Genomic DNA, 143,268 nt, shown 5'->3' with positions numbered 1-143,268 from the left:
CCAAAGATGACATGAACTTGAGTAAAAAAGGAAGGCAGCTGATAGCAGAGTGAATGTAAGGAAATAGAGCGAATCGCCAAGTAAACAAGGAGAAAAAGGTAAATTGTATTCAACATTCACTTTATATAATGCCACACTATGCCAAAAAGGTTTTGAAGAGAAAACCGGACTCACTGGATTAAGGCCAAGCAATTTCTGATTTGCAAGAGCCACGACCTGCAGAGGGGATTTCAGTAAATAATATTTCCAAAACATAGATTTCATAAATAAGATGCCAATAAGACTAACAGCCGAGGCATAAATTCTCACCGAAAAGGCCTCATTTATTTCATAGTAATCAATTTGAGAAGCCTCCAAACCAGCATTTGAAATGGCTTTTGGAATTGCAAGGGCAGGAGCCGTTGTAAATAATTCAGGTGCCTGCACAGCCAATTCCATTTCAGTACCAAGTTTCTATGGGATTTGAGCACAAAAAAATATGTGTACACACGAACAATCAGAAAAGAAAACCCTTCTCCACCTAAAACAATTAGGTGATTATGGCATTTTTCCTGGAGTAAAAAATGTTCTCTATTCTACAATCTTCTTCAAAATACCTGAGCTGCATCAGCATATCCTGTTATCTTTGCTATTACTTGCAGTCCAAGTTGAATTGCCTTCTCTCCACTTACTAACACCAATGCAGCAGCACCATCACTGAACATAAATTTCAGAAAAAACAAGTCAAAGTTCAGAAGGTGAAACACCAAAATTCTCAAGATTATTTCAATTCACACCAATGTTTACCAGATTACTTCCACAAACAAAAGATTGGAGCACAAATAATTATACATAACAGGGAACACATAACAATCTCAGAACAGCAAAAAGAGAAATGAACCTTCATTACTTCATACAGTTAAAAGATTGGGAATACCCTCCAATTTGAAATAATATCATGATGCAATTTAGGGGAAAAGCCCAAGTACAATAACGAAGACATTGTTTCTTAAAGGGTGTATCATTTTAAGGCCCATTCTTCTATTACAAAAATTACTTTAATGACTTTTCAACTTTCCAAACAAATGGCAGTTTCCACAGTTAAGGTCCTACAAAAAATGCAGTCTCAAAGACAAAGAATCTAAATTGCCTGGATATAGGAAGAACAACAGCTACCTTGGATACAGGATTTACACTAAAAACTGAATTGTGTACCATATGCATCGATGCACAGGTTTCCAGTATCATATCAAGGAAGGTCACCATCCAGCAAAAAGGAAGAAAGGGGGAATAACATGAGAAATAAAAAAACCAAATACATAGCTGATAGATGTAATAGGCCTGACCTTATGCTAGATGCATTTCCAGCTGTAACAGAACCTCCATCCTCCTTGAAACTTGGTCGAAGCTTCCTCAGTTTAACAGGATCAAACTGATAAGGCACAAAAGCCACAAATCAATCATTGCATTTATGTTCTGGAAAGCAGTTAACATGCAAAAGAAAGAGTATATATTATTAATGGAACAACTGAGGAAGATGTGTATTCTTTGGCAATCGGTTTGTTTCAAATGAATTTTATGCATCCATAATGGCTCTTGTAGATTATTCATAAAAAAGACTACTGTAGATGATTCAGTGCCTTATTTTATTGGAAATAATGGAGCACGCATGATAAAGCATAAAGAGAGCAGAAAAAGCAGCAAATTGCCTAGACATAAATAAAATGATATTAAAAACTAGACAAGTATCAGAAAATAATCAATAGTGCAAGAAAAAATAATAATGCACTCAAAAGAGAGTAAATCAGTTCAGTTCATAGGTCACAGAGGAAGAAACTTAATGCATTTATCTCCCTTTGATTTTTCTTCTCAATATTTATATTAAAATTTCCATTGGGACAGAAAGTCAAATATGCAAGAAAAATATCCCTTTCTGCAGCAAGAAGTTTGTTATATCGGGCTATCTACATAATATAGAACATCTTCAACACAATCATAAAACTGAACTATAAATGCATGCCCTATAAGCAGCAAGTTGATGTAATTTAAATACAACTGATTAAATAATCAGGTCATTTTACCTTTCCTAAACCTTCATCCTTATCAACAACAGTGGATGGTTTTCCTCTACCCCCAGAAACTTCAACCTGCATGATAAGGGAGAGAAAAATGCAGTAAATCTTGAAACTCCCCTATATCCCATACAATTTCTCCTGTTTAGCCATTAGCATACATATATGAGACTAACCGGAACTATTTCCCAGGCAAATGCTCCACTATTTTGAGCAGCAATACCACGCTCAAAACTCTGAATAGCATAAGTATCCTGCAGGAACCTCATAAACATTCTAAGTCAAAATGCTTCAGGTAAAACCATCAATAGAATTTGCATTGTATTGATTTATATAGGGGTGATTTAAAATGACAATGTGGTACAATCAAAGAATTTAATGGAAAAAGTACTGATGTGAAAAATCTCAAGGGAAATTATGTAATATGTAATTCATATTACATAAAACTGAGGAAGAGGGTTAACTTGTATGTAATAAATATACAAGCTCTCTTAAATGCAATAGGATTTGATCCGATGTGAAACATCTCGAGGGAAATTTAAATAAAATTTGAGAGTAAATAAATACCTGCTGTTCTCTTGTTATTGCATGTTGATCTGCACATAGTTCAGCACAAACTCCCATTCCAAAATTATTATAAACATCCCATAAACCATCTTTAAGCATGCCATCAACAATAGTATCATGACCTAGCCGTGATCCTTTCCTGCTCATATGCACAGATTAGAATGGTCTACAAATAACATTGCTATTCTAAAAATGCACAATAAGTACAAATAGAAAGAAATTTTCTGTTGATAAAATTTTTCAACTCCAGGCTGTCTAGCAGTCTTGTATCACTGGATTGACTCAATATGTATTAGCAGGGAAATTGCAAAAAGCCCATGGGACTGGGATTCTTGAAACATCTTTTCAGGATTTAATCCAGTTAAGGAAACTGCCTTAAGGAGGAAAATTAACCAAATAAGTATACTAGTCTTGTTAACTGGTGACTAAGATGGGTTTCTAGGTGGCAAGGCATTTTCTGGAGGGCATCTTTATATGACCTTTTTTGCATGCATGTTCAGAATTTCTTAGGCGAGGGAAACAGCAAGCTATGCCCCTTTTCATATGTTGTATACCATGTTGTATTTTGTTTATATGATATGTGTGTCTGTGTTGTTTATTATTTATTTTCTTGGGTTCTTGCTGCAACACCTCCTTGCTTGAATTTAATGCGTTCTTGCTTTGCTTATTTGTATGATTTCAATGCGCTGTAACATCCATTTGCCTGGATTTACTATAATTATTTAACAGTCAAAAATTTATTAAATAGAGTAGAAAAATGTGTACAAGAACAGTGTCAAGCATCCCAAATTCACTTGTCTCCTAGTCACCCAACTTTCTTTTATGTTAACCCCTTTATAGCCATAGTATCAGCCAAACTGTTGGTTGATCTATGTGTCCAGCTAATTATGAATCTATATGTCACTTATCATCCCCTTTGTCTCCCTCATACTGTAATGCCATGAACCAGTCCTTCCTTTTTCAGCCAACCCACCAGTACTTTGGAGTCCTCTTCCACTATTAATCGTGTGTTGTTAAGAGATGTTGCTAGCCTCGGCCCTGCTAAAGTCTGTAAATCCCCCTCCCCCCCATACCCAAATATCCGGGTATTCAGACTTATCATATTCACATGTGGAGGCTTCCATTATGAGATGAGTAGAGACCTTGCTGATCAATATTTTGCCATCCAATTAGAAACTTTCATAATGATGGTCCTCTATAGAAATGCCTTCCATGGAACTTTCCTTTGGTATATTTTCAATACAAAGTAACAAGAAACTGAAAACATGGAACATGCCAACACGGATCAGACCTAATAAATTTTATAAGTCTTGTTTGTCAAAAAACCAGAACCTAGATGGCACCTAAGAACCTGTCTATAAGGACTTAGTATATGTTTGGCATCGATGCTGCAGTTGCAGCACCGTTTTCTCAGAAAACGGTGCCTTTATTTTTGTTTGGAATCGTTGCTTCCAGGTAGGACGTTTCCTGGAGCAACAACTTTTTCTGTTTGGTACCATTGCTCCAGGAAACATTTTCAGCACTGGTACCCATTATCCAATGCCACATCACTGCCCTGTTGGCAGCAACGAGCTGCAGCTCCAGGAAATGCCAAATTTGGCGTTGCTCCAAGCCATGGCTTCCTGATTTCCGAGGCATGGCTTGGAGCACTGTTTTCTATAGAAAAACAGTTCCAAACAAATGCCTGTTTCCTGGAGCACCGTTTTTTTCCGATGTGGCACTGATGTGGCGCCGTTGCTCCAGGAAACGGCAGCCTTCCTCAACTTTGTTACCCGAAGATTGGCAAGGTTTGCATTATACTTGGAATCCAAACTTTGTCTCTGTCTGCTTCTATCCATTCCTCTCTAAAGGCTTACTGGTAGAAATCAAAAAGTTCTCTCTTCCTTCCTAAAAGAAACCTCAGCTTCAATTAAAAGAAAGCAAAAACACAAAACTCAAAGGAGAACAAATCAATGTTGAACCAAGAAAAGACACTACCTTGCTTCTGCAATATATTTAGGTGCATTAGACATGCTTTCCATGCCACCAGCCACAACAACATCGTTGATACCTAATTGGATACTTTGTGCTGCAAGAATTGTAGCTATGATGTCCAAAAAAGAAAAAAATTAGTTTTCACTTCTATATCAGAATCTCAATGAGAAGATACCATTTACCAGAGAAAGTCCCCTCACCCTTCATCCCAGATGCACAGACTTTGTTAATAGTTGTGCACACCACTGAATTAGGTATTCCTGCCCCTAACGCAGCCTGTCTAGCAGGAGCCTGTCCCAGATTTGCACTTAGAACATTTCCGAAGAAAACCTCCTGTACGAGGGCTGGGTCAACATTTGCTCTTTTAAGAGCACCTATATGTTGACAAAAAAGAAACTTTCAGACAACCTTCTGGATACTGCCTAAATTTAAGATTTAATAAACAGAGACAAATAAGGAAGGCTTTCATCTTACACTCAATTGCTATAGATCCAAGCTTGGTAGCTGATAATGAAGAAAGGGAACCAAGGAAACCACCCATTGGTGTACGTGCAACACCAATAACACAAACATCTATCCCAAAGTAAATAAAAAGAAAGGAACATAAATAATAAGCACATCAATAATCTATTTTGTAAATAGCAAGTAATCTACTAAATTAACCGATGGAAGTTTTGATCTATAGCCACCTGATTTTTTTTATATATTTCTAAAGAGATCAAAGCAAATTACAAAAAGAAGAAAACAAAGAAAAACAAAACCTCGAGGCTTTATTGAGTCTGGAGCCGCTGCAGCTGCTGGAGCCATTGGAAGATCAGTAGGGAGATCTGCAGAATATTGGTCCAACCGAAACATTAGAATTGAGGGAAAATATGAAAAAGAAAAAGAAAAAGAAAAAGAGCACTTTGACTTATAAAACATTCTGCCAAGCTTCACACGTGACCGGTCAAACAGCGCTAACAATTAGGTCATGCACATTAGCAGTTCATTGAAAAAGCATGAAAAACCTTACAAATCAATTTATATCAAGGAGAGAGAGAAAGATCATTTTTAAACATTTATCTTGCAATCATTTGCAAGATAAAAGGATGGATAAAGAGCATCAAGTGGCAACTTTCCAAGAAGGTTAAATTTTTATTCTTTTCTTCTCAAAATTAGGAAGGGAATCCCAGGAGAACTAAAAGAAAAAGAAAGTGATTTTTACCCAAATGAAATTTATGGTTCTCGATTGAAAAAAAAAATGGCAATTAGTTCTTTATAAAGTTAAAGGGATGGAATAAAATAAAAAGAACAAACAACCTAGGCCAAATCCGCAATTTCAGAAATAAATATATATGTTCAAGAAAATAACTACAGAATCAGCATATCAAAACATTACTTTTTTCTCATTGACGAACAAATAACGATGACAAAAATTAGCAAGTTAACAAAAGACGAGTTCGAAACAGAGAAGTGGAAAATAAAACAAATCAGGTCGAAAAAGTAAAGAGAAATGCACGAAATCACCCCCCACATGAACGGTGTTAACCTAGAGACTAAAATCAAATCTTCGAAACACGATTATTGCAAACTTAAAACATATAAAATATTAAAGAACCAAACGCAAAGGTTTAAGCAGAGAACTACAGAAGATCAATAATTTGTTTATCTAAGAAAAGCTAATGTATCGAAACTCGAAAGAGAATTACAGAAAAGCAAGCATATAACAAAATTTGTAATATAAATAACAAAAATGAACCACGAACCAGAGATCAAAGTGAACGATTGTTAAGGATTTTCACGAATAGAGCAGAGATGGCTTCACCTCGGCAATCTCACGCTCTTGATTGCTCACTACTCGGGAGAGAGACAGAGAGAGAGATATCTGGCCTGCTCAGCAGCTAAAAAACACTCGAACTTTTTATAAGAGTATATTCAAGAGAGATTGGTGAGCAGCCAACTAAGAATTTCATAGTTCATAGTTCATACTTGATAAAAAGAGTTATTTACAAGGAAGTCCCTCGGGCTCGTTTTTTGGACCGATTTATTCGAATTTCTTATTAAATGATTGAATTCACATCTCCTCCCCACTAGGGGCCGCCCCACAACGTCCCACATTAACCGCTGACCTGAAAATTGAAACCGTAAATTTTGATCAAACAGCTGCGCAAGGTAATGAGGCCAATGTTTCACGGTGTGTAGAGCTTTTTTACTTGGAATAAGGGATCCCGACGCAACCCACAGAGGCAAAGTGCTGGAATCAAGAGGGATCTGTCGCAAGTACGCATCTGTAATTTACCCTGATCATCAAATCAAATGGTTACCAGTCAATCATAATCATCAACTGTATCTGAAGATTCTCTGTACAAATTGGGTGAGGACTCGTACTCCCGTTCAAATTGAATCTGGATCTGTTCCCAATACGAGGTGGGATGTGACCGTGAGGACGGGATAAAACTGCGTCGGGATCGAGTTAACATTGTTACTCCATACAGCATAATGCCATAAGCCTTACATGCACATCATGCATCGAAAACATTTCCCATACTTACTTTTATCGGGTAGAAGATATTTTTAATACTAGACCAGATCTGCTCCTCACATAGGGCGTCTCGCACTGACCTCACGCACATTCTATTATGCATTGGGAACATTTCCCGTATTTATAAGTTGTTATTCGCAGGAGATGTTTTCAATGCACGGTGGATTTGCCTATGAGGCGTCCATGTGTGAAGAGCAGATCCCGTTCTTTTCAATATATAGTTAGGATGTGTTGTGGAGTGCCAATGTAAATAATGTGAATTTTTCAAGCTCTCAATCATGAATTTAGAATCTTTTACGTTATTTATTGTTAACTTGTTATTACTTGTAAGTGTAAGGTAGAATTGTTCATGGGCCGGTAGCCCGATGGTCCGGCCCGGCCGCACCCCAGTCGGGCTTGGTCATGTAATTAGGCCCACGGGCTTGACCTCGGCCCTAACATAGTAAACCCGACTGTGTTTCGGGCCGGGCTCGGGATTTGTCAAAAAAGCCTGGCCCGGCCCGACTCAGTATTATATATTTTGTAAAATATATAAATAATATAATATTTATTAAAATATATATTTTTTTTATTCTTCTCTCTCTCTCTCTCTCTATTCAGCAGCTAACAGTATGGGCTAAATTTCGGGCTCGGGCCCAGGCCCGGGCTTCGGGCTTTTTCTGCAGGCTAGGCTCGGGCCCAAGTTGTAGGCCCGATGGTCAGGCCGGGCTCAGGCTCGAGCCTTAGAAAATTCTGTTAATACAGAGTGAAAGCTCGGCCCAGCCCATGAACAGGTTTAGTGTAAGGTAATGGAATTTAGGGGAGAACATGATGATGTCTTATCTTTATCAAAAGGGAAAATTCCTTATTAGTATCCTGTATTTTGGACCTAGTGCCACTTTGGTCCCTAAACTTTAAAATGCGACAATTTAGTACCCGAACTTTCAAAACGTTTCAATTTAATACCTATTGTTAACTAGCTATTAAGTGGCATTTGAAAATACACAAATGCCCTTCAAGTGTCATCTAATTTTCTTTATCAACCATCCAAACATTGACAAAAAATTAATAATCCCAAATCCCTTCTTCTTCTATTCAAGAAAGTTGGTGTCACGTCTTAATAGGCATTCTGGACCCAACTTTCTTAAATAAAAGAGGCAAGGATTTAAGACTATTAATTTTTTGTCAATGTTTAGATGGTTGATAATGAAAATTAGATGACACTTAAAGGGCATTTGTGTCTTTTTCAAAGGCATTTAACGGTTGGTTAACAATAGGTACTGGATTGACATGCTTTGAAAGTTTGGGTAATGAATTGTCACATTTTAAAGTTCAGGAACCAAAGTGGCACTAGGCCCAAAATGGAAAATAGTGATGGTATTTTTCAAAAAAAAAAGAAAAGAAAAACAATGATGGTAAGACTTGACTCGTATTTTCTTATACGATGACTACATTGCATCAAAATGAGTGTGTGTGTGTGTGTGCGCGTTAATATATATTTTATCAATAAATAATGTATAATTATGTTTTAGATATATTAGATGTATTGTTTATATTTAATTTATGTTTTTATTTTAGTTTTTATTTTTTTATTTATAAAAATATTAAAAATTGCAATTTGAGAAAAAAAGGGATTTTTTTTCGCAAAAATAGCGGGGACACATAGATCTATTAAAGTTACCCAAAATAAAAAAAAAAATCACCCCAATCGGACATCGAAGTGCAAAGTTATAGTCCGAATGTTTACATGCATTGAGTGTGCAACCCGCGACCTAATGACTGGGTCAAACGTGGTTCTTGACCAAATCAATGGTTTTTTACCACCTAACAGTTTTTGATTGAACCGAACCTGAAATCTTGGCCGGGTCAACAACGGGTTAAAAACACTAGATTATTCTCATGTATTTTGGGACAATGCTAATTACCCCTTTGAATTTTCATTTGTGATAAAAAGACCTGCTGGATTTTCATATTCTATTAAGACCCTCTCCATCATTATTATGGCAGTTAATTTTGTAAAAGATTTTTATGGTTCTTTAAACTCTTTAAATCCTTAAACTATAACTTTTATATAAATTTCTTGATTTTTTTTGTTATTTTGAGAGGCCTTTTTTGAGAGGGGGGGGGGGGGGCGGTACTTATAATCTTTCCAAACTAAGCCTGAAATAGAATATAGTAATATGCAATTCATCATTCTTTTCGTAAATTCAGATTTTCTCTTCAATGCACCTTACACCTACGGGTGTAAAGAGTTGAGCCTACTCGCGAGTTGTTTGAGTTCGACTCGCTAAATACTTGAACTTGGCTCATAGTAGTAATCAAGCTCGACTTGAGTTGAGTTCGGATCAAATGGCTTGTGAGCCTAATCAAGCTCATAATAAAATAAATTTTAATATATTTATAATATAAATAAACATTAAGTTTTTATATTAACTTATTTATAATATAAATAAACATTGAGTCAAGTCGATCGAACTGAGCTCGATTTGCTAGTAAGTATCAATTCGAGTTGAGTTCGAGCCAAAATATGAAACTCGATCGAGCTCAAGTCGAGTTTCAAGCTTTATTTTTTGAGTCGAGCTTAAGCTTGAATAGCTTGATACTTGGTTCGACTCGACTCAACTCGGTTACACCCCTACTCACACCAACCTTACAACAAGTTGCAACTGTGCATTGAGAATATCCCATGAATAACAACATACAACTATGAGAAATATTCCTTATTTTATCCCCCTTTTTTCATGCACATGTCTTTTTTGATAGCTGCATTATGACTAGGATACATATAATTGGGACATTCCACTCTCAAGTATTAATAACTCGATCCCGAGTCCAAATCATGTGTCAACAAAATACATTCCAACACCCTACTAATATCATCTGACACCATACATCTCAAGCATGGCAGTTCGGCTTCGATTAGTGTAATGTCCACTCAAAAGCATTGTAGTGGGAATATCTCCATACTTATGTGCTTTATTTTATGGGGAGATATTCCCAATGCAAGGTAGCAAGAGACTATTCGAACGATGTGAGCAAGGGCTTGCACTGATTGAAGTCTGTCTCCATGCATGGCGAGTCTCACTTTTATGGTGAGCTCTAGTTTCATAGTGAGATGTGTGGTGTTAAATCAAATTGGTAGGGGTCCCAACTCCAATACCTCACTATATCACTCATACAAAATAAGAAAAAGGGAAAACTCCCAATTAGTACATGTACTCTGGGCATAGTGCCACTTTAGTCCCCAAACTTTATAACGCAATAAATCAATACCTAAACCTTCACAAACGTGCCAATTTAATACCTATCATTAGCCATCCATTAAGTGACATTTGAAAAAATACAAATGCCTTTAGAGTATTATCTAATTTTCTTTATCAACCATCTAAACATTGACAAAAAATGAACAATCCCAAATCTTGGCCTCTTCTATTTAAAAAAGCTAGGATAACCAGAATGTCCACTAAGGCATGACCAATAGAAGAGAAAAGATTTAATATATTCATTATTTATCAACGTTGGATGGTTCATAAAGGAAATTAGATGATATTAAAACTTAAAAGAACATTTGTATCTTTTCAAATGCCAATACTTAACGGTCGGTTAACTTAAGATACTGAAATTTTAAAGTTTAGGGAACTAAAGTGGCACATGTACTACTAACTCACATGGCCAGCATTTTTTGGGTCAGAGTTATGACAACTGGAACGACTCCGGAAATATTTGTAAGTGATTCGCTTACGTGTCAAACAGCACATCCACGTATACAAATCGAGAATAAATCAGCTGCGCCACTTGGCGTAGTCTTAAGCAAAAACTACGAAATCACGGCATTCGATTTCATCGTAACGTCACTTCATCCAATTCAAAGTGAGTCGCAACAATAAATCGACGGTCGTGAGTCACACGTTTAATCCAAGGCTACGTCAATGGGCGTAGCAGATATTTCCCGATCCACATCGATCATGGATGACGCAACCATCACGAGGGGGAGTCGGGAATCAGGATATTTTGGTTTGGGTCCACGTGCCGCAAATTTCCCAGTTTTTGCTCGTTAGACTGGCGTCCTTGTCGTTATCTCCCTACCGACGAAACGCAACTGAACGCAAGGGACCGTATTGGACGGACCAACAAAGATTTATTGGACTTTGATCAATTTGTAATAAATTTATATTAGATTGGGTTGGATTAAGCCAATATTTAGTTCACATGTGTCAATGGACCAAATTTGAGTTAAAATCAATCTAAATCAAAATAAATTTGAACAGATTAAGCGGTCCAGATATTAAATTGAACCATTTAAAATTAATCCAAAACATTCATTAGATTAGAGATTAGACCTGATCCATTCATAATGGACTCAGATTAGACTAAATCAGATTGGACCAAATCCAGTCCAATTGACACCCCGACTGGACGGGATTATTTAACATGTCGTTCTGTTCGTTCTATCGGCATATATTATCCTTAAACGTTGATGGTGGTTGTTAATTGATGAAGCAATATTGCAAATTGCATTGCTTACATGAATCTGTAGAGGGCTGAAATACATACATATAACTCGTTTCAGAGTTAATTTGGGAGTTTCTCTTTGTAGAACCCTCCTCACATTCACCTCACAGTATATTGGAAAAACTTTCTGTAATAAGGGTCTGTTTTGATTCACTGGAATAGGAGTTTGGAATCAAAATCAAAATGGATTATTCTAATATTAACTGTTTGGTTGGTTGGAATCCAAATTTCATTCCCATTTCGGTGAACTGACATTTCTCTCTTTTCTTCCCTTAGGCTGTATTTGGTTGCATTACAATTTTATTTGCATTAATATAATTGTATAGGAGTGTAGATGAAAATAATACAAATTTTGGTTTAATTTTGTTTTGAGTTTTACTTTTTTTTTTTCTCTACTTCAAGTCTTATTTGCCATTATTTATACCATAATAAAAAGAAAATAAAATAAAATTTAAAACAAAAATAAATTAGAATTTGCACTCAAATCATTTGCACTACCATTGTGTTGCATCAGTACAAAATCCCATTCTAAATGATTGCAATTCCTATTTCAATTCTTGTTTAAATCAAATAAACTATATGAATAGAGTATTTATAAGGCATTTTGATTGGGATTCCAATTCTGACTGTAAACCGTATATTTTAATTTGTGAGAGAAGTTCCGCTGCAAGTTGTTTGAGGTGGATGTTAGTAGCATTATCTAAGGAAAAATGTGGATTTGATGACAAGGGTGTCCACAAGAGAAGATGCAGATGTTAATCAACTTGATTAATGGATTAATCAAGGGGACTCAAGCAGAAAACTTGATTTAAACCCATACAAGTTGATACCAAATCCAACCATTCAATTAGAAAAAAATAAATAACAGCCACAGGATCATCCGCAGAGAAGAAAAAGAAAAAGTAATAAATTAATACTTCCCTACCTACATAAACAAATAAAGAATGACCACCACGCCACCGAGGGCAGTCATGAAATAAGAAGTAAAAGACAGTCTAGCTGTGGCATTTGGTGTAGGAGGTCCCAACTCGAAAGAACCCGAACCCGACCCGTTAATCCCAACACCTCCACCGCCTGCTCTTGGGGGAGGTGCGGATTCTGGAGGCTCCATCCCATCATTCTGCACCATGACCCGGATGACCAGTCTCTGGCCAGATCTGCAATGCCCGGGCACCCCACTGACGAAGTAGAAGAAGCCGTAGCGATCCAAACGGTACACAGTGTTCCCATCGTCAAATTTGGAGATCGGCTTTGACGAATTGCAGTCTCTGTAGTCAATGTCGTTCACCACAAGGACCGAATCGTTTTGGTACTTGAAATCTGCGCCAAGAAGATAGAAGAAGAAGAAGAAGAAGAAGAAAGGAGAAGATCAAGCACATTGCATTTAATTAATTAAAAGGGGAGATAATGGTGGGAGAGGAATCTCCAACGACGAACTTACAGACGGAATCTCCAACATGGAACCGGTTTCTCGCTGCCCACTCGTCGTAGGACTCGGTCTCGTTTCCCGTGGGCTTAACCCAGCCTCTCTCACCACCAACTTGAAACTGATAAGCAGACACTGAAACCACAGCCAAGAAGACAAATGAAGTAAGACAGGAGAAGATCATTAGGTTGCAGACTTTATTTGCTTCTGGTAAAAGAGAAAGAGGAATCATTGCTACAGCTTGTGGGTAGAGAATAGAGACTTAGAAATATTTTGCATTGCTAACTGATAAGAAGAAGAAGAAGAGGGGTCCTGGGGTGGGAGATAAGGGAATGACAGTTAATGTTAGTTACTTTTTCAGTTTTTCCTGGACGTGGAAAACAGGGATGAGGGATAGTGGCTAGTGGGAGTGCGTGCAGTTAAGCCTTAATTTGAATCCACGTCTTTTGGTTAAGTTTCCAGTTGGCACTTTAGTGATCGTGATTGTTGTGGGCACGTCGCATTTGGGCAAAAAAAAAAGTCTCATTTCTCAACTAATCTTGGATACAAATAGAGTTATAGATAATATGTGTAGTTATATGTAGGGGTGAGCATTAGTCGGTTCAAATTGAAAAATCGGGTGACATTGGCAATTTTCTGTGTATTCCCGTTTTTGGAAGTTTCTTGTGGAGTTTTGACTTTGTTGGAGGTCGGTCTTTTTTTATTGGCGTTTTCATCTTCTTGCGCCGTTTGAAGAACGCTTACAAGAATTTCTCCTGATGTTCAGGATTTGTTACAATCTGTATTGGGTTTATCTTTTCTTTTGGATTGTATTTGAGTTTCCAAGCATTCTTAATGAAATTAGCCATGGCCTTCAAAAAAAAAAAAAAGAAAGAAAAATCGAACTGAAAATTCTGGTTTCAATTTTTTCGGTTCAATTATTCTGGTTTTTGATTAATTTGATTCGATTTTTTCAGTTTTTAAATATTTCAGTTTTGATTTTGGTTTTTAGAATTAGAAATTCGGTTAATTGAATTAACTGAACTTTACTACATAGCATGTATATATAATATATTATATTTAATATATAATATAATAAAATTTGATTTCATAATATATATATATATATTATATGTTGTGATATATATAATATATAATATAGTATATAGTATATATATTTTTGAAATTTGGTTTTAACCAAAATAACCAAAAACCAAATCGAAAATTTCGACTTCGATTATTTCAGTTTTCCTCTAATTCGGTTTTTAAAATTTTGATTTATTCGATTCGGGTTTTAACCGAATAAACCGAATGCTCACCCCTAGTTATATGATTTGAACTAGCTCGAAGGTTTAGATATTGTAGCATTTTGGATGACAAAAGCCACAAGCCCATCTAAATGACTTTGAATTGCCATGATTTATTCACTTGTATGGGCTTTACTCTTTACCACCACTTTAAAAGAGGTTATATTTTTAAAATTGAAGCCCCAAGTTGTTATATATGTCATATAATGACTAATTATAGATGTTAAGTACTATTGTAATTATATATTTTTAATTTATAAAAAAATATCATATTACAATTACTTTTTATAATCACAATACTATCGTATTATTATTATTATTATTATTATTATTATTATTATTATTGATGAAGGGTAATTTGGCATGACCTAGTAAGTAAAGGTCACATGGACGCGATCTGCTAACAGGATGACAACTCGACAAGGGGAGTCTAGTAAGCAATTTTGGGAGCTCGGGTGTTCGGGCACCTCGACATAAAACCACCTTGGCAAGAGAGTCACCTTGATGCCTAAGCCAGTTTGAGGCCTAGGAACCGAAGTGACACGTAATCAACTCTAGAAGCTACTCAGCTGACTCCGAATCTCCAAGGATCACGCTTTGTAATGGCGGGCCTTATCCTCTCCCCTCTCGGATCGGGCGGTAACGATAGATTTCACTGACTGGTACGTTACTCCCCGCCTAAAGTGGAAACGGATCTCATCTACTTAGGCCGAAGATCCCAGAAACGTTTCGTGAGACCCATGGCAGCTTAACTATATAAGGGCATTAACTCCTCCAAGGCCCAGGTACGCGCGATTATTTATATACAAGCTTTCTAGCAGTCAAGCTTTTAGCTCACAACCACAGCAAAGAGACTAACTTAAGCATCGGAGCGACCTCAGCGGGTCATCCACCCCGGTCTCTCTGATCTCTGTTTTATAGTTTGATCCAGCTCGCCATGCAAACAATGTCCAGGCATCCTTCCAGCTAGAAGCTTTCAAATCACACATCATCAATTGGCGCCGTCTGTGGGAAACGATCGAAAGGTCATCCCAATTCCAGTATCAATCTCCATGGCATCCCCAAGCTATACCGAAAAGAGCAGCATGAACGTCATTGGAGGGCAAGAGTAGCAAATGGTCACTCCCCAGGGTCCCTTGGTGACCATTGGCCAGTTCACCATCCCCCTGACTGTCTTCGGGGCTCCGTCACTATCTGTGTCGCACACTACCCCACAGGTGAGTGTCCCGCTCCCCCAAGTGAACACCATGTTCTCAGAGCCTTTTGCGATTCTCCCTGGGGTTGGGCACTCCCAGTTCAACGTCCTCGTTCAGAGCGTTTGGACGATGCAGATACAAATGCAACAGATTCACCAGTTCCAGTAGTTTTAGCAATATTACTTCTATTAGAGGTACCAGCAGTAGTTCCCACCGCTGTAGCCGAACCAGCCAATAAATCAACGTCAAGGACAGATTCAAAACTAGGACCAGCATCGGGCTCATCAAGGTATCTACCAGTCTCCTCCCCATAGTGAAAGAACTTCACAGGTGTTGGTCCCTCCCTTGGAATGAACCCCGCCATGGGGTAGAGTAGATGATTGGCATACTCCCCCAGTCTCCTAAAGAGAGAACTCGAAGGATAGTCCCGAACCTAGCCAGCCCGAGAGGCGTAGTTAGCAGCTTCCACATCAAGATAACATAGATCATCAACTCGAGGCCCGAGGTGCGGGCTCAAGAGGAGACTCCTCGATATCCCACGACAACTAGCGCCAGACATGCGGCTTAGAAGCAACAAGAAGAACCCCTGATCCACCTCTCCTCATCATTTGGAGCAAGATCGAGATACCCGACAACACTGAGGTTGGCAATAAAAACGCTGCACCACCAAAGAAGCAACAGTGGCGACGTCGCAAGACTCGCCGTTCCTCAACAAGGAACAACCCACCAGCGAAGCCCATCCATCTCGTAGATCAAAGTCGAGAAAGAGAGGAGGTAAGCTCAATGGCCACGAGAACAACGCCTGCTCTGTTGAGTCGGCCATCCCCTGTCACCCGAGCTCTTGGCGGCCCCAATGTCGAAAGATTTCAAGGTACCACCACTAGACAAGTATGATGGGTCTTTTGACCCCAATGATCATGTAGACGCGTTCCAGTCCCAGATGCATCTTGCCGGGGTTGACAAACCTTGCATGTGTGTGGCTTTCTCCACCACATTTAGAGGAGTAGTTTGGACCTGGTATAGAAACCTCGCACTGGGTTCCATCAGAAGTTGGGTGCAATTCGCAAACATGTTTACGACCCACTTCATTACCAGTAAGAAGTGCCCGAAGTCGCAGAAGAGCCTTCTGAACAGGGTGCAAAGGGAAGGAGAATCAATTTGAAGCTACATCAAGCGCTTCAACAAGACATGCCTGCAGATACCAAACCTTGATCCAGCAGTACGCCTCACCGCAGCACGTAAAGGAATTACTCATAAGGAGTTCAAGTGGCACATCGTGGCAAACAAGCCGAAGAACATCACCAAGTTCCTCAAGCTGGCTGATCAGTTCATCAGTACAGAAGGGGAAATAAACTAGAAGACCGACAACCAGCAAGGCGAAAAAAGAAAGAGAGAAGAAGGGACAAGCAACAATAAGCAGAAAAGGAAAAAGAGCAAGCCCCCAAGGCAAAGAAGCAAGTCACTGAGCTCAAGGAGTAAGTCCCCCTCACGAAGTTACAGGTCGGGTCGGCGTTCCAAGACCCCGCCAATGGAGATAACCAACTATACTCCCTTTAACGCAAAGCGAGGAGAGGTCTTGATGGCCATTAAAGACTCTCCTCCATCGTTAGATGGCCACCTAGGCTACGGGGAGACCCAATGACTAGGAATTCGAATGTTCATTGTCACTTTCATCGGGACCATGGTCAAAGCATGAAGAACTATAAAAACCTCCGCGACAAGATTGAGGAACTCATCCACCGCGGGTATTTGAAGAACTACATTTTGTGCAAGGAGAAAGGACAGGGGGACTGATAGGGAGATGGGAAGAAGGACGCCCCAAAAACCAATAGGCAGAACAAACAACCACCTCGCCCGCTACTAGAAGAAGGACCGATCTGTGGGGTGATTAATATGATCACCGGGGGATCCATTGTAGCAGGGTGGACAGCAGCAGCGGGTAAGACTTCAGTCCGAGAACTGGAGCACGAGACAAAGAACCCACCAAAGCGACTTCGGATTGAAGAACCCATTTATTTTACCGAGAACGATGCTTGTGGGTTTCAATATCCTCATGACGATGCCCTTGTCGTAAAATTGATCATCAACGACTTCGAAGTGAAGCGGATCTTGGTGGAATCAGGCAGTCCGGTCGATATATCCTCTTCAAAGGAACCTTTGACAAGTTACAACTGTAGTAGAGCGATCTGAAACAGGTGGATACTCCACTAGTAGGGTTCAGTGGAGAGGAAGTTAGGCCTATAGGTCGGGTCATAGTACCAGTGGAGGCAGGCACGTGGCCGAACATTGTACGGTTTGAGCATACTTCTTGGTGGTTGCGACTCCGTCCCCTTACAATGCAATTATAGGTCGGCCCATCACACATGCTTTACGCGCGATAGTATCGACTTCTTATCTCGTAATGAAGTTTTCGACTGATTACGGAGTAGGGGTCATAGGAGGCAATCAGCTCAAATCCCATAAGTGCTACGTGGTTGCCCTCAAGGGAAAGGCAAAACTAGCGGAAGACGTTGAACTGGAGCAACCAGCAAACTACATCGAGGAGCGAGCTGCCCCGATGGAAGAGACAATCCACATACCAGTTTTTGAGACCGATCTGACCAAGACTCTCCAGATCGGTGCACTGGTAAGCTAACCACTCGGAACTCAGCTAGTAAGTTTCTTACTCAATAATTTAAATGTTTTCACCTGGACCGTGGCAGAAATGCCCGAAATCGACCCTAGTGTGATAACTTATAAACTTAATGTGGACCTTTAGTCAGGCTAGTTAGACAAAGAAAACGCAACCTCGCCCTGGAGCGGTGGAGGGTAATCGATGAAGAGGTTGGGAAGCTCCTCGCCACAGACTTCGTCAGGGAGGTCCATTAACTGAGCTGGGTCGCCAACCCTATGCTTGTGAAGAAAGCCAATGGCAAGTGGCGCATGTGCATTGACTACATCAACCTGAATAGAGCCTACCCAAAGGATTGCTTTCCCCTGACCAGAATTGACTACCTGGTAGACGTGACCTCAGGGTATGAGTTGCTGAGTTTCATGGACGCTTACTTTGGCTACAACCAAATTAGGATGGACACAGTCGACCAAGATAAAACTTTTTTTGTAACCAAACTCGGGTTGTACTGTTATAAAGTTATGCCCTTTGGTTTGAAAAACGCTGGAGCAACTTTCCAGCGACTTGTAAATCAAATTTTTAAACCTTTGATTGGCAATAAAGTGGAATGCTATGTTGATGACATGGTCATGAAGACCCAATTTTCTACATCTTTAATTGATGATTTAGATGTTGCTTTTCAGATTTTAAGGAAATACAATATGAAGTTAAACCCAAACAAGTGTGTCTTCGGGGTCATGTCGGGCAAGTTCCTCGGTTACATAGTGAACCGACGTGGCATCGAAGCTAACCTGGATAAAATCAAGGCTATCTTAGAAATGCGACCACCCCAGAAAATCAAGGAGGTACAACGATTAACTGGCCGGGTAGCTGCTCTAAACCGATTTATGTCTAAATCGACAAGTCGGTGCCTGCACTTTTTTGAGGCAATTAAAAAGAATGAAACTTTCGAATGGACTGAGGAGTGTCAGCTCGTGTTTGATGAGCTAAAGAGGTACCTAAGTACCACCCCGGTTTTAACTCGACCTGAGGAAGGAGATGAGTTAAAGCTATACCTCCCCGCGAGTGATGAGGTGTTTAGCTCGGTACTGATTAGAGAAGTAGACCGGGTCCAACGACCACTCTACTATGTAATTAAAGTATCGCAAGACGCAGAAACCAGATATCCCAACATCGAGAAGTTAGCGTCAAGGTTCAAAGTATCGAAAACGTAAGGTGTATCTGAAAGATAATTTTAAGAGATGTATCGGGATACACTTTGGATACGTATGGATACAAACGAAAAATCAAGATACTTATAAATATGCTAAAAAGCTTAAATAAATCCTAAAAAATATATTAATAACGATAGTTACAAGTTTTAGATGATTGTAAATAAGTTATTTAGAAGTAAAAAACTGTAATTTAATGGTCTATATAAAATTCGAGATATCGAGACACACTTAGTAACTATTGACAAATGATGGAATAACTAAAACGTGAAAAAACAAAAAAAAAACTAAAATGTATATTGATATACATTAGTTTTAAAATAATCAATATAATTTATCTTAACATTTATTAATACATAAATTTTAATAATTAATTCTAACATTTATTGATAAGCATACACTAAGATAAAAGAGAAAAATTACTTAAAAATAAAAATGCATAAACAAATAACAAGAAAATGGGCATGGCTTAGTGGTGAACCTCTAGTTCTTAAAGCCCACTGTTTAGGGTTCAAATCTTTCTATTGCTAATTTGTATTATACTAACAAAACTAATTTAATGAGAAAGAGGGTTATTAGTTAATGAAATTAATGAGAAGAGAATTCCAATTAGGCGTTAAAATTGAAATTCAAATTTAAAATTATGCATTAATTATAGGAGTAATTAACTAATTAAGGAGAGAGAAATTCATTTAAATATAGGAGTAAATATATAATTAATGAGAGGTAATTCGGCCTTAAATATAATTTAATGAAATTAATGAGAGAGAAGGGGACTTGTATGCTTTCCGTGCATCCGATTTGTACCAGAACGATACGGTCCAATAGGTTGTGAAATTTTGAACCTTGGCTGGCATACACGCTAGTAATAGCAACTCGGAAATTGCATCCATACTTCCAAGCCCATACCATCGTCGTCCTTACCGATAGACCTCTGAGGCACATCCTACTTAAGCTCGAGGTATCGGGGAGATTGACGAAGTGGTCCATCGAGCTTAGCGAGCATCCAGTTTGAGCCATGGCCAGCAATCAAAGCCAAAGTCTTGGCAAACTTTGTAGCAGAATGCACGTTCAGCACAGCAACCCTAGAACAAACTGAACCTGCTAACACGTTGGAAGCATCAACCACACGACACCGGTCCCAGTTAGAGCAGTACCAACCTGGGACGAGGAGCCCTGGATCCTCCACGTAGACGGCTCATCCAACCAGCGAGGAAGCGGTGCTGGAATGATACTGTACGGCCCGAGCGAGGTGAAGCTGGAGTATGCTCTTCGGTTCGGATTCGAGGCGTCGAAAAATGAGGCGGAGTATGAAGCACTAATTGCTGGGCTAAACTTAGCAAAGGAAATGGGTACAAAACATCTCATCATGTGCATCAACTCACAGCTAGCAGTTAACCAAGTCAATGGAAACTACGAAACACACAACTCAACTATGGCGGCCTACTTAGTCAAAGTTAGGGAAATTCTACCAAGTTTTAGCTTTTATTTCATCAGGCAGATTCTAAGGTCCGAGAACGCTGAGGCCGACGCCTTGTCACGACTAGCAAGTACCAGCGACAACACCATGCGAACTGTGTACATAGAAGACCTGCCTCGGCCCAGCATTCTCGGGTGGGCAGAAGAGGTCGCTTCCATGTTGCAAGCGGAACTGAGTTGGATTGACCCGCTCGTTAATTAGCTGGTCCATGGGACCCTACCGGAAGAATGCAATGTATCTTAGAGGGTAGAGCGTCAATCAACCTGGTATGTCCTCATAGACGAACGACTGTACAGTAGATCCTTCACGTTCCCCTACCTACGTTGCTTGCAACCCTCAAAAGTTGAGTTCGTACTTTGCGATACCCATGAAGGATTATGCGGAGGAAACTTAGGGGGCAAAGCCCTCACCCAAAAAGCATTAAGGCAAGGCTACTATTAGCCCACTATGAAGGCAGACGCACTCGAGCTCATTAAGAAATGCGATAGATGTCAGAGGCATGCCAACATCCTCCATCAACCTATTGCCAATTTGAAGTATCTCACTAGTTCGTGGCCCTTCGCATAGTGGGAAATCGACATCCTCGGTCCATTTCCGTCGGCAACCGAGCAAAGAAAGTTCTTGGTCGTGGTAGTGGACTAGTTTACAAAGTGGGTGGAAGTCGAACCGTTGGTAAGCACTACAGCCCGAAAATGTGCAAAATTTCTTCTGAAAAAGAATCGTGTGCCGTTTGGGACTACCCAAAGTCTTGATTTCGGATAACGGGAAGCAATTCGAGGACATCAAATTTCAGAACTAGTGCATCAAGATGGGGATTCAACAAAATTTCACTTCAGTAGCGCATCCACAAGGAAATGGACAGGCCAAAGTGACAAACAGGGCTATCCTCCGCAGACTGAAAGCTCGCCTCGCGCGAGCTAAAGGGTTATGGGTGGACGAGCTACCCAGTGTCCTTTGGGCCTATCGGACTACCATGAAGACCGCGACCAGTGGGACACCCTTCAACCTCACATACGAGACGGAACCCATGATCCCAACAGAAATTGATGTACCGACATTGCGGCTCGAAGCTTACAACGAAGAGGCAAACGACGATGAGCTTAGAACTAACTTGGACCTCGTTGAGGAGGTACGCGATCTGGCCTTCATTCAAACTATGGCTTACCTGCAGCGAGTAGGTCGGTATTATAACGCCCAGGTCAGGAAGCAACTATTCTGAGTCGGCAACCTAGTCCTCCGTAAGGTAATGGTACCTGAGCCCGGCGTGGGTAAGCTTGGTCCAAATTGGAAAGGTCCTTACCGAGTGAGATGGGTGTTCGGATAAGGAACCTATGAGCTCGAGACCATGGAAGGGAAATAGGTACCTCAAGCTTGGAACGTTGACAACCTAAGGAGATACTATCTGTAAACCTCAACGCAAACAGAAACGACTAAGTCCATAGGATCAACGAGCTGATCCTAAAGACGACGAACTGGAGAGAGGACATTAAGTCACTCCCAGAAGCCTAAGGGCTATGGTGTCGAGCTGACAAGAGATCTTAGCATGATATAAGATCCAGTCGCCTCTCCAGCATGGGAAAAGAAGTCCTAGTTGCCTCTTCAACATAGGCAGTCTAAGACCCAGTCACCTCTTCGGCACAAGATCATTAAAACCCAATCTCTTTGGCATGGGCAAGGCAAAGTAGCCCAGGCATAGATAGGTTGGGCATGTACCCTAAAGTGTCTGTTCACCCCAACGTACAATGACGATTAAATTATTCCTATTTGGTTTAGCTCACCAGCTTGGGAGTAATCTACACTTAGAAAAAATTTGCTCCTATTTTGGTTTAGCTTGCCAACTCGGGAGTAATCTATACTTAGACAATTTTTTTGCACACAAGGAGTTTTACAAAATACTTGTATTCCATTGATAAAGCACTTCAGATACATAGAAAAAAAAACAACAACAAAAAGATTACAACTATTTAGCTGAGGTCGGAGGCTCGGGACGTCGAGTATTTACAAAGGGGGTCCAAGAAAAGAGGCATCAGTCAGTTCGGGGCTCTGAATCCCCAACAGAGGCATCAACGGGAAGATCTGTCTCCATGTGGTCCTCGGCGGCATCAGCTCCCTCTCCCTCTCCCGCTGTCTCATCGCCGAGAAGGTCATCATCGCTCTCCTCCTCGGAGTCTGGGTCCTTAGTGGCTTCGATGACCATCTCCTTGGTGATATTGGAAGTTGTGATGGCACTGAGGTCGAGGTGGGGAAATTCACGCCGGGTCAACCATCTACTGAGCTTAAACCCCTTGCGGTAGCCCGCTGTCCCGGCCTCAACCAGCTTCTCGCGATATTCTGCCGAAGACTTGTACTCCTTGACGGTCTTGACCTTGGCATCCTCCATCGCTTGAAGTAGAATTTCAGTCTGCTCCTTCACTAGCGCCTCGAGGTTCTCATTCTCTCTCTTCAGAGTCGCCTTGCGCTCCTCTAACTCCTTCTTCTCCACCATCAGTAGAGTCAACAACTCCTTCTTGGCTCGCACATCGTTCTTCAGCTAGTTGATCTCGTTGCGAGATAAGTTGAGCTCAAAGTGGGCACTTCGGGAGGACTCCTCGGCCTCGAGAGCTCGTTTCAAGTTCATCTTAGACTGGTAGGCCAGGGCATGGATCGAAGAGTTTACCTGCCAAAAGAAAAAACCAAGTATAAGTATGAAGAAAATCTAAGTATAAAGTAGCCTGAAGGTTAAGTACGTACAACCATGCAATGAGTTGCCACTCTAGCCACGAGTTGAGCGACCAGAAAGTCAGCCCAACGAGCAACCTCTTTAGTAAAGACCGCGTCTTTGCTCTTGAGGAAACCAAACTTCGGAGTCAAAATGCTCCGAGCAGAGGTGTCACTACTCGACGGAGTGGTCGCCGGCACGCACTGGGGCTCTGAAGATGTGGTCTCCTCGGGCATGCGGGGTGGGGTAGCTTTGCCTTGGTCCTTCTCAACCAAGTCGATCACCGGCGGCTACTTGGCGACTGGTGGGTGCTCGGGGATGGTGGCACTGATGTCAATGGTGGTGGTCTTGGTGTGAAGGCGAGCCTTCTTGGAGGCCCTCTTCTTCTTCTTCCCCTTCTACATGCTCCCAAAGAGCTCATCGACGGGGATGTCAGCCATGGTAACTGCAAAAGATGACGAACAGAGTTAGATGCAACACCAAAGTAAAACAAAACAAAGAAAACAAGTACAACAGTTGGCAACCTACCAAGAGGACTCAAAACAGCTTGTACGAGCTTTTCCTCGGTCACGAAGTTTTCGAACTTCAATCCGAGCTTCGCCCAAGATCGGACCTCCTCCCGTGTCTTTGGGTCCAATTTGACACCGGGGTCCTAGATGGCAGCCCTCTAGTGAGTCGGGAATGACCATCCCTCGGTGTTATGAACTATGAAATAACATCTCTTCCAGGCTGGGACTTTGTTTGGGAGCTCGTGCAATAACTTGTACCTGAGGCGAGGAGACATGTAATAGCTTCGCTTGTGCCCGGGTAGAACACAGGCTGAGTTTTTCTTGATGGAAAGGATCAAAGAAAAAGTGTCGAGATCTAGAGGTCGGTTATAATTATGGAAAAGGGAGATGGTACCAATGATGTTGCCCCATGGAGTTCGAATGTAGCTCTGGTCTATGGCGAAATCAAAAAATTTTAACAAGCTTGACTATAAAGGGGTGGAGTGGAAGACACAACCCGACTACGAACTGCTCCTCGAAGACCAAGATCTCATCGTGACCGTGATCCCAAGGAAAGTTGCCTAAGGGAATACTGTACACTAAGTTATTGGGGAGCCTGTAACGAGCTACTAAGGATAAGAGCTTGTCCGCCGTCATTGTAGATGGACCGAAGTTGTCCGGCAAGCGACCTCAATGCGAGGTGGAGGCCAACTTGACAGAGGCCTCGTGCTCTGGCCAAGGTGAGTCCGCCTCGGACGGGCTGGAATCCACATCTTGTGCTGAAGTGCCTACCTCGGCGCGGCGGGGCTCCGCAATCTGTGCCGAGGTGCCCACCTCAGCCCCAGCGGACTCACCGCTCCCATCTAAAAGACTATCTAAGCTAAGACTAGACATGCTAAAGGAAAGGAAAATGGAATAAAAAATAAAGGAATATGAACTCACCGAAGAAGATCGAAGAAAGCAAGACGACCACAGGGGAATAGCTGACACCGAGCTGGGAGACTTGAACGCGACCTCAAGGACTTTAAACTCACGATTTGTGGCGAAGAAAATGGGCCCTTCGGCCCCTATTTATAGCCATTATATCCAGGGATCAACGGCCGAGATCTGTACGATCCAACGACTCCTAGGAAAACCAGCTGCACGCTACCCGAGGTTGAAATCAATTGAGCACACATTTTGACGTCTGTGGAGTTTATAATCGACTTGATGTCCACACGTACCTGAGATGCGACCTGGGTCACTTCTTGGTCGAGCTGAGAGGTCGAACAGGTCCAACCAAAGGTTTGCCCTCCGTACCACCTAAACATTGTGCCAAATCCACTTGGGCTCGTGATGAACTCCCCGCGTCGGGTCAGGTCCCCTGGCATGAGGAGTGGGGGCAATTAATGAAGGGTAATTTGGCGCGACCTAGTAAGTAAAGGTCACGTGGACGCGATTTGCCAGCAAGATGACAACTTGGCAAGGGGAGCCTAGTCAATAGTTTTGGGAGCTCGGGTGTTCGGACACCTCGGCATAAACTCACCTCGACAAGAGAGTCACCTCGATGCCTAAGCCAGTTCGAGGCCCAGGAACCGAAATGACACGTAATTCTAGAAGCTACTGACTGGTACATTACTCCCCGCCTAAAGCGGAAACAGATCTCATCTACTCAGGCTGAAGATCACAGAACCGTTTCGTGAGACCCACGGCAACTCAACTATATAAGGGCATCAACTCCTCCAAGGCCCAGGTATGTGCGATTATTTACTTACAAGCTCTCTAGCATTCAAGCTTTTATCTCCCAACCACAGCAAAGATACTAACTTAAGCATCGGAGAAACCTCACCGAGTTATCCACCCCGGTCTCTCTGATCTCTGTTTTATAGTTTGATCTAACTCGCCACACGAATAGTGTCCAGGCATCCTTCCAGCTAGGAGCTTTCAGATCATGCATCATCATCAATTATTATTATTATTATTATTATTATTATTATTATTATTATTATTATTATTATTATTATTATTATTAGGGGTTTTCTAGGAATTACAACCTACTTATCCCTTATTATTATTGTTGTTGTTATTATGATGATCATTATCATGTGCAATGCAAGTACACAATTACTAGTGTTTATAAAATTTTCAATGTTACTAGTTCATTATCACGTAAGTTTCGTGAATATTTTATTATAAATGTATCACATTGTGTATTTGTGAATACTTATCATAATCATAATTTTAAATTCTCCTAGTCTTCTACAATTTCTCCAAAATATCCAAACCAGTGATACCTAAATACCTATAACAATTTTCTTTTGCTAATAGAGATTTTTATATAGTAGAAAGTATCAATTTAGGGAGTTCAAATCAGCCCCCCACAATGTCCCATAGAACATCTTTGCCTTGTATTGGGAACATTTCCCAATAATGACATCATCATTTTTTATATTATCATTAGGAGATGTTACCAATACACGACAGGGATGTGATATGGGACGTTGTGGGGGGCTGATTTGATCTCCAACTTTGGAGGTGTTTGGTGTAGTGGTGTTGTATTGCCGTTGCACTTTGGGTTGATCGTTATAAATTTGTAAGAGTGAGATTTTTTATATTCGATATCTGAGTTAACCGATATAAATTGCTAATTGAGTTAACCAATATTTTATATCTAGTAGAAAGTATTCAACCTGAACCTTACGCCCAAAAATCCAACCCAAACTGAATCAAGGTTGACAATGAAATTCAACCCTATCAGGTTTGGTTTACCACTTAACCCGACCCAATGACACTCATTATTAGTAAAGAATTTGGATTAGCTGAACTCAATAGCTGTATAACAGGCTGTAGAACTAATAATATCCCTCCACACCGGTGAAAAATTACATATAACCCATACTCAAAAGTTGAATGATTGTGGAGCCATGTATTTTATGAGTGGTGTAGAGTATTAGGGTATTATTATCGATTCCACAACATGTTGAGCAGTTATTTCGTTGGGATAATTTTAGCTTATATGAATCATATTTAGTGACAAAACAAATTTAGATGGGCTTATCATTAGAGTTCAAATCAGCCCCCCACAAGATAATTTCTCACATCTCACAACACATTTCTGCCATGTATTGGGAATATCTCCTGATTATAATTCAGAAATGATGAGGTATCATTGGGAGACGTTTCTAATACACGACAGGGATGTGTTGTGGGACGTTGTGGGAAACTATCTTGTGGGGTCTGATTTCAACTCTTATCATTATCGTTGTGTATTACACTGTAATCTTCAAAACAAAGGCCCAAATGTTACCCAAAAAAGAAACGGAGAAGTATAGATAGGCTCAATGCAGATTTCTGATTTCCATGCAAAGCTATAAACATCCAAAATGTCCAAAACCCACACTCTATGCACCCATACGGCCATACCCACCGTGAATTGGCATCAATTCCGAGCTGGCACCTACAAAAAAATCGACGGTTAATTGAACCGACCGGTATATATATTTTTATGTATATTTTATATATACTTTTAATATATGTCACATATTTTCTATGTATTATATATAAATATATATTCATTATATATATAAATATATACTTATATTATATTTATAATGATCTATTTATAAATATATTATATATCATTTATTATTTATTATATAATATTATACATATATTTGTATAATATATATTATAAATATAAAAAACCAAAAAAGTGAAGAACCGAACTGGTTAAAAACCAAAATCGATGGGCCGGTTAATCGATAGTACCAGTTCGGTTTAAATTTGGAGAATTAGAAAAATCGGTACCACCGATTCAGTTTACAAAAAATTGCCATTGTTCGATTAACCGAACTGTAGACACCGCTAACCCTAAATGTACTTTTAAACCTGGGCTGAACTATCATTCACCCAAAAAGAAAAGCAAAGCCAAATTGATAACTTTTCTGCGGTTCTCTAACTTCTTCCTCCTAAGAATTGAACAAAGAAGACACTTTTCACTTTATAACTTGTCACGTCAAAATGGTGTTTCCTTCAGTCCATCCTTCGTTCCTTTACACGGAAGTCCAATCCTCCTCGTTTACGATTCCCAACAGTCCTACAACACGATTTTATTTCCCCACCAGTAGAAGAAACATATTCAAATCCAATTGATATACCTGCGGTTCCAAACATTTCTCCGGTTTGCCACTCTAGATTCAGTGCGTTTGGACTCGAAGGGATTTTCTCTTCGAGCCCATGAAAGTTTTGACACGTCATTCAGTTCTCTACTAACCATTACTTATAACCGGCTGAAATTTTATGAGTGACAAAAATAATTTTAAATAAAAATTGATAACTTTTTAAAACGAATACGATAGAAAGTTCCAAAGCCTTCACATTATCAGACACTAACCTTTTTCACCCAACCGCACCATTAACAGCAACAAGCCTTCATCAGCAGTGTTCAACCTACAACAGAACGACGACGAGCAACACAGCGATTGTGGATTTTACGGTAGCAGCAACGGTGTTAGCGAAAAGTTTCAAACATCAAGAATATTCAGAGGAAAGCTATATCTATGTCTAGGTTTTTTCATCTTTCGATGATAAAATTATTTTCTTATTTTCTTTTTAATTCCAACAAATAGTAATGTTGTATGAATGTTTGGAAATTCTTTTCCTCTATATCTATTGAGTATTTCTTTTTGTTTTTTTTTGTGCTATTTTACATTGTTGTTTGAATTAACCTGTATTCGTTGTACAAAAAACTCCAACCATTAATGGGAAGATAGAGTCTTCTTGCGGTTGTGACTTTCGACCTACAAGACAAACCCAAGACACGAGGCTGCCTTCTTCTTCTTCCATGCAAATGTTCTTCTTTATACGGACAAAAAAATCTAAACCCTCACGTTCTCTTCTCTGTTCTTAGACTTAGACCTTGCTCCCTCAATCAATAACAATAGTAGTTTACCCCTATTTTGGCAAGCGAAATGGAAAAATGAAATAAAGAGATCTAAAAAACAGATAATATCTTCTTGCCATGCGGATTGGTTGGGGGCAACGAGGTAAATTCACTTTCTAGGTTTCGAAAATAGGCCGAAGATTTTGGGGCCTCGGAAGAGGTGAGCCGAAGCCGAGGATCAAAGGTCGAGGCGAGGTATTCCTACCGAGGACCGTAGAAGTCGAGGACTATAGGCTATTCCTTCGGTGACGAGGTTCCTGGAGACCGGGGGTACTATAAAACAGGGAATGTCAGAGGCCTCGGGCAGAGACCCGAGGCAGAGGCTCCAACGCTCAAGTTAATACAAGGTGTAAAGTAGGAGAGGGTGCAGACGAGGTCTTGGTGACAGTCCTCGGATGCACCAAATCTCCCAAAGTAAATGCTAAGGGAGCAAGGTAGGTGCGGGGAGTAAATGAGTGAGTTGTGTTAGAATTCCCTGTTTCGGATCCCCTTTAAGGGGGAGTTACCTCTTATTTATACTTGAGCGTGCTGGAGGGTAGGTAAAGATGAACGCCCCGAATGAGAGCCATACGAGGTCAAGCGGCAGAACCTGGTGGGTACGTCTGACCATCATGCGGTTGGCTCCGTACGAAGGCAGTAGGGCTCCCCCTACTGTGGCTAATGCTGTTAAACGTCAGTGGATTGGGCCTCCCAGTCCACAATGGGCTGGGCCAAGCTAACCCACATCATTTGCCCCCCACTCCCAAGGTCGGGGCGAGGCCTTGTTTTCGGCTGGCAACGAGGGTAGCAATCGAGGTAAGGCATCGGCTTCGGTCGTTGGGAGTAGTGGTTATTATGTCTTCGGATTCATCAATTGATGGGTGTCCTGCAGAGGCATCGTTTTCCCTGTATGCATCATTTCTCTTCGGTTTGGAAGCGCGTGTGGTGTAGATACCTCGGTTTGGTGGAGGTGTCCCGTAACATGCACGGGTAGGTCACGTTAAGGGGCTACCGTGTGGGGGACGGTTATTCTAGTAGTCGTGCATTTTCCGAGTTGAGCGGTCCGCCCAGTGGTTTGCGATGGGTGGGCCCTGCGATTCGCTCAGCAGGCTGCCATGGGCGATCTTCGTGGTCCACCCGGCGTTGTTTCGCCTTCCGAGGGCATGCGCTAGAAGGTGCGGTAGAACTGGTTCGCAGAAATGGAGGGCTCTCGTATCCGTTGGATTCGTGTCGATCTGAATCGTTGCTTGGGTGTCGTTTCATCTTCCGAGGTCGAGCATCAGGTGGCGCATTGCAGTTGGACGGTGGGAGCGGATATGTCTCGGTCGTTGTATTTGGAGAGATCCAAGCTGTCCATTTTCCTTTAAATTGGGGCTCTGGCGATGACTTTCTCCTTCATTTGAACTTATATGCCCTTTCTCTTGAGTGAACGCAACTCCCCAGCTCTCAATCCTCTAGGACTTTCCCATTTTTTCCTTTCTTCAGGACATTTCATCTTCTCTTAGGTAATCAACTATGTCGTTTTCAGATTCTGACCTTGAATGCCATGAATTCCCAAACATATCAGGAGGGAGCTCTCCTACAACCCCCTCCCCCCTGTCTTCCTTAGGTTCCTTAGCCATAGTGCCCCTTCGACGGGAGGCGGTCATCCTAAGGGAAAGGTTAACCTCGGGGAGTGCCGAGGGCAGCCACTGGGGGAATAACTCTCCCCATGAAAGCGCCACGTTGGCGTCGCCGAGGGAGCCCAAAGGATCTCCTCTCTCCGAGGAGGATGTTCTGGAAGTCATCGTCGGACCAGTGGGAGGGAGTGTTGCCCGAAGGGTGGCTGACACTGGTGTCCCGCGTTCGGAGTTTGACAACTTCTTGGATGTGGGCCAAGTCAAATCCCTAGCGAGGAGGTTCCACATACCCTAGTCTTATGACTTGAGGGTCCTCGATGGGGGCGATCGGCCGTGTACTCTCGAGGAGGGGGAAATCTGTGTCTACCAACATTTTTTCGAGTCTGGCCTAAGGTTTCCCCTCCTTTGATCTTCGAGCTATTGGAGTGGTACAACATCACTATTAGCCAGCTCGTATCCAACGCCCTTAGGACCATCGTTGCCATGATAGTGTGGGCTGGGCTCAGGGGCGTGGAGTTGACGTTGAGGCTATTCCATGCCATGTTCGCGCCGAGGAAGCAAGCTTCCGAGGCCAACATGTACTACTTCCACCTAAGGAGAGGGAAGCCTCTACATAACCCCTCGTCCGTCCACGGGTGGAAGGACAAGCTTTTCTACATCTCCTACCTCGAAGGCTGGCGGTTCAAGTTTGATTGGGGGGAGGCCTGCATCATCATCGAGAGGTGTCCCCCTCCGCTCCGAGACGAAGAGGCTGCAGTTGTAGCTCACCTACTTGTGATGGGGACATTCCAAGCGAAGTCGTTGGTGGAGGAGGAGGTCCCCCTAGTCTTCATTGGGATTAGCCTAGCCCCCCTCGGTAGGAGAGGTTCTACGGTTACTTAGTATGTCTTCCACATTTTTCCCTTTAACGTACTAACTATTTTTCTTTACTGATTTGCAGAAGTGCCAATGGATGCCAAGAAACATTTGTTGGAGAAGGCCCGGGTGAAGCAATTCAGGAAGAAATCCGAAGGGCAAACACCGAAGAGGCCTGACGATGAGGTTGTCCCCTGCCTCAGCGAAGGGGGGAAATCCGCAAGTCCACGCCAAGGGGAAGCAGCAGATGGTGGCACCCCAGGAAGTCACTGGTGGGGTGAAGAGGCCCTTGGAGGGGGCCAAAAATCTGACGGAGGCACCGAAGAGGCCTGTAGATGGGCCCGAGGCAGGTAAGAAGAGGCCCGTAGTAGACACGCCGAGGGAGGAGCCACCGCGGAAGGTGGCCAATACTGACAGGCAGACCGAGGAAGTGGTGCGGAGGTCCACACCCGGGGAGCGCCCATCCTGGCCTTCATCAACCCCTCCATCAGTACAGGGGCTCCTTGAGAGAGCCGAGGGGGCCAGGAAGATCTTCCGCCCACAATGGCAGCTACGAGAGGGGGACTCCATTCAAGACGAGGGGGTCAGCCAAGAGCTGTTGAGCAGGGCCATCCTGCCGAAGGCTGGCAGTTCAGGTTTGTTTTTCTTCTTTTACTTTTTGTGAGTGTACATACGCTTGGTCTATAAGGCCTTAATAAACTTTTTGTAAAGGCGATACAAAACAAGAACTAAGTAATGAATGAAGCCATTTTCTGTATCCATTGTGCTTTGTGCATGTTGTCTCTTCCCCCTTCTTTCTTTTCTTATCTCTCTTTTTTTTGAGAGGTCCTTGCCCCTCCGAACAATCAAGACCACAGTAAACGAGGCACACACAATTCATCCATAGTATTCATTTATTTGCACGCTTGCCTCAAGTAATTGGGGTGTTGGGAGCCGAGGCGAGGCCACACATTCGAAGTGGGGCTCACCCGCCTCCTAAATCCCTTAAGTGTCAACTTAGGCAAGGCCAAAGGGACCTGGCACCATGGCCGAGGTCAAGGGCCGAGGTACTTGGGGAGACGAAGAGCCAAGGTGGAGCAGCACCATTGGGTTGCAGTTTTCCTGACTCGTTCTCACCAAGTGTTTTCTTGAGGGAGGCCGAGGTGTCCCATCGGCGAAGCCGAGGGCTCGATCTTTCTATTTACGTTGTGCTAAGTGTAGGTAGCCGAGGGGGTCACCATGCTCCGAGGTGACGAGGCGTAAAAGGCCTTTCGCCTTGGCATGTATGCCTTTGGTGAGGTTCTAGTCCCAGAGTATAGTTTTCCACAATGGCCTGTGCCAACGGCTCGTCCCTCGGAGGAGGGTTTCTCGTGTTGGCAGGTCCCGAGGCTGCGAGTCTTTTTGGACTTAGGACACATTCGTTCAATCATCCAAGGTGAAGAGGAACTTTGCTTCATTCATTCATTGCTTTATCAAAAAATTATATTCATCTGTAGTACATCCGGAGGTTCTCTGAGTTCTACGTCTGAGGGAGGGGTCTTCCATCTAAATTTTCCAGCTGAAATGTGTCGGGGACGAGCGCTTGCTTAATCCGATAGGGGCCTTCCCAGTTGGAACCTGGCTTTCCCACTCTAGGTTCAGGGACCATGACCTTCCTGAGGACAAGGTCTCCCTCTATGTAGTACCTTTCTTTCACCCTGGAGTTATAGTAGCGGGCCACTCGTTGTTGATAGGAAACCACCCTAATATGTGCTTGTTCTCAGGCTTCTTCCAGTAGATCTAAGTTCGTCCTAAGTGCCTCATCATTCTCGGCCTCATTATACCCTTCGATCTGAAGCGTTGGTTGGCCGATCTCTATTGGAATCACTACTTCCGTGGTTGTCTCGTGGCTGTCCGAGGTGTGGTTTGATATGCCTAGAGGACGCTGTGTAGTTCGTCGGCCCATAGGCATTCAGCTCTATCCAACCTAGTCTTTAGTCCACCCAGGATGGTTCTGTTCGTAACCTCGGCTAGGCCGTTCGTTTGGGGGTAGCCCACCGAGGTGTACTGTTGTTTGATGCCGAGAGAGGTGCACCATTCTTGGAATTTAGCATCGTCGAACTATTTTTCGTTGTCCGTGACAAGCATGTGGGGGAGGCCGAAGTGCCAAATAATGTTCTTCCAAAAGAAATTCCGAATTGCCTGTGTTGTGATAGTGGCTAGGGGTTCAGCCTCCACCCACTTGGTGAAGTAATCCACAGCAATGACGAGGTACTTCCTGCCCCCCATTGCCTGAAGGAAGGGGCCGAGGAGATCCATCCCCCACTTGGTGAAGGTCTAGGAGTTGTTGAGTGCCGAGAGGGTGGTGGTTGGTTGATGGCAGAGGTTGGCATGTCTCTGGCACTGGTCGCACTTCCGCACCAGCTCAGCCACGTCCTTGTGAAGGGTCGACCAAAAATACCCTTGCCTTAATGTTTTCTAGGATAGGGTTCGGCCACCAAGGTGGTTGCCACAGATGCCTTCATGAATTTCCCAGAGCACGTACTCGCCCTCCTCCTGGTGAAGGCATCGGAGGTAAGGCAAGGTGAAGGACCTCTTGTACAATTTATCCTTCAGCAAGGTGTAGTGTGCTGCTTGACGTCGGAGTTTCCTGGCTTCGTTCCTATCGTCGGGTAGTCTCCCTGTTAGTAGAAAGTCGATGATGGGGTCCATCCAAGATGGTTCAACCTTTATGGGGAGGATTTGGACGTCCCCTATGGAGGGCCAAGGTAACCTTTCCACGCGCACAATACGGCTGAGGGCCACGTCATAGGTGCTTGCCAATTTGGAGAGGGCGTCAACTCGGGTGTTCTCAGCTCGCGGGACTTGCTGTAGGGAGAAATGTCGAAAATGGCGGGCTAACTCTTGAACCTTGACGAGGTACTTAGCCATGCTCTATTCTCTGGCCTCGTACTCACTGTTGACTTGATTCACCACCATCTATGAGTCGCTGAGGACTTCGATGTGCTTAGAGCTGAGATCTCTGTTGAGCTGTAACCCTGCCAAGAGGGCTTCGTTGTTGGATGCAGGGAACTCGAATCTCAATGCATATTCTATGACGACACCATCGGATGTGAGGAGAATGAGGCCCATTCCACTCCCTTTGGCATTGAACGAACCATCAACACCACCCAGGGGGGCCTCCTCGACCGGGCGTGCCTCTTCTGATTCGCCTTCGTGAGGTTGGCCGAGGGGCCTGCTGAAGGTGCATTTTGCTACGAAGTCAGCTAAGGCTTACGCTTTGATTGCGGGCCTCGGTTGGTACTGGATGTTAAACTCTGACAGTTCGATCACCCACTTAACCAGGTGTCCCGAAGTCTCTAGCTTGGCGAAGACGGCCTTAAGAGGCTGATTCGTTGGGACCACAATTGTATGGGCTTAGAAATATGACCTGAGCTTTCTGGCCGAGGTGGTGAGGGTGTAGGTTAGCTTTTCCACTTCGGGGTACCTGGTTTTGGCATCGCAGAGGACCTTGCTGACATAGTATACAGGTCTCTTGACTCTGCCATCTTTCACCAGGACCGAGCTGACGGCCTCGTCTCTAACTAACAAGTACAAATATAGAGTTTCCCTTGATGCTGGTTGAGCAAGGAGCGGGGGTGAGGTGAGGTATAGCTTGAACTCGTCGAAGGTACGCTGGCACTCCTCCGTCCACTAAAAATTTTTCAGCTTCTTGATGGTGCGGAAGAAGGTAAGGCAGCGGTCTGCCAACTTCGACATGAAATGGTTGAGGGCAGCTATCCTACTGGTGAGTCTCTGGGTCTCCTTTACTGACCAAGGGGATGCCATATCTAGTATGGCCTGTACCTTGTCCGGGTTGGCTTCAATGCCTCTTTGAGTGATGACGAAGCCTAAGAATTTTCTCGAGGTAACTCTGAAGGCACACTTGCTCAGGTTGTGCTTCATGTTGAACTTGCGCAGAGTATTAAAGGTCTTGGCCAAGTCTGAGGTGTGTGCTTCGGCTTTCAGGCTCTTCACCACCATGTCATCCACGTAGGCTTCGACGTTCCTCCCCATCTGATTTTTGAAAACCTTGTTGACAAGGTGTTGGTAGGTGGCCTCTACATTCTTAAGGTTGAACAACATTACCTTGTAACAGTACGTGTCATGCTCAATGATGAACGAGGTCTTCTCCTCATCGTCGAAGTTCATCTGGATATGGTTGTATTCAGAGAAGGCGTCCATGAAGTTGAGTAGTTCATACCCTGCAGTAGCATTGACGATGTGGTCTATCCTTGACAAAGGAAAACTGTCCTTCGAGAAGACTCAATTAAAGTCTATGAAATCAATACAGATCTACCATTTCCCATTAGCTTTCCTTATCAAAACCACGTTAGACAACCAATTAGGGTAATGTACCTCACGGATGAAGTCGACATCAAATAGCTTATCAACTTCCTCTCCTATGGCCTTCCATCATTCTGGTGCAAAGTTCCTCTTCTTTTGTCGGATTGGCATAGAGCTCGAGTCCATGCTCAGCCTGTGAGTAATGAATGAGGGGTCAATTCCGGAAATGTCAGCGGCGGACCAAGCAAAGACGTCGACGTTAGTTCTGAGGAAACTTACTAGTTCAGATAGGCATTCAGGAGGAAGGTTGGACCCGATGCGGACTATCTTCTCTGGGGCTGCCTCATCCAGGAGAACCGAGATGAGGTCCTCAGCTTGCTAGCTCCTCCCGGAGGTCGAGGCCTTTCAGTACAAGGCCTCCTTATTCTTTCCTTTTAGCGCCACCACGTAGCATTGGCGAGCGATCTGTTGGTTCTCACGAACAACTCCGACGCTGTGCTCGATGGGAAACTTGAGGGCCAGGTGATAGAAGGATATGGCTGCCCCTAGTGCATGAAGGGTTGGCCTCCTCATTATTGCGTTGTAGGGAGAAGCAACCTTCACCACCAAGAACCCATGCATCCAGGTCACCTGGTGTGGTATTGTCCCTACCGTGATGGGTAGGGCAATTTTTCCTTCCGGCCTGACGATACTGTCGGAGAAGCCGACGAGGGGAACATTGATAGGCTAGAGCCGCTATGGCGCGAGCTTCATTCTCTCATAAGTGTTGTAAAAAAGGATATCGGCTGACGATCCACTATCCACCAAGATCTTCTTCACCATAAAATTGGAGATGATGGCTGCGACCACGAGGGCATCGTCATGGGGGACTATGACCCACCCCCTCTAAGTCTTCTTTGGTGAAGACGAGAGCATGTGGACAGCTTGGCCTCTACGGAGCATTCGGGTACTTCTGCTTCTTCAAGGGCAGGCTCCTGGATGTTAAGCTGCCTGGCGTACGCTTTTCGAGCCGAGGCTGAGGCTCCACCTGAGGCCATGCCCTTGGCAATGACGTCGATGACGCCTGCCACTTGCTAATGTTGTTGCTGCTACTGCTGGGAGGATGAGGCGTTGGCCTCTCCTCTAACGAACTGCTTGAGGTGCTCGCGGTGGATAAAGGACTTTATCTCGTTCTTTAGATCATAGCAATCCTCGGTGTCATGCCCGATGCCGCGATGATACTTGCAGTACTTCGTATGGTTCTCCCTCTTGGGGTTCTGCTTCAACTTCGTTGGCCACTTCACAAACTTCTCCTCCTCAATCTGCATCAGTATCTGAGTGCAGGTGGAGTTGAGTGGCGTGTAGTCCTTGTAAGCCAAGGCTGGGGCCGATGGCTTCTTGTTGTCTTTGCCGCCATGGTTACCTGGGTGGTGCTGGTCCCCCCCTTTCCTCTTCTTCTCTAGGGGCCCGTTATGACGCTCGACTGTCCTTTCTTGGTTGTCCTCGGCCGAAGCCTCTTTGGCCGCAATGTATTTTTGGGCTTTCTTGAAGAATTCAAGCTTAGTCTTCAGCAGGGTCTTGGCGATTGAGCACTTGAGGGCCGAGCTGAGGTGGAGTCTGTTAATGGCAGTGTGCATGGAGACCATAGGGTCAAGGTCTCGAACTTCGAGCTCTTCCTTCTTAAAGCGGTCAATATAGGACCGTAGGCTTTCACCCGACTCCTACTTGAGTGACATCATAGAGACTACGCTTTTCTGGCATCATCAACTGTTGATGAAGCAAGCAAGGAACAAAGTTGTAAATTGCTCCCACGAACTAATTGATCGAGGAGGGAGGCTGAAGAACAAGCGGCAAGCGGCCCCCTTGAAGGTGGCCTGGAAGGTTTGGCATGTCAAGGTGTCGAAGTACCCGTAGAGTATCATGAGTTCCCTGAAACCCCCCAGGTGGTCATCGGGGTCGATTCTCCCATCATACGTTTCTAGTGTGGGAGCCTTGAAGTGTAGAGGAAGAGGCTCCAAAATGATTTCCGGGGTGAATGCGGTTTGCAGAGTTGTTGTGGTTGGTTGAGGCGTCGGCTCGACTCTCCTTAACCTGGCGGAGCTCGTCCTTGACAGCCCCAATCTCGGCTCGCAACTCGGTAAACCCTGGGTCAGCATGGGCATGGGTACCGCTTCTGTCCTCGCGGACTCGGTGGGTGTCAACTCGGACTCTCGAATACTTTGAGACAGGGTCGCGTGGTCCTTTGCGGGAGCGACGATCATTCAAAACGTCCCAGAGATCCGAGGCGGGAGGGGGAGTGGCGTGGCGTCGGCTCTCACCTCGGGAGCAAACTCCAGGGCGGCCGAGATGCCTGTCATCGTCCCGGGGGACCTCCCTCTGGCAACGGTGGTGTTGCTCTAAAGGTTGATGACTATCTTCGGATTGAGCAGGCACGCTTTCTCTTCGGCTAGGAGGACAGATGGTCCTTTGTGGTGAATCTGGAGGACGGTTGTTGCCCGATTCTGATGGCTCGGCCAGTGAGTTACCATGGCCGAGGGTTGGTGGCTTGACATGCTCGTGTCGGCCCTGATCCTCTGACACCCCAGCGGGGTAGTCACCTCGAGAGGGACCTCCTACTCGGGGGCAAACTTCTTCCATACGTTGAGATAGGCGGTCCAAACGATCGAGGACAGCCTGAAACTGTTCATAAGTGACCAGGTTCTGATTGTTCTTGGTTCTCACCATGGCTTTCAAGCTTAAGAGGGCTTGGATTTAGAGTTTTTTTTTATCCTAAAGTGGGGGTCATCTTAGCAACGTTTCCCACAAATGGCACCAATTGTTGCCGCACAGATTGGTTGGGGGCAACGAGATAAATTCACTCTCTAGGTTCTGAAAGTAGGCCGAAGACTTCGAGGCCTCGGAAGAGGTGAGTCGAAGCTGAGGACCATAGGCTGAGGTGAGATATTCCTTCCGAGGATCGTAGAAGCCGAGGCTGTAGGTTGTTCCTTCGGTGACGAGGTTCTTGGAGACTGGGGGTACTGCAAAACAGGGAATGTCAGAGGCCTCAGGTGGAGACCCAAGGCAGAGGTTCCGACGCTCAGGTTAGTACAAGGTGTAAAGTAGGAGAGGGTGAAGACGAGGTCTTGGTGACAATCCTCGAATGCACTGGATCTCCCAGAGTAAATGCTAAGGGAGCAAGGTAGGTGCGGGGAGTAAATGAGTGAGTTGTGTTAGAATTCCTTGTTCCGGATCTCCTTTAAGGGGGAGTTACCTCTTATTTATACTTGAGTGTGTTGGAGGTAGGTGAAGATTAACCGGATGAGAGTTGTACGAGGTCAGGCGGCAGCCCCTGGTGGGTACGTCTGACCGTCATGTGGTTGGCTCCGTACGAAGGCAGTAGGGCTCCCCCCTGTTGTGGTTGATGCTGTCAGACGTTAGTGGGTTGGGCCTCCTAGCCCACGATGGGCTGGGCCAGGCTAACCCACATCAGATCTCAATATCAAAAGAACCGTTCAGGGGTGCTCTGTTCTATTATTATTTCATTTTCGTCATCGATTTTGCTAACTTGAATCACCGACAATGATGGGATTAAATCAAGGGAAATGATAAGTGATAACTAGATTTTAGCGTTCACAGGAGGTGCCTTGGCCTTAGGCTTCTTCAGTCCAAACAATTCTACCAAGCGGTATCTCGGTATATGGTACAATAACATTTTCATGCCAGTTCTATAAGTACTCGGCTCAGGAGCAGATCCTGAGTGAAGTTAAGCGGCTGATGCATCAATACCCAAATGAGGAACTGAGCATAAACATGACCGACCACAGTCTGCGTAGCGCGCTAGCGATGCTAATTGCTTATGACATAGCAGAGACGGGCATGAACATGATGGAGGACGGCCAAACGGTTTTAGTGATGGTTTTCTTGTTCTCAGGACTGATAGTCGGGATTGTGAACTTTAAGGGGCGGGTGGAGAGGTTGGGGGTGAATGTTCATGACACGGTGCAAAAGGTTTCAGGTATACTGTTCAACGAGCACGTGCCAGAATTAATTCACCGGTTAGCCAGAATTGATTCACCGGTTGGCGCAATGGTTGTCATGATATTACTCGCATAAAGAAGTAGAACTCATACCGGACCACGAGCACTCTTTCTTCCTCAATTTTTTATTTAAAAATATTTTATTAGTCATAACGCTTCAGCCGGTTGCAGGTAATTGCCAGTTGAGCACCGATCGACATGTCAAAATTTTAGTGTGCTCGAAGAGAAAATCCAGTCCAAATGCATTGGATCCGGTTTGCACCCGAATTTTAGTATAACGGTTTGACAGCTCGTTGGTCGTGCCACGTGTCTCTTGCATCGTTAACATGACACAGTTTACAGGTAGGATCACGAATTCACGATTCGGGGCGATGCGAGTTGCGACGGAAAGATAACAACAATGGACCAAAAAGCAAAAGGTCACGCACTATCGTCAAGGCGAGAAATTTCCCCCCGTAATTCCGAATCCTCTGTTCAAAAATCAAAGCCCCGATTAGAATACGAGGAAGAGGAATCTCTGTCTGTCCATCCACGATCAAGTTGTGTCGTTTCTGCTGGTCCCACTAGATGAATGGACGGATGTTTGTCAGCCACTCTCAATTAATAAACAGAGAGAAATCTCTCAGCTCGAAGTGGTAAGTGTGATTGTGTGAACGAGTTCTAGAACAAATGCCCCCGTTTGTTCCTCTAATTTACAACCTCATTCAAAACCTGCCATCGTCACGATACTCAAGAGGAATCAGATCCATGGATTCCCGGGTGACTCTAAGCAAATGCAAATAGTGCCGACTATTACATTCAAAAGAAAACATAAGACGAAAAAAAAAAAGCAAAAACAAATCTCAAGAACTTGAGGATTTCTCTTTTTTCGGATTCCATTTCTTTCTTTCTTTCTTTCTTTCTTTCTTGCTTCTGTATAAATTTGCCACTGAAAGACATCGTTGGAGGGAGGAGCATTTGCTCTTATATCCTTCATAGTTCTTAGGGCTTCTGCTTAGCTTCCTATTCTGAACCATTAATGGCGTTCTGGTGGCCTCTGCTCGTTCTTGGCTTCGCTTTCGCGATCTGTCGATTCTTGTTGATGCTCATACCTCCTAACGTTCCCTCCATTGACGTCGATGCTTCTGATGGTATCGATCTTTGCCTCTTCTGTCGGTTATGTTCTGTGTTTTTGTTGTTTTTTCTTCGTTTTATGCTGGTCTACTACTAAGCTTCGGATTCATGGCAGTGCTGGATGATGGAAGTCAGACCAAGGAGAACAGTTTCATTTATGTGAGTTTCTCAAAATGCTGTTCCTTTTATTACTGATCTGTTGAGAATTGAGGGGTTCTGCTGGACGAGATTCCTTGTCTGGATTTCAGATCATTCATTTGTAAAGCATTTATCGAATTCGCATTTCTTCTACTAAATTGGCATCCAATAGTGTAAGAAAAAACAAGCACGACAAAGGAGTGAAATGTGCTCTAACTAGTATTTCTATTTAGTGTATTTGCTTAAATTTATGTTTACATGCTTATTTCATCTATTTGAAGAAGCTAGGAACTCTTGGGCGAACATTTATGCTGTCGAACTCCATAGGCTCAGAATATTTCAATAAAATTCATTTTTGGCCACTGAGTTTGAGAAGCTTTCAGGATAAATAGTAGATTAATCAGTTAAACCCCAGGTTCATTTATGCTAAAACTCTTATTCTTTTGCTATGCTGTCTGATCTTGCTGCAGATACCGAGGAGGGGGAAGGCAGCTCAGACGGATAGAGTTCAGTGTTACGAGCCCGCAACAATGAAGTACTTGGGATTCTTCCCTGCTTTGACTCCTGATGAGGTAGGTGGTTATATACAGTCATGTTCAGAAACAAATTCGATTTGATATTTTGACTGCACTGACCCGTTTCCTTCATTGTATATCTTAAGATGCAACCAACTCAAATACTCAATTTTGCCTTTTTGTTATTACTAAAATTGCACATCATAATTACTATTTACTCAACCAAATTTTCTTACATTTATATTAATTTCCTTTTCTCCATACACGAACCTTGTTTTGAATTAATACATCGTGTATGTATCTGTATATTTAAATCCACTAATTGGCAGATGGTTTCATAAGTTGAGGCTCCAAATTGATCGGACCTCCATCTTCTTTTTTAACATTGGTCTTTGAACTCTAATATTGTTTCATACCAAGGCTGTCAAAACCTGAAAGCAATAGACCAGCACACTTGCCTTGCCCATGCAATAGCCTGATGACGGCATCCTTACATTAATTCTGCTATAACTTCTATGTAGCATATTATAATTATATAGATGTTTTATATGAACATACACTTATAAGAAAGAACTGTTATATGTAATAAATAATTTTTCTAATATGTAAATTATTGCCAGCCTCTATCATAACTACTGCATTTTTTTTCTGAATTATCTCCTGAATATGAATAAATTAAAAATTGTCAGGTCAAGGAGCATGTGACACAGGCTAGGAAGGCTCAAAAGATATGGGCAAAGAGTAGCTTTAAGCAAAGGCGCCAGTTTCTGCGGATACTTCTGAAATATATTATTGAACATCAAGAGCTTATATGCGAGTAAGGAATACAATGTTGCATATAAGATAAAGATGTACTTCAACTACTTGGAATATTAGTAGAAATGCATCAAGCCTCCTAGTTTATTTGTTTGTTTGTTTTCATTTGTTTTTATGCCATATGGAAACAGTTCTGGCATCCAAATTTTCTTTATCTCGATCAGTTTTTTATTTGTAACAACTTCTTGGGTAAATATCCTTTTTGTAATTCTGTTGACATTGTTGTATTATCTGTTGCAATCTTGTGCTGCTTGTGTAGCTGCTGTCCTTTTTTCTTTTTTCTTATGAGTGTACACTATTCTGTTCTTTCTTTCTTTTCCTTTTTTTTGGGTTGCCTCTGAGAGTTCTGCGGCTAGTAGCTTTTAGACAAGAAATTGATCATATGAATCTTTTTTGGTTACTAATTTCTATGATATGGTATCGATAAAAAAAAAAGTTCTACAATATGGTGTATAAGTAGAACCTTGTTCAGAACTGTTGCACAAAATAAATGGAAACTGACATTTATACATGCTTTATTTTAAAGATATCCTACTCCCTCCCAAAGCTGCTCTGGAAGCAAATTCTAGAGGCTTAGCACTCTATATGGAGTAAAAGTAGAACCTTGTTCAACACTGTTGCAGGAAATAAATGGAAGCTGATATTCAAACATGCTTTATTTTAAAGATATCCTACTCCCTCCCAAAGCTGCTCTGGAAGCAAATTCTAGAGGCCTATCACTCCATATGAAAAGAAATCTAATTTCACGGCTTTCTGTCATTTTCAGAAGAGAATATTTACATGTTTATTTATTGTCTCCTCAACAAGATGTATGCATGAGCTGTTTGTCAGGAAGTTTTTAGTGTAGTGATTTACTGCTTTTGATATAATAACTTTAGTTAATTTTTTTTTTTCATAAGTAGACAAACCATCAATATTATGCAAATTAATAGTATCCTTTGTAATGCGCTTATAAATGGTTTCTGAAAATAGTTGCCACTGTAATAAAACCCAGCTACTAGCTATTTACACACTTTTCAAAGGCCAAAAAATAAAATAAAATAAAACAAAAACCAGCTACTAGAAAAAGCACTACTTGTTAAATTCTTGATTCAAACAATCTACAGCCTTATTAATGGCTTAATGTGTATGTCCACTAAAACTAGTCATTTCATTAACCTCTAAACTGCAACAAGTAACCAAATCTCAACAAGAAGCTTATTGTAAATAGCTCATTTTTGTGTGAATTTAACACAAATGGTTTTTATTACTCATAAGCCACTTTTTCCCTTAGGCTAAAATCTTTCTTAATCATTAGGACTTTCCCTAATCTTTGTTTTATACTGAACAGAACCTCCTCTCGAGATACAGGGAAGACAATGGTAGATGCTTCTTTGGGTGAAATAATGACGACATGTGAGAAGATCACTTGGCTTCTTGCAGAGGGTGAGCGGTGGCTGAAGCCTGAGTACAGGTTCCCATTTGAACATTTCTTTATCCCAAATGTTATGGCTTTTGATATTCCAACTTTAAGATTTTGGCATGTATAACTGAACAATCTGCAGTTCACCTAATAGGTGAATATTCACCTATTAACTTTGTTTTATATGAGAATAATTGCTTTTTGACTTTGTTTTAGTCCAACTCTTCAATGGTTGATCAATAAAACAAATTTTGTAGTGATGAAATTCCAAAGAATCAATCTTAGTATTAATTTAAAAAAAAGGAATCAGTCTTAGTATTGTGACTTCCTTAACCTTTGCATTTAATTTGTTGATGAGAGATACATGTAAAAAACTTAAAAGAGCAGAATTATATATAAAAATCGTATTATACATGAACCTTATATGGTATATATGAGTTTCTAACATTTTGATACACTGGTATGACATATTGTATATACTACAATTTTTTTTTTCTGAAAAGATCCAATAAAGCTTTATGGTTTTTTTTTATCAATAATAAAGCTTTATGGTTACTAATAAAAAAAGGATTCTATAACTCTTAACTGTTCAGTATTAGTACCACTACCATCTTAATTATTACTTGTTTAGAATGTATACATCTAAATACATACAACATAAATTAGATGTTATTCTTTTGTGAATTTCAGGTCTTTTGGAAGGTCAATGCTACACAAAAGATCCAAAGTGGAATTCCACCCTCTTGGGGTGATTGGTGCCATTGTTTCATGGAATTATCCATTCCACAATATCTTTAATCCAATGCTGGCAGCAGTCTTTTCTGGAAATGGGGTTGTGATAAAGGTCTGAATTTGTGTTCTCTGTTTTACTTATTTTCTATCCATGCTTTATGCCATGATTTCCAGATTCTTATTTTGTTGTTTTACTTATACTATAAACACCCTTTCTGCAAGTGCTACATATATGATTTTGCACCTTTTTTGTGGACATCAGTGTTTTTTGGGTATTCTATTATTCTGCATATGATATCTTCCATGCTTATGTGGAGTTTGGCTGTTTGAGTCCTGATGTATGTAGGGGTGTACAATCGGTCGGTTTGGTTTGGTTCGGTTAGAACTGAGGACCTAACTGACTATTCGGCTTGACCATTTTCTCCAACTGAACCGAACTAAACTAGAGTTCAGAACCGAACTGACCCTAACCAAATTCAGTTCGGTTTGATTTGGTTTTTGGTTCTGTTGGGCCCTAATTCCACATAAATGGCACCTCCAAGAAACTTAGTACAACTGTCAACTAATAAATAATTTATTTATTTATTATTGGAAACAGTAACTTTCATTAATTCTTTAAGAAACTTAGTACAACTGTCACCTTCAAAAAACAAGGTGACCCCTCGTCAAATTACAAACAGGCCCAAAAAAGGTTCTGCCTACTAACTCCTTGCTTTGCTAAAGTATCAGCCATTGCATTGGCTGATCTCCTAGTCCATTTAAACCTGACTTCAAGTTCCCTTGTTAGTTGCATAATCTCCCTTACAGGTTGTCTAAGGGACCAGGCGCCTAAGCTGTTTGTTTGCGTCCAACCTATTACCAGTTTCGAGTCTCCCTCCACTTCCAACTGCTGAAAATCCAGCTGTTTAGCCAGCTTGAGCCCTTGTAGGAATGCCAGAACTTCTGCTCTAAGAGTGTCCCCCAGTCTTATCGGGAAAGGGCCAGGACATTTCCTCCCCCATCTCTAAGGACACCCCCAATTCCAGAGGGGCTTGGATTACCTACAGAACTGCCATCAAAGTTTAACTTAATTGACTATTATTATATTAATTAAAAGTTAGAATGCCCCAAAGCCCAATGGTTTTAATTAATTAGCTATTATTAATTAAAAGCTATGCCCAAAGCCCTATGCCAATGGGAATTGGCGAATTGGCATTTTTCAAGAACAATTAATAATTAATGAACAATTAATGATTAGTCTAGGTTTTAATTAACAATTATTAATTAAAAGTTATTCACAAACAATTAAAGCCCAATGGGAAATTGCCAAATTGGTCATTGGGAAATATAATAATTAATTAGCATAAAGTATTAAATAGATCACATTAAATATTTAATATACTTCATTAAATAAATACTAATTCGGTTTTCGGTTTGGTTAGGTTGAAAATCTCAACCAAACTGAGCCAAAACCGAAAACCGTTTTTTAAACAAAAATCGAACCGAACCGAACCGATATCCGAATAACCGAACCTAACTTGCTTATTCGGTTTGGTTCGGTTCGGTTTTCGGTTTATCAACCGAATTTGAACACCCCTAGATGTATGAATGTTTCTGGATAGGCATACAACACCGTTTTCATTCTAATCATCTTATCTCTTCTTTGAAATGAGAATCCAAAAAGATGTCAATGTCTGATTGCTTTCTAATCAAGTTTCTAAACAATATTATTGGTACAGACCGCAGAGTAGCCACAGTTCACCAAGTGCATAAGGGCGCTTTAGACAATTTTCTTCATATATTGATGCCAATTGAAATGTACAAGATTCTTTGATGGAAACCCTATCTTTTGTAATTTAGGTCTCAGAGCATGCAAGTTGGTCTGGTTGTTTCTATTTCCGAATCATTCAAGCAGCTCTTGCTGCTGTTGGAGCTCCTGAAAATCTGGTCCATGTAATAACAGGGTATATGTTTGTGGGTTAATATATGTATTTTTTACTGGTTAGATAACTTGGCAGTTTGCAATGTTTTGATACTAGTTGAACTTTTTTCTTGCCAGATTTGCTGAAACAGGAGAAGCCCTAGTTTCTTCAGTTGACAAAATAATTTTTGTTGGATCGCCTGGAGTTGGTAAAATGGTATGCTCTTCCATTTGTCAATATCAGAGATACTTTCTGTTTGTCCTCTATTTTCTGAGAAGGAAGCTAACTATTAGTCAGTCCACTCCACTGCAAAAAGATCATTCTGTCCACAATTAGTATCTGATTTTGCTGCTACTCTCCCTAAAGAAATTGTCCAGTGGTATTCCAGGCCATGGTAATTAGTGTCTTAAAATGCTAAGGTGTTAGGAGTAATGGGAAGCCTAAAGATGATATTAACCTAAACCATGTGATTGCATAGACTCATTAATACACCTTTCCTGACAAATATTACAGAAATATGTCAAACAATGATATGTCTATATGGGCTGGAATATGTTAAACACAGATATGATATGTTTATATATATATATATATATATGTGTGTGTGTGTGTGTGTGTGTGTGTGTGTGTGTGTGTGTGTGTGTTTCTCAAATATAATACAGAAATATGTTAAACATAGATATGTCATGTTAAACGTAGATATGAAGTTAGGTTTTTTATATTTTGTTGCACCAGTTAAGGTTACTTATGTTAATCCTAGCTGGACTTGTGAGCTAAGTTAAAAGCAAGCACACATTCAATATATTTTCCTTGAGTCTTCTTGAAGCCATGTGATACGTTCATGAATGCATGGTTTGATTTGTAATTTATAAAAGGGTCGATTCTCTTTTTTGATAAATGAAAGGGGGCGATTCTCTTATATGCATGAGCCTTGTTTAGGGACAGTTCATGATTCATGAACATGTCCTGCATTAGATTATTGCCTTCGGGAACCTTGGCTATGCTTAAAATGTTCATGCAAACACTTAATGCTGGTTTGCACATCAGTGCTCTTATAAAAAATGTACCTGTATTATGAAAATTATCTTTGAGAGGAGTGCTAGTTAATGATCTTGCACAACTGTTGTATACTTTGTTCTCCATAGTCCATACATGGTGAGATCCACGAGAAGACACTATAGAAAGCAAAGTAGGACATGTCTTTTCATGGATCCCACCTTGTCTACAGTGAGAATAAGATGAAAAGTTACATAAACTGGTTTACTAGCATCTCTCTATTTTTGAACTTTCATGATAGGAGTTTTCAATTGGTAGTTGCTCTTCTGAACATAGTCACCAAAGTACTACCGAAGAATTTAACTGTTCACTACATGCATTGCTGATTGGTTGCCATGATTTAATTGCAGATCATGAAAAATGCTGCCAACAATCTGACACCAGTTACCCTTGAACTTGGTGGTAAAGATGCATTTATTGTTTGTGAAGATGTAGATGTACCTCATGTACGCAGATCTTCTATCATTTGTCTTATTGGTCTGATAGGATATTTTTATTGGATTGGTTTTTGGAAGTCTTTTAAGATTTGAAATTCAACATATCTCTTGCCTGAATGCTCCTCATTGTGTATGTGATATTGTATGTTTCACCATATAGGTGGCACAAATTGCTGTAAGGGCTGTCCTTCAATCAAGTGGACAAAACTGCGCTGGTGCTGAGAGATTTTATGTTCATAGGGATGTTTATTCTTCATTTGTTGCTCAAGTGGTCAAAATTGTAAAATCTGTTTGTGTTGTAAGTATATTGCTTCCAACACATTTTATTCCAGTTATTCTATTAAAGTTGCATTTTTCTGCCTGGGTTTCTGTTTGCTTGTAATATGAAAATGTGCCTATTCTTGACATTTTCTGTTTCCTTTGTGTGGTAATACCAGTGCCAAGGACTTAAAAAAGTCATTACCCAATGTTGCCCCAGTTATCTGGGGTCTTGGGAAGGGCAGACTGGGTACAGTCCTAACCTTTGGCATTCTTTTTTGCACAAAGTCGCTGCCCTCAGACTTGAACCCGCATTTTCATGCATGTCAGCCCAAGATTTATAAGTCTAAATTCCTTATCCGTTTTTCATGATTTAAAAAGTAATAAGAATAACAAGTAAATGCATATGCAACTTAAGAGGGATGTGTTCCTTGTATCTTATCTTAAAGATCATATGGCAATCTATTTCTTTCTGAAATAGGATGAGAGCTATGACTTGATATGTAGGGTGTTTAGGATTTAGGATAGTTCTTGTTATATCTTATATTGGAATCAAAGGAGACAGATGTCTGGGAAAAGTGAAAATTTTAGTCCAGCATTACCAAATATTGCCATGTATGTCTTTATTCCATTGTCTTTATCTAAAAAATAAGGTAGAAAGCTGTTTATCCTGTTCTCATTCAACATAAGTACACTATACCACTCTTATCAGCTGTACATCAAAATCTTAAATTGCAGCTACACAGGAAAGCTCCCTTTCATCTGCTTATTGGCCTACTGATAGAATTTTATTAACTTTTCATAAAATGATGGAATTTTTTTAACTGAAAATTTTGCCTAGGGCCCTCCACTGGCGGGAAAGTATGACATGGGTGCAATATGTCTCCAAGAGCATGCTGAAAGGCTTCAAAGCCTTGTGAATGATGCCTTAGACAAAGGGGCAGAAATTGTTGGTCGAGGAAGTTTCGGCAATTTGGGTGAAGATGCAGTTGATCAATTCTTTCCACCTACTGTAATTGTAAATGTTAACCACACTATGAAATTGATGCAGGAAGAGGTAGCTGTACCCCTTATTTGTACTTCTAACTGATTCTTTGGAAAAGTGCTAAGCAAATTAATCTTGAGCAACTTACAGGCTTTCGGACCAATCATGCCAATAATGAAATTCAGTTCTGATGAAGAGGCTATTAAGCTTGCGAATGACACAAGATATGGACTTGGTTGTGCTGTTTTTTCTGGCAGCCAGCGCCGTGCAAAAGAAATTGCCTCCCAAATACACTGTGGAGTTGCTGCAATCAATGACTTTGCATCAACTTACATGTGCCAGGTAATCTTTGTCTTCCATTCCTATACTTTTGATATTGAATTAGAGATTTGATTTTTGTGAACCATCCAACAATGAAACCTTTCCAACTTTAAATGGAGCTACCTGAAAAAGTTGGCTGCATCATATATTCAGTTGCCAAACCATTCTCCCATCCTTTGGTTTATCTGCACCTGTCCCAGCTTAGGCTGCAAGGTGGATTCTAGATTATGTTTAGACATGTGAAAGATGGCTTGTCATTTGACTATATGTTTTTTTTGTTAACTTCATTGAATCTTTGACGTCTTCTTGTTTTCAGTCACTGCCATTTGGTGGTGTCAAAGATAGTGGATTTGGAAGATTTGCTGGTGTAGAAGGACTGCGAGCTTGCTGTCTTGTAAAATCAGTTGTTGAAGACAGATGGTGGCCTTACATCAAAACCAAGATACCAAAGCCAATTCAGGTTTGATGCAGAAAACTTCATTCTACCATATATAATTTCTTTTTTAATATGTACTAATTTACCTTTTTTATTCTTCTGGTTGCAGTATCCTGTTGCAGAAAATTGCTTTGAGTTTCAGGAGTCACTTGTAGAAGCACTTTATGGCTTGAATGTGTGGGACCGGCTACGAGCATTAGTCAATGTCTTAAAGATCCTATCAGAGCAGAATTCTTCTACTAGTAATGTGAGAAGAAATCAGTGAGTGTCATACTCTAAGCTTGGCTAATTAATGAGAGATCACTGTTAAACTTGTCTCTGCTGATTTAGTTTCAACAACTTGGGGCATTTAGATCCTCTGTCTCACTGCCATTCCAATTATCACATTGGTTTTGTACTTGTGCAAAGTAAGCAGGGGTTGTTTCCGGGTCCAAAATCTATACATTGGAGAAGCCCAAGGTTTATGTGTTCACATTTACTTTAGACCCGTGACATTCTCCTGTGTGGCTTCTATTATCTTAATTATGAGATAATATGTTGTCACGTGGTAGAATTGTAACAAAAGGATGCATTATTTTCCAGACCAGCGTTGTTAATGTTTCGTTGCTAACATTGCTGTTTCTCCAATCAGCAAATGAGTTGTCTAGACTTGTCTACATTGGCCTTTATGTCTGTGCTTAACACGTTCACACGTGACACTGGCCAAAGCCACTATACAGTCTAGACTCTAGAGAGCTGTCATTCTTTGATTGGAAAAATGAGTTAATAGCGTTCAGGGCTCCCTTCAGGCCTTAAGGATATTTGATCCAGGGATTACACAATAATGTATGCTCACTAAAAGACAGAAATAAGTCATTCAGGTCAGCCACCTCAGCTCTTCTAGAACAACCCCTTAATTATTGGTGTAGTGTTTTAACTTGTATTTCTTTTCAAAGAAACAAGATTTTTTTAACCCTTTCAATTACCGGTGGGTTCAAATTCAACCATTGCCCCTACCCCTAAGAAAAAGGAAATCGAACTGATTATCGCCCCTATCCCCAAGTCCATATCAGCAATATAAGTTGGCATCAAGGTTTTTAAAACCGGACTTGACAGGGAACCGTTCTGGGTCCGGTTCCCAGGTTGAACGGTCCAACCGTCTGGTCCGAACAGATAGCCCACTGACAAAAAAACAAAAATTTTTAAAAAAATTAAAAAACCTAAAAACGGTCAAAAACTGTTTCTGGGTCAGTGGTTTGCTGACCCAATAAACAGTTTTTGGCCAAAAAGCGGTTTTAGGTTTACACGGAATCAGTCAGGTGACCAATTCCTAATTTTTTTGGTCGGATCGTCTGGCCTGATCTGGTTTTGAAAATATTGGTTGGCATGTTAAACATCTCAAGGTCACTAGGGAATTCAGAGAGTGGCCCTGCTGCGTAAATATGGACACTTGTTGTCAAGTAAGGGAATCCGTATTTGGTCCTCACAAAACTTGTTCTTATAAAGCCCTCACAACACTTGAAACAGTGCGAGATGTTCCAAATGCACATTGCTAGTGTTGTGAAGACAAATTTGTGAGGGCAAAATCCGGTCTCCAGATGAGGATGCTGTAGATGCTATATACTTGTAGAATTTTGGAAGGATGGCATTCCCCAATAGAGAATTCCCTTTTGTTTGGCTTAAGAACTCTGATCTTGTTTCCTCACTCTCATCCCTCCTATTTTATTTTCTCCCAACTAATGTTGCATTTGGCATTCCTTATTTTAAGGATTTATTTCCCTTTTGCAGTTAAAAATTCAGTCACGCATCTTAACTGCAAAATAGAGATAAGTCCTTAAAAGTTAAAATAAGGAATGTCAACTGAAGCCTAAGTATACTATTTGTATCATTAAGATCATATTCTCCTTGATTAGTAATAGATGACAAAAGCAAAAGCACCAACAAATCTACCCTAAAAAACATTAGCGGAAAGGAAACTGAGATTTGAGGAACGGAATGGATTAAATTGCTAGACTTGAATCGTGTTGCTGCCAAGGATGGGCCAAGTGCAACAAAGTAAGTTCACTTCCTTAGTCGAGGCCAATGTGTCCGATCCTGAGAATAAGAAAATACACGTCAGAGGCCCCGGGTGTTATCTCGGGGGCAGAGATTCTGACGGTCAAGTTAGTCAAGTACGTAAGAGGGCTCGGACGAGGTTCGAGATGAGAGTTCAGAGGAGATCACTCGAGAGCAAAAGAGCTAGAGTAGGAGTGAGCAAGATGGTTTACCTGGAGATGGGGACCTCTATTTATACTTGCTTTGCCTTGGGAGTGGTTGGAGGTGATTGGTAGTGGCAGTCGATGCCACGTGGTGCCATCCTAAGCCCTGGTACATGCGCCTATATCAAATCGTATGCTTTTTGGTTAGGCCAGTTGTTATGGACGCGTTTACTGAGAAGACTCACCAGCGTCGCCAGCGGCAACAGTAAGCCTAGCCCAGCTCATCTACTTCGGTGCAACTCAGCCCATCTACTTCGGCAGCAGCAGTGAGCTTACTTCGATAGCAACAGTGGGCCCCAACCCACCTACTTCGATAGCACCTATCTTATCTTGTTACCTCATTAGATTAGGACTTACTTGTTAGATCAAAATAAGGAGTGACTTACTCTTGTTAGATTAGGAGAAGGTCTCCACGTCCAGCTAGGAGTGGGACTATTGTAATCTTCTCCTATTTAAGGAGACCCTAGTGAGGAATAAAGGCATCGAATATTCAGTCTCAAGAAAGTAGGAGAGTTGGTGATCTCTTGAACAAATCACCTCCGCCCAAGAAGAGCAAGATAGGTACCTCACGCAAGGGAAGAGACAAGGGAAAACAGGAAGGTTTTCCCATGGATCACCCCGTGACTAGATCCTACTCACGAGCCCTCAACAATCTGGTATTAGAGCAAGGCGTCATGGGTGATGCAGAACAGCTACCATCTTGGGTCCACGAGCTTGAACACCGTGTCACAGAAACCAATTCCGAGGTCCGAGAGATCAAGGATGAAATCAGAGAGCTTCGGCGCCTGATGGAGATGTTCCTTTCTAACAGAGAAAGGAACGCCGACGAAGCAGCAGCCACCAGCAATCGCCGACCAGACCCATCGGAATCATCCAATGAACAGCAGACCACTAGCCAGGGAGCCACCATTATTCCAAAATATAGCAGATTGGAGTTCCCATCCTACAACGGCAAAAGAGATCCCCTGGGTTGGTTGCACAGGTGCGAACAGTTCTTTCGCAACCAACGGACTGATGACCGCGACAAGGTTAGCCTGGCTGCCTTCCACTTAACAGAAGAAGCCCAGCTCTGGTTCTACCGATTGGAGCAAGAAGAACTCGGGCTCGGTCGGGCCTCCGCTGACAAGTAACCCCTTGGGCGAGCTGATCAATCTCAAACAAACGGGAACAGTGGCAGAGTACCAATGCCAGTTCCAAACCCTCCTCGCCAAAGCATCATCCGTGCGACCGGACCAGTAGGTAGACATGTTCACAGCGGATTATCAGAACCCCTGAGGGTGGACGTAGAGATGCAGAACCCTCCAAATCTAGTAGCAGCCATGAACCTAGCCCGTGCGTTTGAACGCAAGTTGCAACTCAGCCGCGGGACCATCAGCCCAGGGCGGCCACCGACCTCATGGGCTCCCCCGAGATCAACCGTAACAAATCCCCTTCCTTCGGCCAACAGAGAACAGAAGACCCACTCAAGTAATACCGCCAGACTAGCGACAAGCGTGGGGAGCAGCGTAGTGGCTCCTCCCATTAAGAGATTGTCTAGAGAAGAGATGGCCGAACGACGGGCGAAGGGCTAGTGCTTCAATTGCGATGACCTCTATTCAGTCGGGCATCGGTGCAAGAGGCTCTTCTGCCTCCTAGTAGATGAGCAAGGGGAGGACGACGAAGAACCCGCAGCATGCGAGCCAGAGATCTCCCTCCATGCCATTACCGACATTAAGAACTCTCAGACCATGCAGTTGCAGGCCCAGATCGTAGGCAAATCAGTACAGATACTCGTAGATTCAGGGAGCACGCACAACTTCGTGAGTGAGCACACCGCCCTGCAATTCAATCTACCAATCGAACCCCGTTCACAGCTCCAGGTAGCCGTCACGAATGGCGAAAGAATCCACAGCCCCGGAATCTGCAAAAATGTCCAAATACAGGTGGACTCTGAACTCTTCTTTGCCGACTTATTTGTACTGTCCTTGGATGGGTTCGATCTTGTCCTCGGGATCAAATGGCTGATCACCCTAGGCCCAATTCTATGGGACTTCAGCACACTAACCATGACTTTCCACTTGAATGGAAAGCAAGTCTCGTGGCAAGGTTGTAAAGAAAAGGCAAAAATACCACAGGCTCATGCACTCCAAGCAGAAACCATGCAGACAACAACCATGGAAAAACTCCTTGCTGAGTTTTCAGATGTATTCCAAGAACCAAAGGGCCTTCCCCCTCCTCGAGCTTGCGATCACCGAATCCCTATGGTGGCAGGCTCTGAACCAGTCGTCGTCCGGCCATATCGCTACCCACATCTACAGAAGGACGAGATCGAACAACAGTGCTCCGAGATGCTGAAACAAGGGATTATACGAACCAGCCATTCCCCCTTCTCATCACCAGTCCTTTTGGTATCAAAATAGGATGGATCATGGCGGTTTTGCGTTGACTATAGGGAACTCAACAGTCGGACGATCAAAGATAAATTTCCCATTCCCGTGGTCGACGAACTGTTGGACGAACTACATGGGGCCCAATACTTCTCCAAACTAGACCTCCGGTCCGGATACTTCCAGGTCCGAATGGCTCCCGAAGATGTGGAAAAGACTGCTTTTCGCACCCACCACGGCCACTTTGAATTCCTAGTCATGTCGTTTGGTCTCGCAAACACCCCATCCACGTTTTAGTCACTGATGAACGAGGTATTCCAGCCCCATCTGCGCAAGTTTGTCCTAGTCTTCTTTGATGATATCCTCGTGTACAGTAAATCATGGGTGGAGCATGTACATCATCTACGGACCGTATTCAAGCTCCTACGACTGCACAGACTCTTTCTCAAACGTCCTAAGTGCTCCTTCGGAGAACGGCAGGTGCTGTACCTGGGCCATGTCATCCACGGACAAGGGGTCACAGTAGACAACTCCAAGATTCAGGCTATCAAGGAGTGGCCACGACCCCAAAACGTCAAGGCTTTGCGTGGGTTCCTCGGGCTGACCGGCTACTACCGCAAATTTGTACAGAATTATGGTCTGCTAGCCGCCCCATTAACTAATCTGCTCAAGAAGAATTCCTTCCGGTGGGATGATGCAGCGGAGGCAGCCTTCGTGACATTAAGAGATGCCCTGACCTCCACTCCAGTTCTACAACTACCGAACTTTGGCCTCGAGTTTACCGTCGAATGTGATGCGTCCAGTAGGGGTATTGGGGCCGTCTTACAACAGCAGGGACACCCGATCGCCTTCTTCGGTCGCAAGCTGGCCGATCGGCATATGAAGCCTAATCGGATTAGCCAGGGCCGTGCAGCATTGGAGGTCGTATTTGTGGGGACGATCATTCGTTGTCAAAACCGATCACTACAGTCTCAAGTACTTGTTGGAACAACGGCTCAGCACGTCCCCTTAGCAGCACTGGGTCTGCAAGCTGCTTGGGTTCGATTTCCGAGTAGAATATAAGGTGGGCTCCTCAAACCGCGCAGTCGATGCCCTTTCCAGACGCGATGAGGAAGGAATGTCCTTGTACGGGCTATCCCAACCATGGCTCTCTCTCTTGGACGACATCAAGAAGGCCCTACCACAGTCACCTGAATGGACCCCTCTTATACAGAAAATATAGTCCGGAACTGCCAATTCCAACTGGTCCCTTCATGATGGCCTGGTCCTATATAAGGGACGGGTCTACCTCCCACCCGGGTTCCCCTTAATCTCCTCCATCATTTCGAGCATCCACAACTCCACCCATGAGGGCGTTCAGAAGACACTGCATCGTGTCCGATCTGATTTCCATTGGGCTGGTATGAAAGCTTCTATTTGGGATTTTGTCCAAAACTGCTCCACATGCCAGCAACACAAATGGAAGAACTTGCACCCAGCAGGCCTCCTTCAGCCCCTTTCGATCCCCACTCAGATCTGGGCCGACATATCCATGGATTTCATCGAAGGACTGCCCAAGGTAGGTGGCAAATCAGTCTTGTTCGTGGTGGTAGACCGCTTTTCCAAATACGCCCACTTCATTCCCCTCTCACATCCATACAGTGCCGCCTCCGTCGCCCTCGCCTTCTTCACACACATTGTCAGGTTACACGGGCTGGCTGAATCCATTGTCTACGACAGGGACTGGGTTTTTACTAGTGCGTTTTGGAGGGAGCTGTTCCGTCTTCATGGCACCACCTTGGCCTTCTCTTCTGCATATCATCCACAGACCGATGGTCAGACGGAAGTGGTCAACCACACAATAGAAATGTATCTTCGATGTTTCGTGGGTGACCAACTGCGATGGTGGGTGGACTGGCTGCCTTGGACCGAGTATTGCTACAACACTGCCTACCATTCGTCCCTCGGCATGACCCCTTTTCGCGTCGTCTATGGCCGGGACCCCCCTCGCTTACTGACCTACGAACCAGGCTCTACCCGTTTGGAGGCTATCGACCACTCCTTGCAGGAACACGACGCCCTTCTCACCGACGTCCACCTTCACCTACAACAAGCTCAACTCCGCATGAAGCACACTTATGGCCAGCGCCACCGAGAGCTAACATTTGAACCAGGGCAATACGTTTGGTTGAAACTGCACCCCTATAGGCAACGCTCCTTACGCCACAAGGCCACATCTAAACTAGGCCCTAAATTTTTTGAGCCCTTCAAGGTCTTACGGCGGATTGGCTCGGTTGCATACCAGCTCGAGTTACCAGCAAACAGTCGGCTTCACGATGTCTTCCACGTCTCCTTGCTGAAACTGTTTACAGGCATCCCTCCGAACCAGGTTCCCACCCTACCACCCCTACAAGAAGGCAAACTTGTCCTTGAACCAAAGGCTCTGCTCTGCTCCCGCATCACTGGAGGCACTCCCGAAGTTTTGGTCGAATGGGCCAACCTACCCCTAACTGAAGCCACTTGGGTTCCCTTGGCCGAACTTCAAGAGACTTTTCTTGACTTTGAGCTTGTGGACAAGCTCTTAGTCCAAGAGGGGTGTAATGTTATGGACGCATTTACTGAGAAGACTCACCAGCGATGCCAGCGGAAACAGTAAGCCCAGCCTAGCCCATCTACTTCGGCAGCAGCAGTGGGCCCCAACCCACCTACTTCGACAGCACCTATCTTATCTTGTTACCTACCTATCTTATCTTGTTACCTCATTAGATTAGGACTTACTTGTTAGATCAAAATAAGGAGTGACTTACTCTTGTTAGATTAGGAGAAGGTCTCCACGTCCAGCTAGGAGTGGGACTATTGTAATCTTCTCCTATAGTGAGGAATAAAGGCATCGAATATTCAGTCTCAAGAAAGTAGGAGAGTTGGTGATCTCTTGAACAAATCACCTCCGCCCAAGAAGAGCAAGATAGGTACCTCACGCAAGGGAAGAGACAAGGGAAAACATGAAGGTTTTCCCGTGGATCGCCCCGTGACTAGATCCTACTCACGAGCCCTCAACACCAGTGGTCCGGCTTCAAAAGCATGATACAAACCAATGACTTGTTATATTTTACTTAGTTGATTGTTCAAAAATCAGTAGAGAAATAAATCTTAGTTTTTCATACTTAAGGGCGATTATTGACACCAAGGGATGTGACTTCCTGAAATGGAGAATGATTCTAAAAATGGTTTCTTACCTAACAAAATGTATATTTCAACTAGTGGGGACCCATGTGATGCATGGGATTTATGAAGTGAAAGTGAAACAACCAAAACTTATAACTAAGGAAGGAACACAATATTGTTCGAAATAATTAATCTTTATTTTAATATTTTTTTACAAAAATAATTAATAATTTAATAATTTGGATTAATTATATTAATACTTTTTAATAAAAATAGTAAAGCATTGCTAATTAGTTAATCCAATAATTATTTTTTCTGTATTATCTATTAGTGTTCTATTTTATTCATTTTACTTTATTAATGATTAAATGTTACATTTTTTGTAAATATTATTTAAATATTTAAAATACTTAAGTATTAGTAAATATATAAAATTAAGCTATAATTATAATTAAATTAATCTATATTTTAACTCTTTATTCATAATTAAATTAATCTAAGGTCGAGCTTGAGGTTTAAGACTTTGGGTTAGGCTTGAGTGGATCCTCATCTTGACCCAACCCACCCAAGTTGCACCCCTTCGAGTAATTTAAGATTCCTAATTGGATTTAACCAAACCGAGTGCATTTAATGCATCAATTGTTTTTCGGTTTTTTTAACTATTGGTAATTAAGCACATGCGTTGCACGTGAGAAAAATTTCTTCATATGAATTATTTGAATTTTAGATATATCATAGTTAAGATACAAATTGAAAATTAAAAAAAGTAACAATGTGATTAAAAATAAACTTAAATATTTATTATTTAATTATGACGTCATGCATTTTTTTGAAAAGTTGGATCATTGACCCACCATCTAGATAAGAAATATCGTTGCTTTTGGATTAATTTTAAATTAGGGGAAATTTTAGTCGGAGCCAGCTATACATTTAAAATTTGGTTACAAGTTGGTCCATAAATCAACAAAATTCTAACAAACAGCTCTATATTTCAAGTTATAAAAGCCCTCGCCATGTCATTGGAGGGTTATGTGGCTATTGCCAACATGGTACTCTTAATCCATATTGGACATAATAAAAAGTTTATACTGAAATTGCCATTTAATGTTGGGTGATTGGAAAATAAAAAAAGGGTTTTTAATTTCTCTCTCTCCCTCCCTCACACTCTTTTATTCATAGTCATCTTTATCTGCTCAACGACTATTTGATTTGAAAATAAATAAAAATGGTATTTGGTTTCTAAATTTACATTCTCTATATCAATTTCTCTCATTCTCTCTCTCTACCTATCGTTCTCCCTCAATCTCTCTCATTCTCTTTCTCGGTCGATCTCTCATTCTCCCTTAATTTCTATCATTCTCCCTCTCTTGTTTTTTTTTTTTTTATTTTCTTATTTTCTTACACACTTATATGGTATTAATCAGATCGTATAAAAGAACATGAGACCAACTTGGTATGGTTAAAAAATTATTACACCAATTTGATAAAATTCACAAGAAACTCTTGGCTATGAAATTTACACCAATTGGAGAGCAATAGAGATTGAGGGAGAAGGAGATTTTGACCGAGAAAGAGAGAGTGAGGGAGAAGAATGAGAAAGATTGAGGGAGAACAACAAAGAGAGAGAGGCTTTGATTTGGCTACAGACCGAAGCAAAGAGAGTGGGAGAGATAGAGGGAGCGGGAGATCGAGAGATGACTGTGAGAGTGAGAGAGAAGGGAGGGAGATCGAGAAACAGAGGGAGTGGGAGAGAAACTGAAAACCTATTTTTGATATAAGTTTTTTGTTGTGTCCAACATGGAATAAGAGTCTCATGTTGGCAACAGCCACATAAGCCTCTGATAACATGGCGGGGGTTTTTATAATTCGAAATGTAGAGCCGGTTTTCAGAGTTTGGTTGGTTTCTGGACCAACCTACAACCTAATTTTAAATGTACAATCGATTTTGACTATAATTTTCCCTTTAAATTATATATTTCATTTACATTATATAAAATATTTTTTTTACTTATCACACTTAACTTTTGTTTGTCTATGGTATCATTATACTCAAATCACTAACCCACCATCTAAAAATAAAAATTGTTTGATTTCTAGGTTGACATTAAATTTTGTATTACATTTCCATCATTGATAACATTATTTCTTATGTATAAAACTTATTTTTGTACAATATAATGAATGTACAATATTAGAGATGCACCCAATGTTTTATTTTTTATAAATATATAACATTAGATATGTACCCAAAATTTTCTCTTATCTTTTTTTTTTTAATTTTTGTGATTCTTTGTATTTTCTATTATTAAAAATTTTATTATTTGACTTTGACATCATTTAATTTCTAGGTAGATTTTGAAATTGGCTTTCCATTTTCATTATTAATAAAAATATTTCTTACATTTCATAGTTATTTATTTTAATTTTTTATTATTTGATTATGGCATTATTTACTAATCCATTTGACCACAAATGGTCAAATTGCTTGCCCACCACCGGGAGGAAAGAAAATGGTTTTGTTTTGAAATTACTTTTCAAAATATTTACATTTATACTATTAAAATTAATATTGTAGATTTAATTACAAGAATTTAATGATGAGAAAAATATATTTTAAATATAGAATTTAATGAGAAAAAATAGGAAAATATTTTTATTTCCAATTGGTTTTAAATTTTACATTCCATTTTCATCACTAATAAAAACATTTCTTATTTAACATACTTATTATTGTTTAATATGCATGTTAAAAATGTTCCCATTTTTTTTTAATTTATATTTTGTTTTTCATTTTATTATTTAATCATGGCAGCATAGATTAACCCATTTGACCCAGAATGATTTAATTTCTTACCACCACTTAGATGAAAACACTATTTTTGCTAGGTAGATTTTAAAGGTATAAGCTTTTATGTTATTGGAATTATTAATTTATTAAGTATGGATTTAATTAATAGAACTTAATGATGAGAAGAAATAAAAATGATTTAAATATATGATTCAATGAACATGAATGCAAGTTAATAACTTAAATGTTGGATTTAATGAGAGAGGATTGAATGCATTGAATATCTTTGAAATACCTCTTTTCAACTCATTTAATATCAAGAACCAATTACCCTATTTGTCCTCATTTTTTTTATCATTAAATTTAAATATAGAGGGGTAAATATTGTCCTTAGAAAATTCTAGAAATATTCTTGAGGCCATTCTTACTTTTTAAAGTAGTATAGATTTTTAAATAACATTGAAGTTGAAGGAGCTATGGTGGATGTGTTATACCATTGTGTAGCCTAATGAACCAAGAAAATAAAAGATATTGAGCTAGATTTTGATAGTGTATTAATACTTTAATAGTTTTTAAGATTGCCTAACCTAGCTTGGTCCACACCTTAAGCATAATAATCTTTGTTAGGGCTTAGGACATGCGTAGGCTTGCCTTGTTAGCATTTCTATTTATGCATTAATATAAAATCTGTTATCTAAATATTATATAATAATAATATTTACCATATTTGGATGTTAGAACTTGCATCTTATTAATAATCATATTAAATATAGATTTTACCTCATCCGGTTTGATTAAAATCCATGTCTAATAAAAAATTATTATTATATATATGTAGTATAATTATGTATACATATAGATATTACGTGTAATTATATAAAGTTTATAATTAATACATTTAATATTTTATATTTATATACATTTATTACTCATATATATTTTAAAAATAATTAGTTTTTTTACTTTTTAATTTTGGGTCATTTTAAATACAATGAGATTGGCACGGATTAAATTTAAAATCCAACATAATAATTAGATATGGATGTGGATCTAGAGATTTCAAAATCGAATGTTGATGTGGATATAACTAGATTTGATCTAAATCCAATCCGTTTATAGCCCTACTATCTACATTATGTGTGGAGTTGGTGGAGATCCGAGCTAAACCTAGATTAGAAGAAAATAATTACTTGAGCTTGAAAATTCATAGGTCTAGCCCAGTTGAGCTATCTATTAATATTAATTTTTATTAATTTCTTAAATTTTAATAGTTGCTAGATAAAAACTTGCTAAAATTTAATATTTCTTATTAATTTTAGTTATTGGGTTTCAGACTATAAATTTTTAACAATTAACCAATTAAATAGAATTTAAACATAAAATAAAATTTGGAATGAAAATTCTATCTTTTTTTTTAAATACAACAGGGAGTTAGGGACTTATCCGCCCCACCCATTGATGAAACTTGAAAGCTCAACATTTTTGTGTAGACTGTTTCCTTTAAAAACGTGAAATCGAACCTCTCTCTCTAATACTCCAAAGTCCAAACGCCTCAAAATCGGTGGTTCGGATTCCAAGCCGCACCCGAGGTCCAATGGTGTAAAGTTTGTTTCCACTTTGTGAACGGTCGAGAGTCGATATAACTGTGGCGCACGGTTGCAGAGTCACTCTTCCCTCAAACACGTGCCGACCTACATGAACGCAAATACGCAATACATCCACAGTCCATACTCCAGACAGAAACAGCCGAATTCAGAAATCCGGAGTTCGGGTATCTCGAGCTAATTATTTCATTCAATCCCTAGAAGGAGATCCAAAGAGAGGTTTGGTTTATGGTTTATGATTATCTGTTTTAGAATTTCTTAAACCCTAGAAGGAGCGAAGTACCTCGAGAGGTGACTAGGGTTTGTCTGCTGCATCCTGCATCCTGCATCCTGCATCCTGGACGATGAAATAGTGCTTATTTTTATCTCAATAAATCGGGGATATGTCGAAGAGGAAATTCGGCTTCGAAGGTTTTGGCATAAACAGGTCGGCTACCTACAATTTTGAGAGATCCCAGGCTCCCCAGAGATTATATGTTCCTCCTTCATCCCGTTCCGCCGGCCATGATAACTATGAAGATCACGACCTTGACAACATCGAGTATGATGAGAGGGATGACCGCAACGATGCTCCTAATGATCAGAGCGGTGGTGCTGATGATGGGGAGATTGACCCCCTTGATGCGTTCATGGAGGGAATTCACGAAGAGATGAGGGCGGCGCCTCCCCCGAAGGCTAAAGAGAAGGCAGATAAGTTCGGGGATGATGACGAGGATGACCCGATTGAGATCTTCTTGAGGGCAAAGAAGGATGTGGGTTTGACTCTGGCTTCGGAAGCCCTTCATGCTGGCTATGATTCGGATGAGGAGGTGTATGCGGTAGCTAAGGCTGTAGATGCTGGGATGATTGAGTACGATTCAGATGATAGTCCTGTGGTTGTCGATAAGAAGAAGATTGAGCCGATTCCAGCTCTGGACCATAGTTCTATAGACTATGAGGCATTTAACAAGGATTTTTATGAAGAGAAAGCTTCCATTTCAGGTAAACTGAAAAACTAATCCCATCAATAGACTTTTGGTTTTCATAATTTGATTTTTTTTAATTGCAAGATGTGTGCTCTGGACCATTTATATCTACGTTAACACTAAAGAACACTTACCGCTGTCTATGACACTATATCATTACTCAAAAGGATAAGAAGACATTTCATTCAGCAGTTCTCTTCAACCTAGTGTGAGTCTGCTTTTGCCTTAGAAATTTGTTAAGGAAAAGCACCTATAAAAAAGGGGGATTCCAGACAATAGGTTACTTAATGTTTGGGGGTGTTCTTCCTATTCCAAATGGGGGAATTCTGAAATGCCTTTTCTATATGATCTTGCAAACTCTTTGGTTATGGGAGAAAGCTGGGCTACTCATACTACTGGATAACAAATTGAGTTCACGGCCAAGCAATGTTCTTATGAGTTTGATAAATATGTCAGGACTGAAGAGCTATGGTATTCTTAAGCCATTTTTTTAACGCTGACTCATCCAGTTATATTGTTGGGGAGGGGTAGGGGGCAGTGAAGAAAAAAAAAAGAATTGCAATGGCATTACCTGATTGCATCTTTGTTGCATCTTTATAGTTAGTATCTTTAGAAAGAATATCTGCCTTTGTCATTTGACTTTATGGTTTAGTGGTTTTCTAGGTTATATTATACATCTACATGAGTGGTTTCCATGTGGCAAGGCACTGACTAGTCATTTTTGCTTCCCAAATCCCAATAAAATACACCATTTAGTTGGTGCCTAGGCATTCATTAGTTTACTACGAAAAGGAATGTTTTAAATTTAAGATAATGATGCAATCTCATTTATATGTCAATATAGACTGTAAATATGCAATAAAAAGATATGTTATTAGAGAGGTCCACTCATGTGGCATGTGTACAACAGCAGACCATAGATTGGAAAAAGGGCTAAAACTAAAAGAACTCCTCCATTCTTTTTTCTATTATATGCCTTGTTTCAATTTTATATACCTTGACTTGCCACATGCAGAGGCATGAGTAGGGTATCATAGTCTATTTTTATTAATTTTTTGAAAACTTATGCACTAAATCATAGTTATCCACTGAAAATAGTTGATGTTCAGAATCTGAAGAGATGAGATGAGAAAACAGTACCATCATCATCTAAGCTTTATGCCTTTATTCCAACTATATGGCATCAGCTACATGAATCCTGTTTCTTTTCTCCATTCTGTTATGCTTATAGCCATATTCATTGTTAAATCATGAAAGCTTAAATCATTTCTTGCCACTTCAACCCATGTCCTTTTTGGTCTGCCCCTGGCCCTTCCAGCTAGGGGTGTTCAAATGTGGTGGATAAACCGAAAACCGAACCAAACCAAACCGAATAAGCTAATTCGACTATTGGTTCGGTTCGGTTTTTATTTAAAAGATCGGTTTTCGGTTTCGGTTTGGTTTGACTGAAACTTTCAATCGAACCGAACCGAACTGAAAACCGAATTAATGCTGTTATTTAGTTAAGTATATTAAACATTAATGTTTTATTTAATACTTTATGCTAATTAATTATTATATTTCCCAATAAACAATTAATAATAGTTAATTAAAACTTAGACTCATTATTAATTGTTTATTAGTCATAATTGTTCATTAATCATTAATTATTTTTGAAAATGACCAATTCGCCAATTCCCCATTGGCATAGGGATTTGGGCCTATTTTAGCTTTTAATTAATAATAGCTAATTAATTAAAACCATTGGGCTTTGGGGTCGTTTTAACTTTTAATTAATAATAGTTAATAGTTAATTAATTAAAACTATTGGGTTTTGGGGCCATTTTAACTTTTCATTAATAACACTTATTAAATGCTTGTCATTTATGTGGAACCAGGGTCCAACTGAACCAAATCGAACCTAATTTGATTAGGGTCGGTTCGGTTCTAAAATACAATTTGGTTTGGTTCGGTTAGAGAAAATGATAAAACCGAATAGTCGGTTAGGTTCTCGGTTTGAACCAAACTGACCGATTGTACACCCCTACATCCAGCCCCTTCAACCTGCAACCAGTGCTTCTTCTTACACATTCTGATGAGAAAAAAATATCAATAGAAAATAATGTACTTCACCTTGATTTTAAATTTTAGCACACATTTGTGAGGATCAACTGATCTAGTGATAGATAATATGATATAATGTACCATTTAATTCAGCAGCAGAAGTATTGAGCAGAATGAGTAATAACACTACTGTAATTAGTTGACTAGTTTAAAATAAATTGGTGTTTGACTAGTTGTTAGTGAATGCTTATTCATCCCAACCTATGCATACAGGGTATAACTTAGTTGATGGTGCAGTAAGTATAACCCTAAACTGATTAGTAAATTAGCTAGTTGATGCTTTGACAACACTAGCTAAAATACATTTTTTACTATTCCTTTTACCTGTTACAAGAATCTTTGTTATAATGGGCCAGAGTATGTGACATGGTCCCACATGCCAAACCAATCGCAATATTCATTTATTTAATTACATTTTTTTTTCTGATTATAGACTGTGCTTATTTCTTATATAGATAAGCATATTTGTTATCTTCCTACTAAAATGTCTTGGTTCTTAACTGCATGGAGTACTCACTATTCATTATTGGATTGGCTATTTTGAAGGGTTCAATGGTAATTGACATTGGTTTCCATCTGTTTTAGATAGGGGTGCAACTTGGTTGGGCTTGGGTTTGGAATTTGTTAAAATTTCAATAGGCCCTGCCCAAAAGCCCAGACCTGATGCTATTTAAATTCTTCAAATCAGGTACCTGACTTGCACCTCTAGTTTTAGACTTGTTCCTACTGAAGGTATAGAATATTGATATGCACGATACACAATTTTTGCATTTTGTGTGTGTTTCAAACAGTGGATACTTTATTTATTTATTTATTTTTTAATTTTCAGTCTGATAATTGACAGATAGGCTACTGAGGATAGCTACTAACATCCGAAACTGTCAAAACCCCTAAGCTCTTAATACTTATCGTGTCCAAGATCTTTGAGACTGATACGATACACATGATACAATATGATAGACATTGATACTTTGAACCTTGTTCCTATTAATGATTTGAGTATCCATTTATGTGCCTACTGCAATACAATTTTGTCATTTAATTCAAGTTTTGATTTCAAAAAGTCTACATTTGATGCTTGCTCCAATCGGTCATGTCTGTCAGATTCTATAATTCCTCAAATATATTTTTTCTTGAATAGTTTCATCTATTTACTGCCTGATATTTTTCTATTTTCCTTCATTCTTCAGGAATGAGTGAGCAGGATGTTACTGAGTATCGGAAAAGTTTGGCTATACGTGTGTCGGGCTTTGATGTACCCAAGCCTATTAAGACATTTGAGGACTGTGGATTTTCTCCCCAACTAATGAGTGCTATCAAAAAACAAGCTTATGAGAAACCAACACCGATACAGTGCCAGGCTTTACCAATTGTGCTTTCTGGAAGGGATATCATTGGTATTGCAAAAACGGGTTCCGGAAAAACTGCTGCTTTTGTGCTTCCTACGATTGTGCATATCATGGACCAGCCTGAACTTGAGAAAGAAGAGGGTCCAATTGGAGTGATATGTGCACCTACTAGAGAACTAGCACACCAGATATACTTGGAATCCAAGAAATTTGCAAAGTCCCATGGAATACGTGTTTCTGCAGTCTATGGCGGAATGTCTAAACTCGATCAGTTTAAAGAATTGAAGGCAGGCTGTGAGATAGTTGTTGCTACTCCAGGAAGATTGATAGACATGCTAAAGATGAAGGCTCTCACAATGTTTAGAGCCACCTACTTGGTTCTTGATGAGGCTGATCGGATGTTTGACCTTGGGTTTGAACCACAAATAAGGTCTATTGTAGGTCAGATTAGACCGGACCGTCAAACATTGCTGTTTTCAGCAACAATGCCTCGCAAAGTTGAAAAGCTAGCTAGGGAAATTCTAACTGATCCTGTAAGAGTTACAGTGGGTGAAGTGGGAATGGCAAATGAGGATATTACTCAAATTGTTCATGTAATTCCTTCTGATGCTGAAAAGATGCCTTGGCTGCTTGAGAAGCTTCCTGGAATGATCGATGAAGGAGATGTTCTAGTCTTTGCTTCAAAAAAAGCTACAGTAGATGAGATTGAATCCCAGCTGGTTCAAAGGGGTTTCAAAGTTGCAGCTCTCCATGGTGACAAAGATCAGGCTTCTCGCATGGACACTTTGCAGAAATTTAAATCTGGAATTTACCATGTTCTTGTTGCAACTGATGTTGCTGCTCGTGGGCTTGACATCAAATCAATTAAATCGGTTGTGAACTTTGATATTGCAAGAGATATGGATATGCATGTTCATCGTATTGGTAGAACGGGTCGAGCTGGAGATAAAGATGGTATTGCATATACTCTTATCACACAGAAAGAGGCACGCTTTGCAGGTGAGTTGGTCAACAGTTTGATTGCTGCTGGACAGAATGTGTCTGTGGAACTGATGGATCTTGCTATGAAGGTAAGTTTGCATGGAATTTGCAATCAACACAGTTGACACATAAATGTCTTCAATTTGTCTTATTTACTGTACCCATATTTCTTTTCTGGACAAGTTAAGATACCATGATTGCAAAGATTACCTACTCAATAACTACTTTTGTGTTCCTTTGAGGGGAACCAGCTTATCTATTCTTTTATTTTAGAACAATGTTTATGTCTTATAATCGTTGATTGTTTTTTTCTGTAAATTGTTAGGATGGGAGATTCAGATCCAAACGTGATGCCAGAAAAGGATCCAGTATGAATTTTCAATCTTTGCTATAACATTCTTTATAGGGAATGTTCCTTTGATCAGTGGTTTGCAGATAATTAATTAATGTATTCTTTGGAATTATTTTCTGATTACTGGGTATTAATTATTTCTAGGGTTTTTGAATTTTGCCCTCATTTTAATTTATCCATTAGGAGAGAAAATTTAGGCAATCATTAAGACAAAGAGACAGTTACCATTCCCAATATATATATATATATATTAAGAAAAAGAGACAGTTACCATTCCCAATATATATATTAAGAAAAAGAGACATGAATCATACATATATGCATATTGGGGAATTATATTACCATCTGCAAATATCGAGGAGTTTGTTTATTGGTAGGATATAAAGATAATCGATATTTCAATGCTTTTTTTTGCACCATAAGAAGAAGATGAAGCTTTAATAGAGTACTTTGACAAGAGAATTCTTTACAAAATTATTTCCTTTGTTCTTTGTGCAGGTGGGAAACGAGGAGGAGGGAGGGGAAAAGGAAGTGGTGGCCGAGGTGTCCGTGGTGTGGATTATGGCCTTGGTATTGGATATAATCCAGAGTCGGCAAATACACCATCTCAATCTGTTCCAAGTCGATCGTCTGCTGTCAATGCCCTAAGGACAGGAATGATGGCACAGTTCAAAAGCAACTTTGTAGCTGCAAAATCGGATTCTCAAAATAGTAGCTTCTCAAGCGCAAACGTGAGCAAGAGGCCAGTCTTGCCTGGATTTGTCTCTGGTGGTTCAATAGGTGGAGATGCAAACAGAACTCAGACAACAACTTCATTCAATCCTACTCCATCAGGTGGACAAACCACTTCTGGGAGTTCCAAAGAAAATGGAAGTCAGAAGAAAATGGAAAGGTTAGTTGTCTGAAGTCAACCCTGCATGTTTTGAAACTTTGAATTGGTGGTGTTTTTTTTTTTTTTTTTTTTTTTTTTCTTTTTAATACAATTGATTTTGATTCTGAAAGATATTTTATTATTTTTATGGTTTTCAGTTCTGGAGATAGGCCTAGAGAAAGGCGGAGGCCCTCTGGTTGGGATCGTTGATTTATGCAATTGATGGATATTGCTCCTGCATGTGACCAAGTAGTGTTCTCTCCTAAGATAAATTGTGGTATGATCCATGTCTGTATTACTAGCTTGCAACGGGTCTTTTTTTTCTTGTACTTGACAAGGCTTTTTGTGTAGATTCTAATTAGCTAATATATTCATTGTGTTTTCAGTCTTTTCAAACTGATTTATAGCACACTGCTAAATTTTTGGTCTTGTTTTACTTCAAATGATTTATACCTTTGATTCCTAGAATGGACCTATGCCTGTTTCCAAGCTTCAGCAGGCCCTGATACTTGAAATAAAAGGGCTTTGGGGTTTTGTTCGGTTTCAAGGGTTAGGTGGGATAAGACTGACCCCCTGATCTATTTTTGAGAAAAAAAACTAAAAAATGGGAGGCATTGATAGAAACACCTGATATGCATCTTCTAGCGTATCGAGGTGTATCAATGCTTTGAACCCTGCGTATTTCATTCCAGTGCACTGTGTCAAAGATATGCTATCTTGTGCGACCATGGCTTCATTTATTAATAGCATTTCTTCATCTTAGAAGGGGCAGTTAACTATACTCCATTTATTAGTTAGCTGTAGTTTGATGAGATAATCTGTTTTTATTGTAGTACAATTCTTTAGCTCAATTGTTTTGACTTAAGAAGGAGCTTTAGAGGGAGCAAAATGGGAAAAGAGGCAAGGAGAACGGTCACAGAAAGGAGATTTATGAAGGACAAAACTAGACTAGAATTTGGGGCTAGAGGACCCCTAAAATGGTTGTGGTGCCATAACTTCCTACCATGTCCAAATTATGAAATTGGGACACATCAAGGAATGAATCTGGTCGTCAAAGGGCACCGATCTTTTTTTTTTTTTCTTTATTTTTTGGTGCAAACACTCTCTTAGATGTTATCTATAATATGGTGGGTTTAGACCCTCTTAACATCCAGTAATTGGATTATGGAAGCTTATGAGTGCGGTGTCTCCACTCCAAGAATATGCTATTTGTTATTGATCAAAAAAGAATATCCTATTTGTCCTTAGATATATAGCATGGTGGTTTGACATAGGGGTGATCATTTCCAGCCTGACCTGGAAATTCCAGGCTTGGGCCTAAGTTGTGTGCAGGCCCGACCAGTCCCTGGCCCACAATATTAATATATATTATTAATTTATTATACATTATATTGTATTTTATACTTTATATATAAATATTATAATTGGACACTTATACTTAATATTTTATATTATGACATAATATAAAAATTTTAAATATTTAATATTTAACAAGTAAAAGTCATAGGCCCAGAACCCCGGCCTGTCTCAACCGACGATCATCCCTAGTTTTATATCAGAATAGTGCTACAGAGATATTGATATGATTATGGACATGTATAATGTTGTAACCAGTGTGGACACATTTTAAGGAGAGACATGATATTGAAAAGAACTGAGAGTTTCCAATTACCATATGTCTAATTAAGTGTTGGCTTTGAGTTTATTATTGTTTTTGTGATGGCTAAGTAGGCATGTCAAGGAGGTTTTTTTTTTAGATGAATAATAAAGCAATCTCATTAAAAATTTTTAAGACGGATTTACAACTGACACAGCATTTAGTTTTCCCAAAAGCCGCAAGATGCAGCCTCAAAAACAATATAAATTACAGTGTAGCCTAGAATAATTGACCCCTATTCACCCCTTGTTTAGCTAGTAGGTCTGCCAGCCTATTTTCCGATCTTCTTTCCCACTGAACTCTGACTGTTATATTAGAAGTTAGCCATTTGAATCTTCTCAACGCTTCCCTGAAAGGCCAAGCTGCTGTCTCCGGTTCATTCAGCCACCGTATTACCACTTTAGAGTAGGGGTGTTCACGGTCCGGTTCGGTGAAGATCTCAGACCAAACCAGTAAATTACGGTTTGAGAAATTTCTAAACAGAACCAAACCGTTTTGGTATGGAAACCAAACCAAACCGTTTTATTACGGTTTGGTGTGGTTTTTAATACGGTTTGGGGACTTTGGACCATTCTATGGTTCTTTTGGGCTTAACCCAATTAGAAAGCCCAAATAGCTCCCCTAAAAATTAAAACTTAAAACTTTTATTTATTATTTTATTATAAAATAAAGAGTTCATTATATATTTATAATTTTACGTATTCCCATAGTTGTCAAGGTGACTAGGCGAGACTAGGCAACCATGGGGCACCCGGGTGCCTAGGCGATGGAATCTGACAAACTATTTTATAAGTTTGGGAACTAGGAAGGGAGTAGAGTAGGTTCGGCTGTTAAAAATAATAAGTCGCCTAGTCGCCTAAGCGGGCGGCTAGGCGACTAGAAGGGAGGAGAATATGGGTGGGGCCCCTGTTTTTTTCGAAAAAAAAAGCATTGAATCTGGGCTGGAAGAAGAAGAAGAAGAAGGGAGGAGAATAGGGGTGGAGGCCCTGTTTTTTCGAAAAAAAAGCATTGAATCTGGGCTGGAGGAGGAGGGGGCGGAACCCCTGTTTTTTTGAAGAAAAAAAGAACTGAAGCTGGGCTGGAAGGAAGCTGGATTTAGGCACCCACCTAGTCGCCTAGGTGCCCACCTAAGTCTGGGCGGTCGCCTAGTATACAAAACAATAGGCGTTTAGGCGAGGCGACACTGTAAAACCGCCTAGTCGCCTAGGCGTTCACCTAGGCGTCGCCTTGACAACTATGCACATTCCATTTAGATATTTTATATATAATGTTTATATATCATATATTCATATTATATATGTATATAAATCTTCGGTTTACGGTGTGGTTCAGTTAATAAAGTTCAATAAACCAAACGAAAACCGCAAACCGCAATTTAGAAAATTCTCAAACCGAACCAAACCGTTTATAGGTATAAACTGAACCAAACTGCAAATTGGGTTTGGTTCAGTTTGGTTTTGTGGTTTGAACCATATAATGAACACCCCTACTTTAGAGTCACCTTCTATGATCAGATCTCTGATGTTCATCTCTTTGGCAAATTGAGCCCCCTGTAAAACAGCTTGCACCTCTGCACTAACCGCATCTCCCACTTCAATTGGACCGGAGAATAAAGCCACTATCTGGCCCTCTGCATTCCCGAATGCTCCACCAATCCCAGAGGGCCCAGGATTACCAAGGCTGCTTCCATCAAAGTTTAGTTTTGAGGAGGTTCTCTAATGCAGCTGTATGAACATGGTATAAAATTGGTTTTGAGTACAGCAAAGGGGTAACCGGTTAAGTGATTGGTTCTATGGGCAGAAACCAAAAAAAGGTTATAATACCAACCATGTTATGTGGGACATATTGAGCAAACATGAAATTTGAACAAATAAAATTTGTCCAACTGAGATGCTGTTGCTGCATTGAGTGGCAAGAGTAGGATGGATAAAATCAGAAGCGAAGTGTTTGTGAATTGAGGTTGCTGGATAGGTGAGAAGTATAGGCAATTTGACTGAAATGGTTTGACATTGTGTGCAAAAGAGCAATATCTGTATTGTTGGCTAGTGAAAAGAGAGACTTGAGTGCCTGCAAAACATAGCTCATGTGTTCCAATGCTTCTGCTTTATTCTCACCCCGTTAATTAGGACTTTCCAAAAGTTTTTGCCTGTTCACTAAATGGCCCAATTAGCATTGGTGAATGATGTGTGGATTTATTGGAGTAATACCCTAGAAAGATCCATAATCCCCTCGCTCAAAAGAAGCATAATGCCCATGGAACTTGCAGAGATATATTTGCCATTTCTCATAATGCATATGCACGTGTCTATAGGCTTTGTTCTTTAAGGTACTGCTGTGTTGTTGATTTTTCGATTGCTGGTTGTCCAAAGTAAAGCTATCACCTTGGGAAGCTCTTCTTCCATGGAAGTCAGGAATGGGATATTTTTTGGTAGAGATAGGAAGAAATTTTGAGTTGGTCAATTATCATTACTACTATAGTAGCACTGGTTGAAATTTCTTTACGTGTCAAAGATATTGATTGAAGATAATGTGGATATTTTAGCAGCAGTTTCTTTTTGACACCAAGAAGTCCAAGTTGCTCTGTAACTTTGCAAATTTCTGCAGAATATCAATTTTTATTTAGAAAGATTTTGTACAAAAGAACAAAAATGAAAAGATATATATTCAGCTGAAATCTTTAGGAAATTCAAGATTTCATAGAATCACCCACGAATGTGTATCTTCCTAGGCAAGCTTTGCCCCCTCTATTGGGCAAAATTTTGAATTAAATATCGAATGCACAAAATTTTGGTGACTAAAGAATCATTTTAAACTTGTAGCGAGACTTGGTTAGGATCATCAAATGTGCCAATCATATTTTCTAAATATGTGGTGCCTTTTATTTTTCATGTTCTTGATCCATGTCCATGCTTTAGTTATCCAGGCCAAGTATTTTTCATTCTGTGGCTGCGACAACCTTAATCACCTGAACATTTAGCTTATTAGTGTTTTTAGATGTGTCCACTCTAAATGATCATGGTATATGCCTGCGGCAGGAAACATAGTAAACCTCAGGTCTTCAGCAAGAATGGGCTTATTCTGCCAAACTTCACACTGGAGTTCATGGTACATTGGCAGGTATTGTTGTTTTAAGTGGGTTCTACTGTAATGGTCGATAACCAATTAGCATGTAAGAGTGACTTTGATGCCCTAATCCTTTTTTTTTTACAACTCATTAGGCAATTGTAACTTAAGAGTGAAAAATGGAGACTTTATGATACCCTAACTCTGGAAGAAGAGATGAGGAAGTTTCTCTGTATGTGATGAAGGGCGTGTCTGTGTGTATTCTTCTCTTTTCCTCATGGTTTACGGAAGGTCATTGCAAAAATGTTCGGTGCAATTGTAAATGTTGGGTTCATAAAATTGCTGAGTTTGTTTGATTTTGCAATGACAATTTTGTACGCTTTCCAAATGATTTTGACTTAAAAGAGACTGGAATCCACTTTTTTACATTGATCAACATCGAGTTCATTTTGAATTCAAATATTTCTTATCAAACACTTGCAAAACCTTCATTTACACTCTTCCCAAATGGTGCCTTTAATAGAAATGGTAGCTGTGGCAACCAAGGTTATTGTTTGTTTGTTTGTTTGTTTTTTTTTTTTTAATTTTTTTCAAGACCGGTTCTAGTAGGGGCAACTAATTCATGTACATATGCTAATGACGTTTTTTAACTATTAACTAATCCGGTGGTTGAGATGGTCAGTGTCTCTCCAAGCCCCAGAGGCTTGGGATCAATCCACAACCGTATCTGCCCCTAATAAGACGGGACGGGATCTAGTAGGGGCAATATAGTAAACATGTTCAAAGAGCACTTGATAAATATTGACAATTGTCATTAGTGGTTTTTAACTTTTTCAAGGGTAGGCTGAGTATTTTAAGGGACTGGTATCAAAAAATTTTCCAACTGTTCATTGAATATACATATAACGTTTGTGTCTACTTGATCCGGACTGCCCCTTAACGCTCCCTCTAAGTCTGTAAACCGCCTGTTGTTGGCTGTTGCAAAATGAAATAATTTGCACAAGAGAAGTTCTCATTTGTGTCCCACATGCACATCTCAGCGTGCATCGGAAATTTTTCCGGTACTTGTCATCGGGATTTGTTGTTGTGGGATGCCAATATCAACTCCAATGAATATTTGTCAAATAGCCTGAGATCAAGGTTCAAAGTATCGACGTATATCGGCCCATATTGGTTGATACGTATCGTTTTGGCATTCCACCGAAATGCCCCTACAGTAGGTGTATCAGTGGTCTGACTGGTTCAGGGTGTGGCGAAGACCTAAACCGGCTCCCTTGAACCAAATGGCAAAAAATACCATCAAAAGGAATATTGATTTGTCCGATACGCCCATACTGGCGTATTGGGTGTATTGATATGGCATAGGTGTCATTGGAACTTGGTTTGAGTCTTCATAAAACCATAGCTGTGGCTACCGTGCATTGGGAATATCTCCCGATGGTTACAAGTGGCTGTATGGTAAGAGCACGGCCTTACGAGGATTGAATCCAATCTTGTTCAAGAGTTGAAATCACTTCTTAATAAAACATGTTCCAACACCCTCCACAAACCCACCATGTATGAGATGTCTGATGTCAGATCATGTTGGGAGGGTGGTGTTAGAATTCGTTTTGTTGGCAGGTGATCCGGATTCATCAGTTAATCGGTTTCAAGTTTTCCAGCATCGTGTCTGTCTTTCTGTATCATAGTAGAACCCTTGCACAAAATTCGTTTCAAGTTTCATTAGCCTCAAGTGCCTGCTCTACCACGATGACCGGCAGATAGAGTCCCGATCTGCTGACCACATGATGCAGGCCATTGATGGCCACACATCAAGAGCATCTGTATAATTTACGTTTTACATTCATTGGAAATGTTCCTGATGTGCGGCTATTATGTCGTATTCAGGATGAGGCTAACGTCATGTGGTTAGTAGACCCAATCTCGCAGCAGAAGTCATATAGAAAGTCTTGGTCTGTTGCTGAAGTGATTTCATGGCTTGCAAATGCCCTTTTGAGTTTCTTGGTTTGATTGGTTGATTTTTTAGGGATTTAAGTGTTTTCCAATGTTTTAAAAACTGACCCCGAGGCTGAACCGTTTTTGCCTCCGGGTCGTGGGTCATCGATTCAACTGCCCGAGTCAGACCATGCCATGTTAGCAATACATAAATTCATACATATATATGTATAAATATGTATTTTATCAATAAGTAATATATAATTATGTTCTATATGTAATAATGTATTATTTTATGTTTTAATTTTGTTTTAAATTTTTAATTTGTAAAAAATATTAAAAATTATAATTTGAAGCCAAAAAGGGTTTTTTTTGGCGAAAATAGCAGGGCAACGTGCCTATGGTCCATTGGGATGCATAAATCTTGAAAAGTTACTAAAAAAAAAAAACCTTCAATTAGACATCAGAGTATAAAGTTATAGCCTCCCGAAGTTTGCATACGCGTTTTATTTACAACCTGTCACCTGATCATCGGATTGAATGGATCAACGGTCCAACCTTTTGAACCAAACGATTTTTGACCATCCTCTGGGCTTTATTAAAACTATACCCAGAATCTTACGTAAGTGATGGTTTCAACCCACTGTCTCTCTTTCCTACTTTCAGCCTTATGTCTAGGAGGGTATTTGGTAGCGACCGTAGTGTTGCGTTGCACAGGTGTTCCATTTGTACTTAGATCTAAACTTAAGAATCAAAATGGATACACAATAGTTCCGTAAAAAGGTTTCATGCTTAAGGCTGCATTTGTTTGCGATGTAAAATCCAGTTTAGTGTATTTTTAGACAATGGTTCACTTTTGTATGCGTCCGGATGGAATGTAAAATAAGAACAATAATTGATGTAAAGAGCATTTAAGCATACCTTTACATCAATTTTGATGTGAAAATTACATTGAAAAAACTCTCGAGTTCTTCATCGATGTAAAAGTAACGTCTCTCTTCTTCGAAAACTGCTCCGTCAATGTCGTGGTTTCAATATTTGCCGGTGCCCTCCTGTTTCCATCGTGGTTTCAATCTCTATGCGACCCTCTTCTTCTCTCTTCCACTCTCTCACATTATTTGTTCCCCTTGTGCCAGGTTCGGACGCTTTCTCCATCTCAGTGGGGACGCTCCAATGGTCGAGGCATCTCATCGTCCCATGATCCCATCATTCCCATCAGGCCATCACCCAGCTACCGCTAATCCCCCCCACCAAGCACCCTAAAAAAATGCAACTTTAAGATCATGCAAGCAGAACTGATTTGATCTATGCTCTGTTATGAAAGCTCTCCTTGCAATGGAGCTCTTTCGCTCTTCGTTCCTAAATTTTATCAAAACATACAGATCAATCTTACCTGTAAGAGTGGCGCTCTGTTATGAAACCTCTCCTTGCAATGTTGTAGCTTCTGGCCTTCTATGAAGTACGAATTACGAAATCTGTGTGCTGACCAGCAACTGGTCAAGCCAAAGAAGTCCTGGGGCCTCAAAAGTATGATATTGTTTGGATCATGTGCTCTGAAACTACTCCTTTTTCTTACTATTTTTTTGATAATTACTCCTTTTTTTTACTTATTCTCTACTTCTCTTTCAAATGCACACTCGAGCTGAAGTTCCCATCAGAAACTTAACTTTCTATTCCAATCCAGCGGCAAATTTCAGAAAAATCTGCTCAACCTCCTCCTCTCAGCTGGGTTTATTACAAAGCAAGGAGCTCTGTGTTTATTATGAATTCCACATCGATGAGAGGCCGTTAATCAAAACATGGGTGTACTTTTACACTGTTGATTCACTCCAAACACATAAAACATCCATTGATGATTTTACTCCGTTCTGCCAAATGCACAAGAATGTAAAACACGCATTCGACCAGATGCAACCTAAGGGTTTAAGCTTAAGAGAAATGTTTTGTTGGCACAAAACAGAAAACAGAAATCGTTTTATGCCATTGGGTACCAAATAAGAAAGTAGAGCAACACCCCACGCAAATCAAAGCCTCTTTACTGGGAAGCTGAGTACAAATTATATTGTTCCTATTCTAAGTCAAATCTGTTCTACCAAAAGAGACATTTTCGATGTTAATATTTATCGTTCATGGAATGCTTGCATAAAGTCAAGAGAAAACCACTTAATGCACTTATCTGGACAAATTTTTTTGGGAAACACTTACGAGTATTTTTCCTGTTTTGCAATTAAAGTTAAATAATGATAGTTTTATCCATAAAGTATCATTATTGAAGGGACAATATTGTTCTATCATATGTTAAACAAATTTTCCCATGGACTAAAAAGTTACTTATCTAGGTAGCTAGAGGGTAATACTTGCCCAGATAATTAAGCCGTTCAGAAATCATTATGAGAGTTGAGAAAATAGATACCATAATTAAAACCTAAATCAATCTTTACCCAACTACTTTAACAGTTGAACAGGTTTGAGTATGAATGGGACAATGGGATGAGTGTCTATTTCCGCCACCCCGAATATGATGTCCAATCTAGCTTTCTGGGTTATTCTGCAATTTTTTTCTTGATAAAACAAGTACGGTTATACAAGACCGGGGGGTAGCACATCCCCAAATATCAGCACAATAAATATCTCTTAAAGAACTGGGAAGAGAAGGGAAAGAAACATCATTGGAATGAGCAAAATTCGCAAGCCAATCAACTACACGATTGCCTTCCGTTAGGTGTGACAATACGCGACCTCACCATCAATCCTCTTGATCAAAGACCTGCATCCTTCAATTGTCATTCTTAGTCTCCATGGAGGGTCCACATGGTTCTTCAAACTGTTGAGAACCAACTTAAAATCCTCTTCAATGATGATAAATTTGCCATTGAAGTTGGAGCAAGATTGTAGGCTTCCCAAGCAATTCAAGCTTCAGAAAGATTAATAGTCATACAACCAATTCCGTATGTTTTGAAGTCCAAAACCTGACCCTGGTGATTTCTGGCCACACAAGCTGTAGAGCATCGGTTGTTGATGCAAGAAGCATCAAAATTAATTTTGATTTCATCCATTTTTGGACTTATCCACATGACTGGGATACACTTTAATCATTCTTTGTATCACTATCAAAACTCAAAACTAACTCAATAAAGGAGTTCCGAGCTCTATCAATGATTATAGGAGGAGGCATAATCTTGTTGAAAACTGTGTTATTGCGATTCTTCCAAATATGCCAAAGTAAAATAGCAAACTTTTCTTTTAGTAATGGTACCTTTGTATCCCTTCTAGTGTTGCAATCCAAAGAAATCCACCAATCAAGAACAGAGTTGTTATTCTCAAGAGGTACCGGAATGGAGTCTCTCGTGATGAGCCATATTTGTTTAATAAAATGGCACTTTGTGAAGATATGATTGACATCCTCCTCTTCACCACAATAGCTACAGTTGCCATCTATATCAAATCCTCTATCCCGAAGGGACATCTTAGAGGGAAGTTTGTTGTTCAGCAAAAGATACAAGAAGATTTTAATCTTAGGAGCAATTTTCAAGCTCCATACATTGTTGATTTCCTTGTCATCCTAGAAGAGTTCCCATGCATCAGACAAGCCTCACTATAGGCAGATTTGATTGAAAATTTTCCACTTGGGTTAGGCTTTCAGATGAGTTTGTCATCATAAACCCTAGAAGGAATAAATAGAGTTTTTATTTTCTCCTACGCACTCAGAGGAACTAAATTTTTAATAGTCTTCCCTCCAAGTTCTGTTATGTTGATTGATGACTTCACTAACTCGGAGGTCTAAATTAATCTTAGGGTTCCTCATCTGACCACCTATCAGTCCAAAATTTGATTCTTTTTTGTCAAAAATTTTTTCTCAGCAAATATTTATTACTCACAACTTGAACCCATAAGTTTCCTTTTCATTCAGCAATTTCCATCCTTTGCAAATTTGTCTTGAGTTAGTTTTCATTTGTTTCTGTGATGTAAGGGACAATTTTATATAATTAATACAAAATACACAAGGCTTTAATTACCTCAATATACAATGTTTGTGATACTCGTAAATACACAAGGCTTTAATTACCTTCAGGTTCAAGACAGGGATTACAGCTTTATACTTTGGGACATTGCACAGTCTCGCATTTTTCGAGAATTTGTCTACGTCGAGTGGCATTTGGGCATATGTCCAAGCAGGGCTCCTTGAGGGTCTTATCCTCTGTAGGCAGTGGAGGGCTGACCCCAAACTTGAACTGACAAGAAAAAATATGTGATAAGATATAGTTGTCAAAACTCATAACCGTGTTTTGAGCAAATGAAACTGAACCGTGGATGATGAAAGATAATACAAAAAAAAAAAACATTTCCTTTTTACATCAAATATTAGCAAAATAAATTCCCTTTCAAATATTTATTAATTATATATAAAAGGCATTGCTTCTAGAAATATTAAAGCGAACATCAGAAAATTTTTCCCAGTCTTAATTAATGCTTAAATTTGGGCACATGTTTTAATAAGTCCACTTTTTTCCCCATTTACCTGATGTGAAAAATAAAGAGAACATATAATGCGTGCTAGTTTTTTTTTTTTTTCTTTTAATGGGTTTTGTGTTTTGGCTGACACAGTATAAGACAGTAATCAGATGATAAAGAATCCACGTAAGACTATAAGAGAGACATACTATCCATAAAATTACTCATATTATCTGTCTGCAAAAGAAATAGAATAGCAACTGGAAATGGCAACAGATGAGGTTAGGTTAGATATCCTCTGTCAAGTGAATTGTGTTACCTGACAGCTGTAATCACTGAAGTTTGGCTCCATTAATAAAGGGACACCCATGTAATCCTTGAAGAAAGCCTAAGAAAGAGAATAATTCGAAGGAGTCACATATGAGGAGTTTGTTCTATGAATTCAAACAACTGCTGAGAAAACTATAAAAAGAAAAAGAAAAAGAAATTTAATAAGAATTCCATGTATAAAGGACAAAAACCAAGGTGGTGATTTGGTTACATCTAAATTTTGGCAAATAGTTAATACTCCCTATTATCAATGATTCACTGTGAATTCTTCAAAGGACAAAATACCTCTGTATGATAACTTATTTTATAATAAATGGTAATATCTTTTGTCCTTTTGCTGGGAAATGATCTGTTTATCAAAAATTGAGTGTATCCAAATCAGCATCATGTATATCCAGATCCAGTTAGTTAGAAAGCAAATAGCTATTACATTCTTATGGGGATGCAGAAAATGTAAACAAATGCTTGAACTTTTCTTTTGTTACATATGTGCAGAGTACTCTAATCGGCAGTCTTCTCTTTATTAAAGATAATTTGACTTGCAGGCATCTTAAACAATTGAACTGATCTTTCTAGATGGCTCTAAATGATAGAACAAAGATGTGCAAGTCAATCTAAATGCCTCCAGAAATACTACTGAAGTAACAAAAGGAAGCATAAGCATCCAATTCACTGCTATGCAGAGAACAGAACCAAAACTTAAACCAAGAAAGCATATACAATGATGCCATTTTGCTTTAGTCTATATTCATTCTGGGATCTTTCAACAAGATGATGTTGAATCAAATGTTCTTTCACTGATATTAATCAATTGATTTCAGATTTACAATTTTGAAACAAGTCAAATAACAGTTTGCCAAACTTATGATTGTACCAGGATTCTCAGTGGAACCTCTCCAAGCCAATTCACAATAACTCATCATTTCACATCCAAATAAACATTTCATAGTTCACTTGAAAAAAGAGGAGAAAAATGAATAGTATATAAGCATAATTTATCGAGCACTAACCTGGGTTGGCAGCTTACATGTATTGATACAAATTCCGATGCATTTGCTTTCTTCCAAGTATTTGCATCTTTCTACAAAGACCTGGGTGAAAAATTGCATGCACAGTATGGTAAATAAATGCCTAGAAAATGATAAATAAGCACAATTTTATCAGAATATAATGTTGAACAGTGCAAATTAGTACCCCAGTTGTGCAAGACGATCCATCAGGAAGATCAACAGAGTTAACTGTGCATGATCCCATCAACCATTGACAAGACAGCGCAGTTACCCTGGCTTCAAAAGAAAGGATCTTAGGTGATTGCTACCAAATATATCATTCAATATATACTTAGTTATTTAGATTCTCATACATGTGCTTTGTTCACAGATCAAAATTACAGTCATATGTCTGAAATATTAACTTACCAACCATCATGGAAGCTACTTTTCCACCATCTATAGGTGCTATAAGCATTTTAAAAAGTTCTAATAGAAAGGGAGGAAACAGTGATCTTAATATCCTGACCTGCCATGGCAACAAGGGTAGTTAGCATTTAGCAAGGACTCTCTTATTATGGCCATTTGACATTTGTGTATGAAATTGAACAATCATACATCATCAATATGTAAATGATTAACTTATTGAGTTTCTTGAATCTCATCAGAGCATTACTCAATTAAAAGTTAAAACTGGTAGCACTAACTATTCCGCTTGGGTTATATATTGTCAATCTTTTCAACTCAATAAAAATAATAGGGTTTACTCCGAACAATCACAAAGTTAAGACTTCAGATACCGCCGCTTCCGCAGTTTCAGCATTGCTTCGACCATTCATCATGAGACGGTTTGCAACTTCAATTAATCCATCGTAACCAGGCTTCTCAGAATCCCATCCAACCTCCTGCGTAGCCCTTGGCAAATAAAGCATTTTAATCACATTAAAAGGTCCAACATGACTCATACAGTAATTACTTAAAAGGCATGAAGAGTAGAGCACCGTCGGCATCAGGAATAAAAGCACAATCAGAACCATTTTCGTAGCGATATGTGCATTGAAAATCCAACTGACCTGCACCATTTTGTTCCTGAACAAAGCGAGAAACAAGTTATCGAAGATGCCGGGCTTGTATTCGGATTTCAAATCCGTATTCGTTGCTTCAGTCTGGAACATGAGAACAAAAATTGGAAAATGCAAAGAAAGAAATTGATAATCGAGAATTAATGGATGGAAGGAGCTGAGTATACAGAGCAGAAGATCGAGGAATCTCACCGCTTGCGATTGAATTGGGGAAGATAAAACGGAAAAGCCAGGGCTTTTCAGGCGAGATTTTGATCGCAGGGAGCACTGTGAAGGGAAAGAGAAAGTGAGAAGACGAGGAAGAGCCAGAGGCCTCATCGGAGAAGAGAATGGAAGTCGCTCTTCCTTCGAAGCCGATAGACATGGCGGATTTGAGCGGGTGATAATTTGTCTGGCCGAAACCGAAAGGAACCACACTCCAGACTCCAATCGGGGCGTTCAGTGAAGTTATTCTAGACGGCTTCTTCTCGCACGATTAAATCTATTCCACGTGCGGTTCTCTACGTCGGCTTTTTTTATTGGTTGAACAGCCCCAAGTTCCAACTCAGCAAGTGCAGCCGATCTGGTCTCCAGGATAACGGGGCAATCCTGTCTTCTCTCTGCACTGAAAAGTAGACGGTGTTCAGTGGGCTGAACGATTTAGCTGTTCTCTCTGCACTGAAAAGTAGAGTAGAGGAATTCGCATTAGCTGAACGCTTTAGCTGTTCAGTGGGCTGTGGAACCCCACTTATGTATTTAATAACCTTTATCATTGATTCCACAGCCGGCTGAACAGCTAAAGCGTTCAGCTTTCAGCTGAACCTTGCTCAGAGTAGAGAGAGCAAAAATGGAGAGACAGAGATACCAGCCAAAACCCTAACTAAACCTCAGAGTCAGACTGAGAGAGAGAGAGAGAAAGAGAGAGAATGCTGAGAAACTTTAAGCGGATGCTGTGGCGTGGGGCGGAAACATCTAGAAGGCTATGTAGTGTAGCGTCACAGACAAAGGATCGAGCTCAGAGTAGGTCACCGGCTCGGAGGTTCAGGGGATCGAAAGAAGCTTCGAATCTCTACCATCGAATAACACGTTTGGAGCCCAGCAATGAAGGAGTGATTCAAGCTATGAACGACTGGGTGGTGAATAAGGGAAAAACGATTTGCAGGTACGACATCTCCAACTTCGTCAATCAGCTTCGCAAGTACAAGCAATTTAGCCTTGCTCTCCAGGTTGGTGCCTCTCTACTTGTTCTTTCTCTGTTTTCATTTTTCTTATTCCAGAATATACACCACGCTTCTTCTCTTCTCAACTAACCTTGTCATGATCGTGAATTCACGTTTGGACTTCCTAAACTGATCTCCATCCACCTCATTGAATCATTTAGTGAACATTTCAGTAATTTGTGTTGATAAATCTGATTTTCATTATTAATCATGAGTCGAACCACACAAGATTAGGCCAACAATCACAGTATTTGATCGGGTTGCATGTTGAGCCCCTTCTCTCCTATCAGAAAGATAATATAATTTGTTCTTCTAGTCTTTCTATCTTCAGCTCCGAATGTAATTCTTATATTTGTTTATATGGAAATTCTTTCAAGTAATTAAATCACCAAAGGGAAATAATTGGAAGATTATAGCCCTGTTATCACTAAATCATCTCAAGTTTGAATGAGCTACTTTGAAGGTCTACTATTGTTTATATGGAAATTCTTTCAAAGTAATTACATCACCAAAGGGAACTAATTGTAAGATTATAACCCTGTTATCACTAAGTCATCTCAAGTTTGAATGAGTTACTTTGAAGGTCTACTATGTTTTCACCCATATACTATATCTGCATCATGTAGGGGATCAGTTTTACATTCTACAAGGCTTGTAATTAAAATTTTCAAGTTTTGTTATTGATTACCACCATGGAGACTGGAGAGAGTTTAACCTATTCTGCTATTCAACCTGTTCTTGTTTTCTTATGCACAGCTACTGGAATGGATGGAAAGGAGGGGTATGCACCTAACCTACGGCGATCACGCCTACCGAATAGACCTGTTATGGAAAGCGGAGGGAATATTGTCAGCAGAGAAGTATTTCACAGACCTACCGAAATCCTTTCAAAACAAGTTCACCTATGGAGCCCTTCTAAATTGTTACTGCAATGAGAAAATGGTTGATAAAGCAATGGCCCACCTTAGGAAGATGAGGGAACTGAACCTTGCTTCAAATGCTCCTGCTTACAACAGTCTAATGACCCTTCACATGAAGCTAGGGGAGGCTGAGAAGGTTCCAGTTCTAGCACAGGAGATGAAGGAGAAACTTATTGAGCCAGATAGTTTTACTTATAATATATTGATGAGTAGTTATGCCTCTCTTAAGGATATTGAAGGAGTGGAGAGAGTTATGGAGGAAGTGAAAACAAGAAGTGAGATTGATGGCAACTGGACCATGTATGGGAGCCTGGCTGCAGTTTACATTGCATCTGGACTATTTGAGAAAGCTCAGTTAGCACTGAAGGAGCTTGAGCAAAGAAATAAACCTAAGGATCGAGAGGCCTTTCATTTCCTCCTCAGCATGTATGCAAGCATTGGCAATGCAGCAGAAGTTAACCGAGTTTGGCAATCTCTAAAATCTGCATTTCAAAAGACAACAAATCTCAGTTATCTCACCATGCTTCAAACTCTTGCTAGACTTGATGATTTGGATGGCCTTGCAAAATGCTTTGAGGAATGGGAATCAGGTTGCTCAAGCTATGACATAAGGTTGATAAATGTTCTGATGGGTGCTTATCTTAAGCGAGATATGATTCAAGAAGCAAAATTGCTTCTTGAGAAAGCCACAAGGAAGGGATCGAACCCCAACTACGCAACTTTCATGATGTTCGTCGATTTTTATGTGAAGAATCAAGACATGGATTGGGCACTTAAGTGTATGGATACAGCAATCCCAAAGGTGAAGGAGCATGAGTGGAAGCTATATCGAGAAAGATCATACTTTCTTCTGAAAAACTTTGAGGAAGAAAAGGATGTTGATCATGCGGAGGAGCTTTACAGGATCCTGAAGCGTGCTAATTGCCTTGACCAGGAGGTATACAATTTTCTTATTCGTACATATGTTGTAGCTGGAATGGTGGAGCCTCAAATGCGTCAGCGTATGGAAGCTGATGGGATAGAGATCATGCCTGAAACTGAGAGGCTGCTTGAAAGTATATGTCCAGATTAATCTTCTATAATTGGGATATCAAATGCAATCGATTAAAGAGGCCTTGAGGCTAGGCTTTGCTTTGTAAACATCCAAGGCTAATGAAAGCAAAAAGGGAAAACTCCGGGGTAGAACCAATGCATTCTTTAATATATTTTTTGTGAGGAATAAATGCACTTGAAACTTAAGAGTCCATTTGGATCACAGTGAGAACCGGAATCAAAATCCTCTCGAATTGGAATTGGAATGATCTATTCCCAATTTCCCATTGTCTGTTTGGTTCAGACAAGAATTGGAATAAGCTGGAAAAGGATTTTTTTTTTCCCAGGGGAGGCATTCTCTCAAATGGGGAATGCCATTCCCATGGATTCCGATTTCACCCAACCAAACAGTTTGAATCTGAATGGCTCATTCCAATTCAAATTTCAAACCCCTATTCTCACAAATCAAACGGGTTCTTAGTTCAGAATTCAGCTACATTCTTCAGATCTTGTGTGGAGGAAGCTAAATGCTTCCATTTTCGCATCTGAGATACTCTGCACTAAGTTCAGCTGTTGAAATTTGCAAGGTCAGGATAATTCATTTTTGATTGGCGATGTTGATGAACTATGGTACAGTTATCTTGTGTTAACAGTTGCCTTTTGAGCGGACATGCCATACCGGGTCCAACAATTTGATGGTTTTGAACGTTTCACTGGGCTAACCGCACGGTTGGAACTGTAGAACCTGCCAACGAGCCAGTTTTATTCGGTTTTGAAAACACTGCATACTCATATAATGGATTCAAATGTTTTTTAAGGGCTGTAGCCAATGTTTTCAAATTGCCATTGACCCGGATGGTTGGATTGTTTGGCCCAGGAATCATCCAGACAACCGATTTTGTTTTACTCCAAATCTGGTCCTTGGCCAAAAACTGTTGAATTGGTCAATAACCTGCTGTGGCTGAGTTGTCGACTCATTCAACCTGTTCAACAGGTTTGACCTTTTCTTAATTTTAATTTTAATTTTTCGTTGGAACAGGTTATCCATTCAAACCGGATGGTTGAATCATCGACCCGGAAACCAGTGGCCAGAACTGTTCCAATTCTGGGTCATTTTTAGAACATTGGTTGACTGGTTGTAGCCCTCAATATAATTGCTTTGAGGGGGAAAAGTAATATAATATAACTAGCAGGGACCCGTGAGATGCACGGGATTTGTCGAGGGAAAATAAAATAACAGAAACTGATAACTATTATAAAAATGCAATGCTATTTAAAATAATTAATCTTTATTTTACTAATTTATTATAAAATAATTTAAAATTTTAGTAATTTAGATTAATTATATTAATTATTTTAATAATACTACTATTTATTTAATAAAATAATTATTTTTCATATTATTTGTTAGTGTTCTATTTTATTAATGGTTAAATGTTATAATTTCTTATAAATATTACTTAAATATTTAAAATACTTATATATTAGTAAATATGTAAAATCAGGTTGTAGTCAAAATTAAATTAATCTAAGCTCGATATCCAGGCTTAAGACTTGAGGTTGGGCTTGGGTTGACCCTCAACCTGACCCAACTTGACAGAGTTGCACCCTAAGAGCAATGTGACATTTGTAATTGGACTGAACCAAACTGAGTACAACCCATTCATGCATTACTTTTTGGTTTTAACTATTTTTAGATAAAAATTATTAATATTGTTGCCAAAGCAGCTATTGGGGATGGGATACCCCTGTTGTGTAGACCAATGAACTAAAAAAAGTAAAATATCTTGAGCAAAATTTTGATAATGTATTAACAGTTTTTAAGGCTGTCTGGCCCAACTCAACCCATACTCTAAGCACAATAATATTTGTCTAGACTTAGGTCAAACAGACTTGCCCATGTATGATTTCTTTAGGGAATTTCTCCAAAGTAACTCAGTCAATGCAACTTAATAAACCAATGCAAGAGCCTTCTTCCCATATTAGCTTAAGTGGATTTTGTTATTTTAATTAATGATTATTGTTATTTATTAAACTATGAACAACTAATAGTTTAAACCTAATAATTGGGAGTGGAAATGGGAGATACCCGATTGATTAAAACAAAGCAAGAGTCCTATTTGTTAGTAATTTTCACTATTGCATCATAACTAGAATCGTGAGTGATTCTAAATCCACTTTAAACCTAATAATTGGGAATGGAAACGGGAGATAATAGGGCTTTGGAAAGCCATCTGATATGGCCAAGGATGGATGAAAATATAGAAATTTGATTCGTCAGATGCAAAATAATGTAGAATAAAAAATATAAATTATATATATAGATCTGAAAAGTAAATATCCACTTTTTGTACACGAAGTAACAGACTTGAAACATTCTCCATCTCTTGTTTGGTATTAACCCAATACCACTTCAACAAATTGGAAGGTTGATAGGGGTCCACGATATTTGGTTAAGAAGACCTTTTACCACCTGCACAATGTTGTATAAAGCCGGGTGGGGATCAAGTTTAGAGGGAATATTTTTTTTTTCTGGTTCCTTTATGCTGTGTTTGGTTTGAAGGAAAAGGTAGGGAAACCTAGATTGTATAGGTTTCCTTATCTTTCCCTACCTTTTCCTTATCTTTCCCTTCCTCTAAATTAGGCATTTTGTCATTTAAGACCTTTAGTTTTTAGCCCATAAAAGCTAAAACATGCAACTCACTCCTCTTTCATTTTAGGCCCTGGGTAAGTTTTTCCTGGGAAACACTTATTCGGGTAAGTGCATTTATTCATGTTCTTTTATTCTCATGTAAATAAGACAATGACCATTTTAGTCATAAAAATCTATTATTAAAAGGGACATTTTTGTCCCATTCAAGTGTTGACAACTTTCCCCTTTGGTGGGAAAGTTATTTACTCACCTAGGAGATGGATATCACTTACCCGGGAAAATAAACTTTCACTGGTCCCTACATAAATCTGAAAAAAGAACATGGGATTCTTGGTCCATGGAAACCAAAATTCCATTGACCAACTTTCTCCCCTCTCAAAATCTAAAAAAAAGCACCCCCTTAGAAACAGCATGTGAAAGGACAGGAGTGCAAAATAAATTGGAGTTTGGCTTAGGTCAGGGCAAAGCCCGTTCAAGCAGCCTTTACAGCCTTGCATTGAGAATATCTCTGTTTATGTGCTTTATTTTATAGGGAGATATTCCCAATACAAGGTTGGTTGGAACAGGTGGGCACGGACTTCCCCTGACGAAAGCTGACCTCAGTAAATAGCAAAGATATAAGTTGATATTATATATCGAATTTAACTTTTATGAACTACATCAAAGCCAAGGCAAGTATGGGCTTTATAAATACTAGACATTTGGTAGCATGCTAGCATTCCGTTCGAAACGTTAACGTTTCTAGGAATAGTATCAACAGAAATCCTAGGAATGTTACCAAACACCACCTAATGAGACGAAAGTTCATCAAAATAGTGGTCTATTCAAAAGAGCAAAGAAAAAAATGGTCACTGTATGATTCAAAGCAAAAGCTGATCCAACCGCTTCTAACAAACGTGATTTTCTAATTTTAGATGGTTTTCTTGAGTATCATAAACACCTTACAAGCAACTCCTGCAGAATCATAAACACCTTTACAAGGAATGAAGGAATCCTATCCTCACCCATCAGATATTTCCCCAAGCAGTCCCAAAGATTCTGGAGAAAGAAAAGAGTTGAAAAAAGACTTAAATGCTATTTTACCTCAATGGATGATTATATGCAGAAAGACCCATACTAATAACTTTGTTCAAAACAAGCACAAGATCCTCAGACCTGTTAAAGCACCCTCCAAACTCCTGAAATGGGAAAAAAACCAGAGGCACCATGACAAGACTTCTGGAAAAAAAAAAAGTTCCAGAATGTAGCTTCTCAGGCAGGTACATCGGAGTGCTGTAATGTTTTTATGAAGGAAGAGAATACACTTCAGACTTCCCGTTTCAGAGTCACATTAATGATCCCTATGGGTGACTTAGGTCGGTAGTGTTCATCTGTATCCACCTCTTCAATTTCCTGAACGATACATCATAGACGAGAAATTCCAGTGAGCATAAATAAATAATAAAAAGGATCCAGCAAATATAAGACAACATGAAGTTAACAGGAACATGAATCACAGCTGCTTCAGGTCTACCAGTATACCCAAACAAGATCCAACTTGGCTATTATGAATAGGATAATGTTGATGTCTAGCGTGGAAAAATCTAGTAAGGTGTGCTAGAGGTTTGTATGCATAATTTCCCCCTTTGCTTCAGATACAAGTACATTATACACTGCACATTTGTCACTGTGCACAGGCCCCTATCTGACTGTCCAGGTGAGTCTCCTACATAACGTTCGAGACATGTCAAGTATAATGTACTTGTACCTAACATAAGAAAAGAAATTTGTATAGCATTGCTCAAGTCTAATATAAAATTCATTACTGGTTGAAATTCAACAATTGGGGCCCCAGATACATTACAAGTGATTTGGGGTGGTCACTGGGCGAAGCATTGCTAGTTCCTAGCAAATAAAGGTCATTACTCAGTCCAACTGCAGCTTGTCAGCAATGTTGCTAGTTTTGAAATGTTAGGTAAAAGCTTTTACCAAAACAAAAAAAAAGGAAAGAAAGAAAGAAATGTTAGCTAAAGCTAGTAACTTCTTGATACTAGCCAAAGTAAAAATCATGTTGATTCCAAGGTATACAAGCTAAAAGAGCAGGAATGAATGTGTCCAGTGGGAAACTTGTATAAAGATTTTACTTGATCAGAAACCTATGATAGCTGGATACTTGTAAATGGGTTATGTATCATGTTGGATACTTGAATTTTTAGTGTATATCCTGCATCCGATACTGTATCCAGGTAGCATAGAAAAAGTACAGAAAATGCCAGGTTTAGTTTCTACTTATCAGTAAATAAATTGGAAGTTGATCTATTACCAAAATAATCCCCATCTGCAAGAAAAAAAATGGGTTTGCAAGTGAGCAAGGGAGAGAGAGTACCTGGACAACATCTTCTCCCTTGATGACCCGTCCAAATACAATAAGCTTATCACTTAAATCCGGGATAGGTGCAGTTGTGATAAAAAGTTCAAATCCTTTGTCATCGTGTTTAGTTTTCGAAGTTCCAAGCATAAATGCTTCATGCTTTGGACTGGATGTTTGCGCATATAAAGCACAATTGTTAGAAGTCTGAACAATAAAAGTAACCTTAAAGCAATAAAGGAAAGTGGTGTATATGCTAGAAGACCTTATACTATCAGGTTTTCCTTTCATTGTCCAATCTTCTGCAGCTCCCAGTCTTTGGAAGTCTCCAGCCTGGATCACATAGTTTTTTATCACACGATGAAAAAGCATCCCCTTGAAGTGCTCCCTTTGACTGCAAAACCAGATACTATATCAAATTCTACAAAGAAAATGGAATGAAATGGACACATGTAGGACAAGGAATAGATGGATGTTATATGGTTACCAGAGATTCAAGATAGAAAATTGGCAATGCAAACACTAGGTTTCCATATCAGATAAATATCCCCCAGGCCCAAACTAATCCACTAATTTCAAATAAGCAATACTCAATTATTCCTACTGTAAACCATTCTTTAACCTACCATGCTTTTAGGAGAGAGATTTAATAGTGAAAGGGAACTGTCAAGTGGTTATCCACTGGATATTGTTGAGGGGAAGACATCTTTACTTTCTAGGTTTCAGATTAGAGAAGCAAAATCTTTTGCGACTCACATGAACAGCTTGTTCAGGTGGATTCTAAGAACTGCAAACAATATGGCTGATGCTTTAGCTAGGAAAGGGCCAAGGGGTCAGCAAAGGTATCTTAGTTTGGAATATCCTGACTCGGAAATTCTGTAACATTTTCTTGGTTGTTTGTGCAACAGATAATCAACTGTAACCAGGTCTCAGCTGAACATTAATGCCTCCTCCAGTTTCCTATCTTTCCTGTTTCTCTACTATGTTATTCATTCTATTAATAAAATTCTAGTTTCTTTTTGGTATTAAATAAAATTCTAATTTCTGATGCTTATGAAAAGAGGGAAAGGGGGAAAAAACTCTTTTGCATTAACTACCAAGTACCCCAAATAAGAATTATAAATGCTCTCATGGTAAAAATAGAAAGACCATTTATCTTTGGGAAATAAAGGCAATTCAAGACAATTCAAGCTATGGATGTGGAAGTATATAGTGACAAATTCAAATACTCACCATGAGTCAAGAAATTTATCCACAATTTCAGGATAACCTTCCTTGTACAGTTCCACTGTTATCAAACCTTTTGAGGTATTTAGGATCTAATACAAAGAACAAGGTAAATAAACATAAATAGGAGATCAAATATAAATGGAAAAAAAGAAGGGATGTAGCTTAAATGGTTATAAACAAATAAAAAAAGGGACATTACCGAATGTTGGTCCCAGCTATCTGGTATGAACCAAAAAAAGAAAAAATAAACAAATTTTGCATAACCAAAACCAATCATTTTTATTAGCTACCAACACCCATTTTTTCATCATCTAGAGAATAAGAAAAATAAGAGGTGGATTTAATAAAAGCTGAAATGTTGGCTCTTCTGTTTGGCTTCAGGAGCACCATCTATAGTAGACAAGGTGTCGCCTAGGCAACAAGGCATCCACCTAGGTGACAAAAATCACAAGGCACATGCCTTACAAGAATATTATTATTATGCATGTCAAAACATCTTATTATATGTTATATATATCCAAATATTTTAGGAAGACAAAAAAGAAAGAAAGAAGTAGAGAATAAAAAGTTTTCTTTTTTCTTTCAGATCTGTCCCTAATTATTTTTCCTTTCTTGTCACTCTCTTAAAAAATTTATTGGTATTAAATTATAACCTTCTTTAGTTGCTAATAATTTTTTTGACATATGATGGCTCTAATAAAGTATTAAATAATCTTAAAATTGACTCAAAATGCTAATGAGTTCTAGATATAATAATTTTTCTATGTTTTGAAAAGAAAATTAATGTTGATAGTAAAGACTAAAGAGCATTATTTTTTAAAAGGAATTAAAAAACAGTAATAATTAAAAATTCAAATCTGAAAATTTGAAGGAATGAAATGTTTTTAAAAACCTACTAGATCAAATCTCAATATTGAAGTCCTCAATATGCAAAGGGTCTAAGAAACCAGTTTTCAAGCAAGGAAAAACAATGCTTTTTTTTTATGCCCTGAGAATCAGCTAATTGGGGAGTGAGTGAACAGCAATGGTGAATGGCATGGGCGGTTGGAGTGAGTGAATGACAGCAGTACCCAGTTGGTGGTTGCAAGTTGTTTAATCAATGTTCTGAGAAAAAAGCAGTAGGGGAGCTCCTCAACCACCATGGAGGAGGGGAAAACCAAGATGTAATGACTTCTAAAGAGGGGATTGAGTGGTTGATGAGATAAAAGGGTTGAATCGCAGTTAAAGAGAGGTAGCAAGGTTGCAATCTTGACCATAGGGAGGTGATTGTGAAGTTGTATGAGGAGAGTTGATAGCCAGCAACCAGGACAACAGGGAGAGCAAGGAGTACCTAAGAAGATGTGTGGTTGGAAATTTTGAAAGCAGCCCTCCTTTACCAGCATCATCCTTGAGTCCTATTCTGAAGAGAAAATAGGATTTATTGCTGTGCCCAGAAGTTCGTCAATTACCTCAAGGTATGTTCTTGATCCTACTACCGTCAAAGAGGGAGGACAAAAGAGTTATACAGGACTATCCCCAAGGACTGGTCATTGACGACTTTAGATTTTGGTTCGGCAACTAGTATCCGAGAGTGGGGATGTTACGAAGGATGAATGGGATGCTTCCTCTTGTTGGATAAGAGCTTTTGGCTTGTCGATGCACTTGTGGAACGGCATACTTATTGAAAATGTGGGTGAACCTTTTGGAGGCTTCGTTTTTTTTTTTTTTTTTGAGAGAAAGTAAAGTATCATTGTATTAAATATGAACAAAATATACAGCAAGATAAAGTGCTAAAGGAACCAGAAAAACTGATCCCTCTAAACTTAAACCCCACCCTGCTTTACAAGAAGATTATCCTGTACAAAAAAGGACTCAAAACCTATACCCCTAACCAGCCTGTTACCAGACAACCAAGAAAACTCCTATATGGCCAAAGATAGTTGTAAAAAGGTTTGCATGAAGGTGAGTTCGCAAGGGTTCCATTCCACAACTTCAGTCAATGTGGTGTTTGAAGGGGTCATGTATGTTGTTGCTATCTAGCCAATTTTCCTCCCAAGCATCATGACAATCCTAGAAAAACTTGGGCAAGAAAAGGTTATTTATGTTCAAGAAGGTGCAAGACTCCTCAGGAAGAAACGATGGAGGAGCCAGGAGGGGATGGAGTGTGGCTACAATCAACTCCCAGGAATCCTTTGGATGAGCAAGGCAAACTAGGAGCCCAAACAGGGGTAGGAGTTAAGATGATAGGGGACACAACCGACTGGATAGAAGATTTAAGGCCCACTAGAAAACGGAATTGCAAGACTCCTAGGCAAGTTCTTTACATAGAAGTAGATCAAAGGAGGGGACCGTGCATTAAATCTGGTCTTCTTCAAACTCAAAGCCAAAACCTGGCCCAGATCTAGGTCGTTATATCTCACCTCGAAATTCAAAGAGCTGTTAGGGAGATCTCAACCATCCATGTGTTGGGAATAGGATGGCTAGAGATATGGGATCAAAGGAGAAAATTTTTGAAATTCAAAATGTCCCATGGGACCTCCTCAAGGTTCCAATAAGAGAAGTGCTAGCTGAATTGCCTCTAGAGCATCCAATGTGGGCTGGTTATGGTTGACACTCAAGGCCCAAGCCCAATGATTCCTGATAGCAACAATCTAGATCCACAAACAGGTAAACAGTCTACACCGACTCAACCCCAACCGGACTAGGCTCAACCTAAGCAAAATGGAATCTCAAGCCAACCACAATAACCCCTGCCCATTGAGGACTCTATAAACTAAGCGAAAGAAGAATTGAAGATTCAAAAGTGGAAAGGAGCCAACGAAGGTGGTTTTCAGTTTTCCACAGCTCCATCTTATGGTGACTAGAGGAAGTGACATTGATCCAAGAGGAAGGCCTCAAAAACCCTCGTGCAATAATTGTGAGGTTGCAATTGCATCATCCGAAACAAGGAGTGGTAGTGCCTCCAAAAGAGAAACCAACAAGATGGCAAAACGCTGGTGTTGTTGGAGTCAAAGAAGGTGGACAAATAAGTGATATCAGTTTCACCCCTAACAATGGTGGCAGGAGATGATAATGAAAATGGGGCAAGGCTGATTATGAAGCTCGACGATTCAAGAGCTACAAATCAAGAACCTCTCCAATTGTCCTGGGCAGATGAAGTCGAGTAGGAAAAAAAAACAAATCAGAGAAAGGTTGTGGTATCTCATATTGGTGAGATCGAATATTACACATAAGAAAATTCTTGGGAGTATCCTTTGGTGGCCACGAGGAAGAAGTACTAGCTCTATTCAAAGCAATAGAGAAGAGAAATTCCAAGCACGGGGAAGAAGCCTTGAATGATTTGATCAAGGGGTCACATATGCAGAGAGAAAAGAAGAGGCTTAACTGGACCATGAATGAAGGGGCACCCTCAGCAAGTAAGTCATGCACCTATGTGGAGTACCAAAGGGCAAGGTGGTAATAAGGGCAAGAGGAGTTTGTGTGGAGGTAAGGCAATTTCTTAGTCTCAATCATGAATTTTTCAATTATTTCTTGGAATGCTTGGGGCTTGGGGGACCTGAGGAATAGAAAAGGGGTGAAAATTTTGATTGAAAATTGTAGGAAAAGGGAAGTGAGTTTCAGCTTTCGACTGGTTTGGTTGGGTGGAAATCGAACAGGCGCTTAACAGAGGTAGGAGTAGAGGAAGAAGATGATGCTAGTTTTGGAACAAAAAAAGTTTTCGATTTTAGTGGGGTTGACATGTTGGATCTGTTGGATTTCCGAGACTTTGGTAAAGGAAAGAGGGATGCCTTGTGGAAGAGTTCGAAAAAAGGGAGAGGGGTTTGGGGCCCACTCGGTGTCAGCTCAAAATAAGGCTGGGGCAGGCCCGTTAGATTTAGTGGACACTGTTATTATGGGAAAGATAGAGGGTGTGAATAAATCAATGAATCAAGAGAAAAAGGATCTAGGGTTTGTAGGGGGAGTGGAAAGGCACCAACACCACGTTTACAAGGGATGTTAAACGAAGGGAAAGGAGATGCTACCAGGGCCCACTCTCCAAAGTCTTTTCAAAATCTTTTTTTTTTATGAATGTCTTTTCAAAATCTTACAAGAAAGTCTATCGTCCCATCCAGTTTAAGGGTTAACAGAAAAGGCATAACTCCTTGTAAAAGACAACTTAGCAGATCCGGTTTGAACAAGAAAGAGATTAGAGATGTTGAAGGGAAGAAGCAGATCTTTGAGAGGCATGCAAAGGAGAGGACTACTTTTGGCGCAACCCAAAGTCTTGGAAAAAAGTGTGGATGGTCCAAGCTGTTGGACTCAAAGTAGGGGAGAATCGGTAGAGGACTTCAAAGGTGCAACTATAAAGGAGAGCTCTGTTGAAGTGATTTAAAACTCAGTAGGGAGGATGGTCCTGGCCGTTGCGATCAAATTAGGGTGGGGAGATGCGAAAACACAACTTCAAAGGAGATCTCTGTTTCAACATCCAAGGGCTCTTCTCCTACTGAGAAAAAACTCACGACTAATGATGTTAGGGAACGAAGTGATGGAGACTGGCCTAACAGAGAAGGGGTATGTCTCGAGCAATGTTTTAAAAGGTGTGGGAGGCATACGCCTGGAAGCGCGCCTCCAGGCGAGGCACTCCCAAAACGCCCTGAGGCATATGCTAGAGGCGCTGACACCTCTGAGGCATGTGCCTCAGGTGCAAGAGGCATATGCCTCATGCTCTTTTTTCATGAAGCGTGCTAGAGGCATACGCCTCATGCTCCTTTTTCATGAGGCGTGCTAGAGGCGTACGCCTCATGCGCCTCATGCACATCTTATATAAAAAGACAGAAAAAAGAAAAAGAAAAAAGAAAAAAAGGGAAAGGAAAGGAAAGGAAAAGAAAAGAAAGGGAAGGGAAAGAAAAAGAAAGAGAAGAAAAAAAGAGAAAAGGAAAGAAAAGAAAAGAAAGGGAAGGGATTTCAACTAATGTCATGCATCTTTATTCTTCTTAATATAAAAGATTTTTATTAAAAATAAAGAAAAAATGAGATCCCCCCTTCCTCTTCATCCTCCTCCTAACCCCCCTCTTCTTAAGGAGGCGTAAGCTTATGCCTCCTTGTGTTCGGGAGGCTTACGCCTCTTGCGTTCTGAACTACGCCTCACGCCTCTAGGTAGTGGAACGCCTCGTGTCATGCCTCCGCATTTTAAAACATTGGTCTTGAGAGGGACTGCTGATGCCGTCTTAGAAGGAACCATTTTATTTGGAGGTTGAGGAAGAAAAAATCAGAGCGAGGAAATTGGTAGGAGGGGGAAGCAAAGAAAGTTTTAAAGGTGGTTGAGCCTGTGACAGCCAAAAAACTTCGAAGAGCCTCTAAAGTAAGATATGCTCATACTATTCACGTAACCAAAGTCTTCTCGCCTGAAGCTTGGATTGGTCGGGACTGGGCCTACAAAGAACTTTAAAAAAGTGTATAAGAGGAAGAGCAGTACGACAATTAAACCAACAAATAAAGTTTTGACAAAAAGAATTCTCAGTGCGCCTCTAACCCGAGTAAGCAGTTGGAGACTGGTCAACAACATGAAGCTGCAACTGAGAAGGATTCCATTTCTATTGTGGAAAACCTTGATAAAAGTCTCGAAAGGAAGGTGGAGAAATCTGGAAGTATTTCTATTGAGGCAGCGGCTAAAAGGATGTAGAAATTAGTAAAGTCTTGGGGTTGTTCTTCTGGGGAGGTGAGGAATTTGCCAAGAAAGCGTTTGAAGAGTTTGAGAGAAAGAAGAAGGAAGAAAGTCGAGAAAAGGAGAATTGGAGGGAAATGGGATGAAGATGGTGATAACCAAGAGGAGGTTTCTATAGGGGAAGATTAGGTCTTTCCTCTGTTAAACTCATCTTGCACGCGGTGCAGCTGACCTTTCTTTATTGGTTTCATCTAGGATCTGTTCCAGAGGAGTTAGTTTTCTTTTTCTCAGAGTTTTTCTTTTCTTTTTTTTCTTTTGCAGGCTGTTGTTAGTGTAAGAAGTGTCTAAGTTAGTCTGTTCTTCTCTTGGGTGATTTCTTATCACCTACCTTCTGTATTCTCTTTTTATTTTAATGGAATTTTCTTACTTACTTTTCAAAAAAAAAAGTGTCTATTACTCCCTTCAATAGGTGCTTCTGGGGAATCCTAATGGCTTGGGATGGAGAAATGTTTAGGAGGCTGGATCATTGGGTCAGCAAGTTTACAGTCTTAGCACTATTTCAGAATAAGATAGACAATGAGACATGGGTTCTATCAGCAGTGTACGGACCAACCTTCTCGGGTCTCAAAGAAGCCTTTTTGAATGAATTGGACTTGGCGGCAACTAGATGGGGATTCTGGTGCTTAGCAGGAGACTTTTAACATCATCTGTTTCTACTATGAAAAGAAGGGGAATCCAAGGTTAACTAGAGAGATTGAGGTGTTTTGGAATTTGTTAACAGATGGAATCTAATGGACCTACCTCTTCAAGGTGCAAAGTTCACATGGAGCAATTTAAGGTCTAAATCTATGATGTCAAAGTTAGATCAGTTTCTCATTGACAACAGATGGGGAGATAAGTTTGGTGAAATCAGCTAGGAGGCCTTCCCTGGGCCAACTTCAGATCATAGATCCATCATTCTGAAGATTGGCAACACCCAAAGGAAGGGCTGACCATTTTGCTTAGAGCTTATTTTATTTTAACTTCCAGGTCTATGGAAAAATTGGAAGAGTGGCGGAATGAAGCTGAAGTTGTGGTTGAAGGTACTCCATGTTTTGTTTTCTAGTTCAAGTTAAAAGTTTTAAAGCAGAAGATTAAAGATCAGTGCAAGCAGGAAGCTAGGCTGGATCACACTTTGAAGTAACATGATAAATTGGATTGGTATGGCTGGCTCACACTTTGAAGGAGATAAAGAAGTAGCAGAGCTTATACTAAAATTCTACAAAGATTTTTTTTTCTTGGCAAAAGAGGTGGACAGACCACAGCTAGATTGCCCCAATTTCTCTCAAATCTCAGCTCAGGAAAGTGATATCTTGGAAAAGCCCTTTGAGGAGGATGAGATCTCGCAAGCCATAAATGATTTAGTGGGCGATAAGGCCCCTGGACCAGACGGTTTCCCTATCACTTTCTATAAGAAGTGCTGGCATTTTATTAAGCAAGATTTATTGGCTGTTTTGCAGATTCTATGTCAGTGCTGAATTGGCAGATTGCAGTTGCTACAAAATCTACTTTCATTTCTTTGATTCCAAAGAAGCGAGATGCATCAGATATAGAGGACTACAGTCCTATCAAGGTGCATTTATTGATGACAGATAGATTTTAGATTGATCCTTAGTGGTGAGACTCAAGGCTCAAAGAAGAAGATCTGGGAGTAATTTGCAAATTAGATATGGAAAAGGCATATGATCATGTGCAGTTGGGCTTTGTTGACTACCTCCTCAAAAGAATGGGTTTCAGAATGAAATGGAGAAAGTGGATGAATTGCTTTCCTGCTGCATCTAAAGTTTCAGTTTTGATTAATGGCAGGCAAAGAGGTGATCCTATATCCCCCTTCCTGTTTTGCAGTGAAGAGGGGTCTTTGTCAAGGTGATCCTATATTCTCCTTCCTGTTTATCATTGTTGCAGATGCTTTAAGTAGACCGATTGATAGAGCCGTCTCTTAGAGGGATTTAGGGTCTGTTTGGTTCCCTGTAATAGGTGCTTAGAATCGGAATCAGAAAGGCCCTTTCCAATTCCAGCTGTTTGTTTGGTTGGAAAGAGGGTTCCAGTTCCCATTCTTGGTGGAATGGGATTCCCATTCTAGAATTCCTCAAAAAGTAAGAACTTCTAACAAAAAAAACCCAGAAAAACTAAGATTAATAAAGTATTAGTAAAATAGTGAAATATTATTAAAGTAATAATAAGATACTTTAATAAATAATAATAATAATAAATAGTAATAAGATATTAATAAGGTAATAAAATAATAATTATATATTAATAATTAAGTCATAAGTAATATTAAAATAAGAAAATAATAATAATATATGATAAGATAATAAATTATTAATAAACTAGCAATAAAGATTAGTAAAATAATAATATATTAATAAAGTATTCATAAATTAATAATAAAATACTAAGATATTAATTATAAAATATTAATATGATATTATTAATTTAATATTAATATTATATGAATAGGTAAATTAGCCAGCTGGAAAAAGAATTATCCTATCCAGGGGAAGTAAAATTACTTAAATACTGAGTGTTGTGTCAAACATTCCTACCTACTTTATGTCCCTGTTTAGAGCCCCAGCCTCGGTTTTGAATACCATTGAGAAACTGAGAAGAGACTTCCTATGGAACGGTAAAGAGGAAGAGAAGAAGATGCATCTAGTGGCTTGGGCAGAGGTATGTGAGCCCAAACGTCTAGGAGGAGTTGGTATTTGACCACTAAACATATTAATACTGCTCTCCTATCTAAGTGGTTGTAGTGGTTTGGTACTAAGAAGAATGAACTTTGGAGGAAAGTAATAAAATGGAAGTATGGGGAGGCTGACCTGGGGTTGGAATCAGGCCCTATTAATGAAGCCTATGGCACTGGTTTGTGGAAGGAAATCAGGATTAACGGGGATATTTTTTTCAAGTATGTTACCCTAGGAACAGGGTGAAAACATTCTCTTCTGAAAAGATTGGTGGTGAGGAAATGGTTCACTCAGCTGTGCTTTCCCCATTGCTCTGGCACAAGATAAAGATGCCCGTATCTGCAATTGTTATGAGGAGAATGCAAATCAGATTGCATGGCGACCCAGATTGAGAAGAAATGTCAATGATTGGGACTTGGACATCCTACTAGCTATGATGCAGATTCTGGAACAGGTAAAACCTCGCCAGCACTAGAAGATTGTTTCTGGTGGCCAAAGGAAAAATCAGTAGTTTTCACAGTTAGATCAATGTTTCAAAATCTTGTGAAGAGATGGAAAAGCCCTCTTGGGTGTTTATCTGGAAGTAGAAGGTTCCCTCAAAGGTGATAATCTTTCTCTGAGCTGCTATCAAGGGTAAAATACCAACTATAGACGTGCTGAGAAGAAAAGGAATGTTTATTATCAACTGCAGCTGCCTATATGGACAAGTCAAGGAAAGCATACAGCATTTACTAGTAGCCTGCAGCTTCTCCTATTCTATTTGGTCTCATGCCTTGCAGCTGTTTGGAGTGTGTTGGGCCATGCCTTCTGATATTAGGTCCTCAGTTTCTTCTTGGAGGTCCCAAGCTTTCAGCAAGAGGGGTAATGTACTTTGGAATATGACTACTCTAGTCATCTGTTGATGTATTTGCAGGGAGAGAAATGGCAGAACTTTCAAATATCATTCCCCTCATTGAGAAGTGGTGTGCCAAGATAAAAAGAGTTCTGCTCGAATGGGTATCTATCGATGCTTTGTTCAGGGGTTTGCAGTTCAATGACCTTCAGCAATCTTGGGGAAGAATTCTTTGGGATAATAACTTTTCTGTGTAATGGTCTCAAAGGAATCTTGAAATATATCTTAGTTGTACTAGGCTAGTGAGGAAACCTCTCCTCCTACAGCCATTTATCTTTACTGGTTATGAATGAAACTTTCAACACCTTACCAAAAGAAAAATGACATCTAGAACATATTCAATGTGCAAATGTGGAAGTGAAAGTGAACCAAACATATGTCAATTGTACCCAAGTACTTCAAGCATTTAATAATATGAAACTTTAAACATGTTTACTTATCTCCTACTGCATTACTTCAAGTAACTAGTGTGATGTTAAACATCTTCCATTCCTAACCCTAGAAGATCAGCCCTCTGAGTCTGAGGCAAGCCCAAAGAAGTCCATTCAAGGGTTCAGGGCAGCGTTACCAAGCTCAATTTTTGGCCTTTATATATAGAGATGTTTTGTGATTCTAGTTGCCATTCATTGTATTTTAGAATCAGGGATCAGCTACTGGTTGTAATTGTTGTAGCTTCTTCAATGGAAATTTTGCTAGTTGAGATCCTATATGCATGAATTAAAGCTTCAAATATTTGAAGTTCATTAGTAGTGTACAAACAACGAGAAAAGGTAATAATTTAGAAGTTGGCAAACCATTATAAGGGTGTAAAATACATAAAAATCTACAAAAAAAATAATAAAAAAGGGCATATTAAAAGGGTGTGCACCTGGGCTGAGGCATGGGGTGCACCAAGAATGCACCTTTTAAAAGGGGCTTTGGCTAGGTTCAGGCAAGATGCATAATGTATGCATGCACCTCACCTATGCACCTAGGCCTTGCAACGTTGGATAAAGTGGCTACTTTTTGTTTTGGTTTCATCCTACACTTCTCAATATAGTAGCTTATTTCTCTTTTTTAAAGGAAATTTGATAGTTACCATCCAGAAAAAAGAAAAATATTATACATGTATTAGACTATTAGTATAGATGCTTGTCCCGGTGTGTATAGTCAGGTTTTGTAGCTGTGTTGAAAATATAAAATCTGCAGTTGCAGGATGGTTTACTTTCTAAAATAATGTAGTTTATTTTTGTATTTTTACATCCATGGATATAAACTTTATGTAAAAAAACATAACTATTGATTGACTTAGGGGAGGTACTTAACTTAATTTAATCACTATTCTAGCTAATTAAATGAGCACAAAATTTTGCTCATTCAAATATGAATAAGAACAGTTAAGGAACAAACAAAATGATTGTCATATCCAGTTGTATAATATATATTTCACCACACCAAGGTGGAAACTCATTATTTTTTTGAGAAGAAACTTACAGCAAAACTAGGAAGATCAAATTTCTTTGGATCTCCAACTGTATCAACATCCTGTGGCATAAAAATATATAACAAATAAAAAGGAGCTACTTAAAGAAAAAACATTGTAATAACTAAAAACAGGCAACAAAGAAGGGAATCAATCTGATCATTAGAAGGCACAGCAACAATAACACATCAAGAAGATACCAAAATGTTGAAGGAAATAAAAACAGGAACATGATTTAAAAAAAAAAAAAAGTGAATATACCACAAGATTTGGCAAGCCATAATCTAGTTGGTTTCTTGACCTACAAAGTGGTGAAGAACTTAGTTAGAGAACATAACACTAACAATAACTAAGTATTTCCATTTTAAATTCCATCCACAAGGATCATAATATTAACTGAAAGATAGTGAGAGTTGAAAAGCAGAAAATCAACAACACCAACCTTTGAGACCATTGTCGATATGTAGCAACTAAGCACAAAACAATCAAAACAACGATTAAGTTGCAAGTGACAATTGTACTCAGACTTATTCGAGTTGGACCCTTCTTTTTGCTTTGGAGCAGCAGCGCTTGAGGTTTGATCCTTGCCATCAGCTGCAACCTTCAACTACAAACTTCCACAAAATCCCTGTATATGTGAACAAAACCTGATTTAGGAATTATACTCAGCACTCACGCCAAATAAAGCAAGAAGTTTTAACTAACAATCCAAAAGAGGATGAATATAGTACATCATTTCCATTCTAGTCAAAGTTTGCCAACTTTTAAGTCAGTAAAATATCCATACATGGCCATAAAAAGCATAGACCAAAAACTTGAAAAAATTATAAGGAACCCAAAAAGAGATTGTGATATAAAGAGTGAATGATGGTAAAGAAACCTAGGTTCTTTCTCTTCGAAATAAGAATCACCTTGCTTGCAAACAAAATGAGAAACAAAAAAGGTAGTGGGAATCCTTGAAAATAACCTGCTGAATGGTGAATAGACAGACTTACACTAGTGAAGATACCAAAGAAAATACATTTTTAAAGAAATGGTTATCAGTATAAAAACGGAAATGAATGATATAAGATCTAAAACCATACATACAGGTTTATATCATTCAATGGAAAGCACAGAACTTGACTGGAAGAAGAAAATGAATAATAAGCTTTTATGGCTATCCCTTGAAACATTCCATCAGAAACCCAGTAAAAACAAGATACCTACAAGTGTCACAAAATGTTGAAAGAAAGAAAAACGGAAGCATAAAAGGCTTCTTACTTCACCAAAAAATTACTATTGCTTCATTCAAAGCTTTCAAAAATAAAATCTGGATCCTTTATCTTTATCAATAAAATCTCCCTCAGAAACCAAAGTATTCCTAAACCGAACTCCGAAAAGTCCAAAAGGAACCCATGTGCAAAACCGAACTCATACCTAAATCTTATTATGATGATAATCAGAAAGAAAGATTGGACCAAAACTCGAACAGTTAAAGGCAGATCCAGAGTTGATAGTTTAGAATCCGCCCTTTAAATCCTTAGAAGAACGTAGAGACATAATAATTCGCAGAAAACCAAAACAAAACTTGGAAGGCGGGCAGTTGAAATTTACTGTTCCAAAGTCAACACGACAGAGATAGATCTTTTACGCAAATTGAAACTTAGAAGGACATTGAAAACTCCGAATTCAGATCCAAAAACGAAAGCCCGTATCAAGTAAAATGAAAAAATTAAATAAAAAAAGAAAGGGAGAGAGGACAAGCAAACCTGAGAAAACCAGAATGACGCGCTTGGAAATTAAAATTTAAAATAAAAAGAGCGAACCTGGAAACGTTAGCGACTGTACTTTTTGATGGTAATTAAATTCTTCCAAATTTTATCTTTTAATGATAGATTCTAAATTATTCTACCATGTTAGCAGACTGTACCTGGAAAATACAAGTCGGAAGAAAGAGAAAGCTGTGGGGGTTTGAGACTTTTGGATTTGCTTTCACAGGAAACAAAATGAGAGATAAGGTGAGGTGCGAAACCAATTTCTTGATTTCTTCTTGACTGCTTTTCTTCTCTCATCTCCCCTCCCCTCGATTATCTTCACGTGGACTGTTACTATCACGATTCAGTAATTCAAATCGGGTAGGCGAATTCGGGTTGTAGCTTTATATGCAACCATGCAAGTGTGAAGTTGCTAGCCTAAACCATTACAAAATATGCATCCCGCAATGTTGCAAGAGATTGATTTAAAGATATAACTGAAAAGTCTGAAATTACCGAGGCCGGTATCATTACGACGATACGAGAATTAAAGAACTTAAAGTATCCGGTTTAGGAAATTTATCAATGGCCTCGTATGGCGCATTTTTTTGGGAAGATTTTTGGTATTGAGTTTTTGCATGAAGATTTGAATAGCTTGAAACATGTTTGATAGATACATGTTTTTTCGTGCATTTTTTCATGTCTTTTCATGCGAGAATAAAACATGAAAGATGTGGAAAGATTTATTTGAAGCTTCCCAAAATCAACCTAAAATGGGTTTTTCATGTCTTTTCAGTGTTCCGTATTTTGGCAACTAGATCTTCTGTGTGCCAAATGGAAATAGACCGAAATTTGGTTTGTTCAGCTTGTAAATAGCCCAAAGACCTAATGGAAAGATGTGCCAAACGAGCCCTATATCGTTACTGTTTCAGTATTGTCTTAAAGTATCCCTATTATTTTTAACAATTATTGTCATCATTAAATTATAATAGAAAAAAATAAAATATTGAATATGCCTTCTACTATTTCTAAAATTTTCAAAATAAAACTCAATTGATGAATTGCCACCACCGTTGCTATATCCATTGTCCGCAACCACCATTGCTATATCCATCAAGGAACTTCCTTATATCTTTGTTCTTAACATGGCATTTTTGGTTGTTAAAAGCTATTGACCGGGAGATGAGATTAATGACATGATCCCATGGTTGGATCTAAGAGGAAAAATGTTGTTGGCAGTCATTGGTGATGGTTGGTGGTGAAAAAAAAAAAAAAAACCTTATCTATTTTGCAGTGAAAAAATAATAAGAATATAGGAGTAGAAGTGAAACAAAGATGAAAGAGAATTAGATAAACAGCTTGGCCAAACTCAATTACCTAATACACAGCAAGACCAGCTGAACAGCTTGCACACCAACACATCCAGAGATGACACCAAACTCAATTAGATTCTAAACTACATAGCTACAATCCTCTTTAACGTTGATTCTAAACTTCTTGAAGCCCATGTACTTATGCTAAGATTCTCCTTGTTCCGGAACCAAGATTTCTCCTTCTCCTTCTTAACTTGAAGACCTTGAGATTGAAATTCACAATCGCAACCAAAACATGCAGATCTGAACAATTCATAGTTTCACCATAGCTGGATATAGGGGGTTGAGCTCTTTAGTTTCTCCTTGCTTTTCTCGATTACAGCTTCTATGATTGGAACAACGGCATGCAAATGACTCATGGGGGTTGAATTCATTCCATCCTGCCCCAAAATTCATCTAATTGCTGCGCATAGGAAAATGATAATCTTTTCCCACAGGTTATGCTCATTTGGAAGTCTAGAACTTGTGTTCCTTCGGTCGACAATCACTCCATTAAGAGGGCTTTTAGTTTCAGGCTTTGAATATTACCCATAGATTCTCAACCCAACCCATCTTGCAAATTTGATTATAGAAACTAATACATCTCTTGTCTCCTTTAAACCCTCAAGTGGATTTTCTTTTGAACATGGGGCAGGATTTGGATTCTTTGGCTTTATCCTTCTATGCATCACCTCTACTAGGAAAAAGCTTGCCTTGGTTCCTTTGAGTAGTGTTGTTGTTGTTGTTGTTTCTACCGGTGGTGGTGTTGTTGTTGTCAAAGAAGAGAAGGTTGAAGAAAAGGAATAGGGGAAGTGAAGAAAAGAGGGATGGAGGGTAATATTGGATTTTAAAAATATTTATACATCAGATGGTATTATGTGCGTACGGATTTTGACAGAACATTAACGGACATTAATGACAGGGGTAGAACTAGTCAATTGTCAAAAACAATAAGGATAATTTAAGATATAATATATATATATATATATATATTCTATTATTGTCAATTTTATTTTTTTGTTGTTAGTACAGTTATTTTCTTTTAGGGTAATACCCCTGAACTTTAATTTGTGACAAAGAACCCAGTCAACTTTTACATTGCCACAAATACCCCTTGACCATCAAATGACGGAAAACACTGAATTTCACCCATAATGAGATACCTGCAGTAGGGGATGTTGTCACAACTCCGACCAAATCACTAGTGACCACAACGATGATTGATTCTTGTAAGTGGTAGATATTGGTGAATTGTCCTACTTCTTGTTCCTCATCTGTAGCCGTATTACCGTCTACATTTTTTTGTTTCTATCTGAAACTTTGTTGGGAAAGCGGTGGAAGTAGGTAGAGCTCCGGGGAACCTAGTTTTCTATATGGTGATGTATCGGTGGTGCCGTCGGCACTACCAGCATCGGTATCTCCATTGATCCCATGGGAGTTAACAAGAGTACCCAGATAGAGAAACTCAGAGCTGGTTGCAGATACACCACTAACCTTTTGATGGGTATCGGTGGGAGCGATTGAAGATGGGCATTAGTCGGATCTGCATGTCTTTCCATCGGATGAATTTCGTCGTTTCCTGAGATATAGAAGGATAGCGAAAGCAAAAATGAAAATAAGGGCAAGGAGAGAAAGGACAACGGTGACGATGACGAGCTTGGACGAGAAGGATTTGCGGTGGGGAGGCTAAGGAAAGATGTGCGAGGAGATGTTAGAAGGGAATGTGGAGTTAGTGGTTAGAGAGGGTGGAGGAGGTGGAGAGGAGGGAGATGGGAAGAAAGGTGGTTGATTGTTGTTTGAAGAAAATGGGAATTTGGGAAGCAAATCCTGGGGAATGTCACGCATGACCTCTCGTTTAACAATCTCATAGGAGAAATCCCGAAAAACTTTCTCAATCAGAAAACATAATCGTTCATCTAATGTCTCAGAATTTACTTATCCTCTTGCATTTGCAGCTATTCCAAACACCATAGACTCGACCCTTGTTGGGTCTTCTGAGACGATGAATAGAACTTAATTGCAAAGGCAAAGCAGTCTCAGATTTGGCTAGTATCAGAGTACAAGAAGCACATAGAAGAAAGAGAATGGGAGGGGAGTGGAGGAAAGCTGATGAATAGTGTTAAGTATAAAAAATCAGATGATTTTATAAATGGGCAAATTTCTTGAAATACCTAAACTGTTTCAGTATTGTCTTAAATACCTCCACTGTTTCTTACAATTGTTATCATCGTTAAATCATAAGGAAAAAATAAAATATCAAATTTGCCCTCTATTATTTCTTAAATTTTCAAAAAAAAAAAGAGAAAAGTGACAACGATTTTCTTCATCCCTCCTCTTTTTTTCCATGGAAAAACAAGAGAGAAAGACGAGGAATAATAGAAAAAAAAATAAAGTAACGAATGAAATCATAGATGAGACTAGTGACGATTGAGTAAGCAACTTGGAACACTTGCTATCAAATCTTTCTTGTGGAAAGCATAACAAATTGGGAACGAGCGGCGTCCTTGCCTACTTCCTGGTCCCCCCTGTTTTCAGGCATCACATTTATTTAAAATCAGGTATTGTAAATGGTATCAAATGAGAAAAGAATTCACTCAAATATTTTATTAGTTGATAAATATATATATACAAGTTTTAACCGACTTGATCAAGTGGAAGTGAATAAGTGGGCCTAACAAATTGGCCACGTGTTTAGATCTTTTTCTGTTACAACTGCCTTGTAGTTATGTGTCTGTCTTGGCTAACACCCCCCCCCCCCCCAACTTGGATAGTAGCTGCTGAAAATGGTATGCACTTAGATCCTTTATAAGTAGGTCAGTTGGTTGAATGGTGCTAGAGATGTGTACAATTTGGACCACCCGTTTTTGGATGTATTCGTGTACAAAATGACAGTCAATGTCTATGTGTTTTGTACGTTCATGAAAAACAGGATTGGCTGCTTCTTGGTTTTCCATGAAAGAGGTGAGTCACCTAGGAAGGTGATGTAGCCTGTGGTTGATATTCGGGTAAGAGGGCAATTGTCCCAATCGGAGTCGCATAAACACTAGAGATGTAGATCACTCTTGGCTGGTAAAAATAACCCTTGTGTGGGTGTAGCTTGAAGGTAACATACCACTTGAAGTGCAACATCAAGATGTTCTTAACGGGGATCTTGCATGAATTGACTAAGGGAGTGGACTACAAAGCTTTACTCAGGCTTGGTAGTAGTGAGGTAGACCAATTGGCCCACCAAGCGCCTATAATGGGTAGGATTAGAAATAGGTAGGCTGAAAGCATCAGTGAAATGTTTATGCTGCTCCATAGGGGTTGGGCAAGATTGGCATTCAAGCATGCTCGATTTAGTGATGATATCAAGAATGTATTTGTGTTGATGCAGAAAAATGTCATCATCATTTTGGCATACCTCGATCCCCAAGAAGTACTATAAGGGCCCAATATCTTTTGTCTTGAAGCAATCATTGATGTAGTCCTTAAGAGAAGCAATATGGGCAGGATCATCTCCCATAATGATTAAATAATCAACATATACAAGGATAGCAACATATGAGATGGGTTGTTGAGAAGTGAATAGAGAATAGTCGATTGAGGATTGTGTGAAACTAATAGCAATAAGAGCTTGCGTGAATTTGGCGAACCACTATCGAGAAACTTGCTTGAGACCATAGAGAAATTTTTTTTTAGCTTACAAACACAAAAATCATCATTGGCAAGAAATCTAGGGAGAGGTTTCATGTAAACTTCTTCATGAAGATCACCATGTAAGAAGACATTGTTAACATCTGGTTGATGTAACTCCCAATGTTTCATAGCGGCTATTGCAAGTAGGCAACGCATGGTAATTAACTTTGCGACAGGAGCAAAAGTGTCATGGTAATCTAGCCCTTCAACTTGATTGTAACCCTTTGCATCGATCTATGGAGTCATCAGCCTTTAACTTAAGCTTATAGACCCATTTGCAACCTATAGCCCTTTTTCCAAGGGGAAAATCCGTGAGTGTCCATGTATTGTTATGATCTAGAGCTACAAGTTCATCAACCATGGCAGTTTGCCAATGGGGAGATTGGGCAGCTTGAGAGTAAGTTGTAGGCTCAAGGAGATGGTGAGGAGTGGTAGCAAGTAAAGCATGGTGGTTTGTGAAGGAGGTAGGAAGATCACATACAAAACCATGTAGGTGAAATGGAAGGTGGCGAGAATGAGTGGGACATGAAATAATAGTTTCAGATTGGTGTGAAGCATCATGAATAGAGTTAGGCTCACTTGGTGGTTCAAGGTTGGGTCCACTATTTGCAACATGACTGATTATGAGGCTTGTAGCTACATGATTATAATTGCCATTAGAAGCAACACTATTATGACCATGAGACTCATTGAGAGGCCCATTGTTGCATGAGACTAGGAGGGGACTGCAAATCTCATTTCTGAGGGGGATTGCAGCCCAAAAATCCCTTTTTTTTTGTTGAAGAATGTTTTTGGAGAATTCAAATCAGCCCCCCACAACGTCCCACAGCACATCCCCGCCGTGTATTGGGAACATCTCCCGATGATGACATCATCTGTGGGATGTTGTGGAGGGCTGATTTGAACTCGTTTTTGGGATTTTACAAACCATACACGAGTAGGGTACGTACAACCCTCCTACCCACACATTGCAATTACTAAAATACCCCTAATGCTTATAAGGTATTTAAACTTATGTATTATGTGCTGAAACTAATGATGTTTTGAATCTTATGTGAAGAATAATTAATAACTTGTGTTTTTTTCTACATATTTCAATCAAATAATTGGAAATTTTCATATTTGTTCTTTTTTTGCTTGTATATTACTTATATAACAGGAAATAACAAAAAAGTTAGATGTGGGTTCTAGAGCCAACCTGCCAACCCAATTTGCCCCAGTTTTGCATTTTCATGTGTGGGGTGGGTTTAAATTTTGAAAATCCAACCCATTGCAGATTTTAGGGAGAATACAAGTTGGGAGGTTTTGGGAAGTGGAGAGGCTCTAGAATTTGCAAAAGCCTCCCCAAACCCACCTTGTTGTCATCCCTAGTTTTTACTTGAAGCCAATGTTTTCAACCTATTGTTGACCCGGGCGGTCAGATTGTTCGGCCTAGGATCTGTCCCAACAACCAGTTCTCAACAACCCATTAACCTAGACGATTGAACCATAGACTCATTCGACTCGGACAATAACTTTTGGCCATTTTTTATTTTATTTTTTGTAATTTGGAACGGATGGTCCATTCGAACCAAATGAAGGAATCACTGACCCAAAAACTAGTGGCCAAAGAGATTTCGGTTCCAAATCGGTTATAGTCCAGATTTGTTCCTCACAAAATGCACCTCACACCAACTTTTTTTGAAAACATCACCCATACTTGTATATTGTTGTTATGGAAAGATATTCCAAATGCATGGCTGCAACGTGCTGTTAGGCACGCTCAGGGGGTAGCAAATCCGAATTCGAAACCACAAACCACAGGAACAAATTGTTAGTTTTCTTGTGAATCTCTTCAAGTTCATCAAGCTATCTTATGAATCTTCCCATAAATTTAAGATGCAACCCAAATCTATCCGAGCTTGCATTCTTTGTTCTTTGTCTATGTAATTCAAATCTCACTTGCCATGAATCAAACACTACAGAGGAGGAATTTATGAGAAAATAGAGAATTGGAAAAATAAAATTCATAAAATGCCCTTTTGCTTAAGTTGGAAGCATGAATACTGAATCTAATAAATGGATTTTTCACAATATACAAATCTTTTGATCAGGGATTTGAGTGACGCGGCGTCCACCGATTGAGATTGCAGGAGATCCGAACTCAGGTCAGGAATTAGAAACAATCCTGAGGAAGAGAGAGAAAGAGAAAGAATGGGAAAGAGAAGGATTATCATAGAGAAGATTGAGAGAAATGAACGGAGGCAGGTAACCTTCTGCAAGAGGCGGAAGGGCCTCTTCCAGAAGGCAGCAGATTTGTGCCTGCTTTGCGATGTAAAGGTGGCCGTCGTTGTTTTTTCACCGGCCGGAAGACCTTATATCTTTGGCCACCCTTCCGTTGACGCCATTCTCGATCTCTACCTCACCGGCAAGAATCTTGTCCCCGATGCTCATGCCAATGCCAAACTTTCTCAACTGTGCAATGAGATCAGGACGCTGCAGTGCGAGCTCCGAAACGAGCAGGCACGATGGAAACTCAATTGCGCTTGTGCAGAGAACGATACTGCCACTAGGGGAGGAGAGAGTACTCTGCGATATTGGTGGGACTCTATTGATCTTGAACACTGCGACGATTTACTGTCCCTAAGGAACAGTCTGGAGAAACTCAAGAAGAATGTTCTGAAGCGAGCAGAGGAACTTTCTCTCAAGGCTGTTGGTGCAGATATCGGTTCTACTTCTTCTTCTTCTTCTGTCGGTTACGGCAACGATGATGAGCACAGTATCCAGAAAATCGAGGCATCGCACGACAATTTCAAGCATCTACCACTGCATCTTGATGGCGGTGGCGTCACTCATCAGATTGTCACGGATGTGATAAAAGACGACGTCAAGGCTTGTTTGTGCGGCGGTGGTAGAGCGGAAGAAGATGGCGGAGATTAATCGTGGGAGTGGAATGATGAGTTAACGGAGTTTCTTGGGATCGATCAACCTCGTGCTCTTGGTTTTTAATTTTTTTAAGATGCTTCACACATTAGGTTTTCTTTTTGAATTCTGATAGATGCTTGAGACATTAATTAATTAATTGTTATATATCGTCAATTTATTTTTTTGTATTGGCTGGGAGCATTTTATCAAGATTCAAGAATACTGTTGTTGTTGTTGTTGTTCTCCAAAGAAATTATAGAAAGGAGTTTTTTCTTTATAAGGTTCGCCAAAAGTAGCTATAATCTTTGTCGAACAAAAGAAAAAAGAACGGATCGTGATCATGTATGGTACCTACAGCATACCATAGAACCGGAGCTGCATCACGGCCGTTTGATCAAAATGCGCTAGTGATCAGCCTTTTTCCCTTGCTGCTTCAGCATGCAACACCTCCTCTGTCTTTCTTCCCAAGCAACAGCTTACAGCCATGGATATATAAATTAGGACCCTGACTGCACAGAGCTTTTGAATACTGTCTGTTCGTGTGTGTCTTTAAGTGCTTTCGTGGTGGGTTAGAGAAGAAGGTGTAGGAGAGAATGAAAGAGAAGCGATCGATTAACCTCGAGGACTATGAGAGTTTCCTTGAGAACCCTCATCACCACGATCTCACCATCAAACAACTTAACCAGGTCTGTTATAGACGGATTGGATTCAGATTGTTTAATGGTATTTCTTCTATTGTCTTGAGTTACTAATTCCTCCTCCTAGTTGCTGTTGCTTTTCTTGCCAGATTATCCATATGCATGGATTCAACAAGCTACACAGGCGTCCCAAGGTTAGAATCAGAACGTCAAATTGTTCGGTTTATTCCCTTCTTTCTTTCTTGGGTTTCTATTGGGCTCTGTCATCTTTTCTTTCATACCCTCATTTGAAAATCTGAATCTCGCAGAGGGATCTAATGGACGCATTGAGCACAATCGATCTGCTGGTTCCGTTACGGTCAACGTTGTATGGAAGCATATCGTCGTTTGCTTCTCTGACGCCGGAGCAATTGAATGAAGACCTGAAGGACCTCGAGTGGCAGGAGTGCCCCGTTCAGTCAATAGAAACCGTGAAAAAATTGACAGAACAGAAGCAGCAGCAGCAGCAGCACAACCACCTCCACCAGGAGGACGGCGGCTATTATCAGTGGCCAAACGGCGAGGATGCAGCCTCACACAATCTCATCTGGCGGCAACCCACGAAAAGGGCAATGGCTTCCGTAGTCATCGATGTTGAGAAGACGACGTCGAAGAGGAGAAGAAAAGACCCACCGGAATCAGGTACTAGCAACATTGTTGCTGCTCCTTACTCCTCTCTGCATCCATCCTGGCTGTCGAATGTCGATTAGTTTGTGCTAGGAAAAGTGGGGGAAAGCATTAAAAAGCATGAACAGGGGATTTGGAACATCGATCTTCAGAGTTTTTTATTTCTGTTTCCGTAGTCTTGTTTGGGTCTAGAGGGTAGGGTTTCGTTTTCATCTCCATAGTAATATATATACACACAACTGACAGTAAATTGGTGGGTTCTTTTTGTTTGTTTTGGAAATGAAGATGCAGAGGTAATTCTGCATGTTGGACCCAGATGCCATCCATGGCCATGAATGAAAATGGAAAAAGATTTATTAGTTCTTTCACAGATCAATTTTGGATTTGGTGTTACAACATATAAAATATAAATCGGTAATTTCTCGTTTTTTGTTCATTTTATTAATAATAGGTAAAATTTTGATCGCTTTTCGTTTTTTGTTTAATTTATCAACAATATTCAAACCCGTTCCAAATCTCACTGCATCTGAACTTAAATGGACAAATTTCCATTGAACACAAAATATTAACATTATCAAATTTGGAACTAGAATCATCCGATTCGTATTAATATTTTCCTGTTTCCTCCATTAATCATACGTTCTATAATAAAGCAAGAAACCCAAACAGGGCTGTAAACAGATCGGATTGGGTAAGAGTCCCACCTGAAAAAATGAAAGAAGCCTTATGGGTATTAATATCTTCCATGCACATAATCAAACATGTTTTAGTCTACTTTCTATCATATTATCACAGACTTTAGACTGGCAAAAAGTTGACCCAACCCGTAAATTCCATCCAACCCAACCTGAAAAAACAGGTTAGCTACCCGAATGTAAAAATGATTTGACCTGACCTAACCTAAAAAAAACTGAGTTGGGTTGAGTTGGGTCATGGGTCAATCCACTGACCCGATTGTCAAGTCTAATTAAAATTATTTATGCATTGTTAGAAGTTTTTACTTTTTAATTTTTTCTATTTAGTCTTTATTTTTTATTGTTTACTGTTTAAATTGTTAAATGTTCAATTTTTTTATTTTATATTTGAAATTTTAAGATTAATGCTTTTAATTTTGGCATTCTTCATATAATTTTTCTTTATTTTTTGGGATGATCTGAATTGACCCATGGCTCAACCCTAACCCGAACATTTAAGGTTAGGGTCTAGCATTTGACAACCCAACCCAAAATCAATCCGAAATACCTTAACCCAACCCAAACCCGACCTACCCAACCTAATTGCCCGGTCTAACAAACTTCATTTCTAATCTTATTCATTCTATTTTTTATATTATCCATGGGCATATTATTGTTTAATCAAACAATACTCTTGCTCTATACAACATATGGAATTTTACTTTTATAACATAAAATTCTAAATACATCACTCCATATTTTCCATCCTACGGGGCAACAAACTCTTTAATCTCTAATCCTTTCGTTAATCAAAAACCAAACCAAACCAACATTTGTCAAGCAAAGAGAATCCTATTTGACAGTTTCAGGCCTTCAAATTTAGGACATATTTTTCATAGGGAAAATTCTCAATTAGTGTCCCGTACTTTGGGCCTAGTGCTGCTTTGGTCCCCTCAAACTTTAAAATGCGACAATTCAGTACCCAAACTTTTAAAACGTGACAATTCAATATATGTCATTAACTAGTTGTTAACCAGTCATTAAGTGGCATTTGAAAAAGATACAAATGCCTTTCAAGTGTTATTTAATTTTTTTTATCAATCATTTAAACGTTGACAAAAAATTAAAAGTCCCAAATCCTTGACTTTTCCATTCAAAAAAGTTGAAGTCATGCTTGAATGGGCATTCTAGTGACCCCAACTTTCTTGAATAGAAGAGGCAAGGATTTGAGGCTGTTAATTTTTTGTCAATATTTGGTGGTTGATAAAGAAAATTAGACGACACTCGAAAGATATTTGTGTTTTTTTCAAATGCCACTTAATGACTAGTTAACAGCTAATTAACAACAGGCACTAGATTATCATATTTTGACAGTTCGGGTACTAAATTGTCACATTTTAAAGTTCGAGAACCAAAGTGACACTAGACCCAAAGTATAGGATACTAATCAGGAATTTTTCCTTTTTCATTAGGGTGCATATATATAAAAGAAGAGATACTGACATCTATCCAATAAAGACTATCACTTTAGCTGTACGGTCTTTTTCTTAGTTTGGAAGGAGTACAAATACAAAACATTGTATTTTGTATGATTTTATCTGTATTTATACTGTACATATTTGTATTTGTACTCCTTCGAAACTAAGCCTAAATCAAATCAAAAATCGAAATTTTTCCCATTCCCAAGGATGGGGGAAAGAATGACCATTCCGCGCTCTACTAAGAACGTGAATGAAATTACGATTCCAAATCCATCCAACCAAACGGTTGGAAATTGGAATCAGAATGGTCCGGTTCCAAACCCCTAGTTCCACGAACCAAAGGGAGCCTAACAAGAACCAGAGTCAATATGGTGTGACAGAATATTTAGCAAGTTCTCATTGAATATGCCCAGTGTTACTACCAGATCCAGACTCCACATAAGCCCTCCGCAAGCTCTCAGAGACCACCATCTTGACCCGCCATTAGCAAGCTTCACCTCTTCCCCCTAGTCATTCATCTTCAGAAAGACAGAATAACAAAGGCTGCACCGACAACTCAGGAGCCACGAGTTTCTTTCCCGTTCATTAAAAGCTGCAAGTCCTCAACAGCTAAAATATATATACTTCACAGTCTTACAAAGGATCAAGATCCTCTATTTAACAATTTCAATCAAAGAGATGCATTTGAAAATGCCATGCAGCTCAAGTAGCAGTTGTTTGAATGATTCTATCATTTATCCTCTAAAGACCAGTAAAGCAATGCTTAATAAATGTGTATGACAAAAATTCATTGGAAAAAAAATGGCCATCTGAATACAATCGGGAGCTTTTTTCCAACACAGGTCCCTTAGACCCAATTAGGGCTTTAACAGCCTCAAGACTCTAATTTTTAGCCCAGGCTCTCAGCCCACCAGATTTATTTATACATCAAATTTAATAAAATCTTTAAATCAAAAATGGCATGCCCTCAATTTCTTGAGAAATGTTCCAACCGATCAGTTTTACTTCAATTTCGAGTTCCCTTTTGGACAATCTGACGGTAGCCTGGTACAGGATAGATGTTCAGAGAGACCCCCCCATGTGTATCTTCCTCGAAGGAAACCTGATTTGTTGTAAATTTATTGGACACCTAACTTCCACACCATCGTCTCTTTCGGGCTGGCCTCTGCTGCTTAACTTCAGTCGTTTCGACCACAGGATCAGGTTCAGGCTTGGAGTTCTTGCCCACCTGGGCCACCTCTTTATTCAATGGAATAGCCTCCTTGAAACGCTCCCTTCGCCTTTCCATCTTTGCTATAGTCTCCAGAATCCGATGGTTATCATAACCCCCAACAGACTTATTCTCATTTGCAGCATCAGTGGTATATGATCTACATTCCTTCATATCACCTTTTTGTGTTGCATTATTGGAAAAATTCTTTCTTTCCATGTGTTCCACCTTCTTCACGGGTTCTACTACTACTTGGCCCTCCTCAAGGCTCAAATCATCATGATCCAGCACAAGTGGATCATCAAGCCAATTCCCACTATTATGATCCCTGGAGAGTTTCGAATCACATGGACCCAATCTTTCAATCTTGGAGCTGATGCCATGGAGATTTCCAATTTCAGCTCTAGAGTTGTATGTTGGAATTGTCTTCACCATGTCTGGTTCAGTGGAATTCCTGAAGACCGTCTGCCCTTTACCAACCATTTGATCCCTGTTATCATGCCCAATCTTGTGTCTTGCATCCCCAGCTTTGGAATGTCTAACAGAGGACTGCAGAGAGTTGGGTGGGCACAAAGAACTATCAGATATCTGGAATTATACATAGCTAATAAAAATTGGATATTGACCTTAGATGACAGAAAAATAATATTGTAAGAAATAAATAATCAGTTAGGATATAAAGATGCCAAACAAGCACAGTAGCGGCTGAGGATTGCAAAGTCAAATCAAATTACCACAGGAACACAAACTTAGTTTTAAAAAGATAGGCATAATTAAATCCCGAGAACAAATTGCAAAATATAATGGAAACTTTGCTGTCTGTCTGCCCCCGACTTTGGAATAGATGGACCATTAATGGCCACCAGGCACCAATTAAACTGTTACCACCAATGAGTAACAAAAAATGTGTTCTGCAAGTGTTTTGAGCACGACTGTAATTCATCATAACATTTATGAATCTAAAAGTAAATCTATGATACAGACAAAGGATTCCCCAAAGCAGAATGAGCTGAGGCACACCCTACCCTAGATACAAGTCAATCAAACTCCATTAGCATCTCAATATAATCTAGAAGTACAAGACCATACTCAGGTTCCTGAGGTAAAAAAGAAAAAAGAGAACACAATAAGGTGATCATCTCTCGAATGTGATCACAATATGCCACATCTAGAGATGACACCCAACATGTTGCCCTCAGTTCTCAAACAAATAAAATAATTAACAAGACATGCTTGACCATGAAAACAAAAAGTTATTGATATATCAGGAGATGATTTTTTTTCCGATGAACGATACCAGGAAAAATGATGCTTTCAAGCAAACTAATATGCAATTTTAGAAATATAACAAATGCGCCATAGTTAACCTACAGTCAACCTTTGCTAATTAACCACAAAAAAAAAAAAAAAAAAAAAATCTTTGCTAATTGTTCACTTAGGTGCAATCTGACAATGAATTGTGTGGGATCCCCTCATGCATAAGACACCAAACCAGGATGTAATTTTATCTTCACATTTCACTTCCTAATGGTTCACTTAAATTCCAGAACCTTCCCTTAAAGAAAATTCCACCCTCTCTTCCTATTCTTATCCCTAATAGTTCACCTAATTGTAAAACTCATTAGCCCATCCTATCCCCCAAATTCTCTCTCTAAGTTTTCTTGTTTTCCTTTCATAGCCATTTATACCAAATAGTTGGAACAATATTTAAATTTGGCAGTAACTGGCAACCATTCTTTTAGCTTAACTTAAAAAACAGAAATCACCAGATCTGACCATCAATATATAAAATCATTTTAATCTCTTATTACTTTTTAATGTTTTTATAATTGCACTTCACAACTTATTAATGAATTTCAGTTTTATGCAGTCACATGCATAAAATGAGGTCTCTGCTAATATGAATAGAACAAAACTGCTATTTTTGCTGCTTCAGTGAAAATAGTATGACTTGGTTTATTTTCCTAACATGCACATGAATTGATTAATTACTATTCAAAGATAGATACATGAAAGGGTCTTCACTAAGAAGTGTTTTTTTCTTCAAGTGGATATGTTGACTACATCTCATCATCAGAGGTAAGGATTTTGTGTATGTTGAAGATATAGGACAGTGAAAGATTTTGTATATATTCTTTTCAGACAGAGGCACAAGTTTCTAAAAATAAATAATATAGAAAAGTTGGCATATAAATATGCAATTTTAGATTCCATATCGAATAAAAAGCACATAAAACCTCCATAATGGCATAATACGATAAATGATAATTCATTTATTTTTAAAGCATGACATATAAATCCATGAATGTCTAAAGAAGGTCAAAATAAAAGTTTAAAGTTTCATAATGGCCACAAAACACGTAATTCAAAGAGGAACAGGTGTGGACCCTATTAGGCAGGAAAGAAGAAATAAATAAAAGAGGGGAAACTGGCAAAACCCTCATTACAATGCGCCCCTGTTTTAGTAAAGAAAGAACAATAGAAGAAAACTATACATACCTATTACACATGGGGATTGTACATTTGTACAAACAAAAGAAAATAGGAGGAGGGAAAGCCCTCATTTCAGTGGGAGCCTTTACAGAGGCAGTAGATAAAATTTGTGACTGGTTGCAATTCATTTTTGGATATGGATCAGAGATCAGTCTGACCTTTGCTGCTGCTTTAATATAACTTTAGTCATCTAAGATCCTACTTGCAAAATGTAGGATTTAAGTAGGGGGTGCAACTCGGTTGGGCTCAGGTTGGACTTTTGTCAAAATTTGAGTGGACAGTGTAAAATGTTAACTCGGGCCAACCCGAATTGCACCCCTAAGTTCAAATATTCAAAATGTCTTTGTTTTTGTTTCTTTTAAAAGCTAATAGGTTATTGGAAGTTAATATACCATTACAAGGGTTAGAAACTTTTTTTTGTCAGCAAGGGTTAGAAATAAATAAGAGTATACCAAAACAAAATTACAAAAGCGAACATATAAAAGCATACACCTAGGTCATCTTGCACCTCAGCTAACCATGCACCTTTTGAGAGTTGCATTACTTATGTTCAAAAAAGCCACATGCCTTCTTGCCTTGGTTGCACAAATAAGCATGCCTTCTAGAAAACATAGGCATCAGGTGCACCACCACCAACAATAACAATACTAATGAATATCTATTAAAACACTCACAAGTTCAATACTGCCTCTCACTTAAGGATTACATCAAAACATAATAGTGAAAAAGACAAAGTTGGGTATTGGTTTGTATCAATATCACTGATACACTTTTTTTTTACCTTGTGATTTTACAAGCACTAAAGGGATGCCAAGGATCATCCCTAAGTTTCAAAACTAATTTGTATCAGTGTATCCACGTGTATCTGGGTGCACCGATACTCATGGATGAACTATGAACATTTCACCATACCCATGATTTTCAAAGGTTATGAGTGGACTATGAACATTTCAAATAGGTTGTGACTCATCATTTCTGGAAGTAACTCATCCAGGATTTTTCTTCCACAACACAACCCAATTGATGGTTGCTTGCACAACCACAACCAATGCCATGCATAAAACAACAATTTAGAAATATAATTTTAAACATGATTTCATCTCAAACTGGTATAACTCACGGATATCTAAAAGAAATACCAGGTTCAGAAGAAATGTCACTTGCTTGTGTCCCATAACCTTACTAGAATGAATCACCATAACTCATCAACCAGATATTAGGATTCTGTATATCAGCACTACAAAATGTGTTCCAATTTCATATATGATGGCAATCTGAAAGTTGCATGTATTCCATCAAGAAAAAATCTTGCTCATCCATTGGAGCTTTAAGGAATAGTCATCCAACCACCAGCACAGGCATAGAATAGCATAAGTTTGTGAAGAAAATTACAAAGACTGCAAATTAGACCAACTAGACATTAGCGTTGTAACATAGCAAAATGAGGTCTCATTATCCAGCTTGTGGTTCTATATAGGCTTGAGAGCATCTAAATTTACTCTATACAGAATGTGATAGTTATTACAAATTTCCTTGTATCACAATTTTTTTGATAAACAAATTTACTTGTAATACAATCTCTACAACAGACTCTGCATTGCTAAGTTCTGCATTCATATCATGGAACACTCCGGACTTACAAAGTGCAGTTTTGGTACTAGAGTAGGCATATATGGTTATAATGGTATAAAAGCTTATTGCACTATTTTTAGAGAGTTATGGTTGATAAACATCAACAAGAAATGCACCCGTGCGTACAGTGATCGCTTCTCAATTATTAAAACTTCAAATACAACAAAATTAATGGTATCAGGCAATTACTATATGCAATGATAAGAGAAACTAGCATATATTTGCTTATAAGAATTCAAGGAACTATACACCAAAAGAAAGCAAGGAATCTCTATAGAAAGAAGGGCTGCTTGAGATATATAAATGTAAAATGCCATGATTGCTACTGAGATAAAACATGTAGCTTCTGAGTGTTAAGTTAATTAATGCCAAAAAAACTAGGAGGGAGAAAGGGCAAAAAAAGAAACCTAGAATTGCTACAGAACAATTCATAGAATCAAAAGCAAATGTGTTTGACTCAGACATGGATGCTTTGTGCATTCAAAGGAGTCCATGTAACAGTAATGTGAATTGGAGACAATGAATAATTATTAACATATTGAAGCAGTGAACAATGTCCTAACCACGAATGGTGCCTTCAAAGATTACATCATCACACTGAGGAAAAGGTTCCCACTGCGTTGAAAATCTATAGATATCTACAGTTTCCAGACAACCTGATCCAAGTTCCTAGAATATGATTAAATATCTATTAGACCAACATTCAAGGACACTAAAGTAACTTTATTCTGTAACAAATCAAAACATTAATAATTCTGAAAAAGATTTGTATAAAAATACATATAGCACCATGTATGAACCCCTTGTAGACTTCAGCTGGCCCTAGCCCCATAGTTCACTTTCTTTTTACTTTATATGTGCTATGAGTATAACCAAGGACACTAATGAGTAATAACTTGGGCCCACCCAATAAATACAATATTACTAACATGGAAGTCACTCACCATGGAGTTTATTTAAACAATTATTTCCATATTCCCCTTCAAAATATTAGAAAAAAGCAACATTATTGTACTTAAATGTTTGCTGTCAGAATGCCATCCAACGTCATGCTAGATCATGCTCATCATTTCACTTGAATAAAACTGAGTTAGTCTGACCAAATGCAAAATATCCTAACATTTCAACTCCAGAACAAACAGTCATGGTGGTGGTAAAAATGACAAACTATCCACATACAAAAACGAATAGCATAACAGCCAAGAAGACAGTTGAAGAGGTATTTGACCTTTAACAGCCTTTACTTTTAGGAGGGTTCAAATAACAAACAGAAAAACCACCTTAATTCTTGCCAGATAAAATAAAGAACAAAATATTCAAACTTAATAAACACACTAAAACACAAGTTTGGCATATAGACATCTGCCAGAAGCTTAAAGGATAGTTTTCACTAATGGTACCTGGAGGAAAACACCAGGATAATATTTAAAGGGCTGTTATAAGTGGAAATTCAGTGGTCGATAGAATACATGCCGGAAAAGAATAAAAAACATAATGCTTAGAAGAGAACAATGCAGTTTTAGCCTTCCAGAAAAAGACTAGCTTAAATGCCCAACTTCTAGAAACCTCATAGTTTCCAACAACTCCACTTGCATGTCAATTTTAAGCTTTAGCCTTCATTACCTCATATGCAGAAAAGGGCTGGAGGTTGGAAGGCCAAAGCAGAGGAAGGATTGCATGAGCATAGTACCAACAGCTGTGTTTTGGGTATTATGGCAAGAGAGGAATGTTAGGGCCTTCCAAAATAAGTGCAGTACGGTAGATTCAGTGGTACAAAAGATAAGTGGGAAAGCTGCATTCCTAGCTGCCTATCATAAATCTTTTAAAGGAAGAAGTTTTAATTCATTTTTTGTATTTGATAATCTTTTTTGTAAACAGACGGGAGATATCTGGCATGGTTCCATCAGTACCTGTCCTCCCAGTAAAATAAAAGAGCTTTTAGATATGGGGGCATATTTACAAGCATGCCATGGAAAAAGAATGACTTTTAATGAATGGCCAAAATATAATACAAGGAATAGTAAAGGTAAAGGAGACGGTTTTAACATCATCAGTAGATAAAAAGAATGTGCTACTACTCTGGCACTATAGAATGCCTACAACCTACGGTAATTCCAAAGACGATTGTGTATTTTAGGGCCTTCCAAAATAAGTGCAGTACGGTAGATTCAGTGGTACAAAAGATAAGTGGGAAAGCTGCATTCCTAGCTGCCTATCATAAATCTTTTAAAGGAAGAAGTTTTAATTCATTTTTTGTATTTGATAATCTTTTTTGTAAACAGACGGGAGATATCTGGCATGGTTCCATCAGTACCTGTCCTCCCAGTAAAATAAAAGAGCTTTTAGATATGGGGGCATATTTACAAGCATGCCATGGAAAAAGAATGACTTTTAATGAATGGCCAAAATATAATACAAGGAATAGTAAAGGTAAAGGAGACAGTTTTAACATCATCAGTAGATAAAAAGAATGTGCTACTACTCTGGCACTATAGAATGCCTACAACCTACGGTAATTCCAAAGACGATTGTGTATTTTATCCATTCAGATACAATTACAAGTATACAATGTCAATATAAAGCATTTTTTACTAAAAGAACTATCAAAGAAAAAACACAACTATTTTATAAAATCAACAAAGGTGACAAGAGAAAGAACATATGCCAAACCCAACAAAAAATACACCAAAGTGAATGCAGCACCTCATAAGGTCAATTTAATCTCGCTGTTAAAATCCAGGAAAAAAAAGTAATAAATTCCAGAAGGTAAAAGCTAGAAGAAATTTCATTGATCTCCAAACTTCATTTATCTTCTCTACATGCTTCAGGTTTTTAACCTGAGATTTCCATAGCTTGCATGACCATTTCTGACACTGAAACACTTGAGGCATGGTAGTAATGGAAAGAGCTTGATAAAGCAGAGTACATGAAATAACAAAAAAGAACCTAACAGAAATGAAGAACTTAATTGAAGACATGCATAGGTATAGCTTCAAGGAAAACAACAATGGCCCGCTCAACATGTTAAAAGCGGCACTCAAATATACAAGTATAGTGATACAAGGTGTTAGCCATGGTTTCCCCAAATTTACCTTTCCTTCCCAACCAATCACATGCAAGTCAACCGAATCCCTGCATCTCAGGACTGCCTGACCACGCTTACCTCTATGAGTATCAAAACTGCAACTAAATCCGTTATTAAGTCCACAATTTCTATCTTCTCTTGTCATTTTCGCTCGAACCTGCTCTAAATGGTAATCATCAATAATCATTTCATGATGAGTAGGTTCATGTCTAACACGAACAGGTTCATGCCTTGAATTCTTTTCATAATACAATGACATCTCCTCCACATATATATTATCCTGACCTCGGTGCCTATAACTTGGTTCATCCTCATCCCAATGTAATGCTTTAAATTGCCCATTAATTCTTCTTCTTCTCTCATTACAAGTCTCATCATCAGTATAATCAGCTACATAATTGGCATCAGAACTATCTTTACATATAGAATTAAACCAATGCTTTTCAGAGTGCATATTCCTCCAATGACCATCACATCTTTCATCTGAGTTCCTTGAATGGTAAACATCATCCCTTGGTGAGTCTGTGCCACGCCATCCTCTACCGTTAAGAGTAGGAAATTGCCTGTGACCATGAGAAGACAAAGAGTGATGATCAGGACACCTCCAGTATTCATCATCATGTCTTGCATACCTCAATGAATCATCCATATCAGAGCAGGGACTATCAATATATCTCTCACTTCTTCTAGAAATTTTAATTCCTCTTCCACCATATGGAATATGGCTTTCATGCAGTTCTTCAAATGCTTCTCTTCTGCCATCATATGATGCATATCTTCCATATTTTTCATGAATTATTTCCTCTTTATATCTATCTTCATGCATTAGCTCATCATCTTCAACCCTCTTTCTAAGTAGCCATTCATCATCTCCCTTCCTTGGTCGCAAAGTGTGCCTTTCTTTGTTTTTGTAAAAGGAAGAATGTCCTCCAGGGGACCAGGCACATTCGTTATAAGGAAGAGAATTTATCTCCTCATCAGTGTATTCTCTTTCTTGAAAATACCGCTCTTTTTGCTTTATTTTTCTGTACTCAGCAGTAAATCGCTCAACAAAATGCTCCTTTTCATACCAGTGCCTTCTGAAATATGGATCCATTTCATCTCTGAAATGTTGATGACCTTTCCTATGGTAAACTTCAGTATAGTCATGTCTTCCCTGCTTTTCTGCTAACCTTCCATGATGATAAGCATTTTCTGTTCCAGTTTCTCTATAGTATGAAGAGTTTTCATAATAAGAGCCATTATAACGCACCCAGTCCTTCCTTTCTCGATGGCTTACTTTTACACAATCCCTACTGTATTGGTCCTCCCTATCAATTAAAGGAGCCACCTCATGATCTGGGTGAATCTTCAGTTCAGCCACACTGCGAAGTCTCATTCTACTACACAATGTTTGCTCATCTTCAATGGGGCTTTGGCTTCTGGAGGAATATTTCCAATTGCCAGATTCTGTTTTGCTGCTATTGCTTTCCAAATCTTTAGTGCGATCATAGTCAGATTTCACTGATCTCCGTAACTTGGCAAGTGATGATTTCCCTCTTTTGGACTTCTTAATTTCATTCAAGTCCATACCAAGAGCTGTCTTAGATGATTCAGAATGACTATCAAGATGGGATGGACTTAAACCAGGCTGATCTTGTTCACCAAGGGATGATTCTGGTTCCAATATACAAGGTTCTGCTTTGGAAGGACTCTTGTCAACCCCTTCCTTACTGTGTATAACTGTTCCCACAGATTCAGTTTCCTCAGATATATGTTCTTTTGCTTTCTTATCTACATCATGAATATGTTCAGTTCCTTGACAATCAAGATCCAGAAATAATGCAGTAGATGCGGCTTTTGGTTGAGAACACCTAATATTCATATCACAAAAAAATATATGCATCTTGTCAGCAGTTCGGTAAAAATCCCCAGAAACCAAAATTTATGTAGTCATTTTCTCAGATGCATTAAGCATATATTACTACCTGGAGGATATGATAAAAAGAAACTAAAAAAAATCTCATGATTACATTACATTTTAGAATTTGATAAAACAAACAATGCCTCATGTGAACAACTAACACACTACATGTAGAAGAATATTTGAACAACAAGACGGCTTCCAATGAAATTCAAGTCCTGTCCGACTTGAAAATTGAATGTTTAAGATGAAGGAACATCTGCTGTTTATTATGTCATGGCTACAAAAACTAGATAACATTTAAAACCAAGTCCATAACAAATCTCAAATCTCTTGTTGTCTAGGGTTAAGCATTTTTCCCTATAGGTAAGGATCTAAACATTGAAATATTAAAATCTAGCCCTGTACATTTAATGGTGCATTAACTTCTAAAAGAAACACAAACAAAAACATGCCTGAAGCAATGTTGTCAAAATCTTACGATTTAGGATACAATTCACGATTTGAATCATGAATCCCAAGGGTTTTGATTCGAATCTTATGTCCGAATCCTTTTCTACAAAAATCTTACAATTTTTGTTTGAGTGATTTGATTCACAAATCTTACAATTTCTACGATTCACTACTATTCAAATAAATTCAATTAAGAATTAGTTCTCTACTTTGTTATGTTTTTGTTTATATCTAGTTTTGTCAATGGAGATTTTTTTAAAGCCCTTACTAGAAAATTATTTCTTTATGTTATTTAAGACTAGAAATTGAATTCATTTTGCATCATATGTAGGTTAAAGAGCCATTATATGTGGATTTGTTTACTTTCAAGTCAAACTTGATTATATCATCTCAGGCTTCTATTGTATAAGAGGTAAATTCTATTATTTTAGGTACATATATGGTATATAAAGATTAAAAATAAGGGACAGTCACTTTCCTATATATATTTAACCTTTTAATATATCTATATTTAATTTTTGACAAGTTTATAAAAAATAGAAATAATCTTATAATTTACGATACGATTCACGATTCGATTCGATTCAACTTTCTCTACAATTTACGATATCATTACGATTTTCAAAACATTGACCTGAAGTGTGAAGCCCTAGCAACCTAAAGTGTTGCAACCAAGAGAGAGTGAAAACCAAATAAGTTATGCCTAGCTTCATTAGGGAACAGGTATCACCTTGTGCTTTGCACCTCTGGAATTTTCAAGCCCTTGCATTTGTTGTGCCTCTAACTTTTAAAGCACTGAGAGTTCCCCTATTAACTAAGGGGCAATCATGCAAGCAGAGAGCATAGTGCTGGTAATGGAATGATATATGAAGAAAAAAGAATTCTTGTGCATCATCTGAAGAATGTGAACTTGAACTAATAAAAAATAATGACAAGAATGTCTAATGTGACTTGTACCTTGTCAGAGAGCACTGTCCAGTATGTTTTGCAGAACGTGCATTAAACCTTCTACTATCTCCATCCACAGATTCTACAAACTGTTCATCTTCAATGTATCTGCTATTATCCCTACCAGAATCCACATTATCCGATAACTCTGGGACAGAATTATCAATATTTCCTGGTTTTTCCTTGTCTGACCCAAAGGAATCCTCCAAGGAATCCTGCACAGCAATCTGATCCAAACTATATGCATAAGGAACAAAAAAAGGAATGACAATTGAACTGGAAGATAGGTGGAAATTTCAAAGTGTCATCTTACCTCTATCACAACATCAGAATCACGATTTCTTGGGCGCCTTACATCAATGGAAGGTCGGCGTTCACCAATTCCACCTTCAACCTGAATTGCTCTGCCCTTTGGCTGAATGATAAATGCAAAAGTGTCAAAATGGGGAAACAACAAAGATTCAGTTCCTCCAAAAGGCTTTGGATTAAACAGATAATGAAATAGATAGAGCAAAGGAAAATTGATATTCATCATGGTCCATACCATTTCCAACAGCCTCACTGCCCCATCGGTATTCTTCAATGGCAAAGAAATCCCTTCACCATCTAAAATTTGAGAGCTTTCCCCAGCCACAACTTCTGGACGATTCTCAGTCTCGTCTTGATGCGACTATCAAAATAAATTAGAAAGTTTTTAGAAATTGTAAACATGATAGAATGATATACAGATAGCTAATGTCAAAATATCTCCATCAGTATGTGAATATCCTACCCGATTAGGCCTAGTCAGAATGGCAGCTTTCTGACGGAATTGTTCCTGATAAAAAATCAACACAAGTTTTATATCTTCCATTAGATTAAATTAAAATAAAATCAAAGTTATTTCAAGCCAGTATTCCAACACTAGGGCATACAGAGCACATGAATTTACAAAAGAAAAAGGGCCAGAATCTAGATATAATTTAAGTTGGTTTGGGGCATAAATTTCCAATAATGAGACCATTATAATGTTGGATTCGTATCTGCTAGCATATGCACCATGTCTCCATACTAGATAAAATCTGAAGTCTAAAATAATCTGATTTGACAACATAAAAGAATGGCAACATCAAGTACCAGGCGATTGCAATAATCTTTCCAATTTTCCTCATCCAGGCCAAAGTTAAAGAAATCTGTTATATCTACTCCAGGCTGCCTCCAGGGTTTCCTTTCGAACATTTCAATGTTTACATCTAATATTGTCCTGAGAAAACATTGATTATGATTTGGACATTAAGATCATTGAAACACAGTAACAATTTAAATAGGAATTGAAATAATGTTAGAATAGAAAACAAAGAATGAAGTTAAACATATAAACTGTCCTGCCAATAAGCTGTAAATGATAGCAACTGTAAGAGTAATATGAAATTCATGAACTTAGAAAGAGATAGAAGCATAACTTACCTATACCAGGGTAGAGAGAAATCACGTCCTCTTGAAGTTACTGATGGAACAGCTGTAATACATGAAGTGATTGGGCCTGAGCCTGAACCCATATGCTGATTACTTGCATCTAAATCACCTCTAGACAACAATGGAGAAGACAAGGAAACCGTTCCCCCATAACCACTAGCTTTTGAATTCAATGGCGCTGCTACATGAGATCTTACATACTGAATAACAGCATCTTAATTAATAACCACTCAATTAATGAAAATTACAAATAACATTTACAACCAAGAAATTGTTTTAAATATAAAAGATGGGAGGAAATACATTCCAGTAACAGAAACAAATATTATATATGCATAATGACAGTGAAATAAGAAAAATGTAATAATAAGAACTACAATATTTTTTGTTCACATTAACAGGATGAAATCCAGCCAGCAAGATTAATGATTGGAGTTAGCAAATATTCAACCAGATTGAATATGAAAAAGATATAGAGGAATCAAACTTCTATATAAGATTTTAGCAAAGTAATTAGTTATTACATTATGTTGGATTTCATTTGCATACCAGGAACAGAAATTGAAATAACCATGTATCAGGATTGCATGTAAATCAGTTTAAGTTGATAGGCCCATGACCGGAAGTGCAACTGAATTTCTTCATGGAGAAATAGCTACCCAAGGAATAAAGAAGATGAAGGGGAAATGAACAATTCAAATGTTGCCTTTATATTCATGAACAGTGCATCCATGTTAACTGTGAGGATACTAACTTCCTGGGTAGTTTCAAATATTTTTAGCAAGGTTGCATTCATTGACCGTAAATTAAACCTTTTCCATACGTTTTAATGCAACCAATTTACAACATGTACTATGGCATCAACATCTTCATCATCCAAAGAATGAATGGAGGAGAACAATGAAGTACCTTGTATTGAGAATACTGCGAAAGATAGCCACCCTTCATCGCATTGGCTCTTTCAGCACCAGAAGAGGAGAGCACCTGCTCCACTCCATCGGTTGACAGTTGCACCTGATCAACCCACTTCCGGTCCTTACTTGAGCGGTTTGCCTCCGTAACAATCACCAGATCATCATCCTCGTCGTCACTAGCCTCCGCCATTCTTCGGTTCCCCATATTTACACTCCTAATAGTTGGATACGTGCGGCAGTCCTCCTCATTTAAAACTATATGCAAATCATCCTCGCTATCACTTCCATTGTCGAGAGTTAACTCCTTTCCGCCATTGGCTTCCAGAAATGAGGTGTTTAAAATTTTAGCACTGTGATTTCCATTCTCCTGTTTTGCATCAGTGTTGTCGCAGTGGAGAACCAACTCCTCCCTGACGGAATCAACTTTCTTCGAACTCGAATCAAAGGTATGACCCTCTCTAACACCATCACCGTCGTCCTCACTTTCCTTTTCTATGTACAAGTGGTTAAAACTAGAGTTTGTTTTCATGGCAGCACTTACTTGAACCTCTACATCTGCGTAGAGGTCGCCAAAATCATCGTCCATCTCCCCCATCTTCAACAACCCCAAAATAAGTTTGGGGTATAGATTGCTTATACTAACAATATCGCATCAGAAACCCTAATCCATCTCGAAAAGAGCTCAAGCCTCATACCTGGATAGGGATTGAACCGAAAGGAAGAAGTCAAGAAAAGAAGATTTGGGGTTTTAGGGTTTTACCGAGTGTGGCTTTGGCTGAACCACACCCCAGATAAAGGCTTAAACCCTAACCCTAAAGGACTACCCAATTCATTGTTTCCTTCTCTTTTATTTGAATATTTCTGTCTGGCTGCTCCACTTCGCACAGACGGGAGAGCGAAAAAAAAAAATACTTTCCCTCCATATCACTTGGTAATATTAACACCGCTTCCGTCACGAGGTCAAAGTTTCTTCGCCTAAAATAATTAAACTATCCCCATTTTTTAATAAATTAAAAATAGAAAACTTTTAAATTGGTCAAAATCAGATAGAGTTTCGACTTACCACATCAAATCTCGTTAGTTTGAGTAATACCAAAAGAATTCATGCCACCTTAGGCCACAAGCCACATCTCCCTCCCTTTTTGATATCACCCAAGTAGGGAGGGGGAGGCTTAAGAATCCTTCCTTTGACTTTGACATGTACAGTACAGTCTCCCCGCCCTGATTTCTTCCACATCTTTTCTTTGACTTTGACCTCCTCCTTTAGAAAGTAACCTTGGGAACCACCCCTCACCTCTCCACCATTTTCCCTAATGGCCTACACATCCTTGTATGTGCCTATATAATGCTTCCTCTAAAAATTTCTTCCACTCACTATTTTTGTTTTTTCTTCCTTCTTTCTGATTTACATTTTTTTGTAATAATTTATTTATTATTATCATTCTTTTTCCATACTGAACGACAACATAGCAAAGCTGGAATGGCTCTCCAAGTCTGTAGATGACTCCTACACCAATTTTCTTATGAACGAGCGAGCCCATTGGAACCACAAAGTACCAACCTGACGCTTCAATTTGTATAACTTACAAACACAACATTTCAAAGAAGATCCCAGCTTCCATGGTGTTGATATAGGGGCAATACCCTGAAAAAATTAATCCACACACAACTAATTGAGAAATAAACACATTTAGTAAAAGTCTCAAGAGCATAACAATCTAATTTATATTCCATAAAAAAAAAAAAAAACTAGCAAAGTCAAAGTGAGCTCAAGTGTTCAACATCTCCATGCAACATTCCTTCCTTTAAAAACTACCCTTCAATTTGAAGCATTGTTGTAACATAATTCCTTATCCTACAATATTATAAAATCGTAAATTTTATTTAGGTATTACTAATTAAATTTAATATACTTAAAGAGAGGTGATATAAAAATAGCATAGAAAACGCATAAATTTTGATCTACCTATCTATATCTATATCTTCAAAAAAAGTGCAACATCTCAAATGAGCATTGGAAACAATTCAAGTTAATTAGCCATGCATTTTATAAAATATATAAATTTCTTAAATAATTATACTAAAATACTTAAATACCGTGTATTTTAGCCCATAACCAATATTGTACACAAAATAATGCCTCCAATGTATCTGGATGAAGCCTGCCACGGTGTGAGCTAACAAATCTTCGACTAGTACTAAAAGAAGATTTTGAAACCACAATGGATATAGGAATAACCAAAACATCTCTATCAATCAATTGCAAAATAGGATACCAAATCATCTTCCACCACTCCAATATGTTAAAATTAACCATTATAGGTATAACAAATTCTTCCAAATAAAGATCTAACTCGGACTTGACATATGTAACATTACTCTTCGAAGCCACATACAAGTCATGATCACACATGTGATCCAGCTGATCAAGACTATAAATCATTGACTATGAAATTGTAGCCATGAAGATTTGAACTCATAGCTTCCACCATTTGATCTTGATTGATACTGAGTAATCAAGTCAATACAAATTTCTTGGACCATTCTAATTTCATCAAAATATGAAACTTGTCCATAGATAAATTTATAGTAATACTCCAACAATGTCAACTTGTATCTAGGATCTAAGACAATAGTTATAACCATAATACCATGAATCCCACACCAATACTTGTCAAACTTGGATATCATTTTTTATGTCATTGATTATATGACATCATGCCCACAACCAAGCCACCGCCTCAATGCTAACCTAATCTCATAAATCTTAAGGAAATAAAGATTAGTTGTAGGAAACTTGGTCCTATAGAACAATTCAATCACATTATAAAACAATTTCAACCTCACAAGCTTCTTTTGCCATTTCCCGATCCTTCTTAAGTGGCACACATTTATATAATGGCTTCTGTTGCTTTAAACGAGAAAAAAACATCCTTATGGCTTATAACAACATGAAACATCAAATATGTGAAATTCCACATAGTCTTACAATCAAGAATCAACTTCTTTGTGAGTGTGATTTTCAATTAACGAGCATTGAATTTTTCTTTTCTTTTTGGTGTTGCTCACTAAAAAGCATCACTATCACAAATCCATTCAATACCCACACCAATCACCTCCAAACCATCTTCCACAACCAATTTTAAAATGCGAGCACAACACCGCATATGCAATAATTTCCTATCCAACCACAATGAATCACGAGAAAACTTTTCTAATAAGATATTCACCATTGCATTATTAGTAGAACAATTATTTAATGTTATAGTGGACAATTTTCTATTAATGTTCCAATCCATCAAAGTATCAAAAAGATTCTTACAAAGTATCTTAGAAATATGTGGATAAGGCACATAAAGAAAACTAAATGAAACATTTTAAATAATCATAAATTCATAGAGAAACTAACTTAAAACAAAATAAATTATTAGTGATAATTTTTTGAAAGAAAATAAAAAAAATACAGTAACAATGTAAATAATATTTTAATAAAAATATTTAATTCATAACAGAAGTTACCTTATGGACGGACTTTGTGACACCCAAGAACTATCAATAAAATGTGTCGTGATAGCCATGAATCCCCATTTTTTATTGTTGAAAGTCCACATATCGATTATTTTGGCAATTTTACCTATATTTTTTTCCAATAATTTCATGATTTTAGATTTCTGATAATCATAAATGTCGAAGATATCCTTCTTGATTGTATTCCAGAACACCACCTTAAACAATAGTTGTAAAGAATTAGTGAATCTCCGAAACTCATGATGTTCTACCGTTGACAATGGGTACTCATGCAAGATGACCATTTTGGCAAGCTCCCTTCTTGAAGTGTTTTGATCAAAAGTATAGGTTTCTAGTGCAACTTTCTCGTTATTAGTATTCTAAGATCTTAAAAATGATTGCTTTATACTCACTTGATTCTTGTATGGACAACATTTTAAGTGGTCATGCAAATGTGTGGTTCCATTTTTTGTTTCTCCTCCAAGCTTTTTACTACAATAGATGCACATTATTTTCCATTTATCTTCAACCGTTTGCCTCTTGAAATGTTTTCATACTGTTAATTCCAATGCCCGTGTATGCCTTGATTCCTCCATGATTGGACTTGAACAAGTTGGTCCAATTGGATTTGAATCAATTAGTGTTGGTGACTCGTTCAGTGGAGGATGCTTTAGATCTTGACTTTGGCTTTCTTGCGTAGAACTCATCTTTACCTAAAAGAATTAAAAAGAATATATAATACAATAGATTCAAGCAACAACCAAATTGCAATCATGATTGCAATGGATTATTTAGCCAAAAATCATGATTGGTTTGGTTCTGGAAGTAGAATAATCATAACAACTAGAAATCAAGATGTTCTAAAGAATGAAGTGAAAAAGTACTAAGCTGAAGAATGAATCATGATGAATCAAATCGGCTTTTTAGTTTCCATGTTTTTAATAGAGAACATTCCATAAGTGACTATGTGGAGCTCACAAACAGAGCATTGGAACATGTAAAAGGTCTTCCCTTAGCTCTTAAAGTTTTGGGTTCTACTTTATGCAATAAAGATACAAAGCATTGGGGAAATACTTCAAAGAAATTATAAGTATATTCTAATCCTTATAAAAATAAGATACTTAAAATAAGTTTTGTTTCATTAGAAGACAATGGAAATGAAATATTTCTCCATATTACGTGCTTCTTTACTGGATGGAATAAAGAGCATGTTATCAATATATTAAGGGTTGTGATTGTTTCCAGGATATGGAATTGATATTCTTACTGGCCAGTCTCTAATATCAGTTGATAAATATAGTAACTTGGAGATGCATGATCTACTTTGAGACATGGGAAAGAAAATTGTGAAAGAGAAATCTCTTATAAATCCTAGACAACATAGTAGATTGTGGTCTCGGGAGGATGTATATGATGTATTAAGAAATAATGAGGTAATTACAATTGAGCTCAATTAGTATTTTGTCTTAAAAAAAGAATACCAAAGCTAGCATGGCATGATTTAATTGTTTCATTATAAATATGAAAACTATCTGACATATTATTATTTAACTTGTGACATATGGTATGAATAAATTAAATATGATAGAATTTTTAGATACCAACAACTCAAGTCTTAAACCGAGTGAGTGGGGGCAGTATGTGTCAAAACTCAAAAGTGTCAACTGTCAACATATCTTCCAGATTTCAAAACAATAACGAAAAAGACAAAAGATTATAGAGTTGTGGAGGTTTTTACTTTTTTATAAAGACAAAACGATGAGGAGTTGCAACCACCCAGTTTTCAAAACAACAAAAAATGCTATAAAAAAATAAAACCAAAACTAAAAACAGTTGTTGTAGACACATAAGGACAATGGCAATAGATAGATTCAGGTTCGGTGATGTTGAATAAAAAAAGTATTTTAATGGAAAAAGAATAGAATAATATTAAAAAAAGGAAAAAATGAAAGAGAGATTAAAATCAAAAGCCCATGTTTGTTCCTTCAGTCCTCCCTTCTTTTAGTTCAATCTAACGTATTTCTTCAATTCACTGTTGATATGGTTGTGATTTTGTACATAATAGTATGTTGTACACACAATCCAGTCTAGCGCCGTGTAGAAGAAAAAGTAAACCTAAACTGACTCGTCTAAGGTTGGGGTCAGTGAGAGAAACTGAAACATAATATGTAGGGTAAACCTAAAAGTATTATTTATAAGGGTAAGTTTGTAATTTGTTAACGAGGATCCTTGCGGAGCGGGGAGTGCTATCCCCATCTCCGCTATGTCTCCGCCAATAGGGATGAAAATTTCCTCATCCTTGTCCTAACGGGGAAAAATCGTCCCCATCCTCACCCCATTCGAAGCGGATCCCCATGGGGATCGGGGAAATGGGGAAAATTGCCATCCCTAGTCGAGTGTGGTGAGAGTGCGGACATGGAATCCATTGGTTGAGAGTTCGATCTCCTATTGGCTTGTGACATAATCTACCATGACCACCTCTTCGACCCTCTTCTCCAAACTCTACAGTTTTTCTCAAGTGGGGAAAACAAATTAGTGTTTGTGATGACCCATTTGAGGAGGTGGAAAGACTTTGTCTTCTTCAAGAAAGCAAGATAGATTTTCAAGGTTGAGATGGTACATACTAACCCTCCCTCCCTTGGCTCACGAATTGGCATGGCTGATTAGTCCTTTCAAGGAAAGGGACAACTCTGGGATGGCACAACAGCCCCACAGAAAGTCTACTATCGTGTGATGCTTTTGCTTTGAAATTCTAATGTTGATCAATAAGATTTTGGAAGAGACTGAAAAGGAATTCCATTCCACCCCTTGCATTTGAGATTTTAAATTGCATCATATGAAATTTAGTAGTTTCTACTTTGAAACTTCTCCCTATGACTATTATCCTTCTAATAGAAAAAATCCCATTTTCGTCATCCTCCCTCTATTGTAAATTTCTTTGTTTAAAACGCTGAGTCTTAAAATGAGATAAAAGAGAAAATGAGGGTATGATAGAGAAAAATGCTTGCTATGATTTTAGAGGAGATGTTGCAAAGTCCAATTGGCTATGGTCGTGACCTCCAAGAGAAAACGAGGGATTGCATCATTCCCCCCTCTTGAAAATAACTCGTCCTCGAGTTTTTAACAACTTCCAAAGAATGATCCACCACCATGATTCCACTACATTTTTCTGTTACTAATCCTTTGGTAGGTGATTGATGGTGTAAACCTCCAAAATTGATCGGAATTCCTTCATCATGTTTCCTAGCTATCAAAACATGTTTCTTGTATTTCAAATAACCTAATTTTTCATTTAACAATCATTTTAAACTTTGAAAAAATGACTACCAATAAAGGTCCTTGTACACTTCCATGGAAAAGATGTAATCAAAATCTTCTATTTGACAAATATTATTTTCGTTACTTTAAAGTTAAGCACGGATAATAGAAGATTCTTCATAAGTAATAGACTCTTCATCAAACTTTGGAAGGCTATCCCAATCATCATTATCTCCATCACTTTGAAATTGATCACAAACAATAAAAGACTTTTCATAAGTGATAAATTCTTCATCAAACTTTGGAGGGCTATCCCAATCAACATCGTCTCCATCACTTTGAAATTGATCATGAATGAAAGAAGATTTCTCATAAGTAATAGGATCTTCATCAAATTCTGAAGGACGATCTCACTCAATGTACTCGTTTTCATTTGACATCGTTAATAAAAAAGGCCACATAAGATTGTCATTGAAATCTTCCAAGACTTGCTCCATAAACAAGGTTGGAGCAATATAATTGCTTGTAAGAACTTGCTTGCGAAGCCTTCGTAAAATCTTCTTCATCATGCATTGAATGTTTTTAAAGCCATTCTTGAGTTCATTGATTTCTTCACAAAGATGGGCATTTTGAATTGGAGTATTGTTTTAATTCTTACTTTGCATGATATCTTTTTTTTTTATATATACATACTTGGCATGATATCTTACTTCTTGAAATATTTGGGGGCACAGTTAGCTCTATCAACCAAATTTGTTTCACTTATAATTTTCCATAAAATATTCTGATCGATGAACCGTTTGTTGCATTAGAAAGTAGACTCAAATAGCTTCCCAATGATATATGATATGATCCAATTTAATATAGATTTCACAACCGAAGTTGAGACGTTACATGACTTATTTTCGGGAACTATAACACTATTTATGGACAAAGAAAGAGAGTGGAACAATGATGTTGTAAGCCCTAACTCCACCCGCTCTGATACCAATTGATGCAACTCAATTAGAAAGAGAAAATAAATAAATTTTGTCAAGGAATTGGGAAAAAAGGAAGAAGAAGATTGGATGAAACTCTATTAATATGAGACAACTTATGATATGAGGCAATAAGATCAGTGACTCACTCACCCAAAGAGATGACTCTCTCAACTCTCAAAGAAAGCTCTAGGCTTCTCAAAATAAAGGAAAGAACTTGATGTATTTAGCTTTAAATTTTAATGCTTTATATAGAGAATAAAACTAGGTATATTAACATTAAATGAGAAACTAGTTGTTAGAGTATTAAATGCAAAACTAGCTATTAGAGCATTGAATGAGAAACTAGCTATTAGAAATGGGTTGTATCACCATGTAGGGGGTTGGTTTCAGGTTTTTGAAACTATAACCTACCCTATGAAGGTCGGGTTTAGTCTTGAGAGTTTCAGGGTTGGTTCCTAGGTCTACCCATGGAACCTATCATTTCTTTACTCCCCCCTTCAAAAGAAAAAAAAATAAACATGTTCTTTGATTATATCAAGTAATTTAATACATAGATTATCATAACATATTAATATATGGTTCAAAACGTACCATTATAATTCAAATTTTGTAAATATTATCTTTTTTCATTACTTATTATACACACACAAATATTAAAATGAAAACAAATGATCAAATCACTTAAGTAATTCAATGGTCAATTGAAACCATGGCCTATGTAACCATGAGTGATTCGATTAAAATCTTGACATCCTCAAAAGTATGTTGTGGTTTATTTCAAGGCAAGTTTGGTCCCAAGGCTGGTTCATCAGGTTGATTCGGGTAAGGTAAACCCATAGTCCTTGGAACTGCCTTGGGTGGGGTCTATTTTAAGAATTTGGAACTAAACCCTACCTTACAATAGATTGGGTAGGGGTTGGTTCAAGGTCAATTCCATTTGGTTCTGGGTAGAACCTACCAATTTGCTCACCCCTACTTCTAACACCCCATGGATGAGGAGACCTAACACTAGAACACCCAAATCATCTATTACCGCTCCAATTTCTTTGAGGTGATGTCTCTTCAAAGGATCCAATCTCTAACATTGGTGCATTAGCTTCCAGAGCTGCTTCAACTAACTGGTTGATGATGGAACCTTTTAATACACATTTGTTGATACTCACCTAAATTCTAGATGTCATTAATGGAACAAAAAATTATGGTTGCACCCAATTAGCCACCTGAATCATATTCACATAAAGATATTAGTTAGTCATGAAGGGGCTTTGTTTCTCCCTCATGTGATGAGCACCTCAATTTGATTTTACCATCAAAATAAATCCACTTATTCACCATCAATTAAGAATAGAAACAGGGTGGAGACCATACTCCCTATCCCCGATCCCAACTTTGAAACAAATCCCCATCCCCAACCCTGATCCCTGATAGGGATAAAAATGACTCTCCATCCCTAATCCCTTACATAGAAAGGTTCCCCATTGGGGACCAAATCCTCAAAATTTCAAATTAAAATTATTTTAAAAATAGATTTACTTAAAGTAAGGGATTTTAAATATAAAAATATTTTAAATATACTTTGATATATATATATATATAATCGGGGTTGGGGTTGGCGAGGAAATCACTCCCTATCCCTATCCTCATCCCCAGTTGGGTATCACTATCAATGTCAGCTCCATCCCCAACCTGATGGGGTTAGGAAAGCCGGGTACCCGACTAGGACAAGGAAAATTGTCATTCCTACCATCAATTTTAGACATGTGTTGTGGTTGGAAAATCTGGTGATCTTTTGAAGAGAAAATTTGGAGAGGAGATTGACGAGCATGATGCAGTAATACGGGACAATGAAGCTCCTATTTGTTCCCACTTCCCAAGCTGAACTTGATGCACTCCATATCATACAATCTACTTTGAGATCATGTCCAACGACTGCTTGTTTAGACCTTTTTCCACACACTAGCTCCACCCATTGAAAATTCTAGTTCATTGGGCTTTATTTTGAACATTTAAAGAAAGTTGAATGGCAAAACCAACACTTCAGCCAAGACTAAAAAGGTATTTTTCATCATAAAGGGTAGTTGTTGTGGAGTCATTCCACCTTAATAAGTGACACATTTTTCAAGAATTCGATTTTGCTCCACACTCCTTGTACATTTTACCAAAAAAAAGACGCTCCTCATACCAACCCCACAGCTATTGCAGTCATGCATTTGAACATCTTTACATGAATGAAAGCATACAAGTATGAGAAATGTTCTTGATGTATGTCTACAATGTGCTATGAGGAGTTTGGCTTCAGTTAGGGCAAAGCCTGTTCGAGCAGCCTTTACAACCTTGCATTGAGAATATCTTCGTACTTATGTGCTTTATTTCATGGGGAGATATTCTCAATGCAAGGTTGCAAATGGTTGTTGGAACGGTGTGGGCATGGGCTTGCTCTGATGGAAGCCAATCTCTACTATGAGGTTGGTGTGAGGAGCATTATGTAAGTAGGAATGACAACGGGGTAGGGTGGGGCCGGGTTTTGCCTACCCCGTACCTGACCCCAAATTCAAATTCTTGGCCCCGTCCCCACCCTAAACCCCAATGGGGCTAAAAATCTTAACTCCATCCCCATCCCCACAGGGAACGGGGATCCCTGACTTTGCCCCACCCCGCCCCAATCATTCTTACTTGTATACTTATAAATTTATTTATTTTTATTTTTTTGAAACCTGCCTAGAACTATTTATACTATGTAATATAATATCGTATAACATAATATATATTAGCATATATTAACAATTATATATATGTATGTATGTATGTATGTATGTATGTATGTATGTATGTATGTATGTATGTATGTATGTATGTATGTATGTATGTATACACACACATACACACTAGTAAATGTGCACGTAATTTGCACATGGCAATTTCAAATGATAATAGTAACAACAATAATTGTATATATATAGCTTATATACATAGCCTTTCAACCCAAAAACTTGTATCAAATCATCTTACTCTAGCTTATATCAATATTTTCAATTTATTGTGCTAATTGAACCATTGCTTTCCTAGAGAGTGATTAGACTAATTGAGTTGTTACTTGACCTGGATTTTAGGTTCATTTTCCACCAAATTGCATTTTTTTTTAAAAAACCATTGACTTGACCAACAACATGGTGACCTAGCCAATCAAACCATTGAATCATTTGATTTGCTTAGTAGGGTGATGGAAAAGACATTAATTTTCTCTTTTCATAATTTTTGTATTCCATTTCCATCATTTAACAAACATGAAAGTGGTTACATTGCTAAGGCAATTTTAAAATTTGTATCCCCTTTCTATCACTAATAAAAATTTTTCTTATTTATCATTTTTAAAAAACTGATTTGTTTCCAAGTTGATTTTCAATATACAAATTTTTATACTATTAAAATTATTATTCGTGAATTTAATTAGTGAAATTTAATGATGAGAAACAAAAATACATTAAACATATGATTCAATGAGAGAGAGAGTGGAAATTAACCTTAAATAAGAGATTTAATGAGAGAGAATGGAATGAAATAAAAAAATAGTATTCAATTTACAATTTATATATATATATATATATATATATATATATATATATATATATATAGATAGATAGATAGATAGATAGATAGATAGATAGATAGATAGATAGATAGATAGATAGAGAGAGAGAGAGAGAGAGAGGGGGGGTATTTTAAGTAAATACTTGATCTTATTTTAAACAATCAACAAAATACTTGATTTTCCCTCAAATTCAAATACAAAAGCATTAACATAAAGGGAAAAATACTTCTTATAGATTACTCAAAAACTTCAGGGGCTTTTAATGATTTCCCCAAAAATAAAGTCACTAATTTGTAAAGCCTTTTCTAACTTGTCCTACAATTGCTCCCTTGCCTTCTCTTAGGCCTCGAAGGAATTGAATTTGAATTTTATCAATCTTTTTGAGGGAATATTCATTTGAACAACATTTGAAATAGAGGAATTACATTTTTTTTTCTTTTTTGGCTCCATGGGGCTACACGATAGGGGTGGCCCATCTCCTATACCTATAAACCCCCAACCAGGTGCAGGTGGGATTTGATTCCAAGTCTCTTAGCTATAACCACCAAGAGACCTTACTGATTGGCCAGTTAGCACCTTGTAAATAGAAGAACCACATTCAAAACTTATTTGATAAGGATAACTCTTTCATCTTTAAAAGGAGTTTTCAATTTTCAACCCTAACTTTTCTTCTTAATTTTAGTTGTGATGTTATTCAAAGCCTTCTTATCAATTATGCCTTGAATAATTGGAGCACCCAAATATGGAATGCTTATGATCTTAGAAATCAAATTTTAAAGCTTATGTGGCAAATTTTTTAGAAAAACTTGACTTTTTGAAATGGAAATTCTGGATGAGACCCTCTCAAATATCTTGAGATTGGGTAGAAACTACTTATAAACCAATGGAAAAACTAACAAAAAAACCACTATTTTAAAAACCAGACTAGATCGGACAATCGAACCGTTCAACATGGGAAATGGTCATAGTTCTGGGTCCAATTTTGGGTTGGACCATTTTTTATGAAAAAACATTGACTTTGTCAAAAATCGTTGACCTGAGAAGTCAAATCGTTAAACCATTTGACTTGGGCAGCGATTTGTGGGTTTTTGGTCAATTAGCATCTCTCTCTCTCCCCCCTCCCTCCCTCCCTACCCTCTATTCTATTCTATTATTTTGACACACTTTCTCTTTGTCACCTCTCACCTTTTATCTCTCCCCCCAGTCCCCTATCTCCTAATACCATTAATGTGTCATCATAGTCTTTTAAGTTTTAAATGTTGATTTTAATAGAATGACAAGAACAAAAATTATAAATTAGAATATGAATCTAATATGAGCATTACGAGGTTTATTTCTCAAAAAATTTAAAGTTGTGGGTGGAATCGTTCAACCAGGATGGTTGAACCGCTAACCCAAAAACCAATGGTCAAAGCGGTTCCGTTTCTGGGTAATAGCATATAAGGGCAACTTTTGGGGGTTAATATCAACAAAAGTAATTGATGAAGGAAGATTTGGCCCGACCTCGTAATCACTCAACACATGGCAAAGGCAACAGCTCGGCACAACATCACGCTCAAGGCGCGAGCTCCGAAAGGAGGAACCAGCGGTCCGAACTCCCTACAAGGAGCCCAAACTCCTCGTAAGAAGCCCGAGCTCTACCTTAGGCCTCGAGCCTTACGAACACAAAGGGCAACAACCCGAACTGGTCTGCCCCATGGCACTTCGAGACACACCTCTATTTGAGCTCAAGACTTCACCTCACTCACCACTCCAGCACTTCGCCTCCAGGATGACGAACAGAACAGCCGTACCGTGCCTGACACTGAAGGAGTCCGTATCCAGAGGCGGCGCACTGGACTGACTTGGGATCTGACGTTTGACAGCCGCACTTTAACGGCCACCTGCCACCACCATCTCCAGTTACAACGACGGCTCCGACAAAGAGAACATTGGCGGTTCTGCCTCAGCAGAGGTGATGACACCTAAACTAGCAGGAGCGCAGAGATAATCATACCCGACCTGACAGAAGCTTAGGAGTGAGTGCACGAGGTGGTTATAAAAGGCCCCCTACCCCCCAAGAACAAGGTATGTGAACTTTGCGCTATCTGGTTTTATCTTGCCTGAGAGAGTACTAACTTGAGCTTCAGAGCAATCTCACCGGGTTCCTCCCCGGAGATTCCCCACTTTCTTCTCCGTCTCAGGTCCCCTGTTGCTCCAGTCAGAGGCAAGGTCGTTGACAGCTAGGACCGGCCGGATTGCGCACCATCAATTGGCGCCGTCTGTGGGAAACGCTTCTAAAAGCCTCTCTTTAAAACTCTCATAACCGCTTTTTTCCAAAAAACCCCAACACTCATGGCTTCTTCCAGCAACGCCGGACGTGGCACGGAGATGAACACCACCGGGGAACAACTTCAAGTCCCCGTGGTGTGCATCGGACAGTTCACCATCCCCCTTCCGGTGGATGGGATCCCCAGCCTGAATGCGCCATGAACAGTGACGCCCGTAAGCCTTCCCGCCATGAATGTTCCCTTTCCACTCCCTATCGAAACAACCTTTGCTGAACCAACTGTTGTCCCCCTGGCGACCAGCCAGAACCAGTTTGACGACCTGATGCA

The 143,268-nt window shown here is 39.0% G+C and overlaps 8 protein-coding genes and 1 long non-coding RNA gene across 25 annotated transcripts in view; 4 read left to right on the top strand and 5 right to left on the bottom strand.

Moving 5' to 3' along the window:
- LOC104605063 (acetyl-CoA acetyltransferase 2-like) overlaps positions 1 to 6,551 on the bottom strand; it is a 7,870-nt gene extending 1,319 nt beyond the window's left edge. For 4 of the 6 annotated variants that reach the window (XR_016085112.1, XR_016085113.1, XM_010269677.3 and 1 more), the window contains exons 1-12: positions 6,338 to 6,551; positions 5,354 to 5,419; positions 5,067 to 5,165; positions 4,793 to 4,966; positions 4,596 to 4,701; positions 2,619 to 2,757; positions 2,228 to 2,305; positions 2,061 to 2,126; positions 1,326 to 1,411; positions 597 to 696; positions 310 to 420; positions 175 to 216 (exon numbers count right to left, since the gene is read on the bottom strand). Coding sequence is in view for 4 of the 6 variants with exons in the window: in XM_010269677.3 (XP_010267979.1) it covers positions 175 to 216; positions 310 to 420; positions 597 to 696; positions 1,326 to 1,411; positions 2,061 to 2,126; positions 2,228 to 2,305; positions 2,619 to 2,757; positions 4,596 to 4,701; positions 4,793 to 4,966; positions 5,067 to 5,165; positions 5,354 to 5,399 (1,047 nt within the window). In the remaining 2 variants the exon portion in view is untranslated. The remainder of the gene's footprint in view (positions 1 to 174; positions 217 to 309; positions 421 to 596; positions 697 to 1,325; positions 1,412 to 2,060; positions 2,127 to 2,227; positions 2,306 to 2,618; positions 2,758 to 4,595; positions 4,702 to 4,792; positions 4,967 to 5,066; positions 5,166 to 5,353; positions 5,420 to 6,337) is intronic. The other 2 variants (XM_088902363.1, XM_010269676.3) reach the window with 1 other exon arrangement.
- Positions 6,552 to 6,560: 9 nt separating this feature from the next.
- Positions 6,561 to 7,081, bottom strand: LOC148800749 (uncharacterized). The gene is made up of 3 exons (XR_016085114.1): positions 6,960 to 7,081; positions 6,785 to 6,871; positions 6,561 to 6,700 (listed from the first exon to the last, which is right to left on the bottom strand). It is a non-coding gene; the product is annotated as an uncharacterized LOC148800749 (long non-coding RNA).
- Positions 7,082 to 40,375: 33,294 nt separating this feature from the next.
- On the top strand, positions 40,376 to 50,199 carry ALDH22A1 (aldehyde dehydrogenase 22A1). Its single transcript, XM_010269673.3, has 14 exons — positions 40,376 to 40,783; positions 40,882 to 40,925; positions 41,375 to 41,476; positions 42,109 to 42,236; positions 43,566 to 43,688; positions 44,328 to 44,481; positions 46,209 to 46,312; positions 46,408 to 46,486; positions 47,677 to 47,772; positions 47,924 to 48,061; positions 48,863 to 49,078; positions 49,157 to 49,348; positions 49,644 to 49,787; positions 49,873 to 50,199. The coding sequence occupies exons 1-14, from the start codon at positions 40,672 to 40,674 to the stop codon at positions 50,026 to 50,028; spliced, it is 1,788 nt and encodes a 595-aa protein (XP_010267975.1). The 5' UTR covers positions 40,376 to 40,671; the 3' UTR covers positions 50,029 to 50,199.
- Positions 50,200 to 61,943: 11,744 nt separating this feature from the next.
- Positions 61,944 to 73,679, top strand: LOC104605060 (P-loop containing nucleoside triphosphate hydrolases superfamily protein). 4 transcript variants are annotated; one of them, XR_736522.3, is made up of 7 exons: positions 61,944 to 62,883; positions 66,161 to 67,389; positions 67,626 to 67,668; positions 68,151 to 68,544; positions 68,682 to 68,800; positions 73,216 to 73,297; positions 73,399 to 73,679. XR_736522.3 is itself a non-coding variant. In XM_010269672.3 (5 exons), exons 1-5 carry the CDS (start codon positions 62,286 to 62,288, stop codon positions 68,731 to 68,733), a joined length of 2,316 nt encoding a protein of 771 aa, XP_010267974.1. In that variant the 5' UTR covers positions 61,944 to 62,285; the 3' UTR covers positions 68,734 to 68,919. The 4 variants fall into 4 exon arrangements, 1 of the variants encoding a protein (XP_010267974.1); XR_736521.3 differs by having other exon boundaries at positions 73,216 to 73,679; XR_736523.3 differs by lacking the exons at positions 73,216 to 73,297; positions 73,399 to 73,679 and adding an exon at positions 69,357 to 69,375.
- Positions 73,680 to 75,971: 2,292 nt separating this feature from the next.
- LOC104605059 (beta-carotene isomerase D27) lies at positions 75,972 to 82,463 on the bottom strand. 4 transcript variants are annotated; one of them, XR_016068518.1, is made up of 10 exons: positions 82,224 to 82,463; positions 82,023 to 82,115; positions 81,750 to 81,854; positions 81,379 to 81,478; positions 81,155 to 81,246; positions 80,971 to 81,051; positions 79,950 to 80,018; positions 79,245 to 79,410; positions 76,572 to 77,046; positions 75,974 to 76,437 (listed from the first exon to the last, which is right to left on the bottom strand). XR_016068518.1 is itself a non-coding variant. In XM_088886316.1 (9 exons), exons 1-8 carry the CDS (start codon positions 82,347 to 82,349, stop codon positions 79,273 to 79,275), a joined length of 804 nt encoding a protein of 267 aa, XP_088742442.1. In that variant the 5' UTR covers positions 82,350 to 82,463; the 3' UTR covers positions 75,972 to 77,046; positions 79,245 to 79,272. The 4 variants fall into 4 exon arrangements, 3 of the variants coding, with proteins under 3 accessions (XP_088742442.1, XP_010267970.1, XP_088742443.1); XM_088886316.1 differs by having other exon boundaries at positions 75,972 to 77,046; XM_010269668.3 differs by lacking the exons at positions 75,974 to 76,437; positions 76,572 to 77,046 and having other exon boundaries at positions 79,158 to 79,410.
- A 321-nt stretch (positions 82,464 to 82,784) lies between these two features.
- LOC104605058 (large ribosomal subunit protein mL101 (rPPR4)-like) lies at positions 82,785 to 85,373 on the top strand. Its single transcript, XM_010269666.3, has 2 exons — positions 82,785 to 83,236; positions 83,987 to 85,373. The coding sequence occupies exons 1-2, from the start codon at positions 82,937 to 82,939 to the stop codon at positions 85,220 to 85,222; spliced, it is 1,536 nt and encodes a 511-aa protein (XP_010267968.1). The 5' UTR covers positions 82,785 to 82,936; the 3' UTR covers positions 85,223 to 85,373.
- A 3,318-nt stretch (positions 85,374 to 88,691) lies between these two features.
- On the bottom strand, positions 88,692 to 104,312 carry LOC104605057 (peptidyl-prolyl cis-trans isomerase CYP21-4-like). 4 transcript variants are annotated; one of them, XM_010269660.3, is made up of 8 exons: positions 104,028 to 104,312; positions 102,558 to 102,743; positions 102,377 to 102,416; positions 102,127 to 102,177; positions 91,416 to 91,501; positions 90,448 to 90,576; positions 90,201 to 90,351; positions 88,692 to 89,227 (listed from the first exon to the last, which is right to left on the bottom strand). In XM_010269660.3, the coding sequence occupies exons 2-8, from the start codon at positions 102,704 to 102,706 to the stop codon at positions 89,141 to 89,143; spliced, it is 693 nt and encodes a 230-aa protein (XP_010267962.1). In that variant the 5' UTR covers positions 102,707 to 102,743; positions 104,028 to 104,312; the 3' UTR covers positions 88,692 to 89,140. The 4 variants fall into 4 exon arrangements, with proteins under 4 accessions (XP_010267962.1, XP_010267963.1, XP_088760441.1 ...); XM_010269661.3 differs by lacking the exon at positions 104,028 to 104,312 and adding an exon at positions 103,535 to 103,672; XM_088904315.1 differs by lacking the exon at positions 104,028 to 104,312 and adding an exon at positions 103,205 to 103,338.
- Positions 104,313 to 110,678: 6,366 nt separating this feature from the next.
- Positions 110,679 to 113,461, top strand: LOC104605054 (uncharacterized). Of its 3 annotated transcripts, none has more exons than XR_016085826.1 (3): positions 110,679 to 112,471; positions 112,573 to 112,617; positions 112,732 to 113,461. XR_016085826.1 is itself a non-coding variant. In XM_010269658.3 (3 exons), exons 1-3 carry the CDS (start codon positions 112,379 to 112,381, stop codon positions 113,170 to 113,172), a joined length of 579 nt encoding a protein of 192 aa, XP_010267960.1. In that variant the 5' UTR covers positions 111,809 to 112,378; the 3' UTR covers positions 113,173 to 113,461. The 3 variants fall into 3 exon arrangements, 1 of the variants encoding a protein (XP_010267960.1); XR_016085827.1 differs by having other exon boundaries at positions 112,551 to 112,617; XM_010269658.3 differs by having other exon boundaries at positions 111,809 to 112,471.
- Positions 113,462 to 116,007: 2,546 nt separating this feature from the next.
- LOC104605053 (uncharacterized) lies at positions 116,008 to 130,234 on the bottom strand. The gene is made up of 9 exons (XM_010269657.3): positions 129,333 to 130,234; positions 128,415 to 128,623; positions 128,085 to 128,211; positions 127,741 to 127,785; positions 127,513 to 127,638; positions 127,282 to 127,383; positions 126,978 to 127,195; positions 123,672 to 125,517; positions 116,008 to 117,003 (listed from the first exon to the last, which is right to left on the bottom strand). Exons 1-9 carry the CDS (start codon positions 129,930 to 129,932, stop codon positions 116,374 to 116,376), a joined length of 3,903 nt encoding a protein of 1,300 aa, XP_010267959.1. The 5' UTR covers positions 129,933 to 130,234; the 3' UTR covers positions 116,008 to 116,373.
- Between the last annotated feature and the right edge of the window lie 13,034 nt (positions 130,235 to 143,268).

The sequence above is a fragment of the Nelumbo nucifera genome, chromosome 4 (genome assembly GCF_055504915.1).
Source record: "Nelumbo nucifera cultivar China Antique chromosome 4, China Antique-T2T, whole genome shotgun sequence".
NCBI classification, from domain to species: domain Eukaryota; kingdom Viridiplantae; phylum Streptophyta; class Magnoliopsida; order Proteales; family Nelumbonaceae; genus Nelumbo; species Nelumbo nucifera.
Note: the sequence above shows the minus strand (reverse complement) of the source record. Positions and strands in the feature narration are given on the sequence as shown.

Bases quoted from the DNA above. Each gene is read 5' to 3' on its own strand.
- ALDH22A1 (XM_010269673.3), top strand. From the start codon at position 40,672: ATGGCGTTCTGGTGGCCTCTGCTCGTTCTTGGCTTCGCTTTCGCGATC. The intron at 46,313-46,407 runs GTATATGTTTGT...TTTTCTTGCCAG, and splicing joins CTGGTCCATGTAATAACAGG to ATTTGCTGAAACAGGAGAAG. The intron at 49,079-49,156 runs GTAGCTGTACCC...AGCAACTTACAG, and splicing joins TGAAATTGATGCAGGAAGAG to GCTTTCGGACCAATCATGCC.
- LOC104605060 (XM_010269672.3), top strand. From the start codon at position 62,286: ATGTCGAAGAGGAAATTCGGCTTCGAAGGTTTTGGCATAAACAGGTCG. The intron at 67,669-68,150 runs GTATGAATTTTC...TTCTTTGTGCAG, and splicing joins TGATGCCAGAAAAGGATCCA to GTGGGAAACGAGGAGGAGGG. The intron at 68,545-68,681 runs GTTAGTTGTCTG...TATGGTTTTCAG, and splicing joins AGTCAGAAGAAAATGGAAAG to TTCTGGAGATAGGCCTAGAG.
- LOC104605059 (XM_088886316.1), bottom strand. From the start codon at position 82,349: ATGAGGCCTCTGGCTCTTCCTCGTCTTCTCACTTTCTCTTTCCCTTCA. The intron at 81,052-81,154 runs GTACTAATTTGC...TTTTTCACCCAG, and splicing joins GATCGTCTTGCACAACTGGG to GTCTTTGTAGAAAGATGCAA. The intron at 80,019-80,970 runs GTTAGTGCTCGA...TCTCTTTCTTAG, and splicing joins CATGTAAGCTGCCAACCCAG to GCTTTCTTCAAGGATTACAT.
- LOC104605058 (XM_010269666.3), top strand. From the start codon at position 82,937: ATGCTGAGAAACTTTAAGCGGATGCTGTGGCGTGGGGCGGAAACATCT. The intron at 83,237-83,986 runs GTTGGTGCCTCT...TCTTATGCACAG, and splicing joins AATTTAGCCTTGCTCTCCAG to CTACTGGAATGGATGGAAAG.
- LOC104605057 (XM_010269660.3), bottom strand. From the start codon at position 102,706: ATGGCAAGGATCAAACCTCAAGCGCTGCTGCTCCAAAGCAAAAAGAAG. The intron at 90,577-91,415 runs GTGAGTATTTGA...CTGGTTTTGCAG, and splicing joins GATAAATTTCTTGACTCATG to TCAAAGGGAGCACTTCAAGG. The intron at 89,228-90,200 runs GTACTCTCTCTC...TGTATCGTTCAG, and splicing joins AGGGAGAAGATGTTGTCCAG to GAAATTGAAGAGGTGGATAC.
- LOC104605054 (XM_010269658.3), top strand. From the start codon at position 112,379: ATGAAAGAGAAGCGATCGATTAACCTCGAGGACTATGAGAGTTTCCTT. The intron at 112,472-112,572 runs GTCTGTTATAGA...TTTTCTTGCCAG, and splicing joins CCATCAAACAACTTAACCAG to ATTATCCATATGCATGGATT. The intron at 112,618-112,731 runs GTTAGAATCAGA...TGAATCTCGCAG, and splicing joins AGCTACACAGGCGTCCCAAG to AGGGATCTAATGGACGCATT.
- LOC104605053 (XM_010269657.3), bottom strand. From the start codon at position 129,932: ATGGGGGAGATGGACGATGATTTTGGCGACCTCTACGCAGATGTAGAG. The intron at 127,786-128,084 runs GTACTTGATGTT...ATTTTTTATCAG, and splicing joins AAGATTATTGCAATCGCCTG to GAACAATTCCGTCAGAAAGC. The intron at 127,196-127,281 runs GTAAGATGACAC...AGTTTGGATCAG, and splicing joins ATTCTGATGTTGTGATAGAG to ATTGCTGTGCAGGATTCCTT.